The following is a 118,364-nucleotide window of genomic DNA, read 5'->3' on the forward strand; positions in this document are numbered from 1 at the left end:
CCTTCTTGATCTCAGCGAAAATTTCTTCATGCTGTTGGACAGTGTTGGATAATCTAACATCAGCATGGTGGTATGTGTGGAGATTATGATGTCGCAAATGATGTGTGGTATTCAAAAACTAACAAGGTTTGAGATCAAATGGGTCCATGGGAAAATGCTCTATGCCTCCTTATTGTGGGTGGGTAAGAGAGAAATTTTTTTGAAGTGACTGGGATAGCTATAACTCACGATGTTTTGGTATAGGCATGTAATCTTATGTAGGCTGAGGCTCAATTTCTTAATAGATTGAGGAGAAACTATGGGTCACGACTCTCAAGAAGCATATGAAATTTTGGATATCATTTGGACATCAGCTCTTAGTTGGAAATGCCTAAGCAGTTCTCATGTATTCCCAAGGAGAAAATTTTGGTTAACCGAGTCTTCAGCAATGACATGAGAAAAGCCTTTTCCACTCCGTGGATTGGTTCTGTATATGCTTTGTGCAATTAGAAAGTGCTTTTATGGCAGTATCTGCCATAGTGTCCAGATATTGAAAAAGGACTTCTTTCGAGCTTCGTGCACCAAAAAAACTTGCCCAGGATATGGAAAGCTTGCCCAGGATTGGGGGGTTGGGGAGGTGAACGGAAAGCTTCTTTGGAGTTTCGTGCACCAAAAAAGCTTGCCCATAGTCTCCAGACATTGAAAAAAAGAAAAAGCCCTGAGTAAGGTTTCCCTTCATCCAAATTTTTCTCCACTCTCTATCAGATTTTTTCTAAGAGCTTGTTGCAGCATTGCACGCCCACGCACATAGAGTTTGGGTGAGCAAGTCTGCAAATACTGGGATTGTGTGAGAGACGAGATGCATGCAATGAGTTTTGTGTTTATAATCTTGAAGGTGTAAACATGAGAGATTGCTTTGAAAAGTGTGCAACCATCTGCTATGAGGAGATTAGTGAAGCCTTTCTCTTCTTCTGCTCAACAGCACATTTTCAATTGAGTTGACAACTCTGGAAACGTTATGCTGTTTTCAATCTTAAACTTTAACTTTTGAAAACCAGTTTCCGCATTTTCAGAAGAATTTCGTTAGAATACACTACCAAAACGAGTGTCCCATATTTCCAAAAGAGGGTGAAAACAGGAATTTGGAGAATTTTCTCAAAGCAAAGGGCCCCTAAATTTCTTGAATCGATCTCTAAAGGCAATGGAACTGGCTATCTCAGTCATTAATGGACTTCTCTAGAGTTATTGATACAGATTCATGTGCGTGATGTTTTCTCTTTTGCATTCAATTGCCACCTCCCTGAATTTGTTCTGCAATTGCATGCCAGTAATTTTTGTCTTCATTTTTTGTTGCCTGTAACATTTACGTGCATATCTGAGATAAACTGATTCTCTCTCTCTCTCTCTCTCTCTCTCTCTCTCTCCAGGCAGGTTATGTTGGTGAAGACGTAGAGTCAATAATATATAAGCTGCTTGCGGTATGTTTAGAAAGACTCTTGCCAAAGAAAAAAAAATCTCTTTCAGGTTTTTTCCTTGGTTTCATCATTAAATGTTGGCAGTATTAACAGTCATAATCTCCTAAAGATATGCATATAAAAGGCCACTTAAGTTGGTGATTTTTTCTATTCCATGGGGCAATTCTGTGATTTGAAAGATTCATAATGGTGTTTTGTGTGGTGACTTTTTGTGTTCAAGTTTCAAATAGGCAATTATCATGGGCCAATGATCTGCTTCTTGAGTCTTCTTGACGTCCTATTTTTTATGCAGGGGTGATTGTAATTTAAGCACAAATTAGTGACTTTTTAGAGATCTTTTTTGGAAATTCGGTGGGGACATGAGATGTACTGTGCCCTTCTTCACAACCGTATTGTTGTTCTTAGTTCCAAGTCCAACATCTAACCGTCAGTGCCGGTGCTAGCTTCTTAGCAAATGGTGTTGGAGAAAAACAAAAAGAAGATATTTTGAGAATAAGGGGTAAAAAATGTTGAAAGTAACGGGCCAAAACCTTTCAGAACACCACAAGTTGGAAGGTGGTATTGTAAAAAGAAAATTAGAGCTGAGCACAAGGTACATGGTTACAAAGCAAAAAATGCTTAGCTGGCTTTAAAAATTTATAATGGTTGCATGTTTCTGCTAAATTGCAGGACCAGATTTGAGGTGAATATTTGTCCTGTATTGCTAGTCTTGTCTCACATACCATATAGGTGGGTTTTAGTGATAGGGGTGGAGATGCTATCTGCCATTGTATACACATCCATTCATGGTTACAGTATTCGAATATAGTTAAGATTTTGAAGTAATTTCTTGCCGCTCATGGCATGCCTTTTCAACATGTTTATCAACCTACAACTTATGTTATGGCCTTTAGGCAGCTGATTTCAATGTGGAGGCAGCACAGCAAGGTATTGTTTACATAGATGAAGTTGATAAAATAACAAAGAAGGTATTCTGACTGATTCATTTTTTTTTTAAATATAGAGAATCTAGAGCTCATACTTATCTAAGCGGGACTAATGTGCAGGCTGAGCATGTAGATACTGGCCGAGATGTTTCAGGGGAGGGTGTCCAACAGGCATTACTGAAAATGCTAGAAGGAACTGTGAGTTTCCTTTCTTTGTACTAGTTTTGATCCTTCATGCTTTGCAGTGTCTGTGAAAGAGCTCAAGAAGAACAGTTGGATGGTTTTCTTGCATGTGTTTTTATATAGCTTCTTCTTTGGTTATAAATATTGGATAAGTGTTTTGATTTATGTTAAGAGTTGTGCTATTTTTCTTCAGCATGAGAGGAGGGCAACTTAGCTTGCTGATTAATGAGAACAGAAATAGGGGATAGGGGTCTGGCTTCCTTCGGCCTCCTAAAGTGTTTTACAATTTTGAGTTGTAGAAACAATAATCAATTTTAGCTCGAAATCAGAGGATTCTGATTTGGTGGCCATTGTACTTTCTTGGTTTGCCATTTGATGTCAATCTAACACCCTGTTTGAGTAACTTGCAAGTTAATGGATGCTACCTTATTTGTTTTCTCGGTAACATCTTTGGGTCTATTTGGAATAACGTTCACTTTTTACTTTTGACAGTTTTTTTTTTCAAATTTAGCGCCTTGCGCATTTCGACTTTTATTTTACTTGGAACAAAACTTGCAAAACATACATTGACATGTAAATTCACATATAAATTTTTTGCAAATTTTTAAAGGAAACGGCATAATTGTCAGTTCCTTATAACACTTGAATAGGCTTTTGTTTCTTGTGAAACTTACTTACATCCTCAGGTTTTAATTACACGTAGTCCACTTATGTTTTTATCTCCAACTTGATTTGTATCTGTAATGTTTGGAAGTTTTGCCTGTACAGGAGCAGTGTTGTGATTTTTCGTACATCGAGCTTGAACTCCTTTTGCGATACATCATCTATCAATTACCTCAAAATACTATAGATTTTTTTAAATTAGAGCAAAAGAAGTACCTCTCTTTTGCATTCATGAGCTTCTTCAGTTGCAATTCTCTATTCTGTTTTCCTAGCACCAAAGGCTACATTTACCCTACGTAAGGACTATGTTCTCATTCTCAGGTAGTGAATATTCCTGATAAAGGAGCTCGGAGGCATCTTCCTGGAGATGACATTCGGGTAAACTTTTACCTTTGTTAGTACTTCGTGTTTCTGGGATGCTCTTATTGATAAATTAATTGGGTGGAATGATGGAGGTAGAGTCACCCATAGGGATGGCAATGGGGCAGCGGGGCTTGCATTCCCCATCCCCACCTCATGATAATTGAGGAAGCCACATATGCACCCTGCGTTCCCACCCCCGTGGGGCATTCAGGTTTTGCTACCCTCTTTGTAATGTTGCCTCACATTTGTCTTAAACTTAACTTTAATTCAAAAGATTATTTTGGATTTAACAGCAAACAGTTTTTCTATTCCGTGAAAAAGTAAAAAAAATTGATTGTCAAGTACTAGTCGAACAAAAAAATTTAGGGGCTGGCAATGTGGACATATGCTGGCCGGGATAAATTGCCATCCTTAGTCACCCAAAGGCCTTTGGTAGTTTGGTGCTTCTTCCCAGTTGGTTGCATGAGTCTCCTGTTTTTTTGGCTTTGAAGCGCTCTCGTGTTCCTCCTACTTAGAACTTAAAGTTTATAAGATGATCTCAAATGTTTGATAAAGTGTAGTATTTCATGCTTGAGATGTCTAATCCTTTGTTCTGATGTTTAGATAGATACAAAGGATATCCTGTTTATATGTGGTGGGGCCTTTGTTGATTTGGATAAGACTATCTCAGAAAGGTAAAGCCCTCTCAGGATCTTTGGGCGATGTTAATCGGTTCCTTTTCTTTTTTTTTTATCTATTTGATTGCTTGTAGAAAGTGAGTTCATAGTGTCAAATTTTGTTTATGTATTATTTTTGCAGGCGACAAGATTCTTCCATTGGATTTGGAGCACCAGTGCGTGCAAACATGAGGACTGGTGGACTGACAGATACACTGGTGGCATCCTCATTGTTGAAATCTGTTGAGTATTAGAATAAGAACTCAAGAATTTGAATTGAGTATTATTTTGTAATTCCATGTTTGTTTTATTGGTGAAAAATGAGATGTACTTGTGACTGTCCCAGGTTTGTTAATTTCAGTCTGACCTCTTGCCCTTATAATGGCAATGCAGGTAGAAAGTGGTGATCTCATTGCATATGGCCTTATTCCAGAGTTTGTTGGAAGGTTTCCTGTTGTGGCTATCTTATCAGCTTTGAGTGAAGACCAATTAGTTCAGGTGCATGGTTACCAATAGGATAACCCATACTGCCTCCGCAATAAGCTGATTTCCCTTTAACTGAAGTTCATCACTTTTGCTTTTCTTTATGGGAAAGTTTACGGAATCTTTTTCCTTGATGTACGTTAGGTTCTCACGAAGCCGAAAAATGCTCTCGGTAAACAGTACAAGAAGATGTTCCGGATGAATAATGTATACTGATCTATCAGTAGTCTTAATGAAAATATTTTCTTGAAAACATTCATTTTGGTGCCATGGTGTTGTGCTAAACTATATTGTCGCATATATTTCAGGTTGAATTACAGTTTACAGATAATGCCTTGAGATTAATTGCTAAGAAAGCATTGGTAAAGAACACTGGTGCACGGGGTTTAAGAGCTCTTCTGGAGAATATACTGATCGAAGCAATGTTTGAGGTACAAACTACCATTTCAGTTCCTTCTATAATATACAGATTGCATCTTCCTCTGGTACTGAAAACTCACTCTAATTTCCAGTATGGTTCTCCAGGCCCAAAAAATGTTGAAAATATTAACATGGTCTTATCAGTGATGTGTCGCTCTACTCCATGCTGCAGCAACCCGCTATATGGACAACTAGTGGCTGAGAATAATGGAGTCGATTTCTAAAATGGTTATGAAAGTTGTATTCGTTATAAACTATTGAAACTACTCGGCAGTACAAAACCTAAAGCTCTAGTCTTGTTGTTGCAGTTAACCAGAGTAATGAAGTCAAGTTTTTGTACCGTCCTGTATAGTACCCCATAAAAGATAGTAAAAGTTTGTGTGCTGTCCTCCCCAATCTTTACATCTGCAGTTGATCAATCATAACTCTTAAGAAGCAGTTTGACCCCTCAACCAAAAAACCAATAAATAATAAATCTTGAGGAAACAGGAGGAGTCTGTTTATTTCATATAGTTGCCAAACGATTGTGCTATACTCTTGGCTAATAAATTAAACCTTAACCAGTCAGTAGGTCTGCTCATAGTCATGAGAGGATTAATTCTGCTATTGTTTAGAAGGGAAAAGTGTGGGAAATCTGTATTCTTGAGTTTAGTTTCCCTACACTACTCATACTATCCAATGCCAAAAAGATATATCTTTCTATCGTACAGGTTCCGCAGGATGCTGCAGTTGTCAATACTGTAAATACCGTTCTAGTCGATGAGGAGGCTGTTGGCCCATTGGATGGACCAGGTTGCGGAGCGAAAATTATTCAAAAGGATTTGCAAATAAAAGCAGTTCTTCCATGACTAAAAGTTGAGCCCCAAATGTGGTATGTGTGCCCCCTTTTAAATGCTCTGTAGTGCTTAAATTTATTTTCATTTGATCTTTCTGACCTCTATTTTGTCTACACTAGGTAGTCAGCACTTTTGCAACTTAATCTGTGAGAGGTGAAACTAGAAGATGCTAATCACTGGTGGAACTTTGATCTATAAAGTCAGGAACATTTTTTTGTTCTCAAAGTCATCACTCATCGGCTCACTCAAGGATATTGCACAAAAGGATGGGCGTATTGTAGAGCTCCATAAGGATATCGCACACAAGGATGGGCATAGTGTCGGGTTCGGTCTACTTTGGGGATTTACATGCAGAGCTGACGGTGACTGATCCGGTCCAGTGGCCTCGAGTCTATACTAGTAATTTCCATTGTGGAGACTGTTTGTACAGGAATTTTCTGATGTTTATATAGCAGCCATTGTCACAGCAGCGGTAATGATGCTGATAGTACATACTGTCATACTAGTTAGGTCTTGTTTTGCATATGAGATGAAGGGGAATATCTGGGAATGTGACAATACATGAAGCCAGCCAACTCTTTCTGCATAAGGCTCCGCTGCTTCACTACTTTGGTCATTGGATGGCAACTATCAGTACTGAAATGTCCTGTCTTATGAGATTCCAGGATAACTCGATAAATTTGCGTCGGATCGTGTCGACGGGAACATAGCAGCTAGCAACATATCGAATGGTTCGCAAAATTGTTTTACGAAACAAAATTGTTTTACGAAATGACGCGATAAATTGTATTTTGGGCATATGAAGAAACGAGTCGTATCGAATCTATATCCTTTTATAAGTTAATTTTTTTTGGAAGTCAGTATTTTGTCTTTCAAACGTTACTCTTTTACTCTTAATTTTCAGAGTTGATGCAGTTATGTGCTTAATGTAACCTTTTTGCCAAGGCCTGCTAGATCCGATGGGCGACCTTCCTCAATCCTCATGGCATTTCGCTTTTCAAGCTCATTCAAAGAATTTGGGGTAGTTTTCGATTATATATATTCCTAACTGTGGGGGCACCACATATTAAAAGCGACCCTATATTCTTGGATTATATTCAAAATAGTCCTTGGAATATAAAATATTTAATATAAAACTAGAAAAATAGTGCAAAGGACTTTACATGGGTCGTCGCCACAAAGCTCTATTTCATTACATTTGCCATAGTGCAAACAAATTACCTCCTACCAACTCCGATTAGGCATTAATCTATTTCTTTTATCTGATGTATTGATATAATCAATTTAAATAATTTGGTATTAGTGTCGGCGGACTCGACGGAAGTAATCTAAGTCTGTGATTTCGCCCTTGCACAACCCGCAAAAAATCGCGTCAAATCCACTTGATCAGACATGTGAATTCATTCTTTTTTCCTTTTTAAGTTGAGTCACAATTGGAATTATAATAATCTTACAAACTTTTAAGAGTTCTTGGCCAAACGATAAGTAATATCCAAACGAAATACACGAATCATATCGCGTCCTATCATGAACGACCAAATCGATATGAATAACGACGTTCATCCGGGATCTATTGGATTAAATAAATAAATAAAACAGGCGACGGCGTGATTGAAACATGCAATCGATGATTTCCAAAAACACCATGCTTTCTAAATATTGTGGAAACACATCTTTCGCTTCACAATCATATAAACTGTTAAATCAAATTTCACATTCCAAAAGACTTGGTCTAGATAGGGTTATTCAAATTCATTGATAGGGCCTTATAGCTCATATTCATAGACGAGCCATAGACCCAAACCCGGATATGCAAAACCGGGTCCAGGCCCGGTTCAATTAGTCAAGAAAGTAAGGAAAAAAATAGGGTTTTTATTTATTTTTATTTTACTTCATAATAATTTATTTTCATTTTGCTTCTTTCTTTTCCGTGCAAGCGAATCCTTGAGAGCTGCTGCTGCTGCTGCTTCTTCTTCCTCTTCTTTCACCTCCCCTCTGTCTGCTCTGACTGGTTCGTAGTGTCCCGCTCAGTAGCCGCGAAGCGAAGGCTGTCAAGAACCGAGCACCCGAGCAGAGAGACACCCAGCAGCAGATCAGCGACGAGCTAGCGAGGGTTCTCAAATTCGAGCCCGGCCGCATCCCTCCTCGCATCCGAGCTCGCGGACTCCGCGGTAAACTGCGCTCTCGGTCTCTTTTTCTTTTTCTTTTTTTGTGGGTGCGATCGTGTTCTCTCTCTCTCCCCCCCACTTTGATGCCGCCGTCGATTGATGGGGGTTGGGGGGTCTTTGCGTGGTGGGTGCTCGCTTCTGGGTCGATGGGGGTTGTCTTGTGTTTGCCCCCCCATCTTCTTGTTGTTGTGGTCACCCGGATGAGATGGGATTGAGCTAGGGCTTGTGCGGTGTTTCTAGCTTGTGGATGTATGTGGGTTTGGGGCCAAGTGGTGATGCATTGTTGTTTTGTGGGTTGGGAAGCCTGGGGGAGGGGGGTCATGCCGTTTACTGGGTAATGGGGAATGGGCGGCGATGGCAATGGGGTGGGCTCTGCAGATGGGGAATAGGGGTCATGCCGTTTTTGGTTTTGCGCAGTGATGACGCGAGTGGCTTATTTTTTTATTTTCTTCCCCTCTGCTAGCCTGATTCTTTGCGTGTTTTGTGCTTTTTTATTCCGGTACGATTCAGGGATTGGCGGTTGGGGAGTTCGGTCTCTGTCAAGATGGCAAATCTACAGATGACGGGCATACTGGAAAAGGTAACATCGCGTCCTGATATGACTGCGTGCGACTTGAATGCTGTTTTCAGTCGCATCTTAAGTGTGCCGAGGGTGTCATTCTGATGTTGAGCATGTCTGCAGATGACGGGCAAGGACAAGGATTATAGATACATGGCGACGTCTGATCTGTTGAACGAGTTGAATAAAGAGGGCTTCAAAGCCGACGCTGATCTGGAGATAAAGTTATGTAATATTGTTCTCCAACAGCTTGATGATGCAGCCGGCGATGTTTCTGGATTGGCTGTGAAATGGTTGGCACTCAAACTTTCTTCTGTCCTCGAATTGATTGCTCATTCGCGTTTCCTCTTGTGCTGGTAGTTTTATTTGTGATGTCAGATGTGCATTGGGTTTACGTATGTGAGCATTTATCTTGGTCAAGTTAGCCTAGGAGAGTATAAAAGGCCAGTTGATTATGCATAAGGATGCTGGCTAGACCAGGGAAGTAGAATGAGAAAGCATTTGAAAACTGAATAACATTTAAGAAATGTGTATATTCCCCTACCCATTCCAATTCTCTGTAGGCATTAACAAATAGTACGAACTCCACCATATGTTGCTTCCTTTTTTTTGTTGACTATTTCAGTTGACTGAGTAGGTACGAAAAGATTGTTTATTTCATAAGAAAATTTTACCATGTGATTTGCATCTATATTTGCATTCTCTGTTTACCTTTGCTCCCTTAATCTTCTCATCTGACTCTGTATTGGTGCCGTCTGTTCTACTGCAGTGTGTGCTGGCTCTGTTCTAACACTGAGTATGATCTGTTGATGCAGTCTTGCTCCTTTGGTTAAGAAGGTTAGCGAGGTGCGTGTTGTGGATATGACAGATAAACTCTGTGACAAGTTACTAAATGGGAAGGATCAGCATCGTGATGTTGCCAGCATTGCTTTGAAGACTATTATCTCTGAGATTTCTTCATTGTCTCTTGCACGATCAGTGCTTGTTACTCTCACTCCACAATTGGTAAAAGGAATAACCGGTCCGGTGAGTTTGCAGAAGTAGTCAAATAAGCCCATTTGCTTGCACATTCTCATGCTACATCTTGTGATATAACTTATAGCATGATCTGAAGGATCCACATTCAGTTTTGTTAGGGTAAATGCAATTTGTCAACATCAACATGCATGCTTAATGAGAAGTATGAGCATACGTGTGCAGTAAGGATACTAGTGGATGTCAAATGAACCAATGCGAATTTTCATATTGGGCGATTCTTTAATTTTGATGTTGGTGTTGGATGATTTGTATGTGGCATCTCTACTCATTTTTATCTTCAGTATACAAAGTTGCAAGTGATGGTGCATGCAAGCTTTTAGGTCAGCCCTTTTCGTTGTTACATAAGAGTTAACTTTGGGTAGAATTCCCTGGAGATTGACTTATCTAAAGTTTTAGAAAGGTCAACATCGTCAAGTTATCCATTACTTATGGCTGTTTAATATTGGGAATTATATTTGTAAATGAGTTTAGCATTTTCTCCAGAAGAATAGAAGGTAGAGAGACACTTCACTTTGAATTACTACTCCAATGTTTCTAGAGATGGATCTTCGCGGTTGTGGGTGGCAACTTCAGCATTATCAACTTATTCAACAACTAATAAACAGCTTTTGGATGCCATAAAGGACGATTCAACGTCAACTAATTTTAACTGGCCGGAAAAAAAAAAACCTGCATTTAGAGAAAATGATCCTAGTTCATTTGCATGCTTTGCCTCCCAATGTGTCTATATTTTTTCGTGTTAAAGTTTAATTCAAAATGATAAACACTACATTTCTAAGGAGAGGAGTGTTATAGTATTTAAATATTAAATTACACTTCATTTGATGGCTTAAGCTTTTAGAGCAGTTGGCAATTGTCCCTTGGAACTTTACACGCTTTAAACACACTTAAATGGAAATGACACATCTTATCTCAATTAAAAAGCCACAAACACACTTTAATCGTTGGAATGGGATGTTTCTTCTCTCATTGCTCATTGTTCTAACTCTGATTCTTTACCATTATAGGGTATGAGCACAGAGATAAAGTGTGAATGCCTTGACATTTTATGTGATGTCCTTCACAAATTTGGTAATTTGATTGCAAATGACCATGAACTTCTCTTGGGCGCCCTGTTATCCCAGTTGACTTCACCTCAAGCTAGTGTGAGGAAAAAGACTGTTTCATGCTTAGGTAAGCCACAGTGTTGAATAGTGTTTCAGTCCCTTATTGTTTATATGCTGTTCGTGTTTCACAACAAAGACTTCATTTTCTTGTACATTTTGAACCAAAGTTGCTGCTTTTCAAACAGTAACATGACGGAATTGTGGCAATTGTTGTTGACAAATGGAGCAATCTTGATTAGGGCATTTGACTGGTTCACACAAATATGAGGCTGATGGAAAGTTTTTGCTTAGATTTGGTACACGAAACTTTAAGAAAGATTTGGCTCTGGAGTTTCCCTTTTTATACTTTATTTGGAGAGTACATCATCTCAGCATTGTAATTGGCATTTTAGGTCTTGCCCTCAGCATCTTGTGATGTGCATTATGTTAGTGATGTTAATTAGTTTAGCTGAGCCTCAAGGAGGGACTGTTATGATTGATGGTCGGCTACAGATGTAAAATAGTCCATAAGCATCTTGAAACACAGTTCTCCATAAAGTCTCCGCCATTCTCTAGCTTATTTCAATTAAGGTATTATCTAGTGGCCAAGGTCAAGAATGAAATGGATTAAGCATGCGAATTGCATTGTCTGCAGCATCTCTTGCTTCAAGCCTCTCGGATGATCTGTTAGCAAAGGCAACTGTTGAGGTCATACAGCATCTGAGAAATAAGGTCATGAAGTCTGAAATGATCCGAACAAATATTCAAATGATTGGTGCTCTGAGGTTAGTTTTACCTTCTATTCTTTTCCCATTGATTTATTGCATTGAACAGCATCAGTTTGAGGAAGAATTATGGCTATTTAGGTAGCATCGGTCTTACCTTGGTAACTAGAAGATGATATTTTTCTGCCAAGTTATACTTTGTTTTTGGAAAAAATTTAATAGTTCTAGTTTAATAGTCTAAGTGGCTCGCATGTTTCACTTACAGAAGACCAGGCTTGCACTTACTTTTCCTAACCACAAGCACACTATGTTTGGCCTCAGATTTGATCGTGCTATGGTTCAAGCTATTTCCTGTTGAAATTTCTTGTCTCCCATTTCCTCTCTTTTTCTTTTTTTTTTTCTGTTTCTAGTGCATTGTTTTTCTTGGTAGGTTAGTGTGTTTTTTTTGGGATTAAGAGCGCTAAGTTGTGCCTCCCTTTTACAACTTAGAAGGATAAATCCGGTTGTGTTAGTTATCAGTCTTTGTTTTTTGTTATAATTAATGCTGATTGTTGCCATGATCATTGTCACTTATATCTAGCTGTTAATTACCCTATTTGTTTGTTAACTTCGGGGAATTAAATAGGTAAATTTTGTTTTTCTTAGTATGCTATGGATCTAAAAGCTTAAGGAGCATAATCATTCTTATCTTGTACTTCATTTAAGAGGCATTTGGCATTTTTCGTGCCCTTTGTAACTGTTTTGAACATCATTTGGTTATTAGAATAGGGCAGGTCTCAACTCTAAAGAAAAGCTTTGGAAAAATTAACGCGTATAATACAAAGGCACCCTTAATATCTTAGGCTTAAATTGAAATCGATCAACTGATTGCTTATGCTGCTGCCAATCCGCTTTTGGTGGATACTAATATATGAAAATGTTGCAATCTAGCCGTGCCGTTGGCTACCGATTTGGACCACATCTTGGAGAAACTGTTCCAGTGCTAATCAGTTATTGTACCAATGCCTCAGAGAATGATGAAGAGCTCCGTGAATACAGCCTCCAGGTAGATGGGTATTCTCTTGTTAATTGCTCTATTTTTGTGTCCTTTATCTAACTCGGATGTCAGCTGACTCTGTCAATAGATTGTTGCCACTTTATTTGGCCGGAGTTGTTGGCATTTTGTACTCATTTCTGCACTGGGTTCAATCTCGTTTTCCAGGCACTAGAAAGCTTTCTGTTGAGGTGCCCCCGAGATATTTCTTCATATTGTGATCAAATCCTCAGTCTTACGTTGGAGTATCTTAGCTATGACCCGAATTTTACGGATACCATGGAGGAAGATACTGATGAGGAAAATTTTGAGGAAGAGGAAGACGAGTACGTTAATTTTGCTGAAAAGGAGCTAATACAATTTTTTTAGATGGATACTTCATAGTGACTTGAGAACTGCATTCTGTTACAGTGATAGCGCAAATGAGTATACAGATGATGAGGATGCCAGCTGGAAAGTTAGAAGAGCTGCAGCTAAATGCTTGGCAGCATTAATTGTTTCTCGCCCAGAAATGCTCTCAAAGCTTTATGTAGAGGTTTGTTTGAACAAGAGTTGCATCTGATCATGTAGAAGTGTACCATGTGCATCTCCATTAGGATCTACTCTGATTGCCCTTCTTTATTACTTTCCTGTTTGTTAGGCAGCTGTCTATGTTGCATTTGATTGCTTTAGGACTCTAATTTTTTTATCTTCCTGTGGATATTTCTTGTTCAAAAAGGAAATAAATGATTAATTAATGATATTCTGGTGCAGGCTTGTCCTAAGTTGATTGATCGGTTTAAGGAAAGGGAAGAAAATGTTAAAGTGAGTGAGTTTCCATGAAGTGCTTCCGTTGTGAGAACCATAAGCTGTTCAGTTTCTAATACTTATACAATGCAGATGGATGTATTTAATGCCTTCATTGAGTTACTTAGGCAAACTGGCAATGTGACAAAAGGACAGATAGACATTGACGAATCGAGGTAAGTTTACATTCTTTTGTATTTGTAGTCTATTTTTTCTCATATTATCATGGAATTGAAGTTTCGGAAACCAACGAGGGAGGTTAGCCTGTTTAATTTTTTATCATGAAAGGTTTGTCTTTGAGTTACTTAAGGTATTGATAGAAGTTGGTTATATCACATTTGGCTAAGAGGAAAAACAAAAATTCATGATGTGAAAGAGATTATATTCCTTTTAGGAGTTAATTATCTAGCGCGATAGAGTAACATAACGTGAGAAAACACATCATCATCCACCACCAATATTTCTTTCTATATTGGAAGAATACAGGCAACATGTAATGGCCTTCTTATTTTTCTCGAGTGTGCATCTGCAGAAATTGAATAGTTTTAGATTCGTTTCTTTTGCTCATATTTGTAGCTACTGTTTTTCTTAAGAAGAGTAATAGATCAAATGTGGATTCTCAGTGTATGTAAGGAAAAGGGATATGGAACTTTAGTTGTCTGAAATCTGGTATGGTGCGGTTGGATGCTTCAACACACTTAGTAGGAAACTTGGAATCACATTGATATATAACTATTTAAAATTTCAGGCTTTCTTTGGATCAGTATCCTTTATTTTGAGAGGAAGACAAAATACCTTGTTACCTTCTGGAACAGTTTTCCATCCATTTGGTGGTTCCAAATCAAAAAGGATCCTTAATTTGGATTGTTCGTTATAAATGTGGATGGTTGCGGAGGCAATGTCTCCTACTAAATTCTCATGCATGATGCTCCTAGGTGTGATGAAAATTTATTGAGCATCATTGTTACAAAAGAAAGGACCCCCTGTGTGCTCTCTTTTTATCTTTGATGTATTTAACCTGAAACAATTCAACATGAATGGATGCTTTACCCTGATGGAAGAGCTTTTGAGATAGAAACTTCCTGGCTGATTGGTTAGCAAGTCCTATAGCATTACCTGGTTATTTATTGGCTTTCTGCTATGGAAGCTTTGAAAATGAGTTTCCAATACTTAAATTTACATGGTTTTCTAGATTTTTATTTTTGTCAGTGATCAATATTTATGTCCTAGAGGTTCAGGAATTACTGTTGGGTTGTTAGGATACCTTGTTGCATTTTCATGTTTATTTGAGATTCTAAACTATTAATAATGTTTTTGATCAATAAATTATGGTGCTAATGGTTTGGGTGTGTAATGCAGTCCAAGATGGTTGTTGAAACAAGAAGTAGCAAAAATTGTCAGATCTATTAACAGACAGTTGCGTGAGAAATCAATCAAAACAAAGGTGGTGCATTCCTCCAGTCTCTTTAGATATTTTTCCTTCCTAGTAAATTTTAATATATGCAATTGTTGCAGGTTGGTGCTTTTGCTGTCTTGAAAGAACTTGTGGTTGTATTGCCAGATTGTCTTGCTGACCACATTGGATCACTTATTCCTGGAATTGAAAAGGCACTAAGTGTATGTACATTGTCATTTTCCTAATGTTTCGTTATAGATCTTTGACTCCATGATGTAAATGATTTACCGGTTATTTCTCTGGCTTCTAATTGTCATGTTGTTATTTGACCAGGACAAGTCATCTACATCAAATTTGAAAACTGAGGCTTTGATCTTTACAAGATTAGTGTTGACTTCACATTCGCCTTCTGTTTTCCATCCTTACATAAAGGTATAATTTCTACCTTTGCTGTTGTTTGCAAAATTAGGAATTACCAATGAGATTGTTAGGTGCAAAAGGCTTTGTTTTTTTGAATGTGTATGCTTTGTTGTCCTTATCAGTCTGACGGCTCTTGCATTATAAGATGAAAGTACCTTTTAGGACATGAGTGACTGTATCTTTTGCTGTGATATGTTAACCATGAACACATTAGCTGCTCATGTAGCGTTCACTATTCTCAAGACTTTGTGGATTAATGTCTGTTTTCAACTTCTTGCTCCTTGAGCATAGTTTTTGTTGTATTGTTAACTTTGGATGTGCATTTTGGCATCCTCTGATGGGATTTCATCTGATTAAAAGATATGCAATTTTTTAGGAAGAAATTCGTGCAAACTCTTTATGCTACCTGCCGTATTTGTCTTGTATGTGAGAGCAGCAGAGATTCTGCTTCCTTAAGAGTAGGGTTTATACGAAATCAGCTGCAGCTGGTGTTATTTACTTCCTCTGTTTTATATGATGTTTTAGGCCCTTTCCTCCCCTGTTTTATCCGCTGTTGGCGAGAGATATTACAAAGTCACAGCAGAAGCATTACGAGTTTGTGGGGAGCTTGTTCGTGTTGTCCGCCCAAATATTGAGGTGGGTTGCACTCATCTTATGATTTAAGATTTCTTGGTGAAACAATCTGACTGTGAGTAGTTTTCACACACAGGTGCATGGTTTCGACTTCAAGCCATATGTTCATCCTATCTATGATGCCATTATGTCACGCTTGACAAACCAAGATCAAGATCAGGTTCATTCTTGTTCTCATGAAATGTTTCTTTGCTACTGTTGCTAATTCTTATGTTTACCCTTTGTTCAGGAAGTGAAGGAGTGTGCCATATCTTGTATGGGACTTGTTGTATCAACATTCGGCGATAATCTTGGACATCAATTACCTGCTTGCCTTCCTGTACTTGTCGATCGGATGGGAAACGAGATCACACGCCTTACGGCTGTGAAGGTTTATCTCTATCCTGCTGAATCTGTCACCCACTAATTAGGAAAATACCACTTAAATTGACTGATATTGAACTTGTACATGATGATACCATTTTTGATTGAGCCTCTTGCAAAGACTAATTCTATTTTTCAATCCTACTTCACTTTATCGGATGAGCTCTCTATACTTTTTATGATTATGATGGTATCTGATATGGATGGAAGTCTTAGGATTTTGTTTAGAATCGTAAGGTTGTGATTGGGCTCATAACTGGTTACATGTTTGTTTGAATGAAAGAATACATTATGATCAGTTGGTAGGACAAAGGTTTTGATCTTACATTGATGAATGCAGTGTCTCAACTCCTCTTTAGACATGCCTATCTCCCCTACTATCCTTGTGCTTTCAGTGTGTTTATGTAGAGGTGGGTCCAAATCCAGTGTTTTCCTTGCAGGCTTTTGCTGTAATAGCAGCTTCTCCTCTCTGTATTGATCTATCATGTGTCTTGGAGCATGTCATTTCAGAGCTGACTGCATTTTTGAGGAAGGTATATCAACTTTACACCATCTAACTAATATTCTATTGTTGACTAAATCGGCTAAAAGCTGGTTCGATGAGATCTGAAGTGGTCGCTATGTGATTATTGTGTAGGCCAATCGAGCTTTAAGGCAGGCAACGCTTGGTACATTGAATTCCTTGATTGTTGCATATGGTGATGAAATTAGTTCATCTGCGTACGAAACTATTATTGTGGAGCTGTCATCCTTGATAAGGTTTCTTTCTCAAGTTTATGTCACTTTGTGCCTACAAACTATATCATATTAGCTTTTACCAAAAAAAAAACTATATCATATTAGCTTTTATGAAATCCTATTTGGAGCTGATTGTTGTTTCTTAAAATTCAGTGATTCAGACTTGCATATGACAGCTCTTGCCTTGGAACTGTGCTGCACTTTAATGGCTGACAAAAGGTCAAGCCAGAATATTGGCATGGCCGTTACAGATAAAGTTCTTCCTCAAGCATTAACATTAATCAAAAGCTCACTGTTGCAGGGGCAAGCCCTTCTGGTACTTCTTCCTTATGAATTCTGAATTGTATTCATGACTTGGATTTTTCATGTCACTAAGTTGTCCTCTGATTGGATTTTGCAGGCATTGCAAAACTTTTTTGCTGCATTGGTGTATTCTGCTAACACCAGCTTTGATTCTTTGCTCGAATCTCTGCTTGCCAGTGCTAAACCATCTCCACAGTCAGGTGGCATTGCAAAGCAAGCATTGTACTCAATAGCACAATGTGTTGCTGTTCTCTGCCTCGCTGCTGGTGATCAGAAATGTTCAGCTACTGTGACAATGCTCACACAAATTCTTAAAGATGATAACAGCTCCAATTCGGTAAGTCGTTTCTTTTCTGATCTATATAGTTATTGCTAACCTATCAGAGTATATGACATGTAGTGATAAGGAGTTACCCAGTTGACTTTGAAGAAATACGAGTCTATTGACATTGAAAAAGTGTTTCTTTTTTCTCAGGAAGAAAATCAGCTGAAATTATGAGAATTTGTTAAACAGGACTCAATTCCATTTTGATTGTCTTTGTTCTTGTGGTTGGTTTATATATGGGACATGATATCAGAGACTAACTTGATACATGGGAATAAAGAGGTTTGGATGCATGGGAACTTCAAAGCTTTTAAATTGATGAGTTTAATCTATTGGCATTATCTAATTGATAACTCTGAAGAAAGAAAAAAAGTGCCGCTGGTTGATATTCAGTAATGGAAAAACTCTTATTACAATGGTTTTTTTTTTTAATTCAATGTTCTTTTCTCTTCTGAGGTTTACATGGAGGAATGTTCCACCACAATCCTGTAGTTTTTCTTTGATAGCATAGTGATTATTTAAGAAATAAACAAGAATATGATTATTCTGTTAGTATTATGATTATGCACATGCGCATTGTGCTGTTATCGTTTTAAAATTTTTGCTTTTACCTCACTTGTGATCCTTCCCTGCTGAATAGAGATTGGGAAGTAAGAAGTTGCATTAGTAATTGGTCTTTAGTAAGACAATGGCTAAGGTGCTAAAGACATGGAAATGTGTAAGAGTTGACAAAAGCTAGACAAGACTGATTCTGCTGTTTTCTCTCTCTATCACTCTCTCTGTATGTGCACGCTCATGTGGAGAGAGGAGATTCTTCCTCTTGAGCTTTTTTGAAATTTAGCTACATTTAGTGGATGATGATCTAGTAAAACGTCCTGCTTATGCCATTGAAATTCCATTGACTGCAAACTTTGTAATGAAATTGCTTTTACCTCAGCTCAAACTTAAAATTCTCAACATTTGTGTAAGATGACTTGGTAAGACATTACTTGACATTGTATATATATTGAGCCAGAATTAAAAGTACATAGTGGTCCTCATGGTTCATATAAAGCACTTCGAAGGTCAATACTCAGCATGTGCTCTTTTAACTTGGCAGCAGATTTACTTGAACAAAACTAATCAATTGAGATCAGGAAGTCAAGCAGTGTGCCATATCTTTAATTGAACTTTTCATATCAACTATGCTATAATGTTGGATGACTTTTATTTTCTGTTATGAAAAGCATGAACTTTGCAGGAATATAGCATCTTTTCCATTGAGGTCATGATTTTCTTTGTAGGAGAGCTATTTCAATTGTGTCATCTTTTTCTGTTTGTCTACAGGTGTAGAGCACATGTTTTTTGATTGATGCTGAAATTGTTGTAGTTTTACATTTTAATTGCATATTGATAATGTGATGGCCATTGTGCAGGCTAAGCAGCATCTTGCATTGCTCTGTTTGGGTGAAATTGGTCGAAGGAAGGATTTGGGTGCGCACATGCAGATTGAGAGTATTGTTATAGAGTCCTTCCAGTCTCCTTTTGAAGAAATAAAGTCTGCTGCTTCATATGCCCTTGGAAATATTGCTGTCGGGAATCTCCCAAAGTATTTACCATTTATTTTGGATCAGATTGACAATCAACAGAAGAAACAGTATCTGCTTCTTCATTCTTTAAAGGAGGTATGTTCTTTTCATTGTGAAATCTTAAGTGGTGAAGAAGTTGCCTTATGCTTTTATAATGCGATGTATTTCAGGTGATCGTAAGACAGTCTGTCGATAAACATGAGTTTGATGATACAAGTGTTGATAAAATACTTAAATTGTTGTTCAACCACTGTGAAAGTGAAGAGGAAGGAGTTCGGAATGTTGTTGCAGAATGCCTGGGTAAACTTGCACTAATTGAACCAACAAAGCTTGTCCCTGCCCTGAAGGTATGTGATTTCTGATCAATGGATTGAAGGGCATTCCAATCTAGGCTTTTGAAATACTACCTGTTAATATCATTTAATGAGCTGAGGCTTTTCCATTTCCTGCTCAGACTGGAATACTTGTACTTTGCATATCCATACGATTGAGTTCTTTATTTCCTGAAATAGTGTGAAAATGAAAGAGAAGCGCTTCAAATAATTTCTGTTTTGACTCGAACCTTTTTGTTTCATCTTTGTAGGTGCGTGCAAGTAGTGCAGCCGGGTTTACAAGAGCTACTGTTGTCACTGCTGTAAAATATTCTATGGTAGAGAGACCAGAGAAGATAGATGAGATAATTTATCCAGAGATCTCAACATTTCTGATGCTTATTAAGGATCGGGACAGGGTATGACTGTCTTCTTTCTTCTCTTAGACAAAGAGTAATTCTCTTTATCACCGGATTCTCTGAGGTTTTTGTTGTGATCTGAGATGAAGTTTTACTGGTTTACCTTTTTTCCCCGTTTTTGGAGTGTCTTTCATTGTTTTCTTTTTCCTTTTTATGCTGACTCCTCTTTGTCTCGATTCTTTTGAAGCATGTTCGACGTGCTGCTGTTTTGGCCTTAAGTACAGCTGCTCATAATAAGCCTAACCTTATCAAGGGTTTACTGCCAGAACTTTTGCCGCTTCTTTATGATCAGACAATGGTTAAGGTACTAACTTTGGCATGTTGTATTATCAAAATATATCAACAAGCCTTGTATAACTGGTTTTGTGGTTTTCTTTTTTCTTTCTGTTATAGTTGTTAATTGATCACTAAGTGTGTTTTTGGCCTATGTATGTCTGGAATTTCTGCAGCAAGAATTGATTAGGACAGTTGATCTTGGTCCTTTCAAGCATGTTGTCGATGATGGCCTTGAGTTACGAAAAGCAGCTTTTGAGTGTGTGGATACATTATTGGACAACTGCCTTGATCAAGTCAATCCCTCATCCTTTATTGTTCCTTACCTCAGATCTGGTTTGGACGGTGAGCTGTCTCTCCCTGCGCAAGAGCTGACCTGTGTTCATAGTTTACTGTACTTGCCCACTGATTTGTTAGTGTTTGGTCTTTCCAGATCACTATGATGTCAAGATGCCTTGTCATCTTATCCTCTCAAAACTTGCAGATAAGTGTCCTGCTGCTGTCTTGGCAGGTGGGTGTGTTATACTTTGACTGGATTTGGAAATGCTGAAATATACTCGTCTGATGTAATTTTCTTGTGAAATCATTTCAGTGTTAGACTCCTTAGTGGATCCTCTTCAGAAGACCATCAATTTTAAGCCAAAGCAGGATGCTGTTAAGCAAGAAGTAGATCGTAATGAGGACATGATTCGGAGTGCTCTTCGAGCAATTGCATCCTTAAATCGGATAAGGTATGTTTCTACTTAAATGTTCTAGTTTGATTATAGAATTACTGTTTCGTGGGATTGCATTTTCTAGCTGAAAAAGATGATGGTTTGTGGGAGAATAGTGTTATGAGCACTGAATCATGAGTGGAGTCGGTTGAATCATGAGTGGGATTTTTGAATCGTGAGCCGGATTGCGATCATGCATGATCCCACAATCCGGAATGCGTTCTCACCTTGACCCCAACTGCCAGTGACTTTGATAGCGATCCGGATCGTTTGATAATTTCTTGATTATAGGACCTACAATCCGGATTGTGATCCTGACAACCATGGTAAACATATTGCTCGTGAACACTTAGGATAATTTGTTTGGATTGTTGTAATATTGATGTGTTGCGTTTTTAGATGGTGACTCTTGGTGTATTTAATTCTCTGAGACTAATAATATGCAAACTACCCCCTTCCTACATGCTTCTTCATTCAGATTTTATTGTTTATCTTCTCGTTTATGGTATTCGCAGTGGAGGAGATTGCAGTATCAAGTTTAAGAATCTCATGGGTGAAATGTTTAAATCCCCAGCATTGTGGGAAATGTACCAATCGATTCGTAATGAGTGATGAATGTGTCAAAACCTTGCTGTTGGGGTGTTGGATCTGATGGCATGCTTGAGGAAGAACAATCTGCCTTTGTCTATGAAGTATGAATTACCAGCAATCAAATGAAAGGATTGGAAATCTTAGTAGCCCCTTTCTCCTAAAGAGATGCGTATATGCATGGACATATCCAAACGCTGAGGGACAACAACTCGTCCGGTTGGTTTGAAGCTTTGTCCATTTCCGTTCGACTTTCTTGGAGATTGGCTTTTTCTAAATGTATAGTTGACCGCTGGATGGGGCTGCCAAACATCAGGATTCTGATCATATGACAATTTTTCTTTTCCGGCCTGCAGTAGCTTGTATTACTGCCTTATAAGTAAATTTTTTTGCAGATTGAGCTTGGTCCCTATACACAGCTAATGTTGGCTACAAAGTGACTTGTACCGGTTGGCATGTGACGTCACACTGTAAACTGAATATAGTGAAATTTCTTCTGTTGTTAGGGTCTGGCCTTGTTTGTTTTGCCACATTGTTGGATCTGCTTGTTCTCTTGATAATTTCCATTAGCTTGTTCACAGAAAAGCAGCGAGTGCTTTGAGATGTTCATACTTTTTATTTATTTATTTCTGGTGTTGCTCTGTGTGTGTTTGTGCGTGGAGGAGAATGAGATGGTGATTGGTAGCATAGGTGGTGGCAGCGGTAGTTGCTGGTGGCGGGTGGCGGTTCACCGGCAGAGGCGAGTGACAACTGGCCATGGGAGAGGCTGCAATTGCTTGATTGTTGTCTTGGTGGCCAGTGCATCGACGTTAGCCATGAATTCTAGTTAATCATAGGCACGACTTTATCGTCTGATGTGTAATGATATAAACGAACTGCCCTTTTGTTCCTTAGACTTATTTTTGCGACTGTTACAAAGACACTTGGAAACGCACATTTATTGTACAATTGTGCGTATGGTAACATTTTTGTTCCCCGGAATAATTTCTTTTCAAAAATAGTTTTTCTATTTCTATTCCTTGGACGAGTTTTTGAGCAGAGGAATGCTTTTGGTAACTATACAAGATTTCTATTTTCGGAATAGAAAAAGAATATAAAAGCTTTTGGTACGACTTTAAAAAAAATTTGTGACATGGAAATTTTTTTAGTTTTTAAATGATGTTTTGAGATATTTCCAGCTTTTTTGAATTTTTTCTTCTTTTTGTCCTCCCTTCTTCCTCCTCTAGCCCGTCGGGCTTCGGCGATGGTCGGCAATTGGCTAGAGACGAGGGTCGATACTGGCCTCAGGCGAGCCTCGCCAAGGCTGAGCAAAGCCCACCTCGCCCAGCCACCTCGAGGTCGACTTTGCCCGGCCATGGCGAGGCAGAGGTGGTTGGGCGACGTTGAGCCTCGCCGACCCTCGTCTTTGGTCGGTTGCCAACTGTAACCGAGGCTCGGCAACTAGCTAGAGGAGGAAGAAGAAGGAAGGAAAAAAAAATGACATTATTTTAGAAATTGATCTCGGGAACAAAAAAAGTAGATTTTTGTTACTTTTTCTTTCTGTTCCAAATTTATTCCTTAGCCATTTATCTATTCCAAGGAACAAAAAAATTAATTGACGTTAACATACAGATTTCTATTTTTTTTCTGTTCCGGAAATAAAAGAACAGAAAAATGGGAGTGTTACTAAACATGTTCTTATTATACATTTAAAGAACTATTTATCTTTGGCCTTAAAAAAAAAAAACCGAATTGCTTATCAGCTCTATTATTTTATCAAGCATGACTAGGGTTTAGGGCACGTCTGCAGTTCTTTTATCATACGTTCTATTGGTAAAGCTTGATCAAAACTTGAGCATTGATTTCTTCCACATCCACATCGGGAATTTGGTGGCATCGAAAAGCTCAACATTCTAAGTAGCGATTTTCGGCCGAACAAATGATTATTGGTGAAGAATTGGGAGCTTATCATCGTTGTTAAGAGTGGTTGTCTTTGAATTTCGGCATAAAGAGCAGTAGGAAGCAGATGATGTACTTGGGAGTTGAGGGATCTCTTAAAGGAGATCTGCTTGCTCCATTATAATAGCACTCCATGTGGTGTTGCTCTTTTAGATTGACCGTTCCCTTTAGCATTTACAAGTAGGAAGTTTGTCTTGGGAAGCATCATGATGTCCTTTGTAAGGTCGTGTCAATTATCATCTTGTCCTCCTTTGGTGGAAGTCCATGGCTTGGGACAGTGTGGTTGAAGCTATTATTGAGCATATGACGGCAAGATCCTAGCTTCCATTTATTCCAAATGAGCAATTTAAATATTAAAGTGCGAAGCATAGTTAATGTGTTGTGATCTACTCCGTGCTCTGATACTTGAATTTATATCCGACAAAGTAAAATAATCTCTATCAAGATGACTGACCCGTTTTCTGTACTACGAGTAGAATCAATTATAAGAAGTCGCACACACTCGTGTTTCAGAACCGTAGAAAAAAGGAAATTGCGAGATTGAATTGCCAATAAAAATGTAATAAGATAAAACCTGAAACCTAAATGCTTTAGCTTGTAATGAAAAACTAGTTTCTTCCTTGCCTAATTCATTGAAATTTCGTCCAATGGAAGCATAAATTTCTCGAGTAATTAATAGATGGGAATGTTGCAAATGGAGCCATTGTGAAGCCATCAAATGGGTAGTTCTCCATCCGAGAGCTACCTTACCATATTCTGAATTCAATGTTTCGACGAATCCCCTATAATAGTTCATCTTGTTCCAGATGTAGAACCACCATCAACGGTTTGCATAGCCCAAAGTACAATATTTTGTATCAATTGCGTTGTGTTGACTTTATATCTACATTTATAAAATCATATATTAATAATTTTATTTTAATATTTCCTAGATATAATCTCAGAACGAGCATGGTAACTACAAAAAGATTCATATAATAAGTGGAGAAATGCGTATGTTTTGATTCACTCCAGATGAGTAAATTATACCCTATGTGATTGACTCGGTGGTGAAAGAATTGATCAACGTGTCTGATTGAGGCACTCACCGCAGACGGATCCAACTCCTCATTTCATGAAGTCGAAACGGTCTAGTGTACTTTGAGGTCACCCGTCCGAACTTCGCTTGCACCCTACATAATTAAAGAGATTGGTCGAGTATTTCACAAGCCTCAAGTTCAATCACATGGAGTTCGCTCACAGAAAGCAAAATGAGTTTCAACGAAAACTTGGGTACGAACCCTAGCCATCTTCTCTCATTCCCAATGAGTGAAGTTTGACAACAGAGATGGAAATGCCGCTGCTTTATCCAACAAAGATAAGATGGACTACATAGCCAGTGAGAGACGGAGAGCATAGGCCAAACTCCAACACCAGGACATGTTTCAGACATGTCTGTATGGTTCGAAAAGCACCCCATCATGCCAAAACCAAAACCACATGAAAATGGGAAGCATCTCTACTACACTTTTGAAAAGAAACCCCTCTCTCTCTCTCTCTCTCTCTCTCTCTCTCTCTCTCTCTCTCTCTCTCTCTCTCTGAATCACCTTTTATTTTTGCTTTTGGACTTTTACTGGGAAAGTCTGGCCGGTGTTCCATGTACATGCATCCCATCACATCGCAGTAGTTAGGTCGTTCGTTTGATCCAAAGGGGAGAGAGAAGGGACCCCTACCCAACAAGTGAGAAAGCACTACACACCCCACTCATCCAAAAAAGAAAAGAAAAGGTGCCCAGAATCCATGGATTCATTACAAGGACAGTGCATTTGCACAGCATGAAGACGAGAGAGACGCTGAACATAGTTCATTGAAGACTCCCTCTTATCCGTCACATTGCAACAGTACATCCAAAAGTGAATGCTACTGTTGACAAGGGCACATCTTCTTTGCTTTTTGTGGGCCATACGTATATGCTATGACCCCCATTCAGTTATTTGGCTTTCGAAAAGTTCGAGTGCACCCAAAACTTAGGTGGTGGATGGAGTTCGATATCTTAGAGCCACATTCGATGCGCGCAAAAGAATGATCGTGCACAATTATTTGGATTGCAAAAAGTGTAGTTCTCAAAGAGAGAATACTTTTCATTAGCAATAGCGAACGGTGATCCGCCACCGGCGGCCAACAGCCAAGTCGAAGGACTGGCCACCATTGGCCGTGACAAGTTGCTGGCGATCGGCAACCAATGGCAGCAGCGCCAGTGTTAGAATTGAAATTTTTGATAGTTCTGTGGTTGTAACAAATTGTACGATGGAATCCCAATCCTAGCTATAGCTAGATAATCCGATTCAGCATTTTTCCTTTTTAGAAATTTCATTGCATGAGAAATCCAAATCTGTACTCTGATTTTGCTCTAAACATAAAAACAGTGGGACTTGGATTCCCATTCCCCATTTCTTAAGGAATCTCATTTCGCGTTTGGTTCAACGAGCCATTACTCCTTTTTCCTGCTCAATTATTCTGAGGTTCAACATTAACACCCCTATCTTTCATGTTGCATAGATAATTCGCATTGCATGGTAATTTCGGGGAGATAGATAGCATGTCAAGCTTTGTACCAAAGCAAATAGTATGTGCCTTGGTGGTAATTTCAACCAATCATCGACGTGGAAGCATATGAGGAAGTGGATGGATTATTTGACGTTAAAATTTTTCTTTACTCTTGTCGCGTCGCCACTGTGACTTCCTAGGTCTTTGTTGACAAATCTCCCGATGTGAAAGTACATGAAACTCGAGAAAAATTGTAAGAGATCCACTAGGTTCAACGGCTCAAAGATGAATCTAGCACTTTGACCCGGTTCACTTAATACTTAGTGGAAATGTTGGTATAAACGATGGAAACGATAACTTAGCGCCTTTTGATGTTCTGCTGAAGATTTTGCATCAAATTGGTACTAGGGCACAATGCTTAACATTTATAAGCATCCAATCTTCACTTATTAGATTCCATGCACAAAGAAAAAGAAAATCTCACAAGAGGTCAAGAAAGCACGGTTCTTCACGACTTCTTTTCACTGTGTGAATCCCCCATATATTAGTGAGAAGTAAGGGCAACACACAAGCAAATTACATCCATATATCATTATTATAATATGAACTACTACTACTCTCTCTTTAAGAGCCTTAAGGAAGCACTCATACATGGGGCCGCCAAAAGCTTCCATGACTCTTTTGATTCTTCTAGGGCAAGTATATATCTATATATGAGCAATAATTAATGATTCAAATTAATTAAGCACTATGGTATCGTTCATTCTAAGGTATGTCGCGATTAATATCGGCGTTTCCCAAATTCTTTGAAGGGACAGTGTTAACGTTAGGCTGCAACGGCACCAACGAGGAAGGCGGGCCGCGAGAGACCCACCGAGACCAGAAGAGATAGTTGAGGAAGTTGAGGAAGCTCAGGACCGCTAATAACCAATAAAAGAGGTCGAGCCGGTCCTTGTTCAGGTCGTTCTTGCCGATCCAACCGCCATCACCATTCGACGCCGTAACCTTGTTCACCAGGGACACCAACAAGGAGCTGAAATAGAACCCAAATGAATACGAGCAGTACGTGATCGCTGTCAAGAACGCTTGCATTCCGTTTGACGACTGCTTGTAGAAGAACTCGATGAGCCCGACGGCGGTGAACATCTCAGAAAGCCCGAAGATCAAGAACTGCGGTGTGATCCAGAAGATGGAAATGATCTCGCCATTGCCAACCGCCTCCTCCCTCCGCCGGCGCTCCATGAGGGCGGCGGCAACCATGGAGAAGGTGGCCAGGAAGAGGCCGAAGCCGATGCGTTGGAGGGGCGAGATCCCGGAGTCGCGGCCCGTGATCCTTCGGGCAAAGGGGACGAAGAGAGCGTCGTAGAGCGGGACGACGAAGATGAGCATGAGGTAAGGGATGGACTGGAGGGAGGCGGGCGGGATGTGGAAGGAGCGGCCGAGGTGGGTGTTCATGGAGGAGCCTTGCTGGACGGAGAAGGTCTGGAGCTGAGCCAGGATGGTGTTGAAGATGATGGTGCATGCAAAGATAGGGATGATTGAGAGGAGGGTCTTCACTTGCTCCACTTGGCTCACCGTGCACAGCCTCCATGGGCTCTCTCTGCTCTTCGCCTCGTCTTGGGTCTTGATGCATGCTTTGTCCAAGAACCTGTGCCATCAAATTTTTAACAACAAAACCTCAGAAAACAAATCAAATCTTTGATGATCATATGATAATGCTGAAATCTCTAGGTGTGTGGAATCAAATGAATGATTTTTGTTGGGAGGTTGTTTTAGGAAGCTTAATGGTCTTGCTCTTTCATTGTTTTTTAAGGAATTGACATAACCTTTGGGATAATGTAAGCTACATTGATATAAAAGGGAATCAACTGCTCGAAACATGAGCATATAAGACAAAGCACTGAATTTTATTTAAATTCAGCTGGAAGACTGAAATTGTTTATCACACGAATGATTGCGGTAACACAACCCAGCAAAACTTGTAGAAAAAATGTCAAAAATAATATTCGACCCTTATCCAATTAGAAACTATCTCCCCAGCTGCCGAAGAGAGAAGAAACAAGCCGTCTCGGTAGAGATGATCGATTAGATAAATCAAACTATGAGCATTCTGTTAAAGAGAATCGAACTATATGTATGAATTTATCATATTCGTTAGATCATATGAATCTCTAATGAGTCTTGTATGATTTGACAATACGGTGAACGAGACGTGCATCCATCTTATCCACTCAGAATAAAAGAATCGGGAAATCAAAAGAGTCAAAAATGTAACACGGACAGGAGGAAATATACCGGAACCTTTCGGTGTGAAAAAGGTCACCACTATGAGGCGACAAGGATGAGCCGTCGTTGTTGCTGTCATTCATATTGCTTTGGCCTCCGTGAAGCAGCTGCGGATTTGATGGCAGCACCTGATCCCTCTTCACTATAGCTGCCACTATTACCTGCGATTTCGCGTATGAAACAAAGTACATCGTATTCATCAATACCTCCTATTCAAGAACTTACACAACACTTAAAAACTAGATTATATCTGCAGATATGGAGACAAGACAGAAGTACTATTTAACTTTCAGTATATAATAAAGGTTGTCAGATGGTTGGCCACGAGTCACGTTCTTCGACACAGCTCTTTTGATTAATGATTCATGTGATACGACATTAAACAAATGCACGAGCACGATATCGTTCATATGCAAAACACCAGATGCATGTTGAGCCTTTTTCTGGCCGACAGAAGCAAACAGATTAGCACACGTAGCCCCCGAAATCAAACAGCTCGTTCCACTCTAGCAAAACCACATAGAAAAGAGCAACCCCGTTTGACCAGGAGACATTTTTTTATGTGGTAATCTAGGTCATAATCAAGAGTTTCTCATCATATTTTAAGGAAAAATAAAGGGTCTTAAAAAACTACTCTTGCCACCAGCTTAGAGTAGCTAGTACCATATGAATAAAATAAAGAATAGAGAGAGAGGAAATTACTTGGGCAAGAGGAGTGAGGATGCTTCCTAGGGGCCTCTTGTTTCTGTAATAAAGAGTGCCGGAGACCAAGCTGATCAACCCCATGGCCATGACAGCCGCGGACACGCCGAACCCAACGTCCATGCCCGAGTGAGTCTGAACCCACACGAGCACGGTCAAGGCCACCAGCTCACCGACTGAGAACGCGAAGTAAGCCGCATTGAAGTACGTGGACAGCTTCTTGGACTGGCTGGGGTCGTCCCTCCTGAACTGGTCTGCGCCATGGGCGATCATGTTGGGCTTCACGCACCCGCTTCCTAGCGCGACTAAATATAGGGCTACAAAGAAGATGAACGCTTTGAAGCCCTTCGCTTCGACGCACTCAGAAGGGTTATGGATCATGTCGCATTTTGGTGGCTTGAGTTGTGATAGATGTGCTTGGACCGACAACAATATGAAACCCTGCAAATGATCATTTTTCGGGGGGATTAACAAATAACTATTAGTATTAAACAAGTGCTAAACTAGTTACCCTTTCTCTGACCCGTACTGATGCAGATTTTTTTATTTGGTGAATCATGATGTAGCAGACACAGTCTCTACTAAACATGTGTGCTCACAAGTGACCAAGCAAGATTAGAAGGTGGCCATAAAAAGACAGAATCAAAACATAAAGTCTTGAAAGAAAAGAAACCAATAATGAAGTTTGAGAGATAGAGACAAAAAGTGTGGACACATCCGAAGCATTTGAATATACTGCGCATACATGATGATGTACGAAACTTTCAAGACCTCTTATTAGTATCTCAATATTACTATATATTAGTATATGAAATGCGTCGCAACTGGATTCATCAGCAAATGCTTACGGAGAGCTCGACGAAGCCGAAGATGAGCATGGTCCAAAAGCTGCCAAGGTAGGAGTCGGAGAGGTAGCCGCCGAGAAGGGCGAGGAGGAAGATGGTGCCGACGAAGTTGGTGACAATGTTGGCCGATTTGGACAGTGAGAAGTGCATCTCGTTGATCACGTACGTTATCAGGTTGTTCCCGACCGCCGCTATTGCCATTATCTCAAACGTTTGTAGTCCTGTTCATTCGTACATGTTACGATATTATTATCATTTATATATCGGTATACTGCACTACATCAGATATACAGAAATAAAAGACCAAATAAGGGAAAAAGGGAAAAAAAAGTTCATCAATATTCTCTTTATCATTATTGCTTCTGCTGTCATCAAAACCAACCTCTGGAGTATGAAGGATGCATAGAAGTGAGGCCAATATTACCCCAAAAGAAGAACCAAAAGCAGAAACACACTGATTGCCAGCTACAAAGCTATACCTCTGAAATGGATTCACGGCAAGAGAAGAGAACAATCTCAAAAGGGCATGCATGATGGAGACGGAAAACCAATCGAACGCAAAACAGGTGCGACAGAACTAATTCTTACATTTAAGTATAAGTGTGCACAAATGATTATTGTACTATGGCAAAACTAAAAATATATACATGATGAACAATCTTCCATTCCAAATTGGGAGGTACTTACGACAGTATCTCTCCGAAGATGCACCACAATAGTCCAGATAAAGTTCAAAGATACGCAAACGCGGACGCGCACGCACGCACAAGAGAGAGAGAGAGAGACGGACCGAGAACGAAGGCTGCGGCTCTCATGCCGCCGTGCTTGTGAGGATTGGAAGGCCTGCCTCTCCAATCAAGAGTGGTTTCTTCACTCATATTATTCAGTTCACCATCCTTGTGCTCACTTCTTCTTCCCTCCATTTCCCTGACTGCTCACAAAAATCTGATCCTATATGAGTTTGGATTTTACCAATTATGCTTCAGCTTGAGAGAGAGAGAGAGAGAGGTTTTAGTGTTGGGGAGTTAGATTAGAGGGGGCACCTCTGCATAAGGTGGTGGTTGCATATAGACTATGCTGGAGATGAATGCAAGTGGGGGTGCGCAGGTACTCAATTTATAATAAAACTCCAAGAGGTCCCCCCCCAAAGAAAAGATTCTTTGTTAAGATGAACATTTCCTCAAAGCCACGTGGACAACACTACCTAATGGACATCTCACCCTCTCATCTCACAAAAAAAACCCTTTTATGTCCTCTCGAAATTTCACGAGTCAATGCTGCCACATCAATTTTGGCAATAGTATAATGCCACATGTACGGGTGTACAAAACGGATCTACTAGTACGTGGTGACACGACCTTCTCGGAGGTGAATCACCAGAGGGAAAGTTAATGGATTACTAAGTCCAAAGACTTAGCGCGGACTCTATCAAACCCATGCCAATCGCAACTTTCAGATTTTGATTTAATCAATTTAACATGCAAATTAATTCAATTAACAGTCGCTAGAAAATACCCCAAGCGGTAAATAAATTGCTAGAATATGGGAAAAACTTCAAAGCACTAAGCAAAGCATTGCTTCATTGTTATCAATACCCCAAGTATCTACAAGATGTGAATGTGAAAATATGCATGCCCTAAACATAGTTTCTAAATGATTAAACAATTCTAATTAATTCCTTTTGGGTTTTTTTTTTGTTTATGGAAACTAAATTATATGCAATTTAATCTAATTTTAACATGCATGAGTGATTATACTAAAGACATGTGACATGATCTAATTTTAAAGACAGGTAAAAATTATAAACTAATATAGCATGACATACAATTTTCTAAATGGGGAAATTTACCAAAACAGTTCTAAACATATTGCAATTGTGCCAATTCAGTCCTAAACCTTTTTTTTGTGCAATTCAGTCATATACCTTTGTATTTATGTCAATTCAGTTCATCCGGCCAATTTTGGCTGGCCGGTGCTGACGTGGACGCGGGTCGGCGCTAACATGGCAATTTTTAATTTTATTTTTATTTTTTTCCGTTCCTTTTCTCCTTTCCTTCTTCCCCTGGCCGGTGCGGCCACCGGCCAAGGGAAGAAGGAAAGGGAAAAAAAAAAGAGAAAGGAAAAAAAATAAAAATATTTGAAAAATATTACAGCGTCACCCAAACGGTCGACGCCGGCCAGCGTCCACATCAGTGCCGGCCGACCAAAATTGGCCAGATAAACTGAATTAGCAGAAACGCAAAATGTTTAGGACTGAATTGCACAAAAAAAGGTTTATGATTGAATTAGTACAATTGCCATAAGTTTATGACTGTTTTGGTAATTTTCCCATTCTCAATGCAATTCAATTTTTGTGTTTTTGAAAATAGGAAAGTTTCCAAAATTAATAACATGCAATGTGTAAACCCACACATAATCAAATATTCTAAAAATTCAAACAGGCAAAAATGATTATCTAGGGTTTGTTCTTAGTGCTTTAAGATCATAATCGCAATATCACGTACGAATCAAAACGGGAAATTTCCTAATGTGGATAATGCTTAAAAATGTCAAGGAAATCTCATTAGATTCAATTAATTACAAATTAGGCAATGAATTATTGTAATTAATTCGGTTTTAGATATTACCTAATTTGGAAAATTTACTTCCAAAACGAGACTGGCAACGGGGGCACAAGGACAACCATGTCGTGGTGAGCCCGGACGCAGCGGCGAGGCTGCCGCACGAGCTAGATGACTAGGCAAGGATGGTTGCAGTTGGTTGGAGTTCGCCAGGCATCACGGCTACAGGCCTTGAGGCCTAGCGAGGAGGGAACAACTTCTAGGCTTGATTGGGTCGCAACGGCACTATGCATGCAATGCTATTCACGGACTAGAAGGATTCAATGAGGCCCGACGGCTGTGTTGTTGCAATATTGTGGCTCGAGTTGTTGCAGTCGGGGCAGGATTTGCTTGTGCTTGTCACAGCAGGTTTAGCGAAGGAGCACAGGCGTCGACAAGGCTGCTGTACTGGACTGGGGCTCGGCGTCGGGATGAGGAAGAACAGAAGCTAGGACGTCGAGGCTATTGGTGTTTCGATAGCAGCGGCGCACGGTGAGGATGAACGCAGGGGGGCATGGCAACTCGCAGATGGCAGGGCACCTCCTCTTCTTTGTCTCTATTTCTTTCTCTCTCGTGTTGTATATTATGATCGCCCCCCTCCCTCCCCTCCCCTCCCCTCCCCTCCCCTCTTTTTTTAACATCTTCCCTTTTGTAAGAACTTAATGGAGATAAAAACAGTAGGAGTGTCATAACTTTTATACGGTGATCATTTAAGTGCCATAACTTTTTTTTCACTCGCTTAAGTGTCGCAAATTTGAAAGATTGATCACTTAAGAGCGATTTGCCTCGTTGAAAATTTCGACATGGCATTAAGATAAATTAAACAATCCGACGTGGCGTGCAGGCAAGTTGAAGTCAACAATTGAGATGCTAAACAACTTCGCAAGACTCATCTAATGAAAGAACCCTAGCCTTACTTCAACAATTTATGACAAAATCTAATTTTTATCTTCAAGAACCCTAACCCTAACCGAATCCACGATTTCCAATTCTTCAAATTAGGGCAAATCATCTCATCAAATTCGCAATGGGGAGCAAAATCAAAAGAAGTGGCTCACGAATTTATAAACAAAGTCAAGATAAAAGTCAATAAATTTGGTATCGTGGGCTGCGAAAGCGAAGATCAAAGTGTTGAGGAAGATTGAAGCCCCAATTTGCAATTAGAGAGAGAGAGAGAGATCGATTTGGGATTTTGGGTGTACTGAGATTCAGAGACAAACAAGAGGAAGAGAGTGCGAGTGAGAGCTCTATTTGCTTAGAGATGAAGTGTTGAGGAAGATCGAAGCCCTAATTTGCGATTAGAGAGAGAAATCGATTTTGGAGTGGGTGTACTGAGATTTGGAGACAAACAAGAGGAAGAGAGTGTGAGTAAAACGAAGTCATCATTTGAGCAAGAGAGACAGACATAAAGGACGTTATTTTCTGCTAGAGAGAGAGAGAGAGAGGTGTGCACGGAAACGGCATCGTTTCTCTCCAAGTGGACAAAAATTTTCACTTTGGACTTCATTTATTTTTAAAAATTTCCATGTTGAAATAGAAAATTAAGTAAAAAATCCATGTAAGATGATTCGCCGAAAATAGTACTCAAATGAATGATTTTACTTCGAAATGGCATTTCAGTGATAGAAAAAAAAAGGTTATGACACTCAAGTGAACGTTGTACGAAAGTTATGACACTTCTGCTATTTTTATCCTGAACTTAATGCATCTCTTTATAGGTAAAGTCTAGAGCTTTTGTTTCCTAATGCTGATACTCAATCTTAGGCAATTTTCTAGATTATTTCCTATGAATAAATCTAATTATCTTCCAAGTTTACTTTTGTAATTCAATTATTCCAACTTGCTTTATATATAGAAATTTCGGCCCATTTGACGTATCCATGAGCTTGACCAAAATTTCATGTTCTTATGGGCTTAGTTCAGTTTATTAAATTCAGAACCATTCATTTAAATCAATATGATGCCGGTTCAATAAATATGAAAACTATGTGGGTTTAATAATACACACAAAATGTAATTATTTTTTTTTTGTTAGGGATTAGGGTCGATTAATAAATTTTTCTATAATGAATATTTAAATGGATTGTCAAACTTTAGGTGTCAACGTGTGGCGGACAATAGCCGACCAGCTCAACTTGTCAGATTCTTCTTATGGGAACCAGAAGGTGAGGGTTCCGATCCTCACTTCCAGCACTTTGCCCTGCGGGATGACCCATTAATTATGGTACTACTTTCATGCCCACCTTTGAGTGCCGAGTTCGAACCCTTCCTTGTGCACTCGCTTTGAATTTATTGAGCGCGGTGGTGGGGAAGCTGTTCCGTCTTAGCATGGAGCTTACCTGTTGCAATCAATGCAAGAAAGGATAACGGAAGTCCTCCCCTTGATCATTACTATAGGCCGTTTGTATTCCGCTGCTCACTTTTCGCTAATAGGACATCTCCGACGAGTCTAGAATTCATGACATGAAATCCTCTAGGAGTGTCCTCCAATCAATTCTCCATCCTACGAGAAAACGTCCATTATGTGATGTCCCCATCAACTATAGTCACCCGTCTTATCAAATGGCTTTATTATGAACCAAAGTTCAAGTTTATGGATTGGATGGGTGGACTATACTTGCAAACTATTCACATAGTAGACTTTCTCGATCTTAGCACAAACCCCCGAGGGAAAGAAAAAGTGGTGTGCTTTTCTTCTGCCGTAAAAGAAAATTGGGTCGCATTGATTGGATGGAGTCATCGGACGTGTTGCGAAGGGTTGGTCTTCCTTTGTGGTCCAACATGCGCCTGTTATCTTCCTCATTTTCCTTGTGGAGTGCCAATAATGTGCTAAATTCTAAAAGAAAGTAGTCGTCCTCTGATCCACGATCAATGATGTGCTCCATCGGCATGCCCTAATTTTCTATTTGTTTTGACGCAAGTCCTTCAAATATTTGCTGTCAAGGGTTTGAACTTTTTCAGTCTATGGATATCGGCCGAAATGTATGACATTTTTGGAGAAAGATTGTCCTCTTCAACATGCGCAGAAAGGTGCGTTGTCTTCTTCTCGGAGTATGCCCTGATATTTCTACTATGCAGAGCGTGCACTGAAGATGCTACCCATCAAATTTTCTTAGCGAGGGTACTAGTCAAACCAAGCTTACTTTACTTAGTATGCTTTAAATCACTGGGGGTTGACGAAGTGGCCACCTTTCCCAAGAAGAGAAGGCTGGGATGAAGACGAGTGAACGAGATTGTAGGGTTTCGCAAACTGTGCCAAAGCATATAGTACCCACGGTGGCCTGTAAAATAAATATAGAATAGGACCAGGCCAAAAAGAAAAAGAACTTAATATGCTTTAGCAAACCATTCCTATCCGAAGAAACATGTTTCAATGGTTGGGATGCGTTTCTTTTTCTTGCCCTTGCTTTTCATCTTTTTACCCCTTCTTTCTTTTGTCCCGTCATAGGAACACTATGCTCCGCCGCCCATCGCGACTACATGCCCTCGACAACACGACTCTAGTTGCTGCCCATCGCCAATGTGACTCGCCGAAGGTGCTTGGAGAGATAAGGACGAGCAACGGGAGCTACCAAGGGTTCAAATTCAGCTACATTACTCATTTAATTGGCTTACCAAAATGCACCCATAATTCTAGAAAATTCACACACCCACCTACCTATCAAACCCTATATCCGGAATCTCTCTCTCTCTGCACCTCCATGCTTCGTCATGTGTGACCACCGTGCTAGGCCGTCAACCCCGCCTTCGCACCTCACTCGCTCAGTCACCATCGAGCTCTGATCTGCTAATATTTTGGTCACCCTTGATATTAGCTCCACTGTCGCTGGAGCCACCATCGAGACAACCATGACCACAGTGGACACTTGCCTCAAGCAACTCCGATCTAGGTCGTGATTAAACAAGAGAAACGTGAGTACATATATATGTTCTAGAACGGAGGTCACCGTTTATATCTTTGGTTAGAAACCGGAGAAATTCAATCCGTTGGAAGATCCTGAGTTTAGTAAGTCGAATAGAAAAAATTAAATTACTGGGCAAAGGCAAACTATATGCATAGAAAGGCTTACTTTACACCAACTAGTCCAATGAGATTGATTTAGATGGGCAAGAGCGTTGGTGGTCTGAGATTACCTAGAAATCCCTTGGAATGTTTTCTATGAGTGTTTGAAGACTTGACGGGGCACTAAAGAGAGGTGTCCATATCACCTTTCGCTCTCCGTCCATGTGATATGTCTCGATGGACGAAGATCGAAATGCAATGCACCTTGTCAGTCCAATCCTGTTAACTGTTTCTTCTTCTTTCTTTTCTCTGTTTGGCACCTGTTCACTTCTTGTCATTCATTTTCTTTATACTCTAGGCATGATTTGATCGCCTTTGTTAACGTGTGATCTGACCTCAGCTGGAATACTGGACTTGATTTTGCCTAATAACTTAAACTTTTTGTTTGAACTATCCAATAAAAAGTTTTGATAATGAATTAACAGCATAGCTTGACCCTAGTTGAACCGAAAATGATCGGTTCCTAATTACAAGGTTGATGCCCGATTCACTTTCTGAGAACTGGCCCATCTAGGCTCGGTTTCGGGCTTCGAATCCATAACTGAACCACACATGACCGTGGTTTGTCGTTTTGGCCGGCGGCTTCGCCAACTTACCCCAACCTTTTTGCTACTCAACAAGATTAACATGATATCAACAGCATCGAAAAAGGAAAAATTCAAAAGAAAAACATTCTTTTTTGGGAGGATGTGCCGACTAAGTGGACTTCACAATAGTAAAAAAAAAAGAGGGAGGAGGTGGAGGTAGGTATTGTGTTTGTGGTCCTTAACTATTTCACTAATGTGAAAAAGAGGAATCATTGTGCAACTTACATTTCACTTGGGGCTTTATGAAATCACGTTGTGTCAGTGGAAATTTCATTATTATTATCGTGTTTGGTCTTTCTTTGTGACGGCGACAAGGAAACCCCTAGTCAAAAGGGTTGTCGGCATTAAAGGTGAAACATGAAAGTGCATTGGTTTTTTTTTGTATGTGCCCCCTTCATTGGTTCAATCTCGTCCCCTTTTGGTTGGTCGCTTTTGTTCCTCTGCCCCCATGAAACGGGGACGATACATTACCATATGAAAAAACAAAAATGGAATGTGTTCCGACTGTCCTTTTTTACGAGGAAGAAGCTCGTTTTAAGCGGGTGTTATGTGATCCTCATGACGATGGAATGCTCCGTTAATCCCATGGATCGGGTGAGATGCGTGAACCCGAGTTCGGACGAGTCGATAGTTCAAATGTACGATTGTTTGCGCTCGTTGATATGATGGAGAATCAAATGCATATTGTATGTCTAATTCGAGTACATGCATATTCCTTCATCACAGGGAATGACGTTTCTTGACTTTATCGGAATCTAACTGCTCTTGGATAAAAGAAAATCGTATGAGTAAAGTAGAAAAATATCTTGCTTATAGATATATGGGTACCTAATTTTCTATAAAATCTTCATTAGATCCAGCATCTTAAATTATATATGGACTTCACAAGTGTTAATGAACATGAAAAGTTATATATCCTAAGCGAGGGAAAATTGTCTAAAAAGTCTTAAACCTATTGTACTTTTGCCAATTCGGTCTCAAACCTTACAACTTTGCTACTTTAGTCCTTAACATTTTCACTTCTTGCCGATTGAGTCCATCCGGCCAATTTTGGCCTGAAATCGCTGACGTGGACACCGACCGGTCATGTAACGCTGACGTTGACATTTTTAAATAATATTTTAATAATTTTCTGAATTTTTTATGATTTTTTTCTTTTTTTCCTTTTCTCTATTTTTTTTTTTTTGGGTTTTGGAGTTAGGGCAGGCGAGGGTGGCTGGCCGATCCTCGCCAGCCCGAATTCCAAAACACAACAAAAAAAATAGAGAAAAGGAAAAAAAAACCATAAAAAATTCATAAAATTATTTAAACATTATTTTAAAATGTCCACGTTGACGCCACGTGGCCGGCCGGTGTCCATGTTAGTGATTTCTGGCTAAAATTAGCCAAATGGACTCAATTGGTAAGAAATGAAAATGTTTAAGACTCGATTGGCAAAATTAAAAGGTTTAAGACTGAATTAGTAAAAGTACAAATCAGAGACATTTACCAAAATATATTTTGTGTCGATAGATGGACAAATAGGGAAAAAAAGATCCTTCTTTCAAGCGGTTCATAAGCTACTTTATTGCTTAAGAGCTTGGAGCCTCAACAAATGAAGTAAGACATATACGTAAAAAGAACGAAATCATTTATCTACTCAGTTTTCCTGTGATATCTCTAGTTCCACCTCAAGGCTGAATCAACCTGTTGTTCCAAGCCATAGCCACTGACTAAGTCCCCCGACCACGCTGCTCCTTCCACTCCTTTGTTGTTGCTATGTGTCTAGCCTCAGTCGTCAATGAAACCATTATGTCTCGTAACAGCTCCCTCAAACTCACAACCCTATGCATGGAAGCAACGGCATGACGCTTGAGACTAACCACTTTTCAAGTTCCCTGAGTAACCAGGGTCTACAAACCCAATTATTGCCCGAGTTTCAGAACTACATCATCTAAAACACAACCTAATTAACCTCTGTCCACCCCTACAAAACCAGGACGACCAATTTCACGACTTCACAATGCATACCTAGATTAGCCTTATGCATTCCCCCAACAAAATGTGAAAGATCAGGCCCTGTACCAACATGGGAAGCACAAAATGAATGTTCAACCTCCACCCCAGTGCACCGTGATAGTCTAAATGATTGATAGCATGCAACAAAAAGGTACTTATAGATTTGACTGGCCAAATGTCAAAGCTCTTTGATGTTTTCGTGATATAACCCCCCAAGTCACTCACGACACCTCAGTCGTCGTCACTCCCTAGGTCTTCATACCCGATAGTTACTTTGCTGGCCCCAAATTACATGTCCAAATCTACATTCAATTGTAGCTCCGGCTGATTAACCTTCGTTGGCCACTTTGAAGGTTCACACAGCTCTTGCCTTGGAACATCTATCAGAGTCTAACGACTCTTGTATATGACTACCGTTGGGATTTCTCTCTGTATTTGATCCCTCACTCCTTTTCTGAAATGGAGCAAAATTCATCGAAGGAACTTCTCTTACTTATAGTAAACCTGGCTATGTTCATTACTTAAATCCTTTCACCCAATGTCCATAGCTTAGGAATAGCATGTCCTTGCCCTTTGGCTTCAATGTAGCATCACCCGCACGGAATAAGTAGGACAACCAAACACTGTCAATCAATCTGGTGTAATCAATAGGCTTACTTGACCACATTCTCTCAAGAGTTCTACACTCAATTGCCGATAATGATGATTTGTTCACTAAGGCTGTGAATAATAACCATTCTGTTTTTCTGTTTTTCCATTTTTCTGTTCCTGAAAACAGGTTTGGAACAGAAATCTATTTGGTAACGCAATTTCATTTTTCTATTTCTGGAACAAATTTTGATTTCAAAAATAGGTTTGAAACATAAATGAGAAATAAAAATTTTCTTTTCTATTTCTGGAACAAAAATGAGAAATAAAAATTATTCTCATCGCTTGCCCTCGCTACTAGCCGGTCGCCCACTCGCTGCCGCCCACCTGCTGTCCGCCGCCTACCACCGTTCGCCAGCCGCCGTGGGCCACCGCCCGCCTCCTGCCACCACTGCCCACCTGCCGTTCGCCCCCTCCCACCATCCGCCGGCCGTTGTCCCTCGCTGCCAACCGTTGTGGCTGCCGCCCTCCTCTCGTCGCCACCCGCCAGCTGCCGCCAGCCATCGCCTGCATCCCGCCGTTGCCCAACGTCGGCCGCCTCTTGCTGCCGTCCTCCGCATTGGCCGCACCGCCGTTCGCCGCCGCCTCCCGCCCACCGGCTGCCCACCCACCGGTCGCCCGAGAGAGAAATTTTATGCCGTTATCAAATAGATTTTGGTTTCAGGAAACAGAAATTTTGTGTCGTTATCAAACACGTATTTTTGCTCAAAAACTCATCAATGAAATAGAAATAGAAAATTTTATTTATGGCCACCCACCCGCTGGTCGCCCGAGAGAGAAATTTTATGCCGTTATCAAAAAAAATTTTGTTTCGGGGAATATAAATTTTGTGTCATTATCTAACGCGTATTTTTGCTCAAAAACTCATCAATGGAATAGAAATAGAAAAATCTATTTATGGCTATAAATTGATTTCTGAAATAGAATTGTTGTCATTTGCGTCCTAAATAACAGGTGCTAGTCGCTACTTCAGCCTAAAAGTCTTTAACTGATGTAGCAGTGGAGAGTCAAAGAGTAAGCTCTCCCCAATAGAATGCTGCTAAGCCATCATCGACACATGGATTAGAAGATTTTCTTCAAAGAATTACTTCCACATGGTCATGTGATATTATCAATCTTTGGATTGTATGACTTTTTGTTATTTTATAAGATAATGCAATATAAATATCATATGATATTTTCTCTCTCGAGTGGATTACGTAGACATGGAGGGTGCGTGTGCTTCTTTACCAGATGAAAGGTGTCACTAAGGCAATGGTGGGTCGGCGAGGTGGCGAGTGCAATCCAACCTAAGGTCGCCGGACGCCAGCCATCTCCTGCATCCCACCGTTGCCCAATGTCAACCGCCTCTTGCCGCCGTCCTCCGCATTGGCCGCACCGCCGTTCGCCGCCGCCTCCCACTGGCCACCCACTCGCCAGTCGCCCGAGAAAGAAATTTTATGCCGTTATCAAATAGATTTTTGTTTCGGGGAACAGAAATTTTATATCGTTATCTAACGCTTATTTTTGCTCAAAAACTCATCAATAGAATAGAAATAGAAAAATATATTTGTGATCATAAATTAATTTCTGAAATAAAATTATTATCATTCATGACCTAAATAGCAGGTGCTATTCGCTGCTTCAACCTAAAAGTCTTTAACTAATGTAGCAGTGGAGAGTCAATAGTGAGCTCTCCCCGGTAGAATTCTGCTAAGCCATCATTGACACATGGATTAGAAGATTTTCTTTAAAGAATTACTTCCACATGGTCATGTGATATTATCAATCTTTGGATTATATGACTTTTTGTTATTTATAAGATAATGCAATATAAATATCATATGATATTTTCTCTCTCGAGTGGATTGCGTAGATGTGGAGGGTGCGTGTGCTTCTTTACCAGATGAAAGGTGTCGCTATGGCAATGGTGGGTCGGCGGGGTGGCGAGTGCAATCCAACCTAAGGCAAAGCAAAAGGCGATCATTGTTGGATGCTCTGATTTTGAAGTACAAGGAAGGTGTCATGACGTCAATTTGGGAGACATCGTGGGGACAAGACATGTGAATCCTAAGTGGATCCCATAATCTCACTCACAAAAATTAAATAAAAAGTAAAAGATTGTATATATCTTGAGACACCAACTTCACGATTTGATCGTGGTCACAATGCTGCCCTCAATTCACACTTCTCTAATATATATATATACACAAAAATTAAATAAAAAGTAAAAGATTGTATATATGTTGAGACACCAACTTCACGATTTGATTGTGGTCACAATGCTGCCCTCAATTCACACTTCTCTAATATATATATATAGAGTAAACCTCATTGTAATTCACACTTAGAGAGAAGGATAATACAAGTATCATAATTTTCGTATGATGCATACTCAAATGTCATTAACTTTTAATAAGCGTTTATCTGAATGTTGTAAATTTTTAATCGATCAATTAGGTGCCATAATTTTTAAAAGAATGATAGCTCATGCCATGCCGAATTTCCAGCACTTGGTGGGAACGTTTTCTTCAGAATTATCCCACTCAACTGATTAATTGCAAATTTATGGCATTTAAATGAGTATTGTATAAAAATTATGACACTTGTAACTGTTATTTTTCCTTATATCTTCTTTTTTGACATTTTCCCCATTTTTAGTAAAATTACGGGTTAACAATTTGAAATCTCCTTCATCCATGGTTAATTAGCTAAGCTGTCTTTTGTTTCATAACATAGTAGGAATTTCATCTTGGGGGGGGTTGGGTTTTTTTTTTTTTTGGGGGGGGGGGGGGGGGGGGGGTTGCATTTTTTATACAATCATATGTTAACATCATTAAATATAGAAACGAAACACGATGAAAGTAGGATGCTTCGGAACTCTTTTTTACTTGCGGTTACTTTGTCACTAGAACCTCGATATCACATTGAACGGATCTTATCGGTTTCCGCGATCCCGCCGCATTAGACAATCGATTGGCTTGCTAGGCGAAATAGCATCTGATTTCGATGCATCGCTTTGACTAGCACCATGCTGCAAGATCCTCCTAGTGGGAGCTTTCATTATGAATGGCTAAGCGCAATCGACGTCTAAAGGAGCAATTCCACTCCAAAGGGCTAATTTTTCGGACCCACCACCTCTCAATCAACACCAATTCTGACCCAGAAAAATTGCAAATTTTAGCGGAAGTCCCGTTTCTCATGAGGACAAGCACAGCCAGTTTCCGCTTCACAGGGCGCGACACTTGTCCCTCCTCCTGTCGATTTTGTGGGTGACACTGTTCATTGGAAAAAAGTCAACTCTCCCCAAATGTCAAAAAAGAGTTCCCCCCTCAAATTAAGCAAGGAAATAGAAAATCCATTTTTCTCGATGGAAGGGTCAAAAAGGGCTTTGAGATATGAGTTGGTGGTTAGCCACCCAAATGCAAAAATGGGGCTCTCAAAAAGTCAACCCTTTTCTTTCTCCACTTCTCCTCTTCTTTTTCTTCCGTTCAAAGCTTCTTTCTCGCATCATGGAGCGTCTGGAGGGGATAGACATGTGACAGTTTTCTCAGCAAGAAATGACAAAAAGAGAGAGAAATGGGCAGATGAACCAATGAATAAAAGGAAATTGAAAGATCAAATTCCTCTGAATTTGGTCCATGATTCTCCGCGCATCTGTTGGTGTAGCAACCCACATGGCATGTTTATCTGCCTTTATGACGTAGAGTTGCGATTGGTCAAAACACAATTGTATGGACTGCAATTGCATTGCCAGCTCAGTTCTTGAAGCCTTTGGCCTCCATCAGATAACTCTTTTTATGTGATTATGTTTAGTACTTGGCTAATTTTGTGAATGAGGTGCTGACTTAAATGACAACTGACAAGAGAATTCGCTCCTCTCCTCGTAATTCTTGGATTCGAGTCTTGTTGGGAGCATTCCATAAATAAAATTCCAAATGCGCTAGGCTGGCGTGGGGTAGTGCGCCTTAAGATCGCAAGGGAGGTGAAGTAGTCGAGATACAAGTATGCGAGCTCGGACCTCACCTGACCACCAAATCGAAAAAATAAAAAAAAAAAGAGTTGCGTCATATGCAAACACTTATATTTGAATACTCGAATGTTTGTGATCAACTTATTTGCGTACCCATTTTTAGTATTTTGCAAAACTCTAGCACTATTCTTCTAACTGTGATCACTACATGAATTGATTCTTGAAGTGGAGATTGTTAACACCACCCAACAATGACACATGCAAGTCAACAGTATCTGGCGTTGGATTTGGTTCTCGAATCTAAATTCGCGATCCTCGGAAGATATGTCTTCATTCTTGGCCTTTTATGGTAATATGGAGATGTGGTTCGATTAGGCCATTGCTGTTGCTCCGCATCATTTACCAAGATACCCGGAAGACTAATTGAAGAGGCCACGACATCAAGTCAAATGATTGATGTGGATTGAAATAGATAGTCATATATGATCAAATCTTGGAAATTTTTAGACTTAGGACCCGTTTGGCAACGTGCCAAACAGTGAAAATTTCTGTTCTTTTATTCCCAGAAATAGTTTGGGAACAAAAATGCGTTTGGTAAACTTTTTGTTCCCGGGCACATTTTTGCAAAAATTTGTGCCGAGAAACAGTTTTGGAAGAGAAACAAGAAGTAAAAAAAAGTTGCTTCTTGTTTTTCGACACAATTTTGAGAATCAGTTTTTTTTCTTCTTTTTCTTTTTTTTCTTTTCTTATTTTTGTGTTGTTCTTCTCTAGGCTAGGCCGCCACTGGGCCGGCGAGGGCATCACGAGCTCGCCGGCGGCGAGCGGTCGAGGGCGAGGGCGAGGGCTAGACCCTCGCCGCCACGGGCGAGGCCGAGCCTCGGCGTCTCCGGGAGAGGCCAACCTCGCCCGTCGCGACCGACGGCGAGGCTCGGCCTCGCCGAGCGGCGAGGGTCCGGCCTCGCCCTCGCCGGCGATGGCGACCCTCGCCTCCGCCGGCGGCCGGCGAGGGCCGTGACGCCCTCACCGGGCCTGGGTGTGGCCGATCGCGGCGACCGGCCATGGCCAAAGAAGAAAATGGGTAGAAAGAAAAAAAAATGTAAACAATTCAAAATATTATTAAAATATTATTTGGGAACAGAAATTTTGTGTAGTTACCAAACGCATTTCTGTTCTTTTCTACTCTAGGAATAGAAATTTCAGTCAGTTTATCAAATGCCTTCAAATACTCAGAAATTGTTTCCGGGCACAGAATCAAAAAAAATCATTTCTGTTCAGAAATAGTTCCTGGGTACAGAATGGTATTCATGCGCACCCTTAGAGTTCCACATCTATGTGATTGCGACTTGACTAGGTTTTTTGTCATCCTCGATCTCTCTTGACCTCTCGACATAAAGAAGGTAAGACACGTGAAAGGAGATTATGGAATGGCTAATAGAGATTGGAGAGGTGGTGATATTAGTACCAGCAGAGTTTAAGCATGGTCCCTTATCATCTATTCCATAAAAATACTTTTCTTGAACAGGAATAGACCCGAGCACGAGAAAGACACGGATCCTCTGTCCCCTCGGGTACTTTCTTTTTGGTGTCTCGGTGAATCTCGACAATTAATTTATGGAAACAAAGATAACATCAATGGTTGAGATTTATCGAGATACCAAGAAAAGCACCATGTAGGATAGAGAATCTTCATCCGCATGACAAGGCTGCTAGAGAGGATCCAAGCGATTTAGGATGAAAGATGTATCGAAAGTTTTTATTCCTCGATTGATTAAAGAGTCCGTAGATTTTTTTAAAGGAAAGAAAAGCCCATAAGGCCCAAAAACAACTTCATCACAAGCCCATTGCAAAAAGATTTAGCCCGGTCCAACTGAAAGTTGGTTTTACAGGCCGAGTACCAAGGGGGCGCATGGAATGCATTCCGGAATTAAAATTCTGTTCCGGAACGCATTCAACGTAAAGGCGTTTGTTAAAAAATTTCCGAATGCGTTGGAGCGATTTTTGCATTCTGGAATAAAAATGCGTTTGTTAAAAATACTTGATTCCAGAATGCATTCTTGATTCCAGAATGCATTTTTGATTTCGGAATGAGTTTTTGGCAAGAAAAAGAGAAGCTACTTTTTGTAGCTTCTTGATTCCGGAATGCATTTTCCCTATTTTCTCACAATTTTTTTTTTCAGAAAATGCATAAAAATTGAAAAATTCTAGAAAAATTCATAAAAATTTCCAGAAAATAAAAAAAAGTCAGATTTCGGGAAAATATGAAATTTGGTGAATTTTTTTAAAAAAAATCAAAAAAAATCAAAAATTTCAAAACTTCACAGAATAGCTTAAAATACATGTGGCCATCCACTTAGAGTGAAATTTAAATTTTTTGAGGTGCCCAAAAAAAATCAAAAATTTCAAAACTTCACAAAATGGCTTAAAATACCTGTGGCCACCTACTTTGAGTGAAATTTAAATTTTTTGAGGTGCCCAAAAAAAATAAAAATAATAAAAAAATAAAAATTTTCAAAACTTCACAAAACGGCTTAAAATACATGTGGTCACCCACTTTGAGTGAAATTTAAATATTTTGAGGTGCCCAAAAAAATAATAAAATAATAAAAAATTTCAAAACTTCACAGAATGGCTTAGAATATCTGTAGCCACCCACTTTGAGTAAAATTTAAATTTTTTGAGGTGCCTAAAAAAATAAAAAAATTCAAAACTTCACAAAATGGCTTAGAATACCAGTGGCCACCCACTTTTAGTGAAATTTAAATTTTTTTAGGTGCCCAAAAAAAATTTAAAAAAATCAAAAATTTCAAAACTTTACAGAATGGCTTATAATACATGTAGCCACCCACTTTGAGTAAAATTTAAATTTTTTTAGGTGCAAAAAAAATCAACAAATCAAAACAGATTTCTGTTCCAGAAATCAATTTCTGGAGCAGAATTAGTCATGTTTTACCAAATAGATTTCTCCTCCAGAAATCAATTTCTGGCAAGAATTCCAGAAATTAATTTCTGGCAAGAATTTGATTTCTGGAGCAGAATGATTACCATTCGCACCCCAAGTTACCGAGAGTCCGCCCGGTTAAAAGTCATGGTTTCAATCTTTCATCCCTCGCCACGTTCGTGTCATTTACATGACTCGCTATCACATGAAAGCTTCGACACCCTTGACTATCCACTTATCGTTTAAATTTCCACGTTTGCGCGACTTATTATGAAACGGAAGCGAAGGACTTGTCGAGAAATGCATGTCATTTTGAATGCCTTTTCTCACTTATATTTCGTCACGTCACTTTACAAATCGGCGCAATAGATCATGCTCCACCCCTATCCCAGCATCACTTGGTGGAGCGAAGGATGGTGGGCGTGCGCACTGATTAAAGCCCATTCTTGACTTGCGACACTTGCATCGACTGTAGACATTTTGAGGCCCAGTTGCTTGTGAAAATGACCAAACCGAACCTCCACTCACGGCCCAACTCGCGGCCCCTTTCTGTCGGCAATGGCCTCGTTACACCCGTTTGTTGTCTTTAAGCCCAATTTCTGCAGATGCCTTGCTAGGGGTGATCGGTTCTCGGTCCGGTCCGATTCCAAGGTGGAACCAGGAACCGGACCGAGAGAACCGGTTCCCAATTTTGGGAACCGCGGACCAGACCGGTTGGTTCTAGGACTGAGAACCGGACTGGACCGCCGGTCCGATCCGGTCCGATTGAACCGGTCACTTAGAGTTTAGTTTTTTTTTTTGGTTAAACACTTAAGGTTTAGTTCACAGTTTACTAATTTTTGTCAATGAATTTATGTAAATGAAGTTCACTTAGAGTTTAATTCACATTTTATTAATTTTTATCAATGAATTTATGATAATGAAGTTTACTTAGAGTTTAGTTCACATTTTATTAATTTTTTTAAAGAAAAAAATAACAAATATATATTAAATAGTCGGTCCGGTCCGGTCCGGTTCCCCCTTGGAACAGGGAACCGGACCGCCCGGAAACCGGTTCCGCTTTTAGGAACCGGGAACTGGACCGATAGTCCCGAGAACCAGACCAAACTCGTCGGTCCGGTCCGGTCCCGATTTGGGTGGTCCAAGTTGCTCACCCCTAGCCTTGCCAGATTCCCAAGCACATTCTTAGATCCCACGAGGAAAAGGACGATTGAAGCCGATCTTGGCAGGTCGCCGAAGGTGATTGGTAGTCAAAACTCGAGCCGTGTATCTTGCAACTTGTATCGAGCTGAGACTAATCATCTGGCATGCCTCTGAAGTTTGAAAGAGACGTGGTTGTTGATAAGATTCAACGATGAAGTCCTCATTAAGTTTACTTCTTTCTTTTTTGGGTAAGTGAGTTGCCCTTTTGGATTGCTCAGAGCCAAAAGAAACTTTATGAGTAGACTTGGCTTTTCGTGTCGTGTTCATCTTGACTATTCGAATGTTTTTCTTGAATACATGTCAATCCGTGTCGGTTTAAAATTAAAATCATGTCATGTCGTGTCAGGTTTAAGGTCTCTCTTAGTGGGCTCACATCTAAATCAGAGTCGTGTTCTCGTGTCGTGTCATTAGAGGTGTCAAAATGGGTCTTAAACCCATATATGACCCATTTAAAAATAAATGGATCATATATGAGTCACTTTAATTTTAAAGAGTCAACCTTAAATGGGTTTTAAATTTTAAAGCTTAAAGATAAATGGATCTAAATGGGTTGAGTTTGGAACCCATGTCCAACCCACCTACTAGATCCATCCACACACTCTCTCCCTCTTTACAAAAATGTTTAAAAAAAATCGAAATTTAATTATTTTTTTCTCTTTTTCTTTTATTTTTTCTTTTTTCTTTTCTCTTCTTTCTTTTTCCTTTTTTTTTATTCCGGCCGGTGGTCGGCCACGGCGATCGGCCACCGGGGCGGACAACCTCGCCGGAGGCCGGCGAAGCTCGAGCTCGCCGGCCTCGAGCGAGGCTCGAGCCTCGCCGATCTGGCGAGCCTCGAGCTCGCCCGATTCCGATGACCTCGAGGCTCCATCCTCGCCGATCTGGAGAGGCTGAGGCATCGCCGGCCTCCAGCGAGCTCGTCCTCACCTGTGGTTGGTCGCCGGCCACGGCAGCCGGCGATCGGCCAAAAATAAAGGAAAAAGAAAAAAATAAAAAATAATTAAAAATAATTAAAAATTCGATTTAAAAAATAAAAAAATATATTAATTTATTTTTTCTTGGATAATGACTTTATGGAAAATATTTTTTAGAAATGTCGCATTTTTCGTAAAACAAACAGAACCTCAATTTTAAAAAAAATTATTAAATTTTTTCACTAGCTTTGTATTGCATAAAATGTTTTAGCAGTATAATTTTAAAAAAAAAATCATAAGAAACAAGTATTCCTAGATTAGGTTAAATATAAAAGTGTTTTAGCAATATGGGTCGAGTCGGGTATGGGTTGGGTATGGGTCGAGTCGGGTATGGGTTGAGATATTTACACTATGAATAAATGGGTCATAAACGGGTTAATGGGTCAATTTGGGTCGGACCATTTATGAACCGATCCAAACCCGATCCGACCCACCCGTTTAACAGGTCTACGTGTCATGTTGGGAATTGCCACCCCTATCAATGAGTAAACTACTCCGTACAAGCCCATATGCCCTTTACATTCCAAGTACAAAAGCCAAGTCGAGATTCTCCAATTTGCACTCATCAATGCTAGACAAAAGTAATTGTTTCTCCAGTGACAAATTCATTCTTCACCACCCCTATCATGGTAGTCTGCAAAACCAGGATTAAGACAAAAGGCAATCTGCATATTAACCCAATCTTCAGACCTTGCCGGTGGCCAAGCCCATCCATTTGCCACTAATAACCACAGCAACTTTTGCATGAACGTTCAAGCCAGAATCATAAACCGCCCTCGGACTATACACATGCAACAATACACCGTGGAGATGCCAAGGATCACAGCCCCAAAGAAGTATATCCCTCCCATCTCCAATGATGTTCCTAATAAACAAGGCTTTAAAGCTGATCTAAGCTTCAAAAACTTTCTCCATGCACAGGTGCTGTCATTCTTTGCTCGAGCAGCCCAGATTGATGACCGCTTAAGTAGATATTCAGCAGTCCACGCCACCCAAATAGATCCGGACTTCATCAGCAACTTCCATAGATTTCTCCAAAATACAAAGCATGATTCCAAGGGATTATTCTTCTCAAACCCAAACCGCCCTCGCGTTTCAGAGTACATGCACCGTCCCAAGCTACTCTTTTGCACCTCTAGAGATAAGAAAACACCCCATTTCTCTCGCAGCCATCTTCAAAACCTTGTTAGGAAGCACAAAACCCTAGCTCCACAAATTCACAGGACCATATATGATGACAAATTGTATCATGTTAAGCCTCCCAGCAGAGGACAAATGTTCAGACTGTCCAAGAAGTCTAGCAGGTAGCTTCCCTTGTCCAAACCCACTTAAAACTCTCGAGATCAGTCGCATGATACTCCTCATGCCCCTAGCCAAAAGAATTTCTGTCTGATGGGGATTAAATTTTAAACCAGATAACTCTTAGAACTCCTTAAACAGAGAGAGTACCTCAATCAAAAATTCTTTATCACCCTTGAAACAGATCATGAGATCATCATTTGCAAAATTAGGCTGGTAGCATGTACAAAATCTCGTCATTTTGAAGCGGCAAGTCTGAACAACAGCTTGTATCCACGACAAGATGGTACCATCTTCTGTACTATACGTCACCACACCAATCTTCCGCTCTGACGACGTGTCATCTGTACACGTCATCATTGCTCGCCATGTCGGTCGGTAGGCTCGATTGGACAAACAAAAAATCGACGCTTTCTTGGTCCATTTCGAAAAGCAAGGGTAATTTTGTCTCCCGGGCACGATGAGCTCATGCCTGAAAAAAAAAAAAAATACAGCCTAAGATACTTGAATCCTAAGCAAACCGGGGTTCATTTAAAGAATGCCGGGAAGAAGATAAAACCTAAGACCCGCACGTGCGGTGGCATTCCCGTAAATACCCAGGGTGTCAATTTCGTCAATTAAACCGACCAATCCATAAATTAGCAAATTAATTAATTTAATCAAGAGATTAAATTAGCGGTGACGTGTCAAACCGGCTCACGGGAGGACTGATCTGCAAAAAAAAATTAAAAATTTAAAAAAATATAGGGGGCTTGGGGGGGGTCAAATTAAGAAATTTGACTGGAGGAATATTCCATTTGCGTGAAGACCGTGGGACAAGACGAAGCTGTTCGGGGTTATGGGGGCACCCGTCCTTAATAAAAATAAATAAAACAAAATAATTTATTTTTTTTGGGGGTAAAATAAATAAAATACTAATAATTTATTTAAGAAGATAAGAGACAGAGAGAGAGAAGACGAGAGAGTACTCGAAATTGTCCCCGTTTAGGAAGCGACCATCTCGCTCTATGTACGAAATGGCGGAGGCAGATAGTTGTTTCTATTTATTTATTTATTATTAATAACAATTGCTTTTGTTTAATAAGAATTTACGTGTATAATAATAATAATAATAATATTTACAAGATTGCCGAGTAAATAGCCTAGCGAGAAACCCCGTCCTTCCATGAATTCAGGAGTTTGGACCATAATAGGTCGGTGAGCCGGCTCTTGGGTGAAAAATTGCTCTTCACGTTGAGATGCTAGCGAGGTTGGGAGGCTGGTTCCCTCTTCTCGGGGTCTCGCCTTTGGGAAAATCTTCTAGAGTCGAGATTTCGCGAGCAATAGGTATGACTCGAGCCAAAAATTTTGCAACAGAGAAGAAGGAAGTCACATATCGTATCATCAATTAATCGATGTATGTCTATCGATGGTCGCTTTTTTTTTAATGAGCAAAGACATACTCCACTTCCTTTAACTTGTTCTTAACTTTGAATATCAATGTCGTTACAGACACTTATAGTGAGTTAAAGTAAGATAATAATAATTGTACAAGATACAAGCAAATATCCAAGGAGTGACCTAGGGGCCGGTAATGATCACCATGCTCCCTCTCTATTCAACATCCCCTTTTAATTTTTATTCGACATATTCTATATTTTTAATAATATTTCCGTAAAATATGCCTATCTTTTTCAAGATAATCATAATTAGCTGCTAGGTAAAGACAGCGCGATCCCTTTTAAAAGTGGCAATTCAAACGATTTCTCAGGGCAAGATGGCCCGAGCAGAGCAGCAAGTCACAATAGAGGCATTGCTTGCCTCTCGCTCGCAAAGAGCAAATTGCACACGATCCGATTTCAGATTCACTAAATCCCCATCTACCTTGATTTTAAATCATTAAGAAATTTCTTAACTCGGCTTCATTTGAAATATCCACATCTTTATTGCACACGCAGGTATGTACTTATAAATAAGGTAACTATCTAGCATTTTTTTTTTTCCAATTCTGGGCTAATGTGAGAGATTAATAATGGAAGTAAAAGAGGAAAAAAGACAGGAGAAAAAGAAACAAGAAAAGAAAGGGAAAAATGAAAAGAGGAAGGAGGGAGGAGGAGGAGGAGGAGGGAGGAAAAGCAGTGGTTGGGTCATGTCGGCTTCAACCAAACAGAAGAGACAGAAATGACTAGTAACGCTGTCTCTTCGCTTTTCCTCGAAACCATCCATCTTTTCCCCCATTTTCCTCCCTCCCCTTGAATCCCAACCCCCCCGATTCCCACCACCTCCCTCTTCAGCTAATCGGTCCGCCGTGACAAGGGCCGGAACAATCTCTCTCGCTCCGGTAAGATTTCTTGCTGCCCGCCTGCGCCTTTGCCCGGCTCCTCTCCCCCCGTTTCTTGATTTGTGGTGGTGGTGGTGGTGGGTTCGGCTTGAGCTGGACGACCCGGCATTTCTTCGCGTCCTCCCCACTCAATTCTTGCTCGATCAGATTCTGGGGCGCGTCTACTGTTGCTCCAGGAAATGTGGGTCCGGGTCAAGTCTTGATCTTGTCCCGCTCCCCGCCCCCCGTAGATCCGGGTCGCGGAATGTTGTTTGGCTCGATGTGGGGTTTCGGGTTTGCATTCTCGTGCCTTTGGGCGCGTGCGAGTCGGACCTGGGACTCGTCGCGGTGATGGGTTTAGCTTGCTGGCGTCTGGGTGTAGCCGGCGGCGTGCGTGCGTGTCTCCGTGTGTTGCATCTCGGCGGAGTTGGGGGCTGTGGAGTTGCAATGAGCTGGGTGAAGCCGATGTCGTGGCGCTTATAGATTGCCCGAGAAGTTGCTTGCTCGCGTGGAGCGAAACCCAGTTCTGTGTACCTTTAGTGGAGTGGAAAAGTTATTCACTTGGGTCTGAGAAATTAGTGGTTGTGATCTGACTGACGAAAGGATTCCTTGAAATTTTTTTGGGTGAGGGTTGTTAAGCTGATACTACAACTAGAGGCAGCAATGTGGAAAATCAATTCATGTTGACATCAGTGAGATCAACTATAGAATCGTCAACTTCTAAGGATGTGCTGGAGAGATGAAAGAAGAAGAGGATACTCCTTTTATTAATATTTGAAACTATTTAACAGGAGCCAAATTTCCTAGGTAGGTGATTATGGAATATTTGAGAAGTAATCCTATTACTTAATTTTTGATGCAGAGGGAATGAGAAGTGAGCTTGGATCAGCTGACTTTGGAGAATGGTGAGTCCAGCCGCAATGGTTTTCTTTGGCCTTTTATAGTTCTGTCCGTGGCACCAATGTTTAGCCTCGCTGATGTAGCTACAATCGAACAGACTGTTACTAAGTAAGAAAACAGAGGCCAAAACAGAGTAAAGTTTACCGCTTCGAAGTTAGAAAAACAATAATTGTTCTCAAGAAATGCCTATTCTGCTCATGCCAGGGGTACACTTAATTTTAAAATGCACTTACAGATCATGCTCTTCTTTCTCAAGCGATCCACATCTTAGCATAAGTAAATTGGACAAAATTATGCTCTTGTATCAGCATCTCCACGTCAGAGAGAACTCGATATGTGGATAAGATTTGGATGATGTCAGCATATTCATCTGGATTGGTCCTTGCAATTGAAATGCTCCCAAAGGCTATTAGCTCAATAATTACACCATTAATCTCTATATTTTTTGGAACTTACCCTTTGTTGATATCTATGCACATCGTCCATGGCATCCTTTTCCATTTGGGAGTCGACCATTTGATCTTCTTCAGAGAAGTCTCTCAGAGGCATTTAAAGCAGAAAATGTATACTTGGTTGATTTGTGGCTTTTTAAGAGCTCTATCTTGTCTCAAGTGTAAAAGTCCTCTAATGGAATCATGAACTCTGCTCACTTGACAAAACCAAACTTCTCTTTGAGCCCTCAAAGTGATCTTGCCTCCGCATGAACCTCTTGGTTATCTTCGGCAGATTGTCATTATCATCTGTCGCACTAGCTTCTTGTGGTTCTTGGCTTGCTTAGAACACATATTGACAATTTTATTTTCAAGAGCTTCAAACGGTATCTTTTGAGAGTTATTTTGATCGACCATCTCTTATCTTTATTAGCTTGTTCTATCGTGAAATCCGTATTCTTCAGATCATTGCTCGACCATCTATTTGAGGGTCAAAAGCACTAAAGCACATCGGTTTAGTCAATCTCCTTCAAGAAATTTAGTTTGACATCTCTATGAAGCACAACTCAAGTGGCAAGGCTACAAATCTTTCTCATGTCTCCTTTTGCCATTTGTATAAACCAAACAGGACTAGGGAAATCTAGTTGTTGCCTCAATTAATCCCTAGAATAGAAATGAGTTGCCGAACTATTCTGTGTTGTACAACCGTTAAATATACTAAAATATTTGAAGTGTTGAACTCAAGTTAACTAGCAACATCGTGAGAGAGAGCTGAATGATTTCGAAGATGGACTTGACTCCTTGGAGTGGATTGGGTTACCTATTTCTCATATGAGCTTCAGATCTGAGCATTTTATATGAATAGCTCCAAATGGGCAGATGCTTTGTGAGATTATGTGTAGATGATCATGCTTGGATTTTGATGCAGATCCTAAAGCTGGTATTTCTACATTGAGGTCATCTTTAAGAGTGTTGTGATTCTCTGATGGCAGCTCATGCATCAAACCATTCATGTGGGCGGCCTCATCAAGGTTTGGATACATTCTTCTACAGTTACAACACATGCTATGTTTTCTTTTGGTGCTTTGTTTGTAGTGATATATAATGTTCCTTTGTACTATACATCATTAAGAACCTAAGTGTTGCTTGTTAAGATATCCCAGAATATCATGGCTTCATGGTAATGATTTGGTTAGTTTGTTAGTACATAAATGCGAATATTTGTTTAGAAGTACCTTAAATCTTGCTTAAATGCCATGCCTGCGCATAAAGCAAGTAATGCATATGTTTGATGAAATGTCTTCACTACTTCGGGGGAAGAGCAGAAAAGGTGATTTGGATGACAAACCATATATATTTATCAATTTCTATTTCAACAAATATATAATAGATATGGGAAATGTAAAAATAAACAAATTGAAGATTTGATTCTTAGGTCACTTTGTCAAATGTCAATTTACAATCTATTAGCTTTTATTGGTAAAAAAGTTTTGAATTGTGATTGTCGTTTACTGATTTTGTTCTTTATAAGCTAGTAATGATGCAATATTTTGAGGTGTAAACTTAGGTATTAATCTTATTGGCATAGTCATTTTCTCTTGATTTGTAAAGGTAGAAAGCAATAGAGTGAGAGAGATACCTAGAAAGAGGGACACAACTTTATCAGGCAAATTTTACGAGCTTACTGCCCGCTACTTCTATTGTCTAACATAAATAATGAAGGTTTTAAAGATCTTTGCTGGCCAAAAAAAAAAAATAAAGTTCTTCGTTGGGGATCTCTCTCTCTCTCTCTCTCTCTCTCTCTCTCTCTCTCTCTCTCTCTCTCTCTCTCTCTCTCATTTTACTTATTTCCTTGTTGGCTGAAATATGCTGGAACAACTATTGTAAATATTGAAGCAAATCATGCTATCTTCTTCTTACTACCAACTACCTTGAGTTTCCTGCTATTCCTCTTCCATTTAATATGGAACTTGCCTAAATGTTTTTCCTAGTGTCAGGATGAAGGAATGAGGTTAAAATTTTAGTTTCTAAGAACTGATGTAGAAAGCTGTGGATGGCCTGTTAAAATGGGTTTTGAGTGTATATTTTTAGCTCTTGTATGCTTTAAGCTTAAATCCTCATTATGTTCCATAAGTTATTCCTCTTTTATAACCAGGCTCATTTGCTGATGCTTTGTACAAAGAGCTGTGGCATGCCTGTGCTGGGCCTCTTGTCACCCTTCCTCGAGAGGGAGAGCGTGTCTATTATTTTCCACAAGGTCACATGGAGCAGGTAAGTCATTAATGTCATCCATATCCAACCTTCATATGATCTCTTGATGGAAGTGGGATTCATTCATTTGTTTGTTTACATATTCATTAGTTTATTTATTTTTGGTTGGTCATGCATTTCTTGGTGGTTTTTCATGTAGTAATTGCATGGTCTGATTTGTGGTTCTTCTTGGATTATGTAACAAGCATCACGAAACAACATCTAGTTCTTAAATCATTAAGGTTGCTGCTACTGTTTCCACTGATGCTTATTTCTCTTTAATAGCTTGAAGCATCAACAAACAGAGGGTTGGAACAGCAAATGCCTTCTTTCAATCTGCCGTCTAAAATTCTTTGCAGTGTAGTCAATATTCAGCTCCGGGTGAGCTTTTATACCGCCTAATATGCACGATCACACTGGACAATGCTTTTGCTTCCATGATGCTTAAGTAGAGTTTATTATTTTGTTCCAAGTATTACTTTTCTAACATCAACACCTGAAACTGCAGGCCGAACCTGAAACAGATGAAGTTTATGCACAGATAACTCTGCTACCTGAACCTGAAGTGAGCATGTTCTGCCTTCCTTTCACTTATGTGCTTGATTAGTACATGAGTTATACTCTTTCTATATTAATGATGTTATGGTTACTTTTGACATGGTCGCCCCTTCTCATAAATATAAGTGTGTTACTATGTTGCAATCCTAAAATCAGCAAAATGAAGTCACATGCCCAGATCCTCCCCTCCCCGAGCCTCCAAGGTGCAAGGTGCATTCCTTTTGCAAGACGCTTACCGCTTCTGACACAAGTACTCATGGGGGATTTTCTGTCCTACGGAGGCACGCTGAAGAGTGTCTGCCACCCCTGGTAAGCTTTACAGCTATCAATTTTTAAATAGGTTATATATGTAATTCTATTAATTGGTTATGCATTACCTTCTTTACCTTATTCCTTGAACATTTTATGTGTATACTTTTGTCATTATTTAACTTCCTTGTGCAGGATATGTCCCAGCAGCCTCCTTGGCAGGAATTGGTTGCAACTGATCTACATGGCAATGAATGGCATTTCCGACATATTTTTCGAGGTTACTTTTTGAGAAAGTGCAAGTGTGCTTGAAAAATTTATCCTTGATATAGTCTGAAAACCTGAGCTTGCATTCTTTCTTCGTCTTCATATAATAGTTCTTGGGAGTTGAGGACTGATTTTCCGTTTTGTCAGTTCTTTATACAATTCATCTTGTATTCTTTGTAGATGCTTCAGTTCATTATGCTGATATAGCATTTATTGCAGGGCAACCTAGGCGCCACCTACTCACTACTGGATGGAGTGTCTTTGTGAGCTCCAAGAAGTTGATAGCTGGCGACGCCTTTATATTTTTGAGGTATGCTGTGCATAATACAATGTTTTTGATAATTTATCTTTGTCCTTTAAAATCGTATCATTAATTACATGTTAGCATGCATTATACAGGGGTGAAGATGGAGAATTGCGCGTCGGGGTTAGGAGATTAATGAGACAGCAAAGTAACATGCCATCCTCTGTTATATCTAGTCACAGCATGCATCTTGGGGTTCTGGCCACTGCATCTCATGCCATTGCAACTGGAACTCTCTTTTCTGTTTTCTACAAGCCAAGGTTTGTTTCCTTTTCATTTAGAAAGGTATCTTCAGGTGTACTTACTAAAGCCAATAGAATAATGAGACATGGAGACAAATCAGTCAATAAATTTTGCAAAATTGGAAAAAAGCAGATCAGTCAAATATGCATACAAAATTTTGAGGAAGTCAGCTATTTAGATGAGGGGGTTTGGATGCTTGTATACAGCAGCTCTGGTATTTATGTTGAACCGTGGAAGTTAAGGAGGATCAAGAGGAAGTTGGACTTGTTAATGATCTCTTTTGATGCTAATACGGACTTGAGCTATCGTTAGGAGATTAATCTTCTGGCTGTAGGATTGTCTATACAATTTGTGGTTATATTGTTGCATTTTTATAAGTTTTGACGACAAAGAAAATAGTAAAATATTTTTTTCATAAAACAGCGTATTCATTTCAGAGAGTGTTGTTTCTGCAGAACAAGTAGGTCAGAGTTCATTGTGAGTCTCAATAAATATCTTGAAGCACGGGCCCACAAGCTATCCATTGGAATGAGGTTTAAAATGAAATTTGAGGGTGAAGAAGTTTCAGAAAGAAGGTATCTGTGTTGCTTACTTGATCAATCTTTTTTCCCTTACAACTGGAGAAAACCGAGAACCTTTTAACAAGGTATTTATCAAATCACAGGTTCAGTGGCACAATCATTGGTGTTGGAGACAGCATGTCATCTGGATGGACTAATTCTGAATGGAGATCCTTAAAGGTTAGCATTTTGCCTACTAAGTCATTTTGGTTTACGATTCACACCAAAATATATCTAACAATTTCAAGGATCACATGAATTAGATAATGATTAGTATGATTTTTTTCTGGAAGTGATGTCTTGGACATTTTGTAGGAAGGCCGATGTCATATTGAGTAACCAATCTCATCTCACCTCTCGCTCGTTGAATCATTTTTGAAATATGAATTATTGCATCAAAATTTTCTATAATATGGCATTTAGTTTGAAATCATAAACTTCCTTGAGCTTGGTTTTCATCCTTGTTTGATTGCAAGTCTGGAAGAAGCTTACAAGAACAAATTAGGAATTCATGGGCACCTTGGGAGAAATGACGTGTTTATGCTTTACTGATGTAATCAGAACCTTGGACATCTATGTGTACACTCGTACATGTATCTTTGTTCTTATTTCCTCATTTAAGTGGACAGTTAGGCATTAATAGGAAAAACTTGTACTTTAGGACATAAAAGGCTGCCAACTCATGTATGGCATATTTACGAGAAAAAGATCTACAAAGACCATGACAGCAGGCATGTCCACAGAATGCATTCGATGCTGGTGGTACCAACAGTAGGCATTTGAAGGTCACTATAAAACAGCTACCGCTTCTCTAGAACAAGAAATTATGAAGAGGTATGCAACATTGGAAAGATGCCCTTACTTTGTGCTAAACCATTCTACCTCCAGTAGTCCTTGCAGATATCGTTAAAGGTCTTTTACAAATCCTACAAAGATTTTTAACAATTAACAAGCTCTTTTGAAACGAGAACCACATCAAGAATCACTCTCCCTTCCAAGCGAGCATTTGGATCCTGTCTAGCACTCTTCTGGTGACCTGGAGCCTCTTTTGAATGACTATCGATAAGAGACTATGAACGATTTTAAGAGGTCTGATGAGTCTGTACATCGTAGAAGCATGATATGTGAGACTTCTGGTTTCTTGTAGGTTGAAACTTTATATTTGAAACTTGAGATGTGGACCAGAATTGGGTGGAGCAATATATGAGAAAAAACCAGTGGAAAGGCAGATTAACGAGGAGAAGTGGAACATGATTTAAAGTCAAATTAAAACACTGATCACTGATGCCATTTTGGCATGCTATGTATCACAAAACTGAAGCTGTGATAAAGTAGGGTAATATTTGAACATATAACTTATGTACATCAGAGGAGCTCTTTTTTGTTTTTGGTTTTCTGGGAATCAAAGAAACAAAACTTCACGTCAGTCTCATTTTTATCTGATCAAAGAATATCTGTTTTATCCTCGATATCTTGCTGAGCGCTTTTTGCAACAGTTATGTCTCTTCTTTGATGTGCTCCAATTTAAATAAGACTTTCAATTGGCCAATTTGCTGGCCACAACTTTCCTTCTCATAAAAATCCTGAACCCTGGGGGAAATGTTTCAAACTGAAAAGAGAGCTTGCTCCTTATCAGCCCCACCCCAGTAGCCAATTAGATGGTGATGTAACAAACATCTGGCTAGCGAGCCTCAGCACATGATAATGCCTCCCCATCCATAAATACAATAAATCTGTTGGATTGGTTAACCGGCGAAACTTCAACTTATGCAAGGCAAACCAACCAGAGCAAAGTAAAGGGAAAAAGCTTGGATTTTCCTGCTACTTGTTTTCCGCAAGTCTGGTAATTTGGTGATGTTAGTATAAAATCATTTTAGATCACCCCATCTACAAAATGTTCCTTGGCATTTTGCAATACCATCAGAACGCGCTCTGTAGAACCGGATTGCAATTTAATGGTACTCAGCTAATATCGAAAATTCTTCTTAAATGTTGACCAGTTTGTCTTGATAACTATTGGCATTGGGTCTCTTCTGTGTCCTGGAGTTTATGATGGACAACCCTATTCTTATCATTGGGTCACTATGATTTGAATCAGTTCTTCTTTCAATAATGGCAAGTAGTACAGACATTGCTCCTGCAGCATATCTGATTGCAGGTCTCATTACCATCTTCATCGGACTATCTTGTCCATAGAATTTTAAACCACTTCTTGCTTAAATTGTAGGTAGCCGTTGCCTATGCCACCGACCCTTTTTTTTTTCTTTTTTAATTACGACAATATTTTTGAGAGAATCATCTTCAGACCCACCTGAGGATATTCCAACCCGAATTTCTTGTTCTTTGCTGCCATTGACTTAAACCTTCAACTACTCTGATAAGTGGTTTTTCTTGGCTCTCTGTGATGCCAATTAGGCCAACCGCTTGAGAGTTTCGATAGCTGAGCACATTCACTCCCCGTTGGCACCAGATTGAGTTTGTTGAATCATGCTTATAGTGGTGCTAATGTGGTTTTTCTTTGAGGTTGATATTCAAATACCATTAAATTTCCTCAATTGTTAAAAGAAGATTTAATCAGGAATAAGTGGGTAATCTCTTGAAGTACATTTCCTTGTAGGTCCAATGGGACGAACCTTCATCAATCTTACGTCCTGACAGAGTGTCACCATGGGAATTGGAGCCGCTTGTTGTAACTGCTACTTCTAATTCCCAACAAGTACAAAGGAACAAGCGAGCACGGCCACCTGCTTTACCATCATCAGTGCCGGAACTTTCTGTGTTCAGTAAGCAGCTTGCTTCCTTGTATATTTATAAATGCTACTTTTCTTATTTCTTGACAAATTGACAGCTTTGTTGTGTCTTTGGTAATAGGTGCACCTAAAGCTCCTGAGAATTCTTCAGATTTTCTATATGGCGACTCCCAGAGGGGAAGAGATGTCTACCTCTCTCCCAAGTTTTCTCCCTCTGCTAGGTCAAAATCTGTCAATTACAATGGGAATGGTTCACCCGCTGCTTTATCCGGCTACACAGTCAACTGGTCTAACCATATGGAAACTGTTACCGATCCATGTACACCAGTTAATGGGAAGGAATCTAGTGAAAAGAGAGAGAGCGGTGGTAGTGGCTGCAGGCTATTTGGCGTTCAGCTACTTGGCAGTGCCAAAAAAGAAGGTTCATCGGAAACCTTGGCTGCAGGACAGAGGGATGATGATAAAACTACTCTATCTGTGGATGATGATTCGAAAGAGCACCAAGAACCCTCGTGTGTGAATCATTTCGACAATCCTACCGTATGTTATGATCCAGAGAAATCGTGCCCAAATTCTTCTCAGGATCTACAAAGCAGGCAAATCCGGTCCTGCATTAAGGTAACGTGTGACTCAGGAATTTTTATTATTTGGATTTTGTAATATCTGGATTTATTTTCATGGTTCGGATTGCAAATCAGTAGCCCTATCCCCAGTATACAATGTGATGCATGATGCCTTTTGATATTGAGAAAAACACATTCCTTCATATGGTATTAGGATTGATACATGTGCTCTAATGGTGGCCTTGCAAAGCTAAGTATCAAATTTTCCATCTTATGGGATTTATACTATGCCATCTTATGGTATTTGTACTATGTTTTTCTAAAGCTGTAAATTGGCAGTCTATAGTTGGTTGATGTTTTCTTTCTTATTCTTTGTGGAAATACGCTATGCACAAGATGATATCATCTGATGGGGTTATTATTTTTTCTAGGTTCACATGCAAGGAATTGCTGTTGGGAGAGCTGTCAATTTGGCACAGTTTAATTGTTATGAGGACCTACTCATACGATTTGAAGAAATGTTCGAGATTGAAGGCGAGCTCTGTGGATCAATGAGAAAATGGCAGGTTGTCTATACTGACGATGAAGATGACATGATGATGGTTGGAGATGATCCATGGCAGTAAGTCTCTTTCAGATGCTTTGTCTTCTCAATGGAAATTAAGTTACAAGCATAAAAGCATATATATTGAAAGAGACTGTCCCTAGTTTCAGTTAGATGCTTTAAACCATCCTAGTAATTGATTATGATACCTGGTGTAGTCTGTAAAATCATAGAATCATTTGAGCATGGGACATTTTTAGACTATGTAGGTGGTATTTCTGTAGCTTGTAGATGGTTTTATTGTTAGATAAAAAATTACCCGCGAAATAAACAACCTACAGTATCACCGGAGTCACTTCTTAGTAGGGTGAATGCCTAGATGAACTTCATTTTTTTCATGCTATCAACTAAGGAACTACACTTTGCAGTATGCCATAGACCACTTTTGTAATGGCATCTGGCCAAACAATAATAGAAAGACATCTTCTCTGCTTATTCACCATAACTATTTGCCTCGTCAGATACAAAGGAGAGGTAATTTAGTCAAACTTCTGAACTGAAGATAAGGAAGAATGATTTATAGGTCAGGTCTGAATAATTGATGGATCTCTTCCTTTCTAACTATGTTTCACTTCCAAACAGAGGCTTTGGGAAAATCAGACTCCTCCACTGTTCTAAAGATGTCTCTGGGAGGGAGGGAGGGAGGGAGGGACTTCTTAGCATGATGATTGTTTTTATTTATTAACTTAACATGGTTCTGGAATCAAACTGCGGCATGGCCATTCTCCCTTCCTCTGACTCGTTATTTTCCAACATGCATGTATGTGGGGACACGAGAACTTAACAAGAGCATGCATACAGAACTCAACAAGAGCATCACGCACACACATGCATACCCATTCGGACTGTGTAGTTGGTGCAGAAGTTGTGAATTTTGCTTGCTTGTAGAACTTACATTTAGTTATGCAGAGGCTATTTCATTTATCTCTTTGCAAGTTTGGTGATTGGATTTGTTTCTAAATTATCGAGCTAAAGATAGGACTTCCATTTTTTAGTTTAAATACTCTACATTGGCATTTCCTGCAAATTTCTTGTTTTGCCTCTGCATCTGGCCAAAAGGAGCTTAAGAAACATCACTTGCCTCACTATTAAGCCCAGTTAAGGAGGTCAAATATGTGACTACTGAATGGTTTTTACTTCCACCGCAGTTCATAAGTTGGGTTTGATTGCTACCTTGTCGTTTGATCAAATTTTGTATTATCCTTGAGCACCAATCTTAGGGAACTAGATACCAGTCATTCCTTTCTGGAGACAATTCTATTGTATTGATAAAAAATTGCCATCGTATATTTTTAACTCCCTTTTTCTTTTGTCAGTGAATTCTGCAGAATGGCAAAGAAGATCTACATCTACACTACAGAGGAAGTCAAGAGGTTGTTGCCCAAAATAAAGCTTCCAGTTGAAGATGTCAGCCCAGCCAATGTAGGGTCTGATGTTGCGGTCAACACTGACGATCGCTCATCAGTGGTGGGTTCTGGCTGCTGATGTCATGCCTCTTGTAATGATTCCTGCCATGGAGGAAGAGTGGTATGCTTCATTTTCTGCGTGCAGCTTGTATTGCGAGAGGTGAGCAGCATTGTCTTTCAATTTTGCTCTGTGATTGAAGTTGTGGTTGTATATATCTGATCGCAGTCTTATTGTAACTTGAACCATCTGTATGAGTTTTAAATGGCAAGTTAGTGCAAAACACTTGGAAGATAAATGTATTATTCTGTGGTATGATAGCTGTTGTGAGTAGAGAACATGGTCTTGTGTTCTACTGTAGTCATTAGACTGAAATTTCCTCCTCTCATATCTTTGCCATTTTGCAAAGTGATCTCTTGTAATGACCAAGTTAAACTGTTTCTAATGATTAATCGACGTAAAACGTTAATTATGATGCCGATATTGGATTTATTTGGCAAGCTCAGTGACCTCCGGTACATTTTCTTCTATAGGACCTTTTGTACAATTTACACTTTTGATGTTTCCATAACAAGTTAATTCCCATTGTTTGGCTAATAACGATACTAAGATAATCCTATTAGAAAGCATGGTAAGTTGCATTTTTTTCTCAGCTACCGCAGACCAATTTACAGGCAATAGTTGGGTATGCTTGCTTGATCAGAATTTGTGTTGAAAGTATTTGATGTGCAGATATATCCTTACTTTGGTGTAGATAAAGTTATTAATCACGTATGAAAGTTTCTGTAGATGCCAATGAACCGCCAACCTTACTATGGATGGAAAATAACTTTTATTGTTGAAAATGTAGTAATTATAGAGGGTGAAAATCACTTTTGGAAGTCAAAGTTATCACCTATAAACTTTGCTTTTTCTTTTTGGTCGAGAAAGCTTATTCGTTATTGCATAACATAGAAAGTTACTGACCACAGTATAAAGTTCTTGTTTTCTCGGACCATATGAAAGGAAAAAGTAACTTTATATGATTACTTGCCTCTCCCACATTAAACGTTACCACCCTAAACCATTTTGAGGAGTTTACTTGCTATCATGTGTCGAAAGTTAAGGTAGACCGGCAATGGACATCGGCATCGCCAGCAATCTTGAATGGCGGCCGTCGGCGATCTCGCCAATGCCGTAACAATGTCAACGTAAGTCGTTTCAACGATTCTCTCATCTCCCTCTACTGATTAACAAAAGTAATGGTAGACTTAATTTGGTAGTCCTCAAATTTTTTACCAAACAGCCTCCATTTCTACTTGAAATGATGTCTGAACTGGAGTCCTCGACGGATTCGACTTATATCAAATTATTCGGCTGTCACTTAGAAGTTACTACACTACATCCTTAAAATGTACTTTTTTCAACATAAATTTTAGGACATAATTTAATCGATTAAAACGCTAGGGGCTCAATTGCTTTTTTTATTTATTTATAAAAGTGCACGATCCAATGGAATTAAATTAAAATTTTAAAACTCGATTTGATTTTGCACATAAAGATTTGGGCCCCGTCATTTAATTTCATCCATCAACTGCACTGATATTCAATGAATCCAGGGGATATGGCCCGACTGCACTCTTTTGAAATCATCAATTAGATGATGTATTTATATTGCCTAAATTATAAAAGAAAAGAAAAAAGAAAAGAGAGTAGGATGTGAAATATATATTTAAAAGATAGAATACATTTGACTCATTTCGAAGTCAAATCAAAATGCACAAAAGGACCACAGCCTCCATTTTGAATTTCTTCTTAAAATCATAAAATACTATAATCTTCAAACCATTTATAAAACACCATAGAAAATTAGAAAGAGACGGACGCGAAATAAAAGTGCAAAATAGGAGCATTTGGTTCATCTAAAAGCAATATCTCAACCGAAAAAAAAGAAAAAAGAAAAATTGTCCATGTGTCACTTAAATTGTCGAAGTATCACTTAAAACCTTTCCCTCAAATTGTCAGTGTCACTTGAAAATTGCTACTATGCTACGTCCTTAAAATGTACTTTTTCAACATAAATGTTAGGACATAATCGAACCGATTAGAATGTTTACGGCTCAACTGCCTTTTTTTTTTATTTATAAAAGTGCGACGTCCGATCAAATTAATTAAAAGATTTAGAACTCGATTCGAATCTTTACATAGAAAATATTCGGCGGTTAGTAGGTGCCATGTCAGATATGGCATGTGTTTTTGAATTAGATCCATTAATAATATAACACTTATCTCAAATTAACAAAATAAAAAAAATAAAACACCTATCCTCTTTTGTGAATGTATGTTGGAGAAAAATGATGTGGTGAACTCATATATTGTGATTTAGATGGATTAAGGATCATTCATTATTATTATTATTATTATTATTTTCTTTTTTTCATTTTTTTTTCATTGACTAGCTCCATGGTCTTTCTCTCAAGCAAACCGAGAAGAAAAAACTTTAATAATTTGCTTCTTCTTATTTTACTCCGTGAGTAAATCAAAATTTTAGATTAAACGTGCAGGGGACGTGCATGGATTGTGCACGTGATTGTGCACGTGACGTGCACCTACGTCGCCCCTGTTCGGCTTTTCTTCTTGTCGAGAGAGTTTTAAAAGTTCATATCTCATTTGAATCTCTTTGCTAGTGTTAGTTCCATTTGAGGGCGATTGTAGAAACTCTAATCGTCGGAGCAGCGTATGCTACCATGATCAAGACAACAGCTACTCTCTTTTGTTCTTTCTTTGTAACTAGCTGTATTGGAAGTATTTGGAGCAAGACATATGTTGAGATCAATAACAATTTTTTCGGCTGGAACTACTCTGACGGTTTATTGCAAATCCAAGAATGACGATCTTAGAATTCATTTTGTGGCTTTTCATGGCCCAGTCGATTTAAGTGGTTCGATATGTATGTGCAAAGCAAGGCCTAAATCTTCCTCAGAAAGGAGCCCAAAAGCATAAACTAGGCTAGGCCATCAAGGCGACTCGCTTAGCATGGTGAGTGAATTAGACCGCAGTGACACAGTCGTCCAAAGCTTTTGAACCCATTAAAAAGATGGAATTTTCCTTTAAAAGAAGCCAATCTTCATAAAGACGCCGGCCAGCCTAGCTCATTCTTGGATGAAGAGCCCCTTTTAGTCTGACTGACATCATTCTTGAATGAAGAAAAGTGCAGATCCAATCTTCAAACCAAAAGCCAGATCCTGCCACCACACCCGAAAGTGCACGCAAAGCAAATCTTTCCCTTTGAAGCAGCGAGGCATCGCCGAATGAGACCCGATTCTCTTCTGTGAATTGAATCCCCCTTCCCTTCGTTTACTAACTGATGCACCCAGTGTATTTGGAAGATCTCGCCCAATGGTTCTTGTAGGCTCAATGGAGTGACAAGAGAGTTCGATGTTTGTTATCCTTGGAATCCTCTTTCATGTTAGGGGAAAACCGTCTTTTTGTGAATGTATGATGGAGAAAGATGATGTGGTGAACTCATACATTGCAATTTAGATGAATTGAGAATCATATTTATTATTATTATTAATTTCTTTTATTCATTTTTATTTCATTTACTAGCTCCCATTGTCATTCTCTCAAGCAAACCGAGAACAAAAAATTAAATAATTTGCTTCTTCTTATTTTACTCTCTAACCATGAGTAAATTAAAATTCTAGATTAAAAAGTCGTCTTAATCTTTAGCCAGATGTTTTAGAAAACGTGCACGAAATGTGCAAAGAACGTGCACCTGCCTTGCCCCTGTTCGACTTTGCTTCTAGCCGAGAGAGTCCGAAAAGTTAAGATCTCATCTGAATCTCATTAAACTCTACTGATTAATATTAGTAATGACAGACTTGATTTGGTAGTCTCAGAATTTTTTATCAAACAAACAGCCTCTATTTCTATTTCGGTTAGGGTTGAAAGAATGTCTGAATTGTTGTTCTTGCAACCGACTCGACGGAACACTCCAATCGCCCTAGCTGTTGATGCCCCAACAACAATAATAGAGGACTTATGGTACACCATTTATGCGTAATCAACGTTGAATACCAACCTAAAATGCCATTTTTTTTATAAACCAATGTTGTTCACAAAGCTACTAAAGAATAGTATTTACCATATCTTAAGTATATTAGCCGATGAGGCCACGGGGTCGACATAAGTCATCTTAGAATCTCTGATCTCCCTCTCCAGATTAACAAGCGATAGCAGAGCTTCATTTTGTAGTCATCTAACTTATTCTCAAACGAACAGCCTCTATTCCTATTTTCCATCCCGTTCACCAAGACTCAACCCAAACTGCTCGATTTTGGGTTGGTGGACGGTGCCGGGTGAGATAGATACTCCCCGCGGCGTATAAGTAAAATAGCGAGGAGCTGTGTATAAACAAAAATAGAAGTACAATGCATGTAACAGCACCGAGGATTGTCTCCAAAATCATCTCCACTGAACCTCTTCATGTACACAATAATCAATGGTATTCAATTATCTCAATACAAAGTCCCAAAATTTCTGGCACGAAACGCATCTAATAATCGTACATTCTATCAAACACGACATCCTTGGACATAATTTTACTCTTCTTTAGGAGGGGTAGAAAGATAATAACACAGATATGATTCTACTTATGGACAACAGAAAGTATACCCCGGACAGTAATTACCCTACCCTGGGACAGTCTACAGTACAATCTCTGTCAAATGAGTCCAATCTCAGTCTCTGTAGTCTTTGCTGCTAGTATCTTGTCTTGTGCCAAAAACATAGATCAGTCAATCTAGAAGTCAACTTTCCGAGTGTTTCGAGCAGGAGAACGCAAGTCTCCATCTCAGCTAGGCAATCTCCTCGACGAATTAGCCACCATATTTTACCAGATTATTTGCAGTGGGTTTATATCGTCATCTTCACCCTCATTAGGTCTCCCTTCAGCTCAACAGCACAAGTTCAGAGAACTACAAGTATAAAGATGCAGCAAAGACGATATCCCTCTTTATTTTTGATACTGCCTCCTCAAATTTTGATTCAAGGTCCGTTTCTCCAATGGACTTTGCAGATAGTATAAGCTGCTGAAGAACCTCCTCCAACCTCCTAATCGCTCTGATTAAACTGCCTTCGAAAACTTGTGTGATTTCCATGATCTCGTAGAATTTGGAGCCTTTGGCCCAAGCATATACAGCCTCCATAATATCGGGCCGAAATGAATTGACAAAACTCTCAACATCAATTTGGACCTGAGGTATGACAAGGCATTAAAAATACATAGGATGTTGGATAGACAGAGAAGGCATTGCGAGTGCACTTATTGCTGTGATGAGAATTGAGAAACAACAGACCATAAAATGCCATGATAAGCATACAAAATTCATGACAAGCATTGTCCTCCTCATTATCTACGAAGTGAGGAAACAAGAATCTTCGAAGGGAGCAATGACTGCTACCAAAATTCAGATGTTTTATTTAAATGGCCTCACATCTTAACTTCTTTAATTTGGTTTTGCCTGCATCAGCGACACCAAAATTCTCTTCTGCTATAGTAACTTTTGCACACACCCAATGTACTTTTACGAAGAATTTATTTATTCAATCACATTTTCCACTATGAATTAAATGAAGAAGAAACATTGATACCTTGCATTCAAGCTGTACTTTGGCAACCCTCCGAGCTGTATCTTGCAACTGCGAAAAGAGTAAGTCAAGTTCTTCCCTTGGCTTTGTAGCATCCTGAAGTTTCTCCTGCCATACAAAACAAGAGAGGAGCGACACCATTTCTTCCACCTTCACATCCTTTAGAACACCGTTAAACATTAGCTCTGTCAGGGTCAACTCATCTGCGCTACTGATCTCGCAGGCGACCTTCCCCTTCAACTCGACTACGTTGTCACTTGTTATATATCTACAGTAAGTACAGTCAAGCATTAAATGCTGTAGTTGAGTTTCTGAAGGTGGAAAATAAGTCGTATAAAATCTGAGTAATATTCAATAATGGAAAAGGGCACTGCTAATACAACCAACCACAAATTCAGAGTTAGCTGAGTTAGCATGAAACAGAGCATTCACAATTGACACCACCAATCCTTTTCTTCCATTTTCCCACCCCAAACCCAGTCCCTCGTAGACAGCTTTACTTAGTATTCTGCTGAATTTTGCACCTAGGACTAATAAAGAAGGTGGTCTCCACTTCATAACAAAGATCCATCAATAACGTAAAGAACTTTGATAGGTACCCATAAATCATCATAAACCAGAAGCCCAACAATGACTGCAAAAACAAACAAATGTGCCTGCATAGGAGATGAGCTGCAAATAAATAAATAAAGCAGTAGGAGATAAATTTTACATGAATTCAAGAAATATACGTAGCAATACCATAGGAGAACACCATTGCCCAAATCCTGCATTAATCATGTTCAATAAGACGGGGGATGGTCAGATTAAAGTCAAGCTAGCTTGCCGTTCATGTTATAAGATGCTCCAAAAAGTTCTCATGTGGCAAGTAAGCATTATGCTTACAGTCATGTTACCAGAGCAATCACTTGCACATCCGGCTAAATGATGCCAGCAACACCTCTCCTCATGTAATGATACTCAAAGCATCGCATATGCGTATATATGATAAGCAAACTTAATTTTTGAATGACAGTACATTGTAAGCAACCTAAAAGCAAAACCGAAGGCAAAAAAACAGAAGAAAGAAAAAGGTTAAATAGACTATCACACAAAAGCTTGTCAAGCTCATTTAGGGCCACTTTTTAAAGGGTACAATGAAACCGATAATTAGATACAACTCAGCATAGACAACGATTTTCCTTCCTAAAAGCCTGTGATCCGTATAAAATAACTTTCAAGCTTCTAAAGATACTGGATGCCATCACAAAGGGCCAGAAAGATACTTTTATGAAAGGAAAGAAAATCTACAAGGCGGAGAGATAAAGGAAAAATACAAACCCCAGTCTACGAAGAACCCGCTTTCGCGCTTTAAGTTCATCTTTGAATGCCAATACAGAGGACGAGCGCATGGCTTTCTTAATTGACTTAATCTTGGCTGTCAGCTCTTGCTTCCTGTTTAAAACTCTGAGCTTCTCCTCAATAAGTGGAGACTTTGCAATCTGATGCTTGTCAAATAGGCTTTCTAGGGCCTCTATCCTCCTAACCACCTTTCTATACGAGTTACTCTGGACCTGAAAAAGACAAAGTATATGCAAAATGAAACAAAACAAATAAATAATAAGTAAACAAATTTTCCAGCGTAAGCTGTCCTTCAAGATGTCTATGGCATTTTATGACACAATGAAAGCAACACAACCTCAAGGATGATGACTATAGTAATATTATGATGCATACCATATCCATTGGGTTCTAGATTACTGCTTTTAGTTGCCTATATATAAAAAGGTCGGACTATCTATATTTTATATGGCATACTGCCACCAAATAACGTAAGGGTAGTCATAACCCATAACCATAAAAGAAATAAAGCCCCAAGAAAAAAACAAGCAGAACCAAGTCAAAAAAAGGAGTTTCAGGATTCCTTTTCACACAGACTGTGGCACCAAGTTGAGTCAAATACGGGAAGGAAAGGGCAAGGTCTCCTTAAGAGGAGACGAGAATGCAGATATTCCGATATGGCAGCTGAACCATTTCTTGCTGGCATTCACTAAGATAGTAAATTGGGATTTTTTTGGTAGTATGGCACGAGTATCAGGCAAAGATGACAGCAATCTGTGTTAAAGCAGACATAGATCTCATGTCATGTCTGTACATGGTCTGCACACCCTACTTTTGTTGACCTACCCAAAATATAGAAGCAACAGGTTACCAAAGATTCATACCTTCATGTCTTCTTCAGGATCTAACAGCGGCATCCCCTCCTTCGCAAATCTTGAAAGAACTTCTAACACCTTCTTCAAAGTGTTTTCACGGACTTCCAATGGCAAAAGATCTTTTGGTATGATCAAACGGACGCTGCTTAGACTATTTATCTGTTGGTTATGGACATTAAAATGAGCCAAACTACAACAAACATTGCTCAAGAAAAAGCTAATGGGAATGTCTGCTAACAAGATCTCAAGAGACAAAAGGCAATTAAAAAAGCAAATCATTATGAGCACCAACAAGAAAAATGAAAACCGAGTACAAAATATGGCAGCAGATAAGGGCATTGCCTGGGAAAGAGGGACAGAAACAACAGCCGGTTCTCCAGGCTCTTTCAGTGGGACAAAATTTATCGACTTTTTTGCAACTCCATCTCGGCTCACAACACATCTCGTCAGAACGTCAACTTTATAGTTTGAATCTTCTGGTTTTGTGTTTCCACTATCTGGATAATAATGAACAAATACATAGTGAGATATCTGCAGAAGAAAGCAGCACATGCACAAAAATACTGAGTCACTCACCCTCTGAAGCGCTTTTCACCCTCTCGAAATTGATTAGAACCCCCCAAGTCACCTGGTCCACCATCGAGAAAGATGAGCCACTTTTATCACTGGCAGTGCACTCAATACTCACCAGTCGACCAGGCTGCAAGAAAGGTAAGCTATACTTTGGAGAGAGCGCAATGTCACGGGCATCTTTCTTCAAACTCTTATATTGATGTAACAAATCATAATAGCTCTGCAAACTTTCTTCTTCTTGAATAACAATTGAATCCCTCTCTTCTTCAAGGTCCTTTGCTTGTTTCTGCAAATACAACAACATCCCTTCAGCTTCCTGCCGCCTTGCATTATCAACTTATCCATATACAAATTGAGATCCATTAATCATTTCAAAAGCAGTCAATCAAACATAAGTTGGCTCATGGGAAAAAATGTAAATCAATTAAATCTATAAACAAGCAAGAACACAAGCTCTTCAAAGGATAAGCTGAGATCAATAGCAGAATGTGTACTATATGATCAAAGTTAACTTATTTGAAAAATTTGTGATAGGTCAGTGCCTCAATAACACCAAATCAGCAGTACCATTCGCATTCAATGGTTGTAACAACCAATTACTTGTACTCCATTACAGATTTTATGAATAATAAAAGTTTCATCAAACAAATTTCTCTAGTACATTAGAGTCCCGAGAAAGTTTCCATCTGCTTTTAGTCAAGACCATCAGTTTCGTTGCAACTCTCTCTACACTCACTCAGGAATCAGCACTTAACTGATCTAGTCTTTGATCCTTGTAAACACAGAGTCCAACATGCTACTATCAAAACTTCTTGCTATTCTAAACTTAACGTTTGGAAGTAGCAACACACGAAGGAGTTTCCTTTTCCTTTTTCTGCTTCTCAGCATGACCTACGATTACTAATAAGGACTAATTTATTCCTTTTTCGCATCACCAAGATAAACTTTTGGGGTTGGGATCAACTTATCATAACCATCTACCATGCAGATGTGCGAACAGTCCCGTGAACAAGGACATCGACAATTAAGACCCTCAAATTTCAAACTGATTAGTAAGTAAAATGGACTCGCCAATTCTAATACTATATCAACCAAAGATCAACCAAATGAACTATCCATCCTCACCCCCACATTAAAAATAAAAAGTATCAGTCAGAAGAATTAACATAGGAATAATTTTTGTTAATAGGCTGAGCACAATGTTCTACCCACAATTAAAAATTCTTTGGAATATTACGTCCATATAGAGCAAAGATTTCAAAATGACAGTACCACAAGCAAACCATCCTCGGGATACTCAGCAAATAATAAAAATATATATGCCGAGGCATACTTTCAACAGAAAACTCACCTGAAGATCGGGAAGGGCATGGTCTGCTTGAAACTGATAAAATGAATTTCGAAGCAAGTTCTCGGGGTCACCATCCTCACAACGCATTTGATTCAAAAGGGTATTGTAGCTTAAATGAAATGCACTGAAACACAAATGAAACTTGCGTCAGCAGAGATATCTCCCTCAGGTGCAAAAAAGACAGAAGCATCTGACACCAGGTTTAAAAAAGCACTTGCGGAAACAAAACATACAAGTTAAATGTTGCAATATCAGATTGAAAATATTACAGGCACAAGAGCCACACTTTTCTCAATGGGAATGAGAGAGAATATGTAATAATAGAATGTGCAATCAATTTTGGAAATAAAATCTACCAGTCATTGGCCACACAACAGAAAACGCTGAAGCACGAGGGGTTTTTTAAACTAGTTATACAAACTGTTACATCTAAGTTAGAAAACAAGAGTTCCAACACCAAAACTTACAACAGAATTGAATATACCTGTTCAAACTGTCAGCACTTCCTTTAAGCATCATCTTTGCAGTGGAAGGTTCCAACTTTTCATCGACCATAAGAATGCAGATCCCACGTTTGTCAATACCTCGACGACCAGCTCGACCACTCATTTGGATATATTCTCCACTAGTAATCCATCTAAACTTATCTCCATCAAACTTTCGGACATTTGTAAAGACAACTGTCCTTGCAGGCATATTCAAACCAATGCTAAAGGTCTCCGTAGCAAATAAACACTACAGGAAGTACAAAAGAAATTAGATATTGAGGGGCTCAGCCACCATAGAGCTTCTTAAAATATATATCAGGTGTGGATAGATAACAAATAGATAGGAAATGAAAAGCCATCCAAGGAGCAGAAAACCCGCTGCAAGCAAAGAGCACAAACTACTTGAGTGCTCAATCATCATCCGCATCCTTTTCCACTATTACATTCTAACTTTCCATCATAAATGAAAGAGGAAGAGAAGGAATCTAATCCTTAGCTTACAAGATATCTAGTCAGTAAAATTTAATGAGACCACGGATAAGAAGGCCAAATCAGGTAACTAACTATGACGTAATTTGGAACATTGCCGCCATATTTGTGAAGCAACGTAAACTTCATGAAACATACTAGAATTGATGGTGAACAAAAATATGATTGATCATGTCAGTAGTTCATCATTTACAGGTTCAGAGATGTAATTAAAACAGCAAAGTTGAGTGAACATAGAGAGCTACAGCCACTCATTTAGCATAAAATATACATCTTAAGGAAAACGACCCCTGGAAGAATGAGTAATCGATGATATTCACCACCAACCTTAATAAGCCCTTCCTGAAATAAGATCTCAATAACTTCTTTCAGAATCGGGAGCAAGCCAGAATGATGCACGCCAATCCCACGTTTCAAAAGGGGTAACATATTTGTAACCTGTGCACACATAACAAAGATAAATAACTAGATTGACTTTCATTTACACTGGCAAAAGGAATTCTGGAGTCAAAACTGTATCCACTGCCGCTTATTAGATTCACAGTATAAGTGGGGAAACAGGGATACATTCTTAAGGGCAAAGTGAAAAGTCTTCAGCAAGGTGCCAAAGGGCCAAATTTCTTCGATAAAGCTTACACCCAAATCACCAACAAGAGATAATGATGACATTATAATAAAACCAGTCTCCTCTATAGATACAATCTAATTACTGGGAGTCATGGTGAGTATACAAGATATCTTCCGGATATCACTAGACTATCTAGCTATAGTAGTAAAGAGAAATCATAAAATATGACATTAACGAGAAAAATTAAAAGACAGTGCCCAACAAGAAAGAAAACTGTAGTGACTGCTGCACACTAAATTCTACCCACTGCAGTGTCTTCAACCAAATAAAGAGAGCTAGCAGATCTCCAAAGTTGAATAAGACTTATCAATTAGCACATGGATGATAAGAGATGAATGCTCAAACTCAAGTATTTGAACACAAACTTTTCTCCTTTCCTACTATTTTTTTTTCCTTTTCGGTGGAGGTGGGGAGGTGGTTGGGCCAAGCCGGACAATTTCTATCAAAAGATCAGCAAAAATACTTGCCTGGGGTAGCTTTTTATCATCATCAGAAAGCATGTCCATAGCACTCCAAAAAATGGTTTCTATGTTCACTTTCTCATCTTCCTCGTTGAGATCCATTTTAGCCATCTGAACAAGAAGGCAAGAACCATCATCTCCACATAGAAGAAATGAATTGTTCGTATCACAGTGCAGGGAATTGGAATGCAAGACAAAAAGAAAATTGCGGATAAACCAAACCAACAGATTCAAAGCAATTTGATTCCTACATGATGTAATGGTGCCAAATTCATAATCATTGTAATTCAAGGAAAAGTTGTACTGCTCACTTCACGTAAACACCTTCATTATAACATGTTCCGCTGAAGAACTTACAACTTGTTACGCAAAAAATCATGAAAACGGTCTTCAAATGCCGATTGCAACGACCGCAACAACAACAAAATAGTCTTTTCCCACTAAAAGAAGTCAAGTCACATGGATCCTCCTACACTGTTGTTCTTTGTCATTGATAACTAGCCCAAACATTTACCTGCATGGCAAGAAATTCACACTCTCTTTTGCTAAAGCTGAAACATATGACTGGATCATATTGACGCTGAATGATCATTTTCACCATCTTAAATATGTCACTTTCTTCACCAACTCGACCAGTCACCAAACTCTTCTGCCATTTCCCATTCTCTCTTTTCTTATCACTCTCACCAGCTGGAACCAAAGCATTTAAAGCTTTCTGAAAGCTATCTTCACGAAATTTTCCTTTCTCATCCACCACCAAGTACAGACCATCACCTCCAGAAGGAAAAATGTAATGTTGAAGGGGTGTTGGCCGGTAATCAGTGTAAACAATATGACATGGTTGCTGGTGTACCTGCAATTATATAACAACTTCCTTGATATGGGTCCGCATGCTTATGAAACATAGGAACTGGAAAGAAGAATAAAAGAAAATAATTTGAAAATTTAGACCACACGTTCCCAGATTTAATGCTTATACAACAAATTACTTGGTTTTTTGCATCTCCACGGTTATCAATCCTGCCCCTCCCAAATGAAAATATTTACCCACGTCCTATTAACATAAGAACTGGAAAGGTGAATAAAAAGTAATGATTTGAAATTAATCCCTCAAAATAATAGAAAATCATTCTGACTTTATATAAAAGGAGATAATGACATTAGGATATCCAGGACAACCTTCGCAACCCAGTCTGCAAATTCTTTGGCGTTGGGCACTGTTGCTGAAAGGAATACGAAGCGAGAATTCTTTGGCGCCATAACTATGCTCTCTTCCCACACCACACCTCGCTCCCTATCACGCATGTAATGTACCTCATCAAATATTATCCAAGCCACCTCCCTCATTATTTCTGATCCTTTGTATTGCATGCTCCGCCAAATTTCAGTGGTCATTACCTAAATCACAAGTACTTTCAAAATCCGTAACACTTAAATAGCAAAAGGAACACATCCACTTTAACCAAAAGCATACCAAGCAAGAAGCATTAGGCTCAATGGTTACATCCCCAGTCATCAAGCCAACATCCGAGAACTCTTCTTTGAACTCCCTATACTTCTGATTGCTCAGTGCCTTAATGGGAGCTGTGTATATGACACGTTGCTTATTCCCCAAGGACATGGCGATAGCATACAATGCAACGACTGTTTTACCAGCCGACGTATGGGCTGACACCTGCAAGCACATAGAATCGTATCATAAATCATCTAACGGACAGAAAATGCTAAAGCTAGAAGTGCTAACGATATAAAAAGAACCCTGATTGTCAATGCAGTCTGAAACCACAATGTATAAGTTATCCAAGTAGATTGCCCAGCAAATCTCATACAAGACGCTTACTCGATCATTTAAAGCTCAAAGATGAATTCACCGAGACGTCATCCAATCAATCAATCAATCAATCAATCATACTAATACCAAGCTTTCTCGAAAACCTATTTTGCATACTTCTCCAAGGACATAGGAATACTAAAAACAGCATGAAGTATAAATTTCAAAGCCTGAACAGACAGAAAGAAAGTAAATTACCATAACGGACTCGCCATTGTCGAGGCACTTGATAGCTTCGGACTGGAAAGGGTCGAGCGTGAAAGGGAACTCCTTCGCCGGCGGCTCCGAATGATCCCGAGAACTCGACGAGCGCGGCGGCTCCGCAACGTAACCCTCCGGATACGACACGTCGTGCACGCAAGCCACGGCATCGTCGCCGCCGTCTCGCGGCTGCTTCGGCGGTGGAGGTAGGGCATCGCCACCCGAGTCGCCGCCAATCGATTTCCTCTTCAGCGACCCCATTCGCACTTCGAATCCAACTCAACTCAAAACTTGAACCCCCTCTCGACAAAAGCAAACGGCGGATGGGAAAGAAGCGAAATTGGACGCTTCTTGAGAAGCGCAGAGACGCGACGGTGGTCTATCACAACCTCCACGGCGGCGGCGGCGGCGGCGGCGGCGGCAATGGAGGCTCAGCGGCGGGAACGCGAGAGAGACGAAGAAGGAGAGAGAGGAGTACAAGAACGCTGCTTAAAACGCACCGTCTTCAACTCTTCGTATTCGTAATCCACCCTTCTGTTTTCTCCGAATTTCACTTTAGCCCCCAGAATTCCTCCACTATTACACATTGAACCATAAATTAGAAAGTTCATTCATTCGACCCCTCAGCTCCCCCCCAAATGTTTACACCCTCCACATTGAATTATTACACTGAGCTCCCTCGACTCGAACTTACATATAATTTCTGCCAATAACGTACGCAATACTTTCAGTCAAAGCATGCGATGCACGTGACTCTTGATTTAAAAATTTGAGACCTTTATGGGCGGAAATGCCTTCAACTTCTAATGTAACCTTCTAACGGCAAGAATGTCAATTTTTAAGGAAGTTAATTCGCCAAATTGAGATTCGTTCTTCTACAACGGGCATTTGATGGATGCTTTATTGATTCTCTTTATTCTTTGGATTTGACTTTGTTTTGCAATATTGTGAGCTTTACTCTATATCGATTTGCTTTGCTATGAAGTTTATGTACTTCTCATATATCCTTTTGAATAATGAACAAAATTTTCGTTCAACTAAAAAAAAAATTGCCAAATTGCTTGAACCTTCGAAGTGCGAAGATTGGGGTATTGAGCAAGAGTGATACAATGGATGTCTACATGCATGCTTGTGTCCTTGCCCATCACAACCGTTCACAGTCACATACAAATGGTAGTTAAGCATGCTCATGTTAAGTTTAAACCGGGCAATTCGTTTATACATGAACAACGCACATTTTTGTGTGCATGTTCGTTCTTTTAAACCCGTTTTATGACATGAGAAAACACGTTTAGTTTGGTTATAAAGTCATTTGTATCAATACGACCACATCGCAAACGACTTTTGTCGTATGAACACTCGAATTAAATCTCTATTTCTCTCATTTTGGGAAATCTTCACCAATCTCCCTCTTTCCATATACATACGTTCCATCACGGTTTTCCCTTCCCATCCGTGTAGACATAGTTTAGAGATTGTGACTTTGGTCTCCACCCACCTTTTGTGGCAAAAGAAAGCCCCAACATGACATCGAAAAATTGCAAACATTCCAATCGTTCGACCCTCTGTTATCGAAATGGTTATGGTATGAGCCCATGCAGATCTTAGCGATCGAATCACGTGGATCCAACATGACTCAATAGTTAAGATCGTTGACCTGTTCAATCATATCTCATTACTGTCTCGCAAGTGAAATTCATGCGCATGGAATGCAAATATTTCATCTGAACATACTCACAAGGGGCAAATGAAAATTAGTCCTAAACTCAGTGGAGCTATGTACATTTTGTTCATGCCTTACAGTCTGAAAACAGAGAACAACCATGGCCTTAAAAAGGAGTTTCATACAGGACTCTCAAGAGTAATCTCGATAAGCTCTCACTAGCACTTTTTTTTATCCAGATGCCATGAAGTGAACCTTCAAGTCAGCTTCTTTATATAGACAAGTAGTGCGACCAGCAAGACTGGAACACTTGCACCAAAAGTTATGGACAATGCAAGGCTCGCTCCGACTCTTTGACTGCTGTACTTTCATGGGGCCTTTTCAGCAAAAGGTCCTGCAGGTGGGACGCTGTTCCCAAGAATCTGTACTTTGGTCGGGACTATGTGAGCGTTTCCCCATGGCTTGATCAACTTCTGTCCCTTGATCTCCTTCATTGACCAGTCTCCACACAAAATTTCTCGAGATTATTCACACGGCAAGATTGTTGTCAACAGGTTTTTATTTCTAGGGAGTGTGCCTCTTCTCAGAAGATGATTGCAGAGAAAATCTTTGACCGATTTCTTAGAGATCATGGTAATCTAAATCACCATCACAACCTTCAGCCACTGCAGCACATCTACTTTGCCTGCCTACCGCTCTGAGACCTCTCCGAATCCCATTCTGAATCCTCCAGTCTCTATTTTTCTGGATCCCAACGGTCCCACATATCATAGGACAATGAATCATTATCGCTGGATCCAGATCTTTTGTTGTGTTTCGAGCCTCCATGCTTGCTGTAACCATCATGTCCGTCCCTGCTAGAACGGTGTAAAGGGAAATCAGTGTCGTGGGTTCTTTCTGATCTGTCCTCATGCTTTGTTGTCTTGTGCCTTATAGTATGTCTTCTTGAACGGGCACGATGTGCTTCCTTATCCTCATCCATGTCTGATTTACTCCAGTCAGATTCAACACTATACCTTGTCCTCTTGATGTCCCCATTTTTATCTGGAGAAACTGAATCATTCCCATCTCTTGAGCTTTTCCTCGCATTGCCATGCCACCTTTCCTCATCTGTGTCAACGGCTAGTCGATGACCATCCTCATCTCGAGGAGTTCTTCTACGGCTGCGATGACGGTTCTTGAGGTTCATCTTTTCGTTCTTGTCATCAAACTTCATCTGCTCTTCATCACGCTCTTGATGCGTTGCATTTCGAATGCCATTTTTCTCATTATGGCTCTCTTTGGATCTTCCTGAACTCAAGTAATCCTTTTCCCTTGATCTAGATCTCCTTGTGTGACCCCTACCAACGATAAGGAAAATCAGATGGAGATGCAACTTTATAGACAATAGATGCCATAAAGTCAAAAAATGAAAAAACCACCAACTATTCATCACAAGATGAAGATAAGAAATCGCAGCCAGATTGACTACTAAACCGAAGCTAGCTAGCACAAGGAACAATATGGGTCCATTAATTTCAATCATAATAATAAAGGACATCACATCTGTTTTTATATCACATCTGTTTTGAAGCCCTTCCCCAAATACTTCGTATATGATTATCAGTTTTAACCTTGATGTATCTTCATACGAAGCTTTGGCAGCTTTACAAAAAGTATGTACAATCAATTTAATTTCTTAAGCAGCTGTGAATTAAAAAAGAAAATTCCTAAGATGTCAATAGATATCTGACAACTAGACAACATGGAATTGGTTGGAGAAAAAGTACACGTGTCCCAGATTCCTAATAATAGTGGACACGGAGTGACAAATGACATTTTGTTGGATTTCAGTTGCTCAAATATATTTGTTTCACTAAACAGCTGAATTACTATAACTCTGTAATGAACATCTGTTATACCACTGAGGTGTTGAGATTGCTCTTGTTTGCCTGAACTACCAAATTCAAGTCGTCCTCCTGCACTGACTCGTGTCTCAATTTCTTAAATCCTAAAGGTTTAATGACCAATAGTGTCTATAACATGTAGTATTGCAAAACCATGGAAATCTCAGCTATCATACTCGTGTGCTAGCCTTTATCTAAAAGGTTCGTCACTCACACAAATTATCAACACCCACGATTTGTGAGAATAATATGTGAACTCCACAAAAGAACTAAGGACCCCCTATTTTCCTCCGTCCATTATTAACTTATGAGGGATTTAGTGCAGGAATCGATACAGATTTACATGATCTGGAAATGTGCACACAAACATTTTATCAAAGGAATTGTAATTGCAGCAAGTTACAACCCTTGAGATTTTAGTATTCTTGTGACTTTGAGTATGGTTAAAAAGTGGCTTATTTAGAGTGAGAGAAATTTGAGGTGTTTGAGAGTCTACAGTCTAATTTTGTTGATGAAAATAATAGATGGTTAAAGGTTTTGATTTTTTATTTTTTGGGTTACTAAAAAACCACTTTTCTTAGTAAGGGCTTTTCCAAAGTATACTGCACATACAGCCAAGAGAAAACAAACCTCTTTGAATCAAAGCTGATGTTATTGCTAGAGTTTCTCCGTCGATCCACATTTACTGGTATTTTCACCTCCCCTTGATAGTTTTCCAGAGAATAACCAAATAAAGCAGTCATCTTACTGACCCAGTACTTAGGAGGTGATTTATCCCAGTCAGCCCACTCATAATCGCCACCCGGATTGCGGAAACAGTGAATGAAATTGCAAGCAGTTCCATGGGAACATGTCTGTCAAGTATCAAAGATAGGAACCTAATTAATAATTGGTAATTAATAATAATCATTGACATCCCAGAGAAAATACAATATATGGAAAAACACGACAGCAACAAAAAACCCAATAATTCCCATACCTTGAACCTTGACTTCATATAATCCCCACAGATGGCGACTTTCCACCTTGTAACATTGACAAATTCACATTTTACCTGTTCAAAAAAGAACATCCAACTCAATTAACCCCTACTCAAGAAAAATATGAAATGGTCAAGAGGATAGTCATGGGAACACGACAGCACATAGAGACTACTAAAGTTACTATTCACACCTACTGTAGAGACTACTAGAGCTTTCATCCAAAAGTCACAAACCAGAAATCCTTGCTAAATGTTAATATCACAATTAATTGCAGATTTGAAGGAATTCAGTACGGAACTGGAGCTTTTTCCCTTCCCTTCTCGCTTATTTACCATATTAATCACATCCGGCTAGGGAATGAAATACCTGTTTACCAGCAAAGAATCGGCCGTTAATAGAATTGTAAGCCAGCACAGCCGAATCCACGGACTTGTAATGTACATAAACATTTCCCCTCAAATGGAATGAACCATTTTTACAAACCTGAGATAAGAATTAGATTTGTGAATTTAAGATTGCATAGAAACATACACAACACCAAGATCCAGGCTTCCACAGGATGAATCTACAATTTGAAAAGCTTGAAAGAGAAATGCAGAAAAACCCACTGAAAAGCCAGAGTGAATATAATATAAGGATTGACTACCCTCAAAGTTCATAACCACCTTGATAAAAAGCCAATATCAAGACCTGCAAATCGGAAAAGTAACAGCTGTGAACGGGTTTATTACCTTAAAATTCACAATTTCTCCAAACTTCAAGAACTCTGTATGAACATCCTCATAAAACTCCTCAAATGAGCGTTCAACCTCTTCGTCTGTGTACTGAAAAGAGTAAAAATAGGTAATTATAAATTGGCTAGATCGTCCTTAGAGATACGTTAATGATATTAGAAGTAGTTGTAAGCCTCAAGGTCAACTAGAAGCGGATTGCCTATAATTGACAAACAGTGGAATACTCTGCTTGGATTTGCACTAATGAGCTAAATTGCAAGTCCTCAGTTTCCGATTCTCTAATACTTGAAAAAGATTTTGCAGGATTAGCAAGAGGTAGGATAAGGAAAACGTGGCCCTTAAGAGCCGTATTCCTGTCTATAGTATATTTCTCGGACTCGATGTTTAGTGGCTAATGATTGAATAACATTCTATGGGTATTAATAGGGTAACAAGAATAATCACTTCAAACAAAGCCTGGTAACTTGAGACACCCTAACTGCTCGGCATCTGGAAAACTCATGCTAGCATCTTGGCAACAAGAGTAATCACTTCAAACAAACCAGGTAACTTTACACCAAAGATTCATGTCTGGAAAACTCATGCCGGTATCGGTCATCTATTACAGAAAAGGTGAACCTGGGGTGGAAAATCATCAAAAGACGCAGAAGAGAAGTGATAATGATAGTTCTGGTCATGGGAAGCTCAAATATCACTTCCTCTTCGATGTATTGGAAAACTTACATCATGTAAATACAAGGGGAAAACTCTAAGCCTTTACAAGATGCCTGAACTTAATAAAGCCGTCCAATTTCATGCTAACAACTCTGGAATAGCTGGAGTAAATTGTGCGTTTAATAGTTCACACCTTGCCCCCTACTTGAAGCATCGATCGTCAGAATCATCCCAAAGTATTCCAAGAGATATGAAGGACGGGTTTAGGCATGTAGGATAAGAATGAAAACAGCAAGCGGCGGCTAAGTAGTCTGTTCACCAGACGTAGAAGGAAAATGAAGGATTAATGACGCATCTCTAAAACACATGACTCAACTTCACAGGCTTTTTCCATGCAAGTAATATCCTCGTGTTAGCGGCAAATCCATATCAGATGTATTCTTTTCAGGCATTACTCTCAGAAATCAGAAAAAGCACAAGCATTTACACAATTGGAGAAAGCCAATCCCTAGAGTGATGAAGAAGTATTCACACATTGTATACGACTTCTACAGAGGCTCTTCACAACGTGACTTTTAGACAGCTGTACTGGTATTTATCAGCTTCAAAAATTAAATAGAGAAAAATCGTCCAAGCAATCTAACACCAAATGCGTGAAGAACTAGAAAAAGCCAATGCCGGCATGACATTTGAAAACTAAGAAAAAATCAGCCATGCCGATATAAAAGATAAATCCTAAAAGTAAAAGGAGTAAGAAAAAGTAGGACAACCTAGTCAAGGTACATTAGTGTTAATTCATTATTTACATTCCATATTTTTCTCAAAAGACCAAAATAACCAATCAAAAGCCCGCTTCTTTCTTCCAACACACCTATCTCAAAGAACAGAACAAGTCAGAGCTGCAACACCATGCATTAGAAGGTATAGCTGTCTGCAAGCTCACACCTTAGCAGCAACAGCTCTTATCAGAAGAACAATTCCAGCATCCCATTGCATCCGCATAAAAACTACTGAGCGTTAAGGAGCAATGAAATAGAAAAACTTTCACTGAAACTAGATCACCGTGTACGCAAAAGACTACGAGAAAATTATAGCTAATCAATAAATTAAGTTTGAAAACAAGACAAGCCATGGTATTCACCAATTGAAACAAATGTTCCAACTATCAAAATTAATTCATTGCACCCGACCAGTTCACTAGTTGCCAAAGATGATTCAGACGGCATTGAGGCTGCAGTGTCAATCCTCTAATTGATATGTCGAAATATAGATTACTCTAGGTTGATAACAATTAACGGTGGAGCAATCCTTAAAAAATGATTTTACAGAAACCCAGAAAAAGAGAGAATCATTTTACTCTTGTTTTATTTCAGTCTCTTTAATGACACATTTTTGCTTCTTGAATTTAATATCATATTATCAGAAATTGCGTTAAAATATGTATCTGACAATGATAAAAAAAAATGCATCGAAGTGCAGCTACAATGACACAATGATATTAAATTCAAGAAGCAAGAACGTGTCATGAAAGAGACTGAAATAAAACAAGAGATAGGAGAGAGTACTAGCTAGGTAAGTGTAGATAGAGGGCCTTTCAATTTGCTAACTATAAGAATTCTCAGGATACATGAACCGGATGAAGGCATCATTAACCGACCTCAAGCCCCTCATCTTGCTCCCATGCAAGGCCAGGACCATTATACATGTTCTTAATTAGCAGTGTGCACGATTTATCAGGATAGAAGTGGACTCTGCTGCATCGCTGACCAAACCGACAAGCTCCAGTCTTGAGATGGAAAGGACAATGGGCTTTATCCTGCCACAAGCGAAAAATAGAAGATGAAAAGCAAAAATGTCAACAAATTAGTCCAGAAAAACATAACTAGACATATGACCATCATAATAAGCTACCTGCTCAGTCCCAAAATTAGGCACTTGAAGAGCAACACTATCTAACACCTGTTGAGCTGATAAAGTGGATGCATTCTTGTGGTCTAAATATGCTTCAGACTGTGGAGGGAGAGGATTCGAGGTCGGCCTATCAGCATCCTGGCAGCCGAAATACAGACCTCAACTTCAAAATCCAAACCGAAAGCAACACAAGGAGCAAGGAAAGCTAGGAAGCAATGCATGCCAAGTTTCTAACACATAAAACAGGTACTAGCTTCTGTGTTACCTCTTTCAACCTCTGCAGGTCCGAGCCCTTCTTCAGAACCCTGATGGTTTTCTTCTTTACTATTATTTCATTCCCTTGCCAGATGATCTCTGCAGGCCCTTCTTCTTCCACATATTCCCAATCATCACCGTCGTCCCGGTTATGCTCCTCGTCCTCAACCTGTCAATTGACCATATACAAAAGAATGCCACTCTTATATTCTGTACTTAATCATACTCAAAATCAACAAAAACACAGACTAGCGCCTACGATTGCTCTGCAAACTTATCAGAACCCAACATCCACACACCGTGACAGGGAGGTGCGAAAGGCAAAACAAGAACATCAAACAGCTGAACGATAGTCTCACGTTACAATGAAGTTCAGAGCATCAAACGGTTGAAGGTAGCACGCATTCACAAGACACCTCAGGAAATAATCACCGAAAATCACGAACTCAACAAGCACGCACGAACACACAAAAAACCCCCCCACAAAGAAAAACCACGAAAATCCGAACGAACCTGCTGCCTCCGCGACTCCTCCAGGGCCCTCGCGCGCTCCGCTTCCTGCTCCTCCTCCTCCTCCTCCTCCTGCTTCCTCTTCCTCTCCATCGCCTCGATCCAGGCCCTCTCCCTCTCCTCGAACTCCTTCCTCTCCCTCTCCCTCCTCTCCTCCTCTTCCTTCTCCATCAGCTCCACCCTCCTCCGCTCCTCCGGGTCGTTCAGCCTCGCCTCCTCCTCCTCCCGCTCCTTCGCCGCGGCCTCCATCCTCAGCTGCTTCCTCTTCATCTTCTTCGCCGCCTTCCTCTTGTCCTTCCTGCTCATGGGCCCCGAGCCTTCCATGGCTGGCTGTCTCCGCTCGTCGCAAGCCGCCGTCGTATCTCCTCCTCCACCGCCGCCGCCGCCGCCGCCTCCATCGTCTTTGTCTTCTTCGGAGATCGGCTCCGCCACGCGAATTCCGTCCATTCCCCGCGCAGGAACACCTCCGCTGCAACGACTTCGACGGTCGAGGGGCAAACGTAGGGCGCGTGCAACTATCATGCGAGGTTTTTTCATGAAAATCCACGAATACATAACGAATTTATATAATCAATACACATTTGAATTATAGAAAAAAAAAATTTAAAAAGCATATGTATGTTCTTTTGGACAAAAAAGCATTAGTATTTGAAAATTAACAATATGTGAAGAAGGACTGGAATTAAATTTAAAATTTATAGCTTTTTTGGGTGCGTATAAAAAAAGATAGAGAATATCTATTCCAAAGTAACGGAGATCGGAGAGAATCGTAGTGTAATGATTAGTAATGACTAAATAAAATAGACGAAGCGGGTAATTACTAAGTTTGGAATATTATGTCTTTCGCGAGCTGAGATCATTTATCGGTTATTTAACAGTTTAAAAAAAATTATAATTTTCTCCTAGTCTATCTCAACATAATTATTCCTTCTCTTCTCTATCTTATTTTCTCTCGACCTGAAAGAGAATCTGCATAATATAACCAACATTTTTCGATCTATAGTATAATATTCAAATGGTAAAAATCAACATTGCCCCTTAATCACTTATATAATTAGAGTTCATTTTAGATATGAGATTGTAACGGTAAATTCGGAATGGACGTGATAATTTCGAGAGTTTGCTTTTGCATATGGTATAATTCGATAAAATAGAAGGTAGATATAATTGTCCGCATTAACATTTTAACTTTTAAGAACGCCTTATTCCGATAAAATTAAAACTTTTCAATATGAATAAAAAATTTTCAAATCATGTACTTTCCCTTTGGACCGAACATTATAGAACATAAAATATGTGATTTCCGAGGGATTTATTTGATTCGCACGAAAATCAACGGCCGCGATCGATTTGGTGGTGGGACCCAAAAATGCTGGGACAGCCCAGCATATGGTATGGGAAGCTGCCACGTGGCACGCCCGTTGATCTCTTTAGCTCTGGCTCCTTCGGAAAAGGAGCGAGCGAGAGGGAGAGCGAGAGAGTGCGGTGGTCGGCGACGGTGGTGGAAGAGGATGGCCGTGGCAGCGAGCCTCTGCAGCCGCAACCCCTCTCCCTTCCTCGGCCGCTTCCCTCCTCGTCACCCTCTCCCCGTCAGTCTCTCTCTCTCTCTCTCTCTCTCTCTCTCTCTAGGGAGGCGATTCTTGGTTTCTCGAGCTTCGGCTCTGCTAAGTTTTGAGCTGATACTCTGCTTTTTTCTTGCGGTCTTCATGTTGTTTTCGCTGTTAGAAGCTGTCTTCTGTCACCCTTTTGGCTGCCTGAATGAATCCGAATGGTTTTGCATCGAGAGGATGCTTCGTTTTCTTGCGTTCCGCGCGCCTGCTTCTTGAATTTTCACCACGACTTCTCATTTCTCCTTCTTCTCCTGCGTCTGCTTTGGTCTTTTGATGAAGTGGGTTCTCTGCCTGCGGCATATGCTTATTGCGTTTTTGAATTGAGGAGGGTCGGTTGGTAATTGGGAAATGGGCATGCTCTCTCCTTCTCGTGCAGGGGAAGACCCAATCCGGACTGTGTGCTGGGAGGTCATTCCGGGCCTCCGGGATTCGTGCACTGTTCTGGAGGTCCAAGAAGTCTTTGGAGCCTCGAGAAACTGTTGATCTTTCACTCGGTGACTATACTTTGGCAGCACCAGGCGCCGAGGTATGTTCTGCTATGGTCATGAGATGTGGCGGCAATCGTCATATCGACACATTCACGGTAGTTCTGTTTCCGAGATATAGTAAATGAATAGGTTTGTCTAATTCCCTTCTGCTGATTCTGTCGTGCAGGATGTGTCGATGACAAAGCCGAGACCTATGCAGATATCGCTCTCGGTTGTGTCTTCCATCTCTGAGGTTTCGTCAAATGATTGGGATGCGTGTGCTCTTGATGCTACTGGCCCTGAGAAATATAACCCGTTTCTTTCGCATGGGTTTCTTTCGAGTTTGGAGGAGTCCAACTCTGCTGTGAAGGTGAGACTTTGCCTTCTGTTCTAAGGGCTCGAAATTGTTGTTCATCAACATAATTGTTAAGTTCATAATTTCTACTGCTTTTTTTTTCTCTTGAGGAAAGGATTGGATTATTGGCATTTCCTTCTATGGCAAAGAATGGGACTCAAGGCTTCATTGATAATGCAGTCCTCCTTGGTTCCTGCATGCATAAGCTTTCACTGATAAATTGGTTGCACACTGCTTCTGGGGTGTCCCTGATGCTTTTACGCCTAACAGTTTATCGGCCAACATGTTCTGTCTTGAGAGAGATGACTCTCCTCAGGATGCTTTGACAGACAGCAAAAAAGAAGTTCCTTTTACTTCTGGTATATGCTGCAAAATATCTTTTTGAACAAAGAGGGACTGTTAAGTTTTGTAGGTTTTGATGCCTTCCTAGTGAAGTTTTGTTTTTAAAGGATTGGCACCCTCTCAGTACCCTTGGAATTTGGTTTCTCTCCCTATTGTTCCTAGACAGAGTTCTTTGTGTATTAGTATGCTACTAAGCTGAATAGCTTCTCCTGAATACTCCGTTGATTTATTTAAATGCTTATAGGAAACAGGATGGATGCCGCGGCATATTGTTGCAAAGGATGAATCTGGGACTGTTATAGGCGTTGTTCCACTTTATCTTAAAAGGTTTTTCCTCTTCTCTGTTCTCAGAATTACATTTATTTTCGCTACAAACATCAAATAAATAGGTTCTTGTATGCTCCTCTTAAATAGGTATAAATTGGACAATTTTCAAAATCTTCAAGGAGCTTTTTGGCTGCGGTTACACTCTCATTTTACATGTTGATGTGCAGTCACTCCTATGGTGAATTTGTTTTCGACCATTCTTGGGCGGACGCTTACTACAGTTATGGTTCAAGATACTATCCAAAGTACCAGTGTTGTGTGCCTTTTACCCCTGTAACTGGTCCTCGGATTCTACTTCGCGATTCCTTATATAAGGATCAAGTTTTTGACATTGTAGTGGACGCCTTAAAGAATCTGGTTGCTAAGGTACGTGATAACAGATGTGTGATTGTCCATAGTGAATATGATGTTGCATCCATGTAATGGCCAAACTTTTATTGCACTTTCCCTTCGTCATTTGGCTTTCTTTGCACTCCATCAAATATTTGGACCTTTTCCCTTGGCTGGAATTGCACTTGAGTTAAAAAGTTTTTGGGGCTCATCTCTATATGTATGGTCCTGTGGAAAACAAGAAATAACGTAGTTATTTGCCAAACAAGTGGGGAAGTTGTGGCTAGCTGTGGCTTACTTAAAGGTGGAAATTCCTGAACTGTCAATCTGATGTTTCAATTTGCTGTAGTTCTGAATTTGCTGTATATCCTTGACGACAGTCCCAGGTTTCGTCAATTCACATCACATTTTCTTCTGAGAATGAATGGCACTACCTCAAGGAAAAGGGTTTTCTACAGAGGATAGGAATGCAGTACCATTGGAGAAATCGAAACTATACATGGTGAGTGGCAAAATGAGCACTGAAATTACAGTTAGGCCTGATGTTACTCCTGCTAATTACATTGACGTCGACTTTTGGTTTTTCCCTCATCACTTTCCCCTTCGGTAGTAAAACAATCCAGGAGACTCATCTTCATCTGAAGTGTATTAGTACATGCAGAAAGGGTTCTGAAGGGCTATTTTAAGATTTTAACAAAACCTTGGGAGCACTATATATCCTGTGTGATGCAATGAATATATTTGTAGACTATTATGACTGAGCTCCTGGAGGGCTCCAGCCAAAGCCATCTGAAGTAAAATTCATATAACATGGTGAAAACCTCCAGCAATGTGCTTACTTTCTTAATGGTCAAGATAAGTATTCAATTATATATTCTTTCGCAATAGGATTAGGGAAACAAAGACACATCTTTTGTCTATATTTATACAAGAAAACCACTAAACATACAAGTGCTGAAACATTAGACTCAATGCTAATGAAAATAGGCGTGTCTGTAATATTTCAAGTTTCTCAGTCAAATTAACTTTTTAAGAGTATCATTAATATAAAAGTGGCATGTAGCTTAAAATACTTCTTCAGAATTTGCAAAACCATCAGTTTAGAAAGTAGCACGGTCAAATCTCATCATAAGCCTGTATTAGTTTACTTAAGTACTTCGTAGCTTTCATACATCTTTGACCCCTTTCCTTGACTGTCAGTGAGGGTCAAAAGTGTTTGGGAGTTGAATGGAGTTATCTCCGTTTGATCTAGATAGCATGTCAAGGGGAGTCATTGCCCATAAATGCTTCACCAAAGTCATCTAGGTGAAATGCAACTTTCATTTAAAAGTATACTTGGATGTGATGCTGCTGTCAATTTTCTCCATTTGATATTGTGCGCAAATCAATTTCCTTTGCAATTTGTCCTACCAATTAGCATACGATTGCAGCATTACTTCTCTAAATGAGTTGTGTCTTAAATTTACTTGGAATGCCAACTTTTGATCTTTTTACGTTTCTTGTGTTTATCTTGCATGCAAAAGGTCCATGCTTCAAGTTTCACTGTCTGTGCCACAGCTTTGATGACTTTTTGATGGACATGAAGCAGAACAAAAGGAAAAATATACGTCAGGAGCGCAAGAAGGTTAGTTTCTCCAAATGCTATTATATTTGGCAATTTCTTTTATTTTGGGAAGATGCTTCCACCTAGAAATTCTGGTCAATCTTGCTCTTAGTTCTTTATTCCTTAAATACATGCTTGAAAATTGGATGAAAATTTAGTAAATTGTGTTGATATATATGCTTGTCACAGGGAAAATGAAGAAAGTAGTTATTATGGAACTACATATGTTACTGCAATCTTCACTAAAAGCTCATAGAAAATTTTACTAACACTGTCAGACTGATGCTTAATGGGGATTGCATTCCCAATTTCGGATATAATGCTGGCTGACCTTTTGCATTTGCTGAAACTCACTCTGCTGAAGTAAAGTGTTATACTGGAACTTAAGCTTCTAGGACAACTGGAAAACTGACTAATTGCTGAAGATGCTTCAAAGCAGTAAAATATGAACAGTTGAGTAACAAGTGGTCATTCTTTATTATGACATGAGTTATGGGAAGTATTACATAAACTGATCTTTTCTAATGCCTATCGCTGTTACGTTCTACAAATGTTTTGTGCAATATATCACTGGTTGTGTATCAACTGTATTTGTACCTATACTAATTAGGAAAAGAAAACACACATGAACTTTCATGTAGTATCAACTTCTTTTCGTGCCTGTTGGAATCAATTTTGTCAATAGCACAGACGGAAAATCATATTTCCCATTAACTTTTCAGAATATATTGCTGGCGTGCTATGGTATTTTATCAAAAAATCAGTTTGCGTTTGATCTGTTGCATCTTATAGTCTTATAGTGCCAGATGGGACATGTTTGCTTCGTTTTGGGCACACAAGCTTTTACTCATTGGATCGAACCCTTTCTGCAGATTTCTGCCCAAAACTTGACAATGAAACGGCTTCAAGGGAATGAAATAAAGGTAATGAGTACAAGTATCGTGGCAAAAGTGTCTCGGGAAAGATTTTAAGCCCATCCTGCCCAAATTATGTGAGGTTCAATAAGTTTCCATACTGCATATGTAACCTGGCCGGTTCAATTTGATATCAGTGTGAATAGAGACTAGTTAATTAACTAGTTAAGGGAAAGACTGGTTACTTAGTGTCTACAGAGAAGTATAAATAACTATACCATGTTGCAACTTGCAAGTACTCGTAGTAGTTTGAGTTCAGATGGTAGTAGTAACTTTTATGTCCGCTGTTTTGAGCTTTTAGATTAGTTGTTCTTAGGTGTGATCGTCCATATGTCACTCCTCTTCTGTTACACTTCCGAATTAGTACCTTCACTTTGTGAAACATGGAGGACTTGAGCTTCTTGGTTTTGATTGTGTGTGCAGGCCAAGCACTGGGATTCTTTCTATACGTTCTACAGGAACACCACCGATAACAAGTATGGGTCCAGTGACTGCTTTTTTCTTTCCTTTGCAAAAATTTAGTATTGTCGATTGTTTTGCCTGCTTCTTGTGTGTATTCAAAGACATTTTTATACGATATGAGAAAGCTTAAGTAGATTATGTCTTGTTGCTTACGTTTATTTAGGTGGGGCAGCCCTCATTTGACGAGAGAGTTTTTTCATAGCATGGGATCGAAAATGGGAGATCAAGTGTTATTGGTTGTAGCTGAAGAAGGGGATGAACTTGTTGCCGGAGCCCTTAATCTTATAGGTGGAGATACTGTATATGGACGTCTCTGGGGATGTCATCCCAGAGCCTATTATCCCAGCTTACATTTTGAAGCTTGTTATTACCAGGTTTGGGTCTATCTAACGTACACAATTGGAAAAACTCCTGGATGTGCGATATACACTCGTAATAGGAAGTTCTTTCTTGGTTGGATAATGCCCTATCTGAAAAAGTGAGATTCATTCATATTATTTTGGCAAGGATGAACTAATGGACATAAGTACATGATATGGATTTGCCAAATTTTCCCTAAGTTGGAATACTACAATGTGTAAATATGAGATGCACAAGGACTAGGTCTTCAATTTCCGATCATGAAGAAAATATCGGACATTCGGTTTTTATTCTTTGAAGAATTGAGGACCTGTTTCGTTGTAGATCAAACGCAGCGTTAGGCGTTGATCATACGTGGGTCTATGTGACAGATACGGCAGCATTGGGCAACTGTCATTGTCCATGCCTACTACCATGATTGATTATCTTCTTCTGCTCCGAATGAGGACTTTCTGCAAGAGTGCTGCTGTAAAGGCATGGCCGTATCTGGAAATGTCATTCCAGAAGCTGACAAAGTTTTTCTCTACATTGTAATAGTCGTTACATGCTAATAAAAAATTTCCCATGGAATTTGCGGAGGAGTTACCAAAACAAAAGAAGAGAAAAAAGGAAGTTAGGTTAAAACACATTTGCTATGGCAGGATAAATAATTCTTGTGATATGGAAGTATGCACTTATTGTGTTTGGGACAATATGGTAATTTCCTTTTATTTACGTCGCAGGCAATAGAAGCTGCTATAGAGCTTAATTTGAAAACAGTGGAGGCAGGGGCTCAGGGTGAGCACAAAATTCAGCGAGGTTATATGCCTGTACCAACTTATAGCTGCCACTACCTTTTGGATGAAGATTTCAGCAAGGCCATCGACGAATTTGTAGTGCGTGAGGCAACACAGGTATATATTACTACTGAAGAGTTTTCGATCTAGAACAATTCAGTTATCAATTGCACTATCATTGCGTCGCGATTAATATTCGATCTTCTCGTGTGCTGCATTTCGCAAGAAGGTTTTTTCAATTCCAATGTTTCTTGTGTTGGTTCTGGTGAACTGTCTGCATCATAGATGATTGTCACAGTTAATGCCGAGCACTTGCCTTCTTATTTTCTTCATCTGTTCCACTTTACTTCATTCTTTAATGCATTTTAGCAAAGTTGATATAAAAGGAAGTCCATGTGACATTCACCATATTACATTTCTGAAAGGAAGGTCCCAGCAGTGAAGTTGGACACTATGTTCTAGAACCTCGGTTTGCTTTTTAAAGCTCCGTTTGCTTCGCTGAAAATGAATAATTTGAAAAACATTCCTTAAAATGATCGCTCATATCGCTTACAAAATTGAATGAACGAAAAACGTTTTCATCTTTCACAAAAATGTTCAGACATAAATTGTTGTTCGATAATGAAAACATTTTCCGTTAGTTAATTATTCCGAGCGATACAAGCGATCATTTTTAGGAAAATATTTTTCAAATCATTCATTTTTCGTTAAACAAACAGAGCCTAAGATGAACCCTTAATTTGATTACACCTTGGTCCCTTTAGTGAAAGCAGAGCAACATTAAACCACGCTTGATCCGTAATCTCCTGTCAGCTTAATCATAACATTTCCTTATCTGCAGGTCAAACTCGTGATGAAGATGATCCAGGATTCTGGACCCTTTAAAGAAGGCATAGAGTAGAAACACGCGGTCGAAAGTCCCACGTAAGGTTGTTGTGGTATGTACATGTCTACAAGGATCTCTCACTTCGTGAACGCTTGAAATCGTTTCCAGACACCGAGCAAAGAGCAGAGTGACAATGCAAGGAGATTCGTATGAATTAAGCTTCTTCCTTTCTACAAACATTGGATCAATAGAAGAGCCAGTTTTCTTCTTCAGCTATTTCCCATCTATTATTCCTTGTGTACAGATCAGTTAGTTGACCATTTCATTCCGGTAAAGTGTCTATGTAAAAACAGTTTCTGGCTTTTGTTGATGATTGCAGCCGTAGGTGCTACTTCCCTTTAATTGATGTCGCTGCTCGGTGCTGTTGCTATCGAACATACCGCGGAAGCAAAATGCATTCTGTTTCCCAAAAAGTGGGGTGGGAAATGATAACACGTCTTGTGTATATATAATCTTGCTGTTTTCCCGATAAAACAAGAGACGAAAGTCGATTGGAGAAACCGGTAAAAGGTACGATAGCAATTACTGGCCCAGGCTTCTCGATATGATTACATCAAGGCACGATAAACATTACATCCTTATCAAAATTTTAGTTGAGGGAAAGATGTGAAAAGCAACATGAATGAGGCTGCAAAGTTTGAAGTTACAACAATTGCAAATCAGAATATCAAACTCTATCACGAAATGCCTTTGAAGATCATGCGCAGAGAAATTTACACATTGGGTCAGTCACGACAATAAAAGTTCAATTGCATTCGCATCACAGATCGAAACTCAGAAGCTTATATTTCAGAATAATAGGTCTGTACTCCCAAAGCGAAGAAATGCACTTCACCAGTAAACATGGTGGTATACAATCCATCAAAAGCATGTCCACTACGAGCAAAAATTGTAACCTATCCCGCCCCCGCCCCCGCTCAACGCAACCCGAAAAAAAATATAATAATGACAAACCAATCCCTCCAATGAAAGGAGCTAATGAAGCTCTGGATGACAGTCAGTCGGATGGGCGGGCTCTGGTATTAATCGCGTAAACTTTTATACATGGCCACCTAGTACTCATTCTCACCTCTATGGAGCATATACAGCGACATGTGATTCAATTTAAATACTCAAACCACCAGGAGCAAGATACCCAACCGACAAGAATGCCTTGAGAATTATAATCCATCATGATCTTCAATCATCTAGTATCTGTAAGTCGAACCTGACTGCGGGGGTGCGGGCGGTAATCGATTCGGTGTACGCCGGCCACCGGGATTAGATGCCGAGCTGGCATCACCATTTTGAGCAGGGTCACTGCTCCGCCGACTGTGGCTTGCCCCAAACCTAGACGAATCAGTGGGTCCATTGGCGGCTGCATCGAAAGCGCTCCTCCAGTCATCACCAGATGAGGGTCCATTGCTTCTCGGGCTGCTTTCTGCACAATATTAGATATGGATAACATCAACAGCTGACGTTGATTTTTCTAATCTGTTTTGTTTTTTCAATTACCAGAAAATAAGTGCAATATAGGAAGCAGTGCAGTCAAGTCTGATAATAAATTGCCACACTCAAATGTATCAATCAGGGATCAACCAAGACGCCTTCTATGAAAACATCTCAAATCGGAAGAGGAAGAGGTTCATGTCACAAAGTACACAAGGATCGTGGGAAGGATTTTACCAACTAATGATTTCCAAAATCACGAATTTGCTTTTCCAGAGACACATGAAAATTCAGATTCAAGAAACCTAATTTAAACTGCACTTTAGTCCGCAGCTAGTGTTTTCTCCGTTCCCAATTTGAATTTTGATGCAAATTGCAAAGGCTTAACTTTTATAAAATCAAGGTGACGGGCTTCCAGACACGGAGAAATTATCAGATACAAGAAACTTTTGCCATTTAAACCCCAATTGAGACCGGTATCTTTTCCCATTCCCAACTTGAATTTTCATGCCAATTGGAAAGGCTTTTAACAGTTAATAATTTGTAACATCACAATTCCGCATTTCCAAAAACATAAGATTCAAGAAATTTTTGGCATTTAAACCACTTGAGACCGCAAGTTAGCAATTTAATTTTTTATGCACCAGGCACAACATTTATCACTATAGACCTGGAAAAAAAAAATATCTCCCACAGGGTAAACTCCATTAAACTTTACAGCATAAGCAACATCCCAAGGCATACTGGCAGTGAGAAATCAATTGGAAACAAAAAGCCCTTGAAGATATTAGTTTTCTTAACCCTTCAGACACAAGTTATAAGAATTATACTGCCATGCAACAATTGTCCTACTCCATAAGCTGTTCAGACTTTCAAGATGCACTGCACATTTAACTAAAAACTGCACTCGCTATTACCTGCAGCACTGCTGCTATCAGACCAGCCGGAGGCAGCAGATGCTCGATTATCGTGAATGCTGAGTTGTCTAGTGAGTTTTGACAGGAGGGAGGCCTGTTTCTGGTATTTTTCCCTCTTACGTTTCACATTTTGATCCTCTAGAAGCAGTTCTTCAATTCTTGCTGTGCTCTGAGAACTACAATCCAATGTAAACAAGAAAGGATGACTAATCATTTAAGAATAACCCTTGATTAATGATATAGAATTTTGTAAAAAAGTTACATATGAAGCATATTAGTGCTGTAGAATTGGAAACTGTAGGACTACAAAACAGGACATGATAAATATGTGGTCAATGCAATATCCAAATAAATGTTTTCATTATAGGGAACCATTTCCGACAATATATAGTTAGATGCAATAGATGCCACTTGCAGTGGTTTCACAAACCACCACTCCGAAAAGGAATACTTAAAGTACCTTCCATTTGCACCATGTAGAAAGGAACATGAGTATACTATGAAATATTCAAAGGAAAAAAATTAATTCACCAAAAACAGAAACAGTCAATGTGGTATTCAAGCTAACCTGATCGAACTGTATAATTGATTGAGCATGTCCTCTTTGGCTTTCTCTACTTGGCAAAGTACAACTGCCTGCTCAGCAACATAAGAAGCTAGTGAAATGAAAAGCAATGGCACTGTCTCAGCAAACATAACAATACACGTCAAGAAAACTGACTTTTGGAACATTAGCACCGAGGCTGTTGAGAACTGCTTCGACATAACCACGAACTTCTTGGGACATCCACCGTAGTTCTTCCTCTGGATCTGCAGGTCTTCTTGTCATGGTATCCTGAAATACAGGGATCACCAAAAACATATTGCTAGTTTAGTTAGGAATAGGCTTAACAAAGAAAAGTAGAATATTTCGAGGTCTTTAAAGCCTTTGGGATATCTTATCTTCAAAGAACACCTACAGGTGGAACACTGGACAGTTGGAAGAGTCGAAAGTGAAACAAATGGATCTTGCTTGCAATTGCTGAAGGATTAAACAAACAAACTGATTTCTCTCTCGTTTTAAGGGTTGATGGTCGTTTCTTTATTCCCCCTTGCAGGAGAAGGGAAAGGGAGGGAATTCGTTACCACACAATACCATTAGATGACTCACCAGAGAACCATCGGAGAGGCTTTGCCGGAGAGGGAGCCCAGATTCTCCCTTCACTGGACCTCCAGCGGAAGGCTGGATAACATTTCTCAATTTGTTCAACCACTCAACCTTCTCTGCCATAGACTCAGCCTTCAATATCACCGCACTGTGAGCTACAACATGGAAGCAGGACATCCGATTGGCAGTTTAAAAGGATAGTCGAAATCCTAAAGATAAAAGACATAACGTGCAAAAGAATAAGTACCTTTCAGTACTGTCTTGTACTGAACCTTGCTAGTTATCTTGAAGACAAGACCAGGTCCTTTTCCAGATTCTGGACCATTTGATTTTTTATCCTTGGAACTTTTTGGAGGGGGTTCATCATCATCAGAGATTTCTTCAATGTTACATTCCTGATGAATTTATCCAACAGTTGCACAACCAACATCCAGAAACAAACAAGAAGCTAAGTAGAAATTCCAGTAGCTTGACTGGGGTCAACTGTATTACCAATGTGAACTTTTATACTGTCATGATGCATATCCAATGGACAGCAATAAATGACAAGTAAACAAAGGAATAAGGAATGGCCACTTAGCAAATGAAAGGGACAACAGATGGTGTTGCAGAGGATTTGGAAATTTGAAGAGATGACTGGTAAGCATAAGCACAGGCTAACAGATACATGTCTTCTTCAATAACTAGTCTAATAGATACACGCTATTATACCTATGTAAAAAAAGAAAAAAGCAGACACATGCTGTCAATTTTTCCAACATATCCTCTTGATGACAGCGCTTAACAATATAATGCAGCAATTTAAGTTAGAAGCAAAAACAAGAAAAAGGAAATGAACCAGTTTTAGATGCACCCGAAGGGAAATGATGTGGAGGTAAAATAGAGTTAGTCGATTGAACAAAGTACACTTGTCTTTTAACAAATAAAAGAACACTTGTCTTATTTACACTTTGAATAGAAGTGAAGGTAGGAAAATGCTTTAGTTGAACCAATCTGTTGGTCAGAAGAGAATTGTTTCCTTTTGCTCCCACCCATATTGTTCTTCTCATTGTTAGCCAAATCAAAAGCAAAAATATTACAAATTTGTTGTCCCGCTTCCCTCCAATTTCTTGAATATGGAAACAGAATAAATCTTGGGACCCAGCAGCTGCTTTCCCTCTTTTCTCAATGCACCCGTAATTAACTTCTTAAGAATTTTACTCGCTACTATCTATGGCTTGTTTATATATATCAAACATGTGCGCGCCTGCATACCCACACATGCCACCCCCATAAAAATTGCATAGACGATGCAGACGATTGGTCAGCTAGAAAATAAGTGAGCAACCAAGGAATTTCATACTAAAATAATCCAGCCGAAGAACCTGAAACATTCCACACCTGCAAAATGATGGTACCACGGAAAAGTCGCTCTTCTGGCTTCCTGGTATATGAAAACTGCAAAATAATACAGCATTGAAATACATTGGTCACCTAGTCATAATAGACTCAGAAAATAACAAAAAATTGTTCGTAAAAAATGCCAGTTTTCAACCACCAAAAAATGGGTAACATCCAACACAAAGATTTCTAAAGCAGAATTTGCAATACGGTCCATGTAACATTAGTAATTTATGCCTACTCCATTCGTCAAATAAACTAAACACTTCGGGTTAATTATTGTGGCAAGTATCTCAACAATGTCAAACAGCTATAAATTGAGTACATTCATGGATTAACAGGTATCCCACTAATTGGCAGATAGAGAAACACTCCAGGGCATATATTTATTACATACACTACTAACCTTGCCAGTTTTCTCATTTAGAACAAACCATCTCCTGCTCCATCCATTTGTTTTTGCACTTTTCTTCAATAAAAAGCCTGCGGATAACCATGGCCATCATAAGCCTACGAAAGTCTGAAGACACGTGTAGATGACTATGGCCATGATTTTTAAAAAAGTTCAAATGTGCACTAAACGCAAAATATGGCTTATCATTTGCTCCATTAAACAAGCATACCCTTCTCATTTCCTACAAAAGTGACACATACAAGACACAAGAAAAATTCTAGTGTAAAATAAAAATAAAAAATTTATGGATCTTTCGCATATTGAAATAGATAAGTGTGCCCATGTGAATCATTATATGCAGCAGGAAATCAGCAAACAAAAAGGTAGATGAACTAATAGCAACATTCAAAAAATTAAAGAGAATTAAAATGAGCCAAAAGGTATGATGGCCACATGCGATTAAGTTGTTTGTTGTTCAGCCAAATCTGCGTTGTAAAAAAGTTTTCAAAACTAGTCTGACTCAGTGCAGACCTGCCGTCATTTCTCCATCTGGCCCTGCAGTCTTCAGTACAGATCCCTCCTGCCCATCCTTGTCTTGCTGATTTGGTTTCTCTTTCATGGATTTTAAGCTACCTCCACTTTGTTGACCCCCTGTTTGGGGACTAGTTGCCTGAAAATAAGAATTCAAAACAGTTGTGATAAGCGACAACTTCTTTATAAATTGAAGCACTAATTCATGAAGAGAAAAAACGAGTTCACACCCTGTTCAGTGTGGATTGCTCTGCATCAGCAGCTCCTCTTTTGGAAGATCTATTCTTTAGCTCTTCTTCACGACGCTGCCTTTCCATCCTGTTCAAGACAATTTGAGGAGATCAGACAAACAACATGAAGGACTTGGGAGTACGTCAATACCCTACCATACATAACCCAACCAATAAAACATCAAGACACAATTAGAGGCACCAAAAATTTATGCTTTCTTCATCCTCTCCAGCAATAAGTTCATATTCAGCAGGCAAAGGTATAAATTTACAAGTAGTGGCAAACGTGAATGCTGTCGTTGATAAAGACCAGGAAGATACAGCCCAAAACAAGTTTTAGTTAAAAGAAAAAATTAGCAGAATTAAGCAATGCTACAGTTATAATCACAATAGAGAACTCAAGTGGACAGAGTACAGAGTTATAATACAATCAATTTTGCATTTGACAAAACTTGTTTTGTCAACAAAATCCAGTAGTCCTTCAGCAGGTAAAGCTGACTCAATGCAAACACAAAGGGCCTGTTTGTTTGAGATTTTTAGAAAGTAAAAAGCAACTTGTTCATTTCAAAAAAATATGAAAATGTTATATGTGAATCTACGAGTCAACATTTGACTGTTTTGAAAATTTCAATTGTTTTGGGTTAAGAAAATGACAAAATGCATCCGCCACAAGATTTAGATTAAGCAAAAAGTAAAAGTCTAGTCAAGCAAGTGAAATGGATCGATTTTCCTCAGGAAAACAGGAGAGAATCCAAGATCGTCAAATTCAACTCATCTAGCTAATATTTGCTGCAATAAAAGATAATACTATCTATTAACACACTCTTGGTAAGCATACCTCCTCTGCACCAATCTAATGAAGTGTTGAGGAGGGACAAATGCACGTTCCATGTCAACAAGTGCAACCACCATCTTCTTGGCCTCATTCTTAAATGTATCAAGCGCGGTAGTTGCGATGGCTACAACCTAATGAATGATTCAAAAAACTGTGATACTGTCCAAACTGTAGTGACCATGAGTACTAAAAACTAGTACCTCTCTTTTAAAAGGAGGATATCTCCCAAGACCTGGTGTAGCAGTTGCTGCAGCAGAAACAATGTCCAGCAGGACACGGTGCACCTGTTTCAGCCCAATGTAGGCACAAGGTATGACAAGGGGTAGGAAAGGACAATCAGTGCATTGAATCTGAAAGGAATCTTCAAGAAACTTAATAGAGCAGTCGCAAGCAGAGCAGCTTTTTATAGCAGTAAAGAAGGCTCAATGCATGCAAAGAATGACAGGGCCATTAATGCAACTAAAATCAGCTACCTCATCGACACAGAGCCGTGATGGCTCTTTTGCCATCTCCAAGACACTTTTTATCAGAGACCTAAGTCCTTTCTCTGGAGAGATAAGATATGGTTGATAACCATCTGCCTCTAGCACAATCTGGTAAGATCACAAGGCCCAGAGATAAATATTCCAGCAGAATAATCAGAGAAGTATGGAGATCATGAGAGGAAATAGCAAAACCAATATACCCTTTTGACATTATTAATATCAAAATGTCGATCCAAGGGAAGCTGCTTGATGCGGTTAGGAAAATTACCCTCAAAGCTGGCAACAATCTTCCAACCACTACCCTGCAAAGTTAATTCCCGTTTTAGTTAAAAGAAGGTTTGTAAAAATTTATGTCATCAAGTCGAAGAAATAATGCTCAAGTTATTCTCGTGCCTTGCACTCCATATGCTACTGTTATCTCTAGAACTTAAAAGAGCGAAAGGAATCTTATTTCAAAAATTTTCTTCTTCTATCTCAACCCGAAAACCAGGCTATGAGGAGACTACATTGCAGGCAAAACAAAGTTAGTCGCTCAAGCACCCACATTGATTAATTTTCATCAGATACCACAAGTCCCTAGGCCCAATCATACTAGAATAGACCATATCTGACCATCAGTGGGCAGAGCGTCACATTTGCAGAAAACTGAATTTGGAGAAGCTAATATGTTTTACAGCACTAAAACATTTAAGACAACTTTATTGATAAACATATACTGCTCCATCATATTAATATTCGTAAATGATTTTTGGCATTCACAAAAACATTAGTCGATTATATTTGACATTCTAATGCATTTCATAACAAATAATGTACATAGTGTGGTTTAATATATCAGCCTTGGAAATTGGATGACAAATGAATTGTATCCAGTTCTTAAATGCAAAAAAAAATTCAGAAATGAATGGACATAATATTGTGACTTTCCTCTTAAGCTCACGAGAGCAAAAAGAAAGAATGCCGATTCCTCCACTGGTATAGGTATTTTTATTTCCTAGTATAGCCTTACCTTTCTCGCTTTCCTACTTTTTTTTACCAAATATATCAGACATTCGTCATTCTTTTGAATTTCCACATCATATTCGTCTATCACAAGCAAAAGTGGAATTTCAACACCCATTTTATTTCACTCCTTCCTCCCTCCACAACATTTCCACCTCATTTTAGTTCTTCAAACCCATATGTCGGAAAGTCTATATAATGCTTATGTTTCCGGGTGCTAAGAGAGACAACATAAATATCCTCTATAATTACCAAAATTCAGTTGCTTACTTCACCACTCGTAATGTGCTGGAGAAACTTGTCCTCAAATTCACGGCACAGCTCCAAAGCTAAGGCTCTTGTTCCTTCAGGACTATTAACCATCTGCTCTCCAAGCCTCACCAACTCGTCCTCGACAATCTGAGACTTACCTTGAAGCCTGCAACATGTCGGTAATGTTACAATTTCATAAATGATCAAATTGATGCTGAATGGATTGGGAAACAAACAATGGTTATGTGGATAATCATAGTTCCTATCAAAACACACAACTTTAGACATAAAGTTGTAAAAACAACTGGAGGCAAAGACAAAGGAACTTGTGAGCCAGAATTGCAAACAAAGAGAACATTTTATTATCTAACATATTGTCTTCTAGGCTAATCAGAAATTATGTCTAGCACATACATTGACCTGGCACCAAGGGAAGTATGTGAGACAATGCCCATATTCACCACTAAATTGTAATAAGATGTACAAAGTTTCAGAAATAAAGTCAAGAGTCTACCCTAGGAAAAAAAAAGTCATAAAATTTCCTACAAGACATAAACATTCGATATGGTTATCCTTATTTCTGGGTGCACAAAAATTTGCTTGTAACAGAAATTCAAAGTCTACCCAAAAAAGACTGAAAAAGCAAATTATTGGCTTTCAACAACTAGTAGAACAAAATGTTTGTATTTCAGAGTCTGCATGATCCCTCATCAAGCATAGTATCACCAAACAGATTATGCAAACCTTAATCTTTATTGCCACGGTATAACAATTTTCAACTGGAAGTCAAATATCCAACCATACATTTTGCACTATTGACAAATAAAAAGCTTTGCAGAAGAAACGATGTGATGCAAGAAATGATGCACAGGAAGATCCTAAAAAAGGAAATAGAGTTACCCAGAGAGTAGATTTGGAACCCTGACTTTCATACGATTACGAATCTGACCAGCAAGAGCCTCAACCAAAGATACTCTACCAAGTTTGCTCTGGGGGGCCCCAGTTAAAATGGATTTAAGACTTTCGCTCTCAGCTCTCCAAGCAGTTTCCAGTGAATTCTCAGAACCCACCCCTCCAGATTGAGCAGAAGCAATGGAAACTGATTGACCTATTAAAGCAACCCATGGAATGTCGGCTGTCCTCGGGGGTCCCTTATTCAAGAGGAGAGCCTGAACAGCTGCAAGAGCTCTTGAATCAGAAGCTGCTTGATCAATTTTGCTAATGACACCTATGGTCCTAGTACCTGCAGGAGAAGCACAACTTAATAAAAACATTAATATCAAGGGGTAAATGCAGCACAGATAAAATAGAATCACATAAATTCATTCACGGAAAGATAACAATTTACAAGAAGTTACTGCTAACTATCCACTGCAAAAAGTTAATCCTAATAGGTAAAACTTTGGAATAACCCACTTTCTGCATCATATTCTTTTGCAGCTTTGAGGGCTCGCGATGATGAAATTTCCAGTGCCTGAGTAGCAGGTATTACAACCAGTAAAATAGCATCGTTATGCTGAACATACTCGCTGATCTGGAAAAGCAAGAAAAGTGGAATTAGAAAGCAAGGAGTCAAGATAAACAGCCAAAGAGTAAGCTTTCCTTCAAAAAAGACATATGCACCTACACAATCAACTGAGAAGCACATGATGCAACAATGGTTAAAAGCATGGAGCAGCACACAAGTAACTTATAAATTAAGCCATGTTGGAGAAAAGTTTTCATTCCTCACCACTGAATCATCCATGACTCTTTGATCCAATCCAGGTAAATCAATGAGCTTTAACGGTGGAGCTGAAAATAACAAGAAAAGAAGGGAAAGAACTGTTAGGGATACAAATCGTCATGGCATCATGAAAAATCCAATCTAGTGATAATTGCCAGGCCAGTCAAAAGATTCCATTGTTTTTTTTTTTTTTTTTTTTTTGGTAACCCAGGGAACCCCCGCACGGCCGACAGCCGGGAGGTAAACCCTGGGGGTGACACGTGCCAGCCACCACACACGTGCACCGGTTAAGTCACCCTGCGGCGCCCGGGATTCGAACACCCAACCTTTTGCGAGAGGAAGAGTGCCCTTTCCAGCAGCGCCACCCAGGCGGGTGGTTCACAAGATTCCATTGTTTGTTCTTACAATTTTGAGATAAGTCCCCAATAAAACTACCAGATAATAAAAAGAAAAAGATAGGCTTTCAGATCGGCCCCTGTACCTAACCATATATCGAAGAGAATAAAATTGACCTTAATGCCGACATTTCACCGTGAAGCTGAACCATTGAGTTTAAACTTGGCAAGTCAGCCACCTTGGTGGTGTCTGAAGTTGATGCACATGTCAACTCCCAGATACACATTCTATGTGATTACAAATCAATGAGTGGGGGTATAGGATGTGCAAAACCTAGCTATTAAAATCCGACAAGTGTTTTAAAACAGAATAAACCCATCCAAATATAGGAAAATATGTGCCAATCTGCTTATGATTTTCTTCATCGATTAAGCAACATGAAATCAATTTAACCATCACGCAGAAGCAACTTCAAGCAACAAATTACCTGTGCTAGTACGGAGTTTCAAGTATATTTCATCCCGACCTCTTCCTGATGCACCCTTGCTTAGTCTATCTTGTAGGGAGTGGCGAAGAGCACCTATGATGTCCCAAACACAAGGAACGTGAGAAAATTCAAATATGACAAGCAGTCACATATACAAGAAACTATAGTTTTATGCATTAATACCATTACTAACAAGCATCTATGCTAGGGTAATTGAATAGCGCTTCCCAGTAAGGACCTTACTTGCAGAAACTTGTTGAGATTTGTTGTCAATTTGCAAAACAATCGACTTGCTGCTTAAAGAATCGTCCCTATTCAAGTCAATGCATATTGGAGCCCGAGTAGCTCCTCCCTCACCAGTTGGCTGTCCAAAAATGATTACACATTAGCAAGATTTGGGAAGCAAATCATAAAGCAAACGCAAAGCACCCACACGAGGCAAAAGATTAAACAGACAACCACTCACCAGGACAGCGTGGCCAATGAGACTATTTAAGACAGCAGATTTTCCAGCACCCTGATCAGGTTTAATGAGAAGGAAGTTGCATAAGAATACATATAAATTAAAAAAACATGAAAACAAAAGCCATACGTTTACCAGATATCTTAAACTAAGTATCCATTCTATGTAGGCAGGTACATCCTATAACAAAAGTGTCCATAACTCTCTGGATCTGGGGTGATATTTAAAAACTCGATTTGACATTAGTCCTATCCATTTATTTCCACCCGGCTTGACATCTTTTAACCGTGGAGTTAGATTTCAAGTAGTCTTATTGACTAGCCTCCTAAAAGAAGGAAACAAGCATATGAATATGAACAATGTGTCAGCATCTAGAGAATGATATAAAAGCAAATTCTATGGATAAGTCTAGTCGAAACTGGAAAACCTGATCAATTCTTTACCAATCAAAATCCACCGTACGAGGTGGAGACGGCCAACAATACCCATAAACTAGTAATCAATTAACTGTAATGCAACCATTTACTGATTCTTCAGTCCTACAGCGAAAAGGATCTGTTCAAAATTTCAAATCCAATTGTGCATGTCTTTCAAAATCCACCCCCATAATTTACAAACCTAGAGCCTCTTGAACTTGTGCGTAGCAAATATTACACGAGAACTCCTAATGTCTAAAAGAATCATCTTCCAATTCTATGAAGAGGTTCACATGACTAGAACCGTAGGGACATAGTATAATCATTATAGTAAAACAAAAGGAGCTGATGAACAAAATTGCTGCTAATTGATCAGGATCCACAATTTTTTTGTCTCTCTAACCAATAGCTTGCTTCCAGCATTAATTCCTTAAGAAAGAACACAGGAAGTACATCTTCCTCGTACAGCAAGAATGAACTAGCAGTCCTAGCATTGCCAACCAAAAAAGTGCCAATACCCACTCACTCCACCATATTTTAGCAGAATGAACAAAAGTTCAGCTCAGATCAGTGTCTCCGAAGCCTAATCAGCTAGAGCGCTTTTACCAATCTCAGAAGCTTCCCACAATCCCATTCCTCAGGAACTGAAAACACAGTCCACATCTCACGTCTCTCCGGAAAGGGGAAAAAAATGAGCAGGAAAAACCAAACCGACACTTCATCTAACGCATCCACAGACGATCGCAGAGATCCAGATATCAATATCCAAAACAACAGGCGCATTACACATTTCCATGCTCGAGTGACCATGGACTTACGATGTTGCCAAGAGCGATGACGTTGAGAAAAGAGGCGCTGCGCTTAGACGACGAGGAGCTCTCGTCGACGTCCTCATCGGCGAGAAGCGCCGACGCCTGCCGCATCGAGTCCGAGAGCTGGACCAACTCATCGATCGCCTCCATGTTCGACTCCGATCGGGGAAGCACGCGCGCGAGCGAAGCAGGATCGACCGCGATTCCTTCACCGGGGGAGGCGATCAGATCATGAACGGACCAGAGCCCACCGACCGACCGACCGACCGATCGATCCGAATCTGACGCGGAGATCTGCGGGAGCGCCGGCCGTAGGGTTCCGGCGAGGCGCCGGGCGGATTCGAGGGAGCTCGCCGCCGCGCGCGCGCGCGAGAGATCGGAGATCGGGAGAGAGAATCGGAGACCGCTGACGTTGACGAAACGGATTCGGAGACCAGAAATTTCAAACTCAAAGGCAGGCGAGGAACAGAAATGCGAAATGCAACCCTCCTCCTCTCTCTCTCTATCTCTCTCCCTGAGACGGACAGACGCGCTTGCGATCTGAGGAAATTAAAAGATTGTGGAGGTTTTGCTATTCCGTCCCCGTGGTTTCGAATAATTGGCGCGAGTGGCCGCGCACTTTCCCTTAATTGCGTTTCCCTCTTTTGCGGATGAGCCCCCGTATTTTCCGTTCATTTCTCTTTTCTCTGGTGAAAATGATTCTAGGGATAACGACACAAGCAGTCCATAAACTTTGACTCAATATGTAATGTGGTCTCTAAACTTTTAATTTATTCAATGTAATCCCTGAACTTTAAGTTAATATTCAATGTGGTCCCTGAACTTTTAATTTGTTCAATATCATCTTTGAACTTTTGGTACATGTTCAATTCAGTTCCTGAACTATATGAAAATATTCAATATAGTCCCTGAACTTGAATTAATGGAAATGATTGCATTGAATATTTTCATATAGTTCAGGGACTGAATTGAATATGTACCAAAATTTCAGGGATGACATTAAACATATCAAAAGTTTAGTTACTACATTGTACATTAGGTTGAAGTTCAGGGATTACATTGAATAAATTAAAAGTTCATGAATCAAATTGTATATTGATTCAACGTTCAAGGACTGTTTATGTTATTTTGCCATGATTCTACTTTTTTTTTTTTTGGTCGAACCATGATTCTACTTTCAAAAGATGAGTTTTTTCCTCTTTTAGAAAGGGGGCTTCGATGGTCACACACGGTTTAGGAAAGAAGGGGAAGAAGGGGACGGACAAAACTAGGACAGAAAGAATTTTACATTTGTTATTTTAACGAAAAGGAAGGAAAAAATAAAAAAAAATTCTCTTATTTTTCATTTCTCCCCTTTCATTATTTTAGGGCTAATTCCAAAAAAAAAACATCAATTTTACTTTGAGTGACAATTCTTTTTTTTTTGTCTCAATAAAAAGCACTAACTTTTACTCGAGTCCCAAATCTAACCCCCGTGATGTAAATTTTTCAAATTATTCGAACCAGATTTTGGATTTAAGTAAAAGTTTGTGATTTTTTATGAGATAAAAAAAGTTCGGTCCGGAATTGTCACATAAGGTAAAGTTTGTGTTTTTTCCGGGAATTAGGCCCATTATTTTATGTTTGTAAGCAATGTGTAAAAACAAAATGAGTAGAAAATGCGTCTTTTTTTAAAAAAATTTCTCCCTCTTCCTTCTTGTAAAAATATAAAAATTTTCAAAATTGTTTATATGCAAATTTTCCTTCCTCCATTTCTCCCTAACATAACATTAATAGAGTTCTAGACAAAGCATCTCATAGTAATATACAGGGTGAAAATTATACAACACCAAAAGGGACGATATGGTTTTCTTTAATGGCCTCGACGCCATCATAATTAGTTACTTAACCCGCACTTTGCATGGGCATGTTTATATACATATTTTCGAATCATTAGTAATTCGGTACTGTGAGATGTGAGATAAGAAAAAAAGACGAGATTTCATATAAATAGTTTTGTAGAAGAGTATACTTTATGAAGGCCCGAGATTAATGCATGGCAGAAAATAAGCCAGAACGTTAAAGTTTCAGGGGACACAAATTATAAATACGGATGATTTTTCAGTTAAAGAGACTGTATCGAAATATGTCTCTTTAAAAAGTGAAAAAATAAAAATAGGTAAAATACAAATGTTCTGTTTTTTTTTAATAAATTGCAATGTAATCTTTTTTTTGGTCAAATATTTTATTGCAAGTATGAAATAATTTTTCATATTTTTGTAAAATTAAAGTAAAGCGAGTTATTTATTCCATCTCATATCTTCATAATAATTTTCTATTGGATTAAATCAAATTAATCAGAGAAAATCAATTATGTAATTATGTTTTAGTTAGTACTCATGTATCTATGAACATGTCTATTTAGAGTGAGATTTAATGTCATAAATTTTTCTATTTAAACTTTTTTTATAAATAATTTGATTATAAGATACTAATTAAGTGAGATGGATGTAAACAAAGTAGGCCACGTTCGATTCTAAGCAAAAGTGAATCTTTTAATTAAGTGAGATAGATGTAAAGAAATACGCTATTAATTGTTTCAAATGACCGATATATACTTTTTCTAAGCAAAAGTGAATTTTTTCAAATTGCCAATAGACATGCGACTCTGCTAATAAAGGGATTAAAAGGATGAGGATGCTAATATCATAGGTGTGGGATTCGACTTTCGCACTCTGCAAGAAGCATAGTAAAAGTCAGAGAGTGACAGTTGAGTTAGAGATAGGACAGACAAAAAAAAAAAAGATTTAATCAAATAACATAAGTTATAGTTTCGAATCATAGATAATAGACTTAAATATGGGCATAAGTTTTTAAATTAGATGGATTCTCGTAAATTCACTACTGCAATTCTTAAAAAAATCAACATCATTTAAGTATCACTTAAAGATATTTTTATCAACTTATTAAAGGTTAAACTTAAAATATTTGAATTGTAGATAAAAAAACATAAAGGCTGTATTACTAAAATTAAAACTCATAACTTTGTCTTTATTCGTATTTTCCAAGTTAATTGAATTCCTTTATTCATTGCAATTTTTTGGATGCGCAATTAGTGCATGAACTTCTCTCAATAATCACTCCATGAGAGCCCCAAACACTTAGGGGTGATTGGTTCCGAATTAAAAACCTGGAATCTATCCTATCAAATCGATCCCCGATTTTTGGAACCGATAATCGATGCAGTTTCCTTGAGAACAAGTTTGGAACTAAACCGGTCAAATTCTAGAGTCTAACTCGTGAATTAATATGTGGCATGGTAGATAAGGTATCGACGGATTTTCGAGGCTTCTCATCTCCAATATATCAATCTTTCTTTTAACAAACTAAATACCGACCCGTTCGAGGCCGGTTCCCCATGTTGTTACCGGTTTCATTTCTCGGGTAATTTTCGCATATTTCTTTTCACAAATCTGAATATACTTTTTTTCTTGGGAAGTGGATTAATAAACAAAACATGCTGGAAATACAACTTAGATGCATTGAACTCAATCAAATGGTAATTCAAGCGGAACGAGAGAGAGAGAGAGAGGGAGAGGGAGGCCAAATCGCATGAAAATCGCAGGAGATTTGTTGGGCTGCGAATATTCACTGTCCACGTTCAAATCTTGACCCACCAACTTCTCTCTCTCTCTCTCTCTCTCTCATGCATTCCCGAGTGTAAAACGCGACGACGTGACTCTCATGATCTTGCATTCGATTCATCGTCATCTCGCCTCGTACATGAACGCCGCAATAGATTTATTGCACTCCAAAGCACGTTCGAACCTGTCGTCCTCTCTCTCTCGTGTGGATTCATGAGTGTAAACGCGGCGGCGACGTGACTCTCATCGTCTTGCGTTCAATTCGTTATCTTTGCTCTCCTCTTGCCTTGTGGAAGATACCCTCTTCAGGAACTGTGCCATCGACGAGCCTCGAGATCTCTACCGTCTTCTTCGACTTGGACGCCATGGCCAGGGTCGCGCCCAGAGTTTTTCGATCCCCTCCTTCCGCAGTAACTGGTCACGGCAATCACGCAGGGTTCTTTTAAGGTTCTCGAGTGGAGTGCATCTTGAATAGAGGAATGGAGGTCTTGTCTCAATACATCCCTTCATTTTCCTTTTGAAGATCACCGTTTGATCATCTCATAAGTGAAGAGTGTGTTTTGATAATGGCTCTTGCATGACCAATTGGATCCTTGAGCCAATGTATGTGAAGATCGGCGCTTGATATATGCGATAATCTTGAATTCGCAGTCATGGAATAAGAGCCTTAGTTTGGCATAGTGGGCAATGCAAATCAGATTCTTTGAGTGTTGGCATGAATCGGGTCACTTCATTAGGCAATTGAGGTTCTTGATGTCAGATTGAACAAGCCCTTCATTGATTTGGGTGAAATAAATCATCTTGGTGTTTGTTGGAATCTGGAATGAATAGAGAGATTATGGCTAGAAGCAGGGGAGAGAAAGAAGATTCCGAAAAGCACGCCGGGTTGCTAAAACTCGTGCAGATCCTATCTTCTCTGGTCATCTTTGTCGCCGGCATTATAATTGGCCTCACGACAAGCTCTCACATGAATAACTATTTTGCTTCTCAGACAGAACTGTTTTTCTCTACTAACCATGTCTCAGCTTCGATGGCCAGTCCTGAGAAGAATTGTACCCCATGCGAGAAGGTGGATTGTTTAAGCATGGAAACTTTCTTGTATCCTAGGAACTCGACTCATGGCATGTCAGACATCGAGCTCTTGTGGAGAGCATCAATGGTCCCGAGAAAGCGGGACTACCCTTTTGCTAGAGTGCCTAAGGTGGCTTTCATGTTTCTGACTAGGGGGCCGTTGCCGATGCTGCCACTGTGGGAGAAATTCTTCGATGGCCAAGAGAGCCATCTCTATACAATCTATGTGCATGTGCTTCCCGGGTACAAGCTCAATGTGTCGAGCACTTCTCCATTCTATGGACGGCAGATCCCAAGTCAGGTAACTGCACAACAGATTTTCACGCTTTTATGATCTTTTATTGATCTCAAATTTTGATTGGTGATTCTTTACAAGCAAAGATAAACATGACCACATGAAGGAACTTGCGGTTTCGAGCGATGGTCTTAAGTAATTTATTTGCTGACCTCTTTATCATCGATCCTTTTTCCAGAAAGTTGCATGGGGAACGGTACAACTCGTTGATGCTGAGAGGCGACTTCTAGCAAATGCCCTGCTCGACTTCTCTAATGAGCGGTTTGTTCTGCTTTCTGAGAGCTGCATTCCGGTCTACAACTTTCCCACGGTGTATAAGTATCTCACTGGTTCAGACCACAGCTTCGTGGAGTCGTATGATGATCCATCTCGTTATGGACGTGGTCGTTACAGCCGCAATATGCTTCCTTACATTAGGCTCCACCAGTGGAGGAAAGGGTCTCAGTGGTTTGAGATGAATCGCAACTTGGCAGCTTATATAGTGTCCGACACCAAGTATTACTCCCTCCTCAAGAAGTACTGCAAGCCTGCTTGTTACCCGGATGAGCATTACATCCCAACTTATCTCAACATGTTCCATGGATCGAAAAACTCGAACAGGAGCGTCACTTGGGTCGATTGGTCACTGGGTGGTCCGCACCCTGCTACTTTTAGGGAATCTAACATAACGGAGGATTTTATTCGTTCTATTAGAAATAATGCTACGCACTGCTCGTACAATTCAGGAAAGACATCTCTTTGTTACCTCTTTGCTCGGAAGTTTGATCAGAGCACGTTGGTGCCTTTGCTCAACCTCAGTTCGATCGTGATGGAGTTTTAGCTGTGTCAGTTCAGTGAAGAGACTATATCGTCTGCACATGTATTAGGACCCTCCCTAGTAGGTCTTCCGAGTTCAGGCGGTTTCGGCCAAAAATTTTGGATTATATCTGGTCTCGCAGACATTGAATGAGATTCCTGTTTCCTTTTTCAGGCACATTGTAGTGGCTTCTGTCATGATCTACAAAACTGAACCGTTCCAGGTGATAATTGCAACAGATTGTCATTACCTGACAATTGATGTTGTTGAAGCGCTCGTTGGTGCATATAGCACCAGTGGCGCAATCACAGGCTCTATGTTGGTGCATATGGTACCAGAGGTGCAATCATGGCTCGTCCATTGGGTGGGCTTTCGATTAAGTAGATCTAGCCATCACCACATACAAGCGCAACATTCGTGTAGGACCTGACAAGCTCATTAACATTAAGCATTGGAAGGGATGCTCCTCAGCTGGTGGAGTCGGGCGCTGACTCATGGATATACGCTTTCAGTCGTCCAAGATATTGCCAGGTTCTTCAATTGTCAATTCTCCTCCATTCCTGATGGTAGTCACTCGTTTGTGCCGATATTCATGATTCATGAACATACTAACAAAGCAGCAAAGTCATTCAGTTGCATGTACCTAGGATTTATCTGTTAGTGCTTCCACCAACCAGAAGAGAAGGATCATGAGATGAGTTGCTCAAGAGGGGCTGCATATGCTTGATGGTAGCGAGCTTCTTTGGTTTTAGTTGGAAGTTCATGAGTAATGACTGATGGCTGTATCATCTGGTTTAATGCTTGTCCAACCCTTGTACAAGAATCCAGATTCTTTCAATTCTCAGTGCCAAAGTATGTACCAGAAAGTGCATCTACAACGTTAGTGAGCTTTTTTCTTCTTAATGTCATTCTCTCTCGGATGTAAAAGTTCATCTTGTTTCGGCAAATTGACAATTGCAATCCTCTGGACTTATCTCTATAAATCATCTGAGTTTGGGGATTGAGAAAAGGATTATTTCTTCTGTCTAGTTTAGACACTGCTTTAGGCACATTGTAGTGCCTGCTCAAAATATTTCGATTAATTACTAGTTGGCACGGGGTGAAGGAATGGCCTTCTTCTTGTGGCCCGGGAATGGTGAAAAACCCCGATGTGCTTGTCCGATTCAGATGGCGGAAGAAACATGTGTTTAACAACATAAATGTCAAGTTGGTAAAATATTGTGCAGCCATGGGCTTGAAGACCAAAAGGTAAATTTGATGTTTCTTCTTCCAAAATATAAAAAAGCTCAAACTGAAGGTTCAAGTGTAAGTTTCCAACTTCATTGGAGGTTTGATGACCATGTAGGAATTGCTGTAAACTATTTGGCCAAACTTATATTAGACCCCCAAAATTGCCTGACACTCGCATATTCTCTTCCATCAACCCACTTTTAGTATGGCTAGAAGCATAAGGATACTAATGACAGATTACCACTCGTTATGATCCACGCTTACAACTTCTTGGACACCCTCTACTTCATTCTTTTCTAGTGGAACTAGGCTGCACGCTTTCAACTGAGCTGGTGCAGGACCCCCACGAATTTGCTCCATCACTTGGGAACCCACGAGGCTTTTAAGTTGTTGTAGCGCGTAGGCCATATCCCTTCAATATGTACGCTCAAATCACGAACTTGGTGGAAGAATATGGTCTCCACAGAAGCAAGAGGAGAAATCAATATTCTACCAATAATCTAGGCAAGAACATGTTCCGTCTTTAAAATGGTGGAATCTACTGCCATCTCTCACTACTATTTGCCTCCCAAAGACCTGCGAGATCACCTTGGTCACCTCATGACAATCCGCACAAACCCTCAAGTTCTTCACGATCCGAATGCAATCACCATCTTTTGCAACTAACAATCCAAAAGCAATTGCCAACCTCTCGCTATGCACCTTGATTGCATTTTCCTTCTCTTCCACTCCAATGTCATGCAAAACTGATGAAACGTCAGGTGAATACCCAGCTTCTGTGATTCGTGCTTCGATAATTTCAAGCATCCTGTAAATCTCTGATGCAAGTTCGTGCTGTCTATCCCCAGCAACAAATCTATGTACTCTCCCCTGCGCTTCAATCAAGCTCCAACCAGCAACTTTATTGGCATTTCGCTCAGCCATTAGTCTTCGGACTCTAATTACATCTGCCCATTTGCTTGCCTTAGCATATATGTTTGATAGTTGCACATAATGCCCCTCATGGGTGGGATCCAAGTTTACAAGTTTGCTCCCTATCTTTTCACCTAGTTCTACTAAGCCATGGACTTTACAGGTGCCGAGCAATGTCGCCCATAAGACTGGATCTGCTGAAACTTTCATGTTTTCAATCAAATCCACAGCTTCATAAATGTGACCTGCACGACTTAGGAGATCGACCATGCATCCATAATGTTCCATCTCAGGTTCGATTCCATATTTCTCTGTCATCAACTTGTAATATTGCCTACCTTCCCTAACCAGACCTGATCGACTACAAGCGTTTAAGACCCCCACAAAAGTCACACTCGCTGGTTGGAGACCTACAGATAAGAATCCTTCGAAGAGCGCGAGAGCTTCCTTTCCAAGGCCATGGGAGGCCAATCCACAAATCATGGCATTCCACGACCAAATGTTTTTTCGTGGCATTTCATCGAACACGAGTCTAGACAGTTCGATGCTTCCGCATTTTGCATACATATCGACCAGAGCGGTCCCAAGAGAGACTGTAACTGGGAGATTTAACGAGCTTACGACTGAATGTACGAACCGACCGTGCTCAAGCAAGCCCAGTTGAGCTGAAGCCGAGAGCACTGAGACCAAGATGGCCTCATTAGGCATCAGACCGCACTCTCTCATCTCCATAAAACACTCTAATCCCCTTTCCAGCTCACCATTTTGAACGTAGCCAGATATCAAAGCAGTCCAAGAAACAACATCTCTCTTGGGCATTTCATCAAAAAGTTGCTTAGCAACGTCAATCTGCGCATCTCTCGCGTATCCCGCCACCATCGAATTCCACGTGACGACGTCTCTGCAACCAGGGAGCTCGTCGAACAACCTCCCCGCAGCGCCCATTTCAGAGCAAGCGCAATACAGGTGAACCAAAGCGTTCCTCACGTACAGATCCCCGCAAAAACAGAGCTTCACGGCATGACCGTGGACCTGCCTCCCTTCGAACAAGCCCACGCCCTTCCCGCAAGCCTGCAGCACGAAAGTGAAGGTATGCTCGTTGGGTCTCACCCGCCGCCGCCGCATCGACGCGTAGACGGAGACCGACCCGAGAGGGAGATCGCTCCGGGCGAGGCAACGGATCACGTTATTCGAGGCGAAGACCGACGGGGGGTCGATGCTGCGGTAGAGGGCGAGAGGATAGCGAAGAGGGGTCGGCGGCGGGGCGAGGGAGAGGCGGAGGAGGAGGTCGCCCAGGAGGCGGTTCTTGGTCCCGACGGCGGCGGCGGCGGGGTGGCCGGAGAGGACGATGATGCGGGCGTGGGCCTGCTTGATTTGGGCGAGGGAAGGGCGTGGCGGGAGAGACAGGGATGCGCTGTGGACGTGGTTGAGGAGGGGAGGGAAACGGAGGAGGGGTTTGAGTTCTGGTCTGCAGGTGGACAAGAACATGTCACGAGTTCGAAAACGAGAAGGCGCTTCTGTTTTGGTCTCTTGAAAGTGAAGAAGATGGAGGCAGTTAGCACTAACGATTACAGCAAACCATACGAAAAAGAAGAAAAGAAGGAGAGGAAGTCACTCCACATTTCAAGAAAATCCAAGAACCATTTTGAAAATTGGGAAAATTTTATTTTAGTTATATGTAAAGGTTAGTACTAAGATCGTCCGACCTAACGCGTCGCTCGGCCCATCAAGCCTGCAAGGCTCGGGGCATGAATAAGTAAAATTTGAGCGAACAGTTTTCTTCCTGAGCTCGAGTTTGGTCGTTAAGGCCTCCTTAGATTTATGTTGGCAAAAAGTAAAATATCTTCATAATAATGGGTAATTCGAATAGATGCTTTCATGGTATGTTAACCCTGTTTAGACTTGCTCGTCGATCAAATCTACTAAAGAAAGATATATTTAAGTAACTTCACATTAATAAAGTAAATATAATGTAAATATTGCTAATTAAGGACATACGAATAGTTGCTTCCTTACGTGGATATATTGTTGACAAATTACTATTAGCATGTAGAATCTCAATTTCACCGGTACACGTTGATAATTTGGTGTGAAATCACTATTAGCATATTGACTCCATTAAGAAGTTATTAGATAGGTTAAAAGTTAAATAATCTTGTATAAAATTATCAATCGCTGGTAAGTATTCCTTCCCGAAAAGGCAAATAATGAAAAAATTTCTAACCACTATTAGAGTCTGTGGTCATCTTATTTTTATTTTTCCCACTTTTTTCATTATCTAATTATATTATCTCTACATATCTACCTAATCATGGTGTCAATCTCTCTCTATATTTTTTCTCCTCAAAGAACTTTCATAGTTTATATTACTTAATGTTTTTCTTATTAAAAATTGATTCTTTAACGGAGTGAAGTCTAATGGGATTGCTAAGTAAAATATACAATGCATGCATCCCGTAACCTTACTCTATACAGAACACTATAATTTTGATATCCATCGACCGCGAATAAACATGGTCTACATTTTTTACGGCAAGACGGACCCGTCAAACAAAGAGTACAGTCTATTTATAACTTCACCTAGCCTTTCTTTGTAACTCTTTTCTACTTGTCCAATGCCAGGCTCCCCTTTAATTTCTTTGAAGGTGCAATCCTTTAAATGGCCATTTATTGTTGTATGGCGTGATAAATATAATGATAATACTCTAATAATTTGGCCATATCGACCTTCTTTAGTATCGTAAACACCACCTCTCCTTATGCAATGTTGAATCAAATGTAGCTTCTCTTAAATATCACACGATATGTTAATGTCCCATTTAAGTGATGGTTAAGCATATCATTACCAATCAAAAGTATGATCAAGGAAATTATGGCCCTTTCGATTAAAATCTAAAGAAGCATTTCATTCTACATCACTATTCTCGCGAACTCTTCCCTGGTAAATGCAGGATTCTTGGTGCTATCCGAGAGATAGAAGCACATCTTCTATGCTCAGTCATCAGCCTACAAAATTTCACTTCAATATGTTCGATCCTCAAATTTAGCTCCGACGTCCACAATCCGCTCGGCATTATGCATTCACCCAGCCTAGGAACGGCATGGAAGATATGCCTACAATCGGATAATCAAAATACCCTCGTCAAAAGTTCCTATGAATGGAAGAAGCGTCTCTTACGACCGGCGAAGACACCGGCTGCTCCCTGATACGCGATAAGAGGATGGAGACCTGCTCGGTTGCGATGTCTAGCCTCTCCTTGGACTTGGCTGACTCCGATATGAGATTCGATACCATGCTTTGGAGTAACTGTATTCTTTCCGCGTGATCGCTCGGAGCATTATGAAGGAGCTTCG

General features: G+C 39.7%; 10 protein-coding genes across 13 annotated transcripts in view; 5 read left to right on the top strand and 5 right to left on the bottom strand.

Annotated features, from left to right (window-relative positions):
• Nucleotides 1-6,676, top strand: part of LOC115691197 (CLP protease regulatory subunit CLPX2, mitochondrial) — an 8,068-nt gene extending 1,392 nt beyond the window's left edge. Inside the window, 11 exon segments of the mRNA XM_056307427.1 lie at nucleotides 1,411-1,457; nucleotides 2,348-2,422; nucleotides 2,501-2,578; nucleotides 3,548-3,604; nucleotides 4,193-4,263; nucleotides 4,388-4,487; nucleotides 4,639-4,743; nucleotides 4,873-4,935; nucleotides 5,037-5,159; nucleotides 5,859-6,019; nucleotides 6,104-6,676. Coding sequence (XP_056163402.1) covers nucleotides 1,411-1,457; nucleotides 2,348-2,422; nucleotides 2,501-2,578; nucleotides 3,548-3,604; nucleotides 4,193-4,263; nucleotides 4,388-4,487; nucleotides 4,639-4,743; nucleotides 4,873-4,935; nucleotides 5,037-5,159; nucleotides 5,859-5,996 — 857 coding nt within the window. The 3' untranslated portion in view covers nucleotides 5,997-6,019; nucleotides 6,104-6,676.
• A 1,235-nt stretch (nucleotides 6,677-7,911) lies between these two features.
• Nucleotides 7,912-21,958, top strand: LOC115691195 (cullin-associated NEDD8-dissociated protein 1). The gene is made up of 29 exons (XM_030617771.2): nucleotides 7,912-8,155; nucleotides 8,663-8,732; nucleotides 8,835-9,004; nucleotides 9,527-9,737; nucleotides 10,757-10,922; nucleotides 11,490-11,619; nucleotides 12,490-12,604; nucleotides 12,761-12,918; nucleotides 13,004-13,127; nucleotides 13,346-13,396; nucleotides 13,472-13,554; nucleotides 14,738-14,822; nucleotides 14,894-14,995; nucleotides 15,108-15,206; nucleotides 15,720-15,830; nucleotides 15,904-15,987; nucleotides 16,057-16,197; nucleotides 16,631-16,723; nucleotides 16,828-16,949; nucleotides 17,082-17,244; nucleotides 17,329-17,568; nucleotides 18,972-19,220; nucleotides 19,295-19,471; nucleotides 19,708-19,854; nucleotides 20,042-20,158; nucleotides 20,304-20,472; nucleotides 20,561-20,638; nucleotides 20,720-20,858; nucleotides 21,356-21,958. The coding sequence occupies exons 2-29, from the start codon at nucleotides 8,697-8,699 to the stop codon at nucleotides 21,450-21,452; spliced, it is 3,657 nt and encodes a 1,218-aa protein (XP_030473631.1). The 5' UTR covers nucleotides 7,912-8,155; nucleotides 8,663-8,696; the 3' UTR covers nucleotides 21,453-21,958.
• A 4,496-nt stretch (nucleotides 21,959-26,454) lies between these two features.
• On the bottom strand, nucleotides 26,455-30,790 carry LOC115691196 (protein NRT1/ PTR FAMILY 4.3-like). Of its 2 annotated transcripts, none has more exons than XM_056307453.1 (5): nucleotides 30,516-30,790; nucleotides 29,729-29,946; nucleotides 28,881-29,321; nucleotides 28,194-28,339; nucleotides 26,455-27,540 (listed from the first exon to the last, which is right to left on the bottom strand). In XM_056307453.1, the coding sequence occupies exons 1-5, from the start codon at nucleotides 30,646-30,648 to the stop codon at nucleotides 26,658-26,660; spliced, it is 1,821 nt and encodes a 606-aa protein (XP_056163428.1). In that variant the 5' UTR covers nucleotides 30,649-30,790; the 3' UTR covers nucleotides 26,455-26,657. The 2 variants fall into 2 exon arrangements, with proteins under 2 accessions (XP_056163428.1, XP_030473632.2); XM_030617772.2 differs by having other exon boundaries at nucleotides 28,188-28,339; nucleotides 30,516-30,787.
• Nucleotides 30,791-52,185: 21,395 nt separating this feature from the next.
• Nucleotides 52,186-63,838, top strand: LOC115691174 (auxin response factor 1). The gene is made up of 16 exons (XM_030617745.2): nucleotides 52,186-52,304; nucleotides 53,146-53,188; nucleotides 54,543-54,645; nucleotides 55,770-55,885; nucleotides 56,150-56,245; nucleotides 56,373-56,429; nucleotides 56,579-56,731; nucleotides 56,867-56,951; nucleotides 57,158-57,248; nucleotides 57,338-57,502; nucleotides 57,941-58,060; nucleotides 58,150-58,225; nucleotides 60,663-60,828; nucleotides 60,917-61,413; nucleotides 61,790-61,980; nucleotides 63,279-63,838. Exons 3-16 carry the CDS (start codon nucleotides 54,600-54,602, stop codon nucleotides 63,445-63,447), a joined length of 2,028 nt encoding a protein of 675 aa, XP_030473605.1. The 5' UTR covers nucleotides 52,186-52,304; nucleotides 53,146-53,188; nucleotides 54,543-54,599; the 3' UTR covers nucleotides 63,448-63,838.
• Nucleotides 63,839-67,836: 3,998 nt separating this feature from the next.
• On the bottom strand, nucleotides 67,837-77,684 carry LOC115691184 (DExH-box ATP-dependent RNA helicase DExH9). The gene is made up of 14 exons (XM_030617760.2): nucleotides 77,212-77,684; nucleotides 76,657-76,857; nucleotides 76,362-76,580; nucleotides 75,697-76,035; nucleotides 75,189-75,293; nucleotides 74,421-74,531; nucleotides 73,601-73,851; nucleotides 73,117-73,240; nucleotides 71,769-72,051; nucleotides 71,535-71,689; nucleotides 71,202-71,351; nucleotides 70,318-70,550; nucleotides 69,001-69,265; nucleotides 67,837-68,603 (listed from the first exon to the last, which is right to left on the bottom strand). The coding sequence occupies exons 1-14, from the start codon at nucleotides 77,473-77,475 to the stop codon at nucleotides 68,325-68,327; spliced, it is 2,979 nt and encodes a 992-aa protein (XP_030473620.2). The 5' UTR covers nucleotides 77,476-77,684; the 3' UTR covers nucleotides 67,837-68,324.
• Nucleotides 77,685-78,945: 1,261 nt separating this feature from the next.
• LOC115691186 (zinc finger CCCH domain-containing protein 5) lies at nucleotides 78,946-86,320 on the bottom strand. The gene is made up of 9 exons (XM_030617762.2): nucleotides 85,814-86,320; nucleotides 85,311-85,469; nucleotides 85,046-85,183; nucleotides 84,792-84,950; nucleotides 82,478-82,570; nucleotides 82,113-82,229; nucleotides 81,743-81,817; nucleotides 81,394-81,617; nucleotides 78,946-80,217 (listed from the first exon to the last, which is right to left on the bottom strand). Exons 1-9 carry the CDS (start codon nucleotides 86,255-86,257, stop codon nucleotides 79,614-79,616), a joined length of 2,013 nt encoding a protein of 670 aa, XP_030473622.2. The 5' UTR covers nucleotides 86,258-86,320; the 3' UTR covers nucleotides 78,946-79,613.
• Nucleotides 80,137-107,604, bottom strand: LOC115691185 (dynamin-2A-like). Of its 2 annotated transcripts, XM_030617761.2 has the most exons (22): nucleotides 107,090-107,601; nucleotides 105,859-105,909; nucleotides 105,636-105,756; nucleotides 105,393-105,485; nucleotides 104,576-104,637; nucleotides 104,260-104,377; nucleotides 103,744-104,086; nucleotides 102,862-103,009; nucleotides 101,790-101,891; nucleotides 101,578-101,697; nucleotides 101,305-101,388; nucleotides 101,108-101,235; nucleotides 100,270-100,357; nucleotides 100,040-100,178; nucleotides 99,521-99,597; nucleotides 99,115-99,171; nucleotides 97,982-98,129; nucleotides 97,738-97,889; nucleotides 97,309-97,422; nucleotides 97,156-97,223; nucleotides 96,588-96,763; nucleotides 95,008-95,662 (listed from the first exon to the last, which is right to left on the bottom strand). In XM_030617761.2, exons 1-22 carry the CDS (start codon nucleotides 107,231-107,233, stop codon nucleotides 95,430-95,432), a joined length of 2,766 nt encoding a protein of 921 aa, XP_030473621.1. In that variant the 5' UTR covers nucleotides 107,234-107,601; the 3' UTR covers nucleotides 95,008-95,429. The 2 variants fall into 2 exon arrangements, with proteins under 2 accessions (XP_056163405.1, XP_030473621.1); XM_056307430.1 differs by lacking the exons at nucleotides 95,008-95,662; nucleotides 96,588-96,763; nucleotides 97,156-97,223; nucleotides 97,309-97,422 and adding an exon at nucleotides 80,137-81,187 and having other exon boundaries at nucleotides 97,623-97,889; nucleotides 107,090-107,604.
• On the top strand, nucleotides 87,252-94,617 carry LOC115691187 (uncharacterized). 2 transcript variants are annotated; one of them, XM_030617763.2, is made up of 12 exons: nucleotides 87,252-87,399; nucleotides 87,797-87,946; nucleotides 88,075-88,257; nucleotides 88,829-88,911; nucleotides 89,079-89,277; nucleotides 89,622-89,743; nucleotides 90,799-90,865; nucleotides 91,717-91,767; nucleotides 92,182-92,234; nucleotides 92,384-92,594; nucleotides 93,303-93,473; nucleotides 94,198-94,617. In XM_030617763.2, exons 1-12 carry the CDS (start codon nucleotides 87,322-87,324, stop codon nucleotides 94,255-94,257), a joined length of 1,428 nt encoding a protein of 475 aa, XP_030473623.2. In that variant the 5' UTR covers nucleotides 87,252-87,321; the 3' UTR covers nucleotides 94,258-94,617. The 2 variants fall into 2 exon arrangements, with proteins under 2 accessions (XP_030473623.2, XP_056163406.1); XM_056307431.1 differs by lacking the exon at nucleotides 87,252-87,399 and adding an exon at nucleotides 87,410-87,698.
• Nucleotides 107,605-111,544: 3,940 nt separating the features above from the next.
• Nucleotides 111,545-113,045, top strand: LOC115691191 (glycosyltransferase BC10). Its single transcript, XM_030617767.2, has 2 exons — nucleotides 111,545-112,078; nucleotides 112,251-113,045. Exons 1-2 carry the CDS (start codon nucleotides 111,545-111,547, stop codon nucleotides 112,890-112,892), a joined length of 1,176 nt encoding a protein of 391 aa, XP_030473627.2. The 3' UTR covers nucleotides 112,893-113,045.
• Nucleotides 113,046-114,335: 1,290 nt separating this feature from the next.
• LOC130136867 (pentatricopeptide repeat-containing protein At3g62890-like) lies at nucleotides 114,336-116,498 on the bottom strand. Its single transcript, XM_056307417.1, has 2 exons — nucleotides 114,664-116,498; nucleotides 114,336-114,510 (listed from the first exon to the last, which is right to left on the bottom strand). The coding sequence occupies exons 1-2, from the start codon at nucleotides 116,496-116,498 to the stop codon at nucleotides 114,336-114,338; spliced, it is 2,010 nt and encodes a 669-aa protein (XP_056163392.1).
• Between the last annotated feature and the right edge of the window lie 1,866 nt (nucleotides 116,499-118,364).

The sequence above is a fragment of the Syzygium oleosum genome, unplaced genomic scaffold (assembly GCF_021117445.2).
Source record: "Syzygium oleosum isolate NSW1041296 unplaced genomic scaffold, Sole_v2.1 Sole_v2.53, whole genome shotgun sequence".
Lineage (NCBI taxonomy): Eukaryota > Viridiplantae > Streptophyta > Magnoliopsida > Myrtales > Myrtaceae > Syzygium > Syzygium oleosum.

What these genes read in the sequence shown, in the direction of transcription:
- LOC115691195 (XM_030617771.2), top strand. Translation starts at nt 8,697, where the DNA reads ATGGCAAATCTACAGATGACGGGCATACTGGAAAAG. An exon ending in TTGTCCGCCCAAATATTGAG is followed by an intron (nt 15,831 to 15,903) that starts GTGGGTTGCACT and finishes TTTCACACACAG; the next exon opens with GTGCATGGTTTCGACTTCAA. An exon ending in GCATCCTTAAATCGGATAAG is followed by an intron (nt 20,859 to 21,355) that starts GTATGTTTCTAC and finishes TGGTATTCGCAG; the next exon opens with TGGAGGAGATTGCAGTATCA.
- LOC115691196 (XM_030617772.2), bottom strand. Translation starts at nt 30,648, where the DNA reads ATGGAGGGAAGAAGAAGTGAGCACAAGGATGGTGAACTGAATAATATG. An exon ending in AGCCGCAGCCTTCGTTCTCG is followed by an intron (nt 29,947 to 30,515) that starts GTCCGTCTCTCT and finishes ACGAATGAACAG; the next exon opens with GACTACAAACGTTTGAGATA. An exon ending in TTTCACACCGAAAGGTTCCG is followed by an intron (nt 27,541 to 28,187) that starts GTATATTTCCTC and finishes TTGATGGCACAG; the next exon opens with GTTCTTGGACAAAGCATGCA.
- LOC115691174 (XM_030617745.2), top strand. Translation starts at nt 54,600, where the DNA reads ATGGCAGCTCATGCATCAAACCATTCATGTGGGCGGCCTCATCAAG. An exon ending in TAGTCAATATTCAGCTCCGG is followed by an intron (nt 56,246 to 56,372) that starts GTGAGCTTTTAT and finishes CTGAAACTGCAG; the next exon opens with GCCGAACCTGAAACAGATGA. An exon ending in TCTGTTTTCTACAAGCCAAG is followed by an intron (nt 57,503 to 57,940) that starts GTTTGTTTCCTT and finishes TTGTTTCTGCAG; the next exon opens with AACAAGTAGGTCAGAGTTCA.
- LOC115691184 (XM_030617760.2), bottom strand. Translation starts at nt 77,475, where the DNA reads ATGGGGTCGCTGAAGAGGAAATCGATTGGCGGCGACTCGGGTGGCGAT. An exon ending in TTGCAGACTGGGTTGCGAAG is followed by an intron (nt 76,036 to 76,361) that starts GTTGTCCTGGAT and finishes ATATAATTGCAG; the next exon opens with GTACACCAGCAACCATGTCA. An exon ending in CGGGTTCTTCGTAGACTGGG is followed by an intron (nt 69,266 to 70,317) that starts GTTTGTATTTTT and finishes TACTTACTGTAG; the next exon opens with ATATATAACAAGTGACAACG.
- LOC115691186 (XM_030617762.2), bottom strand. Translation starts at nt 86,257, where the DNA reads ATGGACGGAATTCGCGTGGCGGAGCCGATCTCCGAAGAAGACAAAGAC. An exon ending in AGCAAGATGAGGGGCTTGAG is followed by an intron (nt 82,571 to 84,791) that starts GTCGGTTAATGA and finishes TACTCTTTTCAG; the next exon opens with TACACAGACGAAGAGGTTGA. An exon ending in ATATGAAGTCAAGGTTCAAG is followed by an intron (nt 81,618 to 81,742) that starts GTATGGGAATTA and finishes GATACTTGACAG; the next exon opens with ACATGTTCCCATGGAACTGC.
- LOC115691187 (XM_056307431.1), top strand. Translation starts at nt 87,579, where the DNA reads ATGGTTTTGCATCGAGAGGATGCTTCGTTTTCTTGCGTTCCGCGCGCC. An exon ending in TGCTTTGGTCTTTTGATGAA is followed by an intron (nt 87,699 to 87,796) that starts GTGGGTTCTCTG and finishes CTTCTCGTGCAG; the next exon opens with GGGAAGACCCAATCCGGACT. An exon ending in TTGAAGCTTGTTATTACCAG is followed by an intron (nt 92,595 to 93,302) that starts GTTTGGGTCTAT and finishes TTTACGTCGCAG; the next exon opens with GCAATAGAAGCTGCTATAGA.
- LOC115691185 (XM_030617761.2), bottom strand. Translation starts at nt 107,233, where the DNA reads ATGGAGGCGATCGATGAGTTGGTCCAGCTCTCGGACTCGATGCGGCAG. An exon ending in GAAACTCCGTACTAGCACAG is followed by an intron (nt 104,638 to 105,392) that starts GTAATTTGTTGC and finishes TGTTATTTTCAG; the next exon opens with CTCCACCGTTAAAGCTCATT. An exon ending in AGATGGAGAAATGACGGCAG is followed by an intron (nt 99,598 to 100,039) that starts GTCTGCACTGAG and finishes GGTTATCCGCAG; the next exon opens with GCTTTTTATTGAAGAAAAGT.
- LOC115691191 (XM_030617767.2), top strand. Translation starts at nt 111,545, where the DNA reads ATGGCTAGAAGCAGGGGAGAGAAAGAAGATTCCGAAAAGCACGCCGGG. An exon ending in GACGGCAGATCCCAAGTCAG is followed by an intron (nt 112,079 to 112,250) that starts GTAACTGCACAA and finishes TCCTTTTTCCAG; the next exon opens with AAAGTTGCATGGGGAACGGT.
- LOC130136867 (XM_056307417.1), bottom strand. Translation starts at nt 116,498, where the DNA reads ATGTTCTTGTCCACCTGCAGACCAGAACTCAAACCCCTCCTCCGTTTC. An exon ending in ATCTCGCAGGTCTTTGGGAG is followed by an intron (nt 114,511 to 114,663) that starts GCAAATAGTAGT and finishes TACATATTGAAG; the next exon opens with GGATATGGCCTACGCGCTAC.